General features: G+C 45.0%; 1 protein-coding gene and 2 long non-coding RNA genes across 3 annotated transcripts; 1 reads left to right on the top strand and 2 right to left on the bottom strand.

The window, feature by feature from the left end:
* Positions 1-66,439: 66,439 nt before the first annotated feature.
* On the bottom strand, positions 66,440-102,954 carry LOC129132437 (ubiquitin-associated protein 1-like). The gene is made up of 7 exons (XM_077193196.1): positions 102,897-102,954; positions 98,911-99,035; positions 79,449-80,375; positions 71,374-71,409; positions 70,743-70,940; positions 69,197-69,298; positions 66,440-66,764 (listed from the first exon to the last, which is right to left on the bottom strand). The coding sequence occupies exons 1-7, from the start codon at positions 102,952-102,954 to the stop codon at positions 66,624-66,626; spliced, it is 1,587 nt and encodes a 528-aa protein (XP_077049311.1). The 3' UTR covers positions 66,440-66,623.
* Positions 102,955-103,278: 324 nt separating this feature from the next.
* On the top strand, positions 103,279-104,463 carry LOC129132438 (uncharacterized). The gene is made up of 2 exons (XR_008535802.2): positions 103,279-103,567; positions 104,096-104,463. It is a non-coding gene; the product is annotated as an uncharacterized LOC129132438 (long non-coding RNA).
* A 19,074-nt stretch (positions 104,464-123,537) lies between these two features.
* On the bottom strand, positions 123,538-141,493 carry LOC143696639 (uncharacterized). Its single transcript, XR_013186031.1, has 3 exons — positions 141,394-141,493; positions 126,167-126,207; positions 123,538-123,988 (listed from the first exon to the last, which is right to left on the bottom strand). It is a non-coding gene; the product is annotated as an uncharacterized LOC143696639 (long non-coding RNA).
* Between the last annotated feature and the right edge of the window lie 2,686 nt (positions 141,494-144,179).

Below are 144,179 nucleotides of genomic sequence, written 5' to 3'. Positions count from 1 at the left end.
AAGGACAGGGAACATTCCAGAGCAAAAAGGGTGTGCTATCTTTGACAGACAAGGATAAGACAAGGGAACAAGGGAGGTACAAGGAGACTGACAGAGGGATTGACACACACTTGGCGGGAAAGTCTTGGGCTAAACAACTCAGGACTGAACCATCAGGGAAGGCAAATGGGGTACAAGGAACAAACCATTACAAATTTATAACAAGGAATATTACAGAAGAACAAACTGTAAAATAACAGACTACCACAAAAGCGAACTAGAGCCCCAAGAATTCGATTTGTTAGCATCAGTACCTGGAAATTATTGCCTGTTTTATAACTACTTTTTAAACCCAAAATCAACTTACATGAGCAATGTCCTAGTCTCATGACCCAAAAATAATAGTGTCATCTGACGTATCGCCCCGGTCGTGGGAGGTGACCGGCACACCCGCCAGGAGAGGCCACATCCTGCCTTAGCCGCTGGCAGGCAAGGTTGTGGTACGGCCACTGGCTGGGGTTCTTAAACCGCCAGAGACAGCCATTCAGTGTGGACCTTACACCAAAGGATCAAGGTAAAGGAAAAAAGGAAGGACTCTCTGCTTGCTTCTCTGAGCTGCTTTATTTCTTTCCCATGTATAAACGGTGCCAGGGCTGTGCCGCTTCGAACAAGCAACGTAGCACAGGAGTTATTCTTTCCCACGGCGGGCGCAGCACCGAAGCAAGGTGGATGACGTAGCCCCCGCAGGTAGAGGCAGCGGCGACGGTGGCAGACTCTCTCCCCGCGGCGGGATCATGCGGGCTGCGGCAGAAGTCATGCGGTCTCTCTCTCTCTTGGCCAGAGCTGCGGCTGCGCGGGCAGGGTGGCGGGAGCACCGGGGAGGGCGCACGGTTGGAATGGCAATGATTATAGTGGCGGATGTGAAGTATGCTCGGGTATCGTCTATTCCTACTGTGAATATGTGGTGGGCTCAAACGATAAAGCCTAGGAACCCAATAGATAGAATGTCTCATACTATTCCCATGTAGCTGAATGGTTCTTTTTTACCTGCATAGTAAGTTACGACGTGGGAGATGATTCCGAATCCTGGGAGAATTAAGATGTAGACTTCTGGATGGCCGAAGGATCAGAAAAGGTGTTGGTATAGAACAGGGTCTCCTCCCTCTGCAGGGTCGAAGAATGTGGTGTTAAGGTTACGGTCTGTAAGGAGTATTGTGATTCCTGCGGCAAGGACTGGAAGGGACAGAAGTAGGAGTACTGCAGTAATTAGGACTGATCAGACTAATAGGGGGGTTTGGTATTGTGAGAGGGCAGGAGGTTTTATATTGATCGCTGTTGTAATGAAGTTGATTGTTCCTAGGATTGAAGAGATACCGGTTAGGTGTAGGGAGAAGATTGTGAGGTCGACTGAGGCTCCGGCATAAGTTAGGTTGCCAGCCAGTGGGGAGTACACTGTTCAGCCCGTGCCAACACCTGCTTCGACTGTGGAAGATGCTAGGAGGAAAAGAAAGGATGGGGGGAGAAGTCAGAAGCTTATGTTGTTTATTCATGGGAATGTGTCGTGGTTTGAGAGGAAGTGAGTTTTTTGGGATGCTGTGGTCAAACCAATAAGTGCTCAGATTTGAATATTGGCACCTGGTGTGGCCACTGAGGACATGGATATGCATCTGAGAACACAGGGGGTTAAAAGCAGAGAACTCCCAGGAAAACTTTCTCTTGGTTCCGGTCAATGAAAGGTTCAGATCTTCCCTGCCTGGCAGCGTGCTGGGCGGGGGAGGGGAAGCCATGCGGCCGGGTGAGGTAGGCCAGGGCCTTGGACAGAGATGGGAGGTGAAGAAGCCCTTGCCCTTGCAGGATGGAAGGGTGGAGGAACATTGGAGAGTCATTGGGCAGCCCCCCCAGGAGAGAGAGAGAGAGAGAGCGAGAGAGCGCCAGCCTGTGCCTGTGCCACCTTGAAATTTGATAGCACGTCGGCTGAGAAGGAGGAGGTGTGGCAAGAAGGTGCCCGGCAGGGCAGCGTAGGAGTTCTGGACAGGCAGAGCCTGGGATTTTTAACCCTTTTCTTAGATGATGGAAACCTTACAAATGCTGATCCTCCTGGAGTCGAATGAGAAAAGAGATAGAGATGAGATAAGAAGAAATAGGCCACGAGAGAAGTGGAGGAGACTCTTTGGTGGGAGGAGGTGATGGAGTGGCCTTTGGCTAGACTTTTCTTGTATAGCCATGAACAGAATCATTTTTCCTGTGACAGAGACTGCATTTAGGGGGAGGCAATGGCTTAGAGCCAAGAGAGTGCAGTGTTGTTAAGTGAAAGAGTGTGTGAACAGAGACGGCTGGGTAAAGAGAGTAGTTGGTGCCCTCAATCTTCAGTAGAAGAGAAGAACTCTGTTCTTCTTCTTGAGACCCCTCGGCCCCAGGGGGTGAAATTTTTGGGGGGGCAGGTGTCCTGAAAGTGAGAGACTGTGATCTTTTTGGAACTGGACAAAGCACCCTTAAAAAGAAAACCCTAGAAGAGGCTCTGGTCCATGCGCAGTGGTGAGAGCACTGGGCATGGAAAGAAGATGTCACCATGGCAATGATCTCCGGGCGGTGCCACGTGTGACATGGAAACACAAGAGGTCTCAACTGTGTTTCCAGGAGAAGCCTATGGCACAAGAGGAACTCGTCACTCCTTGATGAACTGAGAATTGATTGTCGTGGTGAGGGAAACTTGGACGCTCAATATGAGTGTTTAGCAAGCTTTAGTAGTGCTCCGTGCATATATTCAGGGACCCCTGCTGTCTGAATAGCATTCGCCACTCTGTCAATAAACAACCCAAATGGCTCTTCTCTTCCTTGTTTAATTCCCATGTATGGGGGAATACCCCCTGGGGATTTCACCCTATCGAGCCCCACCCGGGCTAATCTCATGGCCTCTCTCAGCTTCTCAGGCCTGATTAATGCTTGCGCCTCCGTTCTTAGGTATGCCCCTATCCCCATAAGTTCCTCTAAAGTAACTCCATATAGCGGATCCCCTGGCTGTCTCGGGGTAGCCACAGACTCTTGGCACGCAGCCTGCCAGTGAGCGTTAAACAACAACTGTTGATGCTGGGTAAGCACTAGCCTCATGAGGCTTTTAATATCCGATGGCAACAGTATGTTTCCTCCCCACAAATAATTGAGCATTTGACGAGTGGGCTCTCTGTGGATAGCACACTCACAGTGGCATGGAGCTGTGCCAGCCATTTCCAATCTAAGGTAGTGATAGTTGCTTGCAAGCCTCCGGCAGGATTTGGTGCGTAAACCACCAGACAAGCCACCTCAAGCAAGGCATCAGCAGCCACTTGGTCACCTGCAACTATCGCCTGTCCTGTAATCTCTCACCATGCCTTACGCCTTTCATTAGCAATTCGTACCACCTCGGGGTCAAGCATTTCCTTTGTTCTTTCCCCGCTGTCCTCTCCAGCCGGAGGCGGGGGGCAATCCCTCCCTGCCAGCGGAGGCGCAGAAGGAGCGGCTCCGGCAGCTGGCGCAAAGGCCGTCCCCGCTGGCAGATACACCGTGTTAGTTGCTGGGGGTAGGGGACAAGAGGACGTAGACGCTGAGGCCCCGCTATTCTCACTAGAAACAGGCATTCCCAATCAGGCAGAGGCTGCCTGAGCAGCCTTCTGCTCTGCCTGGTACTGTTTTAGTGCATTAGCAACTATCCGCCAAGTTTTAGACAACTTTTTTGCAGTTTTACACTCATCTAACACAGCTTCCCACAACTTATCCCCAAACCTACGCCACTCTAACTCCTCAAAGACCTGATTGGGATCTGCAAAGCACCCTTTTGCAACCCCATATGCAAGCAATACTGGGAGTTCTTTTCCCAGGTCGATACCCTGTAATCCCCGCTTTTGTAAAAAGCATTTAAAAAGGTCATGCACCGCTTGTCTCTGCATTACCTTCTAATTTAGTCGTCAGCGCTGTTGCAGCCCTTGCAAGACATCGGCAGCGCTTAGTCGGCCAAGACCCTTCTCTAAGGTCGCTCGGGGCACGGAGCCCGCTCTTTTGCCTCCCGCCTTTTGTCGGGACTGACACGGAATACTGCACCGGACCGTGGCTCGCAGGTTCAAGCCCTCTGTAGGGTCCCTGTTTGGGGGCCATTTGTCGCGGTGAGGGAAACTTGGACGCTCAATATGAGTGTTTAGCAAGCTTCGTTTATTGAAGAGAGCATCAGACTTTTATGCACAACAAGTAATAAGCTCATACATATTCTGCAAGCTAAGGAATCTATTGGCTATACTACAATATCAGCTCTTCCTCATATCTTAGGGGTTACATCTTTCTTTTCTCATGTCTCTCTCTCAAGAATTGTTATTGTACCATAGCTATGCTCAAGGACACAGTGTTTTGCAGGTGCAGGGACCCAGATTAGCTGCATCCTCCCGATTTAATTCTTGGTGCAGAACGTGGCACGTAGCCATTCCTCCACACGTCTTTGACTATCCTGGCCAGGAGCAGCTGTCTATTTAGATTCAACTAGTTCCTGGACACAAGTTAAGATAACGATCGACGCCTTAACGTAAGAATAGAAACTTCCAGGGCAATGATCACTGGTATCCCAAGTCATGGGAGCCACCCAAGAGCGATTATCGCCTTGCCAATTGCATCTATCAAGATAGTCAGTGGCTCCAACCTGATATATCTGAATACTTGGCTTCCCGAAACCCATTGTCGCTGACTACACACCTGGACCCGGCTTTTGTCCAGCTCTGCACATGGAAAGAAACAGTGATACATGTGAAGAGTTACAAAGTAAATTTGGTCATCTTTGCCTCGGGCAGAATAAACGGTATAAAACCTCATTGCAAGAAGCAGTATTCGGGAACAGGGGAGACTGACACTCGAGGGGTCAGGTCCAGGTTCACCCAGCGCCGAACCTGGGCTCGACGCTGTCTCTTTGACTGTGGTGGTTTCGAAGACTGAAATTCGGTCTCGCAGACAAATTAATAAATCTTTGCTAAATTTTTGATAATTTTGGCTCATGATTTGATCATTTATAACATCCAGAGAAACTGAAGTTGAGGTTAGAGAGGCTACTATATAAGTTTCGAATTTTCTCAGGGAACAAGGATTAAGGGTATCAAAGAGGGAAATCAGAAAAGTACTCGCATTATTGGGATATTGCAGATTATGGATTGACGGGTACACACAAGTGATAAAATTTTTATATGGAAAATAGCAAAGGGAGATGATATAGAGTGGACCAAGGAAGGTGATGTTTAATTAGAAGACTTGAAGTTAAAAACTGGCCTAAGTACCAGCTTTAAGTTTACCCTCGTTATAAAAACCCTTTTCATTTGTATGTTAATATAGAAAATGGAGTAGCTCATAGAATTCAGGAGTGGGGAGGAGTAAAAAGGCCAGTAGCTTATTTATCAAAGATGTTGGACCCAGTAAGCCATGGCTGGCCAGTATGTATTCAAGCTATAACAGCTACCGCAATCCTAGTAAAATAAAGTCGTAAGCTTACTTTTGGAAGTATACTAGTTGTGTGTACACCTCGTATAGTCCGAGGTGTGTTGAAACAAAGAAAAGAGAAAAAGATAGGGAAAAGAAAAGAAAGTAAGAAGAGAAGAAAGAGAGGAGTTGAAGAAGGAGGAGGGATGGTTGGCAGACTCTGGGATATTAGAATGTGGAGTGATGATGTCTGGGTGCTGGAGGAGGACAGGAGGTTGAGTGTGTTTCCCATATGAAGGGCAGGGAAGTGTCTTAACTCATGGTTGTTTGGAGGTTGTTCAATGCCGAACTGGGGTCCAGGAAGGTTTAACAGAACGGACCCTCCTTGAATGGAAAAAGAAGATATAACTAAGGAAAAAGAATGTCAGGAGTTTGGGGTTCTCAAGGCTATAAAGTTTTTGGCCGCTCCTGTACGAGTGGTGGGGTCTCAGGAGCTGCAGCAAGGACAGATTCATGGGGGAGACCCGGCACAGCAATTCCCAGTGTTTTGCCCACCCAGTGGAAGTGGCACAGGGCGCGGTTTGCGTGGGGCGCTGCTGGGGTTTCGGGGCTGGCTTGGTTGTGCCAGGGCCCCTGGGAGCAAGAGGTTGCCAGATGCACTCGCCAGCCCAGTAGCAGGGCTGGGCGCAGATTGCGGGGGTTTGCCGCCCAGGAGCAGGCTGGCTCAGTGGTGGAGCTGCCAGGGGTGGCTCCCAGCCTGCCGGGCTCCCGAGTCCAGGATGGCAGCCTCAGCCCTGGCAAGTGGGTTGAAAGAGAGAGAGAGAGAAAAAGAGAGAGAGAGAGAAAAGAGAAAGAGAGAGAGGGGGCGAAAGGGACCCGAGCCATGCACCCAGGGTCCCCATGCCCATGGCTGTCTGCGATTTTCTCCCCCACTCCCGCTAGGGCAGGGTCTGCCCGGGCCAGAGCTGCTGCAATAAAGTGGCAGCAGCGGGGGAAGGGTGAGGGACAGCAAGGCTGTGAAAAAGAGGGAGAGAGGGGCCAACGCTAGAGATAAGATCAAGGCAGAGATAGCTGACTCCCCAGACCTCACAAAGTTGTTTCTTTTTTTAAAGTAAGGTTTTTTTCTTTCTGTTTTCTTGCTGTTAAAAAGGGGAGGCTTTTGTTCTGAGGAATGAGTCTGTAATGCTAATTGTGGCTCACAGACAGAAGGATTTGCTTCTGCAGCTGTTAGCACAGCTGGATAGAAGAAGAGGCGGCTGAAAAAAAAAAAGAAAAAGAAAAAAAGAAAAAGAAAAAAAGAGGATTTTGCTAAACCCAGAAAATTTTGAGGAAAGCTGATGGTAAAAGTTAATGCAATATTGTCTTTCTTTTATCACTGTGCTATTAAGAAGTCCTTTCCAGGTACTACTGAAACAGCAATCCGAACCACAGAAAGAGGGTGAATTCATGCCAGCAAAATCAAAGGATTTGTGAAGAAACTTGATGAATGGACTACCACATCTAAATTGGGTGATACAAAATTGATTTTCAAACGGGGACTGGGTGGTAATGGTTTAGGAAGACCTAAATGATCCAAGGAATGTACAAAGAATAGCACCTAATTAAGAAATAAGGCAAAGCTTGCATCACTGGTTTCAAGCACTGCCTGAATAAGCCCTGAGATGCCTCTGGCATCTCCTTGGGGAGGAATACTTCAGACAAAAGGATCAGGACTGTTTTGGTCAAAGAGTTCTTATATTCTGACCTTAGCCTGTGAATTGTACAGGGAAGAGGGGGAATTACCATTTCTATCAGTGCCATACTGTATACTTTATTTGATTAATCTCAATACTGGACATGCTAGCTGAGTTATAAATAAACATTTGAATTATGGTATTGTAGTTCACAAAATCAATGCCCTCATTGCAAGAAGTGTCGAAGTAATAACTTTGTTTTGTGGATGGGAATTATTAGTGCCTGTTGAATGAGAGATACCTGAGGAATGGTGGGAAACTACAGTTAAAGAGTGTCAAAAATGATTGGCCTAGAAATTAGTAAAAAGGAAGTCACAAGGGAAAAAGAGGGCAAGCCTGGATTGACCACTGTACTCGCCACCAAGAAGATCATATCCACCTGTTATGGGCAGCAAGCCCATAGGCAGGGAAGGTGGGGGTATAAGCCATACCAGACCTTTGTTATTCATTTTTCTTTCACTCTTTTGTTGTCTTCTCCCTTTCAGGATACTGGCAAGATTGTGTCACAAATGCTACCAAAAGCACTACATAGAAAGAAACCAAAGTTCCTCTTTTATCACACACACCCACATCAACAGTCACTGTTATAACCCATCCAAATTAAGTACCTGTAGGCAAAATGGGGAAAATTATTTGATTGCAAGAAACTTAGGAAAAAGTGGTAATAGATGGGGAATTGAATGTCCAAAAGGAGAGAGATGGATTTGTTTTACATTTAATCTTAAAGATACAGTTCAGGATTCAGTAAAAAAATAATTAGTAAACAAAAAAGTAAAACCAGCACAGCAATCTAACTCTGTATTGACCCCAAATTATATGCTGAATCGTATTATAAGACTCCAAGCAGCTATAGAGATGATAACAAACAAAGCTGCTCAGGCATTGGAATTTATATCAAGTCAGCAAAGCCAAACAGCAACTGTAGTGTATCAGAATAGGTTGCTTTGGACTATTTATTGGCTAAAGAAGGAGGTGTTTTTGGAAAGTTTAATATATCAGATTGTTGAAAATAGATTACAACGGGGATGTCATTCTGAAAAAAAGCAAAAGATATCAGAAAAATAACCCAGGTACCAGTAGAAATTGGAAAACAATGTTAAAACCTAGCTGGTGGGGTAATGTATTAGAGATAGGATGATAGAAGAAATTAAGATTTTTCCTTTTATGTGTTACAACTGTTTTGATATTTCTTCCTTGTTTATTCCCCTGTTTTATTTTGCCAGCACAGTCCAGAGGATGCAAGTGGACAAGAAATATTGCTCAAGTCAAATGATTTATTAAGAATAAGAGGGGGGATTGTGATAAATGCGTATTATATGATTGGCTTTTCCCAAATATTAAAATGAATATTATATGTGTTATGTTAGAAAGTTATACTGTATTAATCCTTTTCAGTAGTGTGTTAAATATAGTTTTAGGCTATAACATAATATTAAAATAGAAACTATGCGATGTAAGATACTTTTTCCAATTAGCTCAAGAAATTCTTTGCACAGAGAGATCAGCAACAGGACACCTAAATTCCCAAGAGAAGAATTATGGCCTCCTTATCGAGAAAGACCAGACTTGGTGGAGGCCGAGATGACTGATTTACAAGATGAGGGGGGGAATGTAGTAAACCCCATAGATTTAGGAAAAGCACCATGGAGGATATGAACAATAGGAATGCTGAAACAGCAAAAGAAAATTCCTGTTTCCCTGCCCTCCACCCTTAACCTACCTCTGTAACCCTATAAGGCAATGTCATGTTAACCCCTTACCCACTGGTCAAGCTTGGATCTTTTCCAACCCTATAAAAGAAGCATACTGTACCCCATTAGGGGAGAGAAGAAGAAGAGCAGAGACCCTTCACGGACCTTCCCAAATAAAGCCATCTTCGTGGAACAGCCTGCGCCTTCTCCTTCTCCTCTCTCTCCATCTGCTGCAGCCTCAAGCCCAGGGCACCACTACCTAGCAAGCAAAGCTGAAATCCTGAGAGCTTGCAATCACTATAGAGCTGATAATCACCATGCTTGCTAGATGGTAGCCCTGTGGCCTTGGCATGAGCGAGCTAGCTTCGGGCACCCGGTCCCTACTCAGGGACTGAGCTCCTGAGCCCTATTGCTCTGCTTTATAATAACATCCAATGAGAGGTTATTAAAGTGGCGTCCCAACGACTTCGGACAATGGACTCCCCCAGAGGCGATATCTGTTGGTTGAGCAACGAAGCCCCCCTGGGGTTTTCTGTGATTGCCTGTTTGGGAAGCCACTCCTTCTGTGAAGGGACTTTTCGTTTTAGAAAATCCTTTCCCCAGGAGGGTCAGTTCCACACTCAAAACTTACATCTGAACGAGAGAAAGTTCCGAGAAGAACTGACGCAGCAGACCCCTTCCACAGATCTTGGACCCCAGGAACTGTAAGTATTAGCTAATATTGCGCGCATAACTTCGGGGCTCTAAACCTTTTTTTTTTGGGTTTTTTTTCTTTTTTTTCACATTTTTTTTCTGCTGGAAGGGCTAACCATTAACATGGGTACAATTTTTAGCACATTAAAACTAAGTAAAACCGAGGGAGAGATATATTTAACTATTTTAGAAATCTTATCTGCTACCAACTTCTCCTTTTCTAAAGGCAAGCTCTCAAAAACTAACCTTAAAAAATTTGTAACTTGGATTATTTCGCAATACTCTGATACTGATAAGAAAGCAGTCATTGAAAATTCGTTTTGGGATATGATCGGGAACACAATATATATCTCCCAAACAAACCAGGATTTCTCTGTAACTAATTATTTGCCTTTATTCCATGTAATAACTAAAACCGTTGAAAGATTTAACAGAGAAAAAATCTTGCAGGGCTTAACAGACACTTCCTCTTCAAATACTAATGAGATTGATAAGGACTCAGAGGAATGTCACTTGCATATCTCACACCACCCCTTCGGTCCTAAAGTCCCTCTCGCCTCCGTTACTCCTAAAGCAGAGGTTACGCTGCCCACCACGGTTCCCCCTCCCACATCCTCCACCCCTGCGGGACCTGGGCTGCCCAACTCCGCGGATCCTCTCTTATCTATAACTCCATACATTCCCCCTACCCCCGGCTCGGCTTCCTCCTTGCTTCCGGTCCCGGGGGTCCCTTTTCCTGCCTCTGCCATCCCCTCCACCCCTGTGTCGGCCCTGCCCCCCTCCGCTGCGTACCCCCCCCAGCCCCGCGCCGGTGTCCCCCACCATCCCTCCCGTCGTCGCGCCCGCCGCCCCCGCTCCCCCCACTCTGGCTCCGACCGGCCCGGCCCCTCCCGACGGCTCCCCGAGCCACACCCCCGCCGCTCCCGAGCCCGTGTCCATCCCCGCCCCCTCCCCCTGCTCCCTGCCTGCCACAGCAGGGGGACCTCACACAAGCGTAGTCCCACCAACCCACCCCGTAACCGCAGCACCCCGGACCGGTACCACTGCCTGCTCACCTCCACTCACCCCATGCCCGCACCTCCAGCCCGCCCAGCCCCCCTGCCCCCACCACATGTCCCCCCAACCTCCCGCCCACCCTCATTGCCACCCGAACGGGATCCCAGACACCCCCCATGGTGCTACCCCCCCCACCCAGTCCTGTGCGTGCTGTGCTGCGATCCCAGCTCCAGTGGCGCCTCCCCCTAGCCAGGTCATGCTATGTCTCCCCCCCCAGCCACTGAAACCTTTGAAAAACGCTTCTAAACGAAAAAAGCATAAGTCACGGATAGCAACCCCCCCTCAGTCCTCCTCAGAGGACCAGAGCTCTTGCAGTGAATCTGATTCTGATACGATCCACACGGATCCATGGGCTCTTATTAAAGTAGAAGCGACAAAAGTCGGGGACTGGGAGCTGGCACAGAAAATTAATGCTTTCCCAGTAGAATATAAGCAAGGACGGAATGGTGGAGAGTCCACTATAAAGACGTGGAAGGCTAACTCTAACAAGGAACTAGTGCAATTAAGAAATATAGCCAAAGAACATGGGCGAAGCTCACATATTTTTAGAAATTTCTTAGAAGCCATGTTCTCAGCACGTCTTACTTCCCCACAATATAAAAAATATTTCACACTGCCTCCTGTCCCCAGCAGAATATTTGTTATGGGACAGGCATTGGAAAAGACATTTAAAAACATTATCAGATTCATATTCTGTGGATGCTAATAAGACGAATTTTACGGAAGTCCAACTAGCTGGTGAAGGTGACTTACAGAAACCAGCAGACCAATTGGAAACCTTGAATAAAGAGGCACTGCAGGACATCGCTCTCGCAGCAAAAACCTCTTTACTTCTCGTGCATGATGAGTCAATGCCAACAATGCATTTTTCTACTATTAAACAAGGGACAGATCAAAGTTTTATCAAATTTGTGGACAGACTTAGAGATGCTCTGGAGAAACAGATAGAGAGCACAGAGGCAAAGAAGGAACTCTTATGTAAACTTGCCTTGTGTAACTCTAATGAAAAATGCAAAGCCATTTTGAGGTCTCTACCCATGGATACAGACTCCACCATAGAGCAGATGCTGGAATGCTGTACACGTCACATGTCCACTGAAAATACAGTGGCCCAAGCAGTTGCTAAAGGTATTGCTGAAGGAGTTTCTGGGGCATATGCAGTAATAGCTTCTAAAGACCAAGCTAAATGCTATCACTGTGGAGATCTTGGACATTATATAAAGGACCACCCAGAGAGATCACATCCCCGATACCACCGTAACAATTACCAAAGACCCCAGAATCAGCAGCGCTACCAGCAGCGTCTGGGAAACTTCTTGCGCAGCCCGGTCGAGCCCCGGGCGCTGACAACAAATCAAAGGCCACCCAGACCCAACCACGCACCAACCCAGGAGGTTCTGGACCACAAGAAGAGGATCCAACCCACGGGGCAACCCAGATGGGAACCCGCCGTCAACTGGTAACTGCTTTGTCCATTGACTTTAATAATGAGAATGTTCACCGTGTTCCCACAGGCAAATATGGGCCAAAAGGTGGTCCTTCGCATATTTTAATTATAGGTGACTCTCTTAATAGCCCAAAGGAGATCTTCGTTGTTCCAGAAGTGCTGACAGTGCAGCCAGGACAAGAGATTCTCATCCAGGTATACTGCATAGACTTACCATTTTTTCTTTCAAAGGGAACTCCAATAGCACAAGCCTTTTTACTCCCAAAGGATCACAGGGAACAGATTCCTCTCAACCCTACAGCTATGTGGGCACAAGTCGTGGGACCATCCAAGCCTACCATCGAGTGCGGCCTCACCTGCAAAGGCAAGAAGACCCACCTACCAGGGATGCTGGACAACGGTGCTGATGTGACCATCATCGCCAACTCAGAATGGCCAGCACACTGGGAACTACAACCTGTTGCAGGCATGATTTCTGGGATTGGCGGAGCTACAGTGTCCATGAGAAGCAAGAACAACATCCTCGTGGAAGGGCCTGAAGGCAAGCTGGCAACCATTCGTCCATTTGTGGTAAGGGCCCCCATCACCCTTTGGGGCAGAGACGTTCTATCCCAGTGGGGAGCTTCCCTACATATTCCCACTCAGGATTTCTAATCGGGGCCACTGAGCTAAGCGCGCTGCCAGAAACACCTCGTCTCACCTGGAAAAGTCACAAGCCACTCTGGATTGAACAGTGGCCCCTTAATAAAGCCAAACTGCGTGCCCTAAACACCCTCGTGGAAGAACAGCTCGCAAAAGGCCACATAGTGGAGTCCAACAGCCCTTGGAACTCTCCAGTCTTTGTTCTACCAAAGCCTGGGACAAACAGGTGGAGGCTCCTCCACGACCTTCGCAGAATCAACAAGGTCATCGAGGACATGGGCCCCCTCCAGCCTGGCCTGCCCTCCCCATCGATGCTGCCTGGAGACTGGACACTTGCTATCATAGACATTAAGGACTGTTTCTTCAGCATTCCTCTGCACCCTGAGGATGCTCCACGGTTTGCTTTTTCCGTTCCCTCTCTTAACAAGGAGGCCCCGCTCAAAAGATATCATTGGCGTTATCTTCCTCAAGGACTAAAAATCTCGCCCACCATTTGCCAGTGGTACATGGCTCATATCCTGTCTCCCATTCGGAAATCATTCCCTGATGCTATCATCCATCACTATATGGATGACATCCTGGTGTGTGCTTCAGACAAAGCTTACTTGGACAATACAGTTAAAAAGACTATTGAAACCATAGAAAAGGCAGGAATGGAGATTCGTGAGGACAAAATCCAGTACACCAAGCCATGGACTTACCTTGGAGTCCAGATCCAGGAAAGGACCATCATACCTCAGCAGCTCACCATAAATGATGACCCAAAAACCCTCAGGGACTTACACAGACTTTGCGGATCCATCAACTGGGTACGTCCACTGCTAGGAATTACAACAGAGGACCTTGCTCCCTTGTTCAACCTTCTTCGCGGACCTAAGGACCTGGACTCTCCCTGCACTCTCACAGAAGAAGCCAGAGGTGCCATCACCAAAGTCCAGGAAGCCCTGTCTTCACGCAAAGCCCATCGCTTCGAGCCCAGCCTGCCTTTCCAGTTCATCATCCTGGGAAAAGCACCTCGATTCCATGGACTGATTTTCCAATGGGACTCCCAGCTTCGAGACCCTTTGTTGATACTGGAATGGGTCTTTACAAATAGCCAGCCTACAAAGACACTCACCACCTACCAGGAGGTCATAGCACATTTAATAAAAAAGGCTAGGACTCGCCTCTGCTCTCTTTCAGGTTGTGAGTTCGAATGCATATACTTACCAATAACCCTTACAGACTTTGAGGATTTGATCCAGACCAATGAAAGCCTCCAGTTTGCCCTGGATAGCTACACGGGCCAAACTTCAGTTTAGATCCCAAAACACAAACTTTTTAACCTTCCATTTGATTCCAAAACAAATCCAAAGTAGAAAACCTCTCAAGGCTCTAACCCTCTTTACAGATGGCTCAGGGTCTTCCCACAAGTCGGTGGTTACATGGAGAGACCCCCAAACACAAGATTGGCACTCTGACATACAAATAGTGGAGGGATCTCCACAGATCGCAGAATTAGCAGCTGTTGTCAGAGCCTTTGAAAAGTTTAAAAACGAGCCTTTCAATCTGGTTACAGATTCAGCTTATGTCGCTGGGATAGCGATGAGAGCAGAACATGCTCTTCTCAAAGAGGTCTCTAATCCAAAGTTGTACCAACTGCTCTCTAAATTAATACACCTAATCTCCCACAGAAAGCAACCTTACCATATAATGCATGTGAGGTCACATACAGACCTCCCAGGTTTTGTTGCAGAAGGCAACAGGAAAGCGGATGCATTAGCAATGGCAGCAGAAACTGCTAATGTTCCTAACACCTTTGCCCAGGCAAAGTTGTCACACGTGTTTTTTCATCAAAATATACCTGCCCTTATGAGAATGTTCAAGCTCTCAAAGGATCAGGCAAAGGCTATTGTGGCTACGTGTCCGAACTGTCAGAACTATCAGATACCATCCATGGGGATGGGAGTCAATCCCTGAGGTCTGAATAGCTGCCAGCTGTGGCAGACAGATGTAACTCACTTCGCACCTTTTGGAAGGTCAAAATACGCGCATGTATCGGTCGACACATTCTCAGGAGCAGTATTTGCATCATCACATGCAGGAGAAAATACCATGCACACAATAAAACACTTTCTCCTCGCTTTTGCTGCCCTGGGTGTACCAAAAGAGATTAAAACAGATAATGGACCAGCCTACACTTCCTGCAAGTTGAAGGAGTTTTTCAATGAATGGGGAATAGCACACAAGACCGGCATACCTGTAAACCCCACAGGACAATCCATCATGGAAAGGACACATCAAACCCTCAAAAGAGTCCTCGATCAACAGAACAGAGACACAAGAATCACATCTCCAGTGGAAAGACTTTGCAAGGCTCTCTACGTCATCAACTTCCTGAACTGTACTGCATCAGAGCCTGACCCCCAAATACTTCGCCACTTTGCAAATACCACCCAAGCAAAGCTCACTGAGAAACCACCTGTGCTCGTGAAGGATCCTGAAACACACCAAATTTCTGGGCCTCACCAGTTGATTACCTGGGATAGAGGATATGCGTGCGTGCTACTACCATCCGGTCCGAGGTGGTACCCAGGAAAAAACATAAAGCCATACTTAGGCACTGTGAACACTACTCCTGCAAATGGGGACAAGAACTCTCCTGAGTCAAACACAAGACCACCTCAAAACCAAACCAGCTCTGCCTGGAGATGAAGACATCGCCGAATACCCACAAACACAAGAACAGACCACCCTATTACAAGACAGCAGACAAAACTGAAAGCTAAACAACAGTCTGCTGCATCAGGCCATAGATAGCCTTAACACAAAAGTGTTCTCTGAACGATATGTTGTTACACTGTTTTTTTTTGTATTTAAAGAAAGAAAAAGGAAAAAAAAAAAACCTGTTATTCCCTCTCCCTAACCTCTTAATACCCACTCCTCCTCCCTTAGTGTAGCTTAGAAATTAAAAGAAAAAGGGGGGGAGGAGGGGAACACAGAAAAGAACAAGGCAGAAAACCCCCTCATCATAAAGATAACAAATTCTGCTTATATTCCCTATCAGAAGCCCTATTCCTGCCCAAAGATGAAAAATATCTCCGTTGCTGCTGTCCTCACTGCTGCCTGGATGTTCTTCACCGTACTGCATGCCTTCAGATGGATTAGCCCACAGCCTAGCCATAATGTTTGGGTAACCTTAGCAAAAACATTAAAACAGGACAACATGTGCTTGTCCATGGGAAGCATTGATAACCCACTTTCCACATGTCTAGTAGGAATTCCCTTTATAGCAGATGACTGGCCTGTCTATAACTCAGAGCTTCTCTGCACCACAGGTAAGAGACCCAATGTGGCTGATACTTGGGATGAGTGGACAAAAATTCTGCCAGATGCTCGAGAGGAACCCCAAGAATTAGATCTGTTGGGGTCCTCCAAGGCCACATACTGTGTCAAATTTTACTTTAGACGTCCAAGAAACAATTGGCCAGAAATTGACCAGAACAAAAACACATATCGAAAAGAGATATCACCAATTAACAAAGCCTATAACTCTCACGATTGGTGCAATTACACGGCTCGTGTGATTTCTGTGTCCTCTCTCCATCCCAAAGTATTACCCAAGGGAATGTTTCTCATCTGTGGTGACAGAGTATGGGCTGGGATCCCCTCCCGACTCCAGGGAGGTCCCTGTACCCTTGGAAAACTTTCTACCCTTACTCCAAACATCACCCTGTTACATAATTGGAAAAAAGAAAGTGAATCAAAATGACAAAAAAGGTCCTACACTGAATTTGATGAAAATTGTGATCCTAAATTATACGATTGGAACAAACCAAAAAAGATTGCTGTCTCCCTCTTCTTACCCTGGGTAGCTGCAGCTAAAGCCCTCGGTGAAATCAATCACCTTGGGTGCTGTCTCAGTAAACAAGCTAACGCTACATCTGCAGCCTTGAGTGATCTCTTAAAGGAAGAAGAAACCACAAGACAGGCTTCGCTCCAAAATCGAGCAGCAATCGACTTCCTGCTGCTTGCCCATGGACACGGCTGTGAAGACTTCGAAGGGATGTGCTGCTTCAATCTCTCTTCACGCTCGGAATCCATCCATGTGAACATCCAGAAACTGAAAGATCTCGTGAAGGACTTGAAAGTAGAAAGAATCCCAGACTGGGTCAATGAACTTTTCGGGCAATGGGGATTAACAGGATGGGCTGCATCCTTGGTTAAGGGAATGTTGTTGATTCTCCTTGTAGTTGTTATTGTGTTAGCTATGTTCTCGTGCCTTGTTCACTGTTTCAAAAGAACTATAGCGAATGCCTTTTTTGTAAAAACAGAAAGTGGAGTTGTAGTAAACCCCATAGATTTAGGAAAAGCACCATGGAGGATATGAACAATAGGAATGCTGAAACAGCAAAAGAAAATTCCTGTTTCCCTGTCCTCCGTCCTTAACCTATCTCTGTAACCCTATAAGGCAATGTCATGTTAACCCCTTACCCACTGGTCAAGCTTGGATCCTTTCCAACCCTATAAAAGAAGCATACTGTACCCCATTAGGGGAGAAAAGAAGAAGAGCAGAGACCCTTCATGGACCTTCCCAAATAAAGCCATCTTCGTGGAACAGCCTGCGCCTTCTCCTTCTCCTTTCTCTCCATCTGCTGCAGCCTCAAGCCCAGGGCACCACTACCTAGCAAGCAAAGCTGAAATCCTGAGAGCTTGCAATCACTATAGAGCTGATAATCACCATGCTTGCTAGATGGTAGCCCTGCAGCCTTGGCATGAGCGAGCTAGCTTCGGGCACCCAGTCCCTACCCAGGGACTGAGCTCCTGAGCCGTATTGCTCTGCTTTATAATAACGTCCAATGAGAGGTTATTAGGGGAAGTTGAAAATAACCAGAAAACACCCTTTGTTTGAAAAGAATTCCTGAATCATGTATGAGATATATGAATATGCAACAGGCTATTGCTTTTAAGAGTTAATGCTTTGTTAGCGAGCTATGCTTTCAAGAGGAAAGCATCCAAATGTTTGTAATTCTTTGCTTTTAATGTCCTTTGTTGTCCTAACTCTGATTGTCCAAATTTTTATTGCTCTAATTTGTAGTACTATTTTTATAACCATTTTATTACTATTAAACTTTTAAAATTTTAAAACAAGTGATTGGCATTTTTCACAAGCTGGACCTACTATTTTTGCTAGATTAGCTAGATGTATTCCAGCTTTCTACATGTTCAGCAACCTGGGTTATCAGTCATCTGAAAACTGTTCAAACTCCACAAAAACATAGGGAAATATGCCCCATATGCTTTTCTACAGGATGTAGAATCTGACTTCATAACACAGGACATTGTCTATACAAAATATCTGCTCACCCTATCTATGCTAGAATGAAATCCATTCAAGGTTCAAGTGATACAAAAACTTATACCATCCTTTGAGCTGAAGAAATATTCACTTGAGCTGAATTTCAGTATATCTGTTTTTCAAAGATGTGTTCTGAACACCCCACTCTTTTGTCTGGATTCTCTTTTTCCTGAGATCAGATTACACACACTAATATGTTGCAGTGTGTTGCAACTGAGGTTATCGTGTCCAGGGAGAGTGCAGCTGCCAGCGTGGGGCAGGGAAACAAAGGAGACGGGTCTTTGTTTCATAAAGCTCGAGAATCCATTTATTACCCCAGAGGAGGAGAGGTGGGATGGAGACAAAAAGACAAGGCAAAGTCAGGGTCGTTGAGTTTTTATAAGGTATTGCAGGGGTGGAGTTCGGGTTCGGGTCAAGGGAGGAGTTATTAGCAACACAAGTAGGGTAAGATCAAATTCCTGCCTCTTAGGAACAGGGGCATTCCACACTAATCTATAAGACCACAGAGACAAAAAGCTTACCTTTTGAAATGATGGAGCTACAGAAATGCTACATTTTAAGATAATCAAATTAGGTTGTTTAAAAGTGAAGTATCTTTATGTAATAAATAGGGCAGGAGATCTTTCTCCTTTTTAACGCCTTCATTAAAAATCAGCTCAGGTGGGGGGAACTGACAGGTCACACACACACCGCTGCTGCTCCCAGGACTAGCACGAAGGAGGAGGAAGAGTGCAGCTGTGTCCACTGGTATGCAGGCAGAGCTAGGACTCCTGTCTTCCTGAGAGCACCAGGAGATTCCTTCTCTTTCAGTATGACATTCAAGGTCCTCTTTCTAGCCAACATCTTTTAGGTTAGGGTGAAAGGTAAAAAGGATCTTAGCAGACACTGGATTCAGTTCCTCACCTCTAGACATCACTTAGATCTCTTAATTCCATGGTTGCTCGTTGTTTTAGGGGTTTTTCCTGCTAGATTTGGTGAGGTGTTTCCACATTTGCATACCAGCCCCGATGTCACTTCCTCCTCACAGTCCCGGGTGCCATTTTCCAGGAAGCAGCAGGGTGATACTCGACGAAGAGAGATTTCTAACCATCAACAACAGGTAATTAAAGAAAAACTATTAACAACAGGTGATTACAACATGAAATTATTAACAACAAATAGTGAAAACTCCAACTTAGCAGCAGTTGGTTTAACCTGTTAACTCTGCAACTTTAAAAAAAAATGGACAACTTTTCTACTCATAACATTTATATTTACATCACAGATTACTGCATTGTGTGAAATGCAATGCAAGTTTAGCTTAAAATCTAAAATTTCCTTAGGAGTTCATTTGTTTTTAACAAAAATGCATTTACAATTTTAGCATTTAAACCCTAAACTGCATTAAAAAAATATGTTTACATCAAATTCTAGCTTCAGAATAACTAATTTCAATTATTGTAATTTCATTTTATCACTGAAGTATTTTCAAATATAGAAAGCTAAAGCAGAGTGAAGAGTAATTATTTTGTGAATTGCTTAAAAGTGAAACAGGTTACTCTACTTGCAGTATACTTTAAAAATATTTTTAAACAATAGCACAATCTAAACATTAGGAATTCTATTTTCTAACTATATGAGGTCATCATTCCAAAGTTAGGCAAGCACTGCTGCCACAAAAACATAATACATAGATACTGTATGTAAATACACACATCCAAGTAACCTTAATGTAGCATTAGCAATTGGGTTTGTATAGAGCTCTTTCTTGCTTTGTGAAGTTCTTTATGCCAAGAGGAAATTCCAATTTCTGTTGTTATTCACATACAAATGATGGCTTATCCTTAAAGCACCCTATTGAATATTACACAGAGAAGTGTCACATCATATTTATACTTTGCCACTAACTCTTAAATCTACAAAGTACAGATGTATGAAATGCATAGATCTACACATCAATTAAATCAATAAGTGTAGTATATCAAAAACAATTACTTGCCATAGCAATTTGCCAAACTGAAGCTTTAAAATGCAAAAATAACAACTTTTTATGTCCTCCTTTGCCTGATAGCACAATGGCTTTTCTTCAAATAATACTGACAGTCTGCTTCAAAATGTGAACTGCAAAGACTGCAAATAAAAGTCTTCAAATATATAATTGTGATGGTTTTGAAATAATTAATTTTTGGTGAAGAGGGAAAAAGTCAGCCATGGAAGTGATTCTCAGTGAGGAGCTACTAGCAGCTTCCTCAGTGCCTGGCAAAACCAATTGCTGGCTAGCTCTGAGAATTGGCACACTGCTAAGCCAATTAGAAAAGCTGGAAACGCCTCCAGGACAACATATTTAGGAACTAAAGAACTGCGGCCAGCTCTCTTGCTCCCTGCTCTCTACAGAGGAGTATGGGGGAGGGCAGCTGGGGACCCTTTCCTGGAGGGGGCCGCCGGACCCCAGCGTGGCTGCAGCTCTCTCGGCATGGCTCGTAATGGACTTTATTTACTCAGCTGCTTTTAGCCAGCCATGCTGCAGACAGAAAGACAAAAGCAGCAGCAGCAGCTTTTCTTGTTTTGGCGTTTTGGCGTCCCGCACGAAGAAAAGGTGAGGAGCGGAGCCAGCAGCCAGGGTGGCTTGCGCAGTGCTGGCGTAGACCACATGACCAATAGAGAGGCACAGCAAACCATTCCCCGATTGCAGAGCCTGGACAAGTTCAACTTTTCAGTGCTACTGATTTGCGGAAGCAAACAAACTCTACAACTTTGTGAAAGTTACAAAGCTGGTATGTTTATTACAGCACTGGATGCATGTAGAGATTACTCTCCTTAAAAGACATGCATACCTCTGGGAACTCCAGATCTTTTTTTATCCCCCTCTCAAATACATATGCATGCAATTTCACAATAGGTTCATACATATTCATTTTTACTGATTTCGAGTGCCATTTGCCGCAATTTTTTTTTTTTTCAGAAAGAATTCCTGGGTCAGGTTGACCTGCTCTCGTAGCAGTCTCTCTGTCTGCCCCCCCCTTATCTCTGTCCTTCAGCTGAAGCAGTTTCTCCGAGCATAGGCTTTTTATGAGAACAGGCAGTCAGATTAAACAGCTATGTTTTCAAACTACAGACTTAACTCAAAGATGTACATTTCACCTAAATCAAAATGGATTTCTACTCTGGAAAATTTCCACTCTGTCTCATTTCCCCCCTTTCCTAGAAAATAAGTAAATTCTTTTACTTAATGCAAAATTCTACGACAATAAGTGTCTTTTAATGCTTTACTATGTACGTTTGATAAAGAGGTTAACACAGCTACTTGCTGTAGTATTCTCTAATTTTAAATGAGCATTATAATGGATAACCTGAAACTTACTTTAACTAATATTAACAACATTACAATGGGATGACACAACTTTTTGAGGATTCTATTTGCCGTTGGTGACTACTTAAAGATAACATTTTATTAGTGATGATTTGCATTTTGTTTTATTCTTTGCAGAATTCTGGTTATTTCTTTTGTATCATGTTGGACAGTAATTAAGGTTTTCTCTCTGCTTTCTTGGATTTCTTTCAAGATTTCTAGTAGGTCTTGGTGCTTAATTAATTCTTTTACTAATGTAAGGTCTATTCTGATAGGAGTAGGTGATAGTCTGTGATACATTGTGTAATTTGTTTTAATTAACTGGTGGGATGTCACTGGGGCCAAGTATGAAAAATCACACTTGATAATCTTAACAAAATTACAAATACAAAAATTAGAATGATTTTTACTAGACAAAAAAACATCGTTAGTATCAATTTTTACAATACCACAAGCAGTTCTCAAGCACACACAACTTCTACTAGTATATACGAGCACAGTTTTCTGATCAGTGACTGGATGAATTTTGAACTGGCAAATACTCTGTTCAGTGTCTAGACACACATCTTGGGCATTAATAGTATTGCTTTCACAAATGAATCTTAGTTGCTCTCTAGTAATGCAGGATTTTAAGTTTACTGTTTCCTACTTTTCATTCACTTTTCGTGCCTACACTCTATGTTCTGAAGGGTAGAGCACTGTTGAAATAAACAGGGCAAGGAGATCTTTCTCCTTTTTAATGCCTTTATTAAAAGTGATCAGCTCAGGTGGGGAGAACCGACGGGTCCACGCTCACGCCGCCACTGCTCCCAGGAATGGCACGGAGGAGGGGTGCAGCTTTGTCTGCGGGTTTGTAGGCAAAGTTGGGGGTTCCGTCCTCAAGAGAGCATCAGGAGATTCCTTCTTTTTCGGTTTAACATTCGAGGTCCTCTGTCTAGCTGACATCTTTTAGGTTAGGGTGAGGGGTAAAAAGGGTTTTAGCAGATACTAGATTCTGTTCCTCACGTCTAGACATCACTTTGATTCATCAATTTTGTGTTGGCTCGTTGTTTTTAGGGGTTTTTGGCTAGGTTTGGTGAGGGGCTTCTCCCATTGCATGCTGGAACCGATGTCATTTGCATGCCAACTCGATGTCCCCTCCTCTTCACCATCTGGGTGCCATCCTTCAGGAAGCAGCAGGGCGACGCCCGGAAAGGGGAGCCGGCCAGCGGCTGCCCCTGCGGGACACGGTGACCTGGGCCGGTCCCCGCGGGGCTCCCCCGGCACGGCCAGGACCCGCACCGAGGCGGGGGGGGGCGCGCCCCGCCGCTCCCGGGGCGGGTCCCCACTCTCGGGACACTCTCGGCTACTCCCCGCAAGGCCCCCCCAGCATGGCCGGGACCCACGTTGAGGGGGGTTGTTGCAGTGTGATGGCCATTTCAGGTGTGCCAACCTTTCCCCTCCCCCTTTGCCCTCCTGCTAAGAGCTGTCCATCAATCTTAACATTCCAGCAAGGGCATCGTGTGGTTGGCAGAAGTTCAAAAGATGCCCCTCAGGTCCGGGCTCATTGGCCTGTCCAAGCATCTATATCCCTTGAGCCTTCCCCTCCTCCCACCTGCTTGGCCCTCACCTGTCCCTTCCCCTCCCCCTGTCCCCAGGGCTTAAAAGGAGACGAGACCATGCGGTTGGGATTTCTATTGGGAGCTGTTACAACATTCAGAGGTCTACCATCCTGCAATAAAACTCTGGATTAAGACTCTACGATAGAATCCTCTCCTTTCTCTTTACCGTCGCCTGAACCTTTTCCACCAGAGGTAAACTGAGTTTCTACTATGCCTGGATTTGTTCCGAGTGCCTAGCTGCAGCATCCAGCCGGCCAAAGGTATCTCTGAGGTGAAACACCACAGCTGCCGCCTTTGGTCCAGCAGCAAGGGCCAGACGAAGCCAGGCACGTCCCAACCGGAAATATTGGGATTAATATTCAATAGGGGGTGTGCCCCGCTGGTCCCGGGGCAGGTCTCTGCTTCCGGGATACTCCCGAGTCACCCCCAGCATGGGCGGGGGCCCACGCCAAAAGGTGGGGGAGAGCGCCCCGCCGCTCCTGGGCGGGCAGGCAGCGGCGGGCTGGCTTGGGGCACTATTGAGAACAGGTAATCAAAAGGAAACTGTTAACAGGAGATTGCAACATGAAATTATTAACAATAAATAGTTAGAACTCCAACTTGGCAGCAATTGGTTTAACTTGTGAACTCTGCAACTTTTAAAAATATGGACAACTTTTTACTCATAACACTGTTTTTTCATTATTTAATCTTAGTGCAATGATGGGGTGGATAACATAAACAGTGGCATTATGTATGGTAAGCACAAAGGCAGTGGCCACATTAGAAGCAGGATCATAGGTGAAATTTACTATAGTCTACTAGGATTGAAACTTCTTTCCAAAATCAATCGCATTATCTCAGACAAGCTTTGGAATATCAGCTGGAAAATCACTTTCACTCTCTTCTCGTATGATCAAAGATGCTGTTGCTTGCATCTATAACTGTGCTTGTATACAACTGAAAGCTAAAGAAACATTATCTTGAACTGTATTAAACGCTTCTACTTTTAGCTTGTGGTCTTGGTCTCTGTCTTTTTCTCACTTTGGCAGTACTTTTGAAATCTGCCACTGTCTAGTTCTTAATGCTAATAGAGATGACTGTAAAGGTTGCTTCAATTTTGCTAGGCTACCTGCTGCAGTGGCCAGCTTATTCATCAGTATTTCTGAATCAATTCTATTTAGAACTCCCAATCCTGTCTTTAATATTTCAGTTAGATCTTTTCTTATTCTGCTCCTGAGGTATACTTGTCCTTGTAACTACATTGTCCAGCCCTCAAAGGATGTTGTTAGGAAAGAGGAGCAGGCTGTTTGGATTTTTGAGATGTTAATTTGCATTAGCAACTCAACACGTTTAGAGACCATTCTGGACTGAACAACAGTAGTTGTTCACCCACATTCCTCACTATGTATGGGCTTATTTCATACACTTCAGGTTCAAATTTGGGTTGGGTCTGAACTATTTGAGTACTAGTGTGGGTTGTATAAGGTCTATGCTGTTGTAAAAAGTGTAGTATCTATTTTAAATTTAAATGAGAGCTTGATCTTGATAGTATCATGAGCCTAAAGGCAAGTCACTTCTACAGGCTGTATTAAGGTGAAATTACACCAACAGTCTGATTCGCTTGGGCTATCACAAACTTCTTGGTGTTTGTATACCGGAGAGGTTGAGACATTAATTTTATCTGGTCTCTCATGAGCCGTCTCATTGACTATCTGGCACTTTACCTTGATTTCTTCTCTTCTGATTCTTTGAAGTGTCTACAGTTCCCATTCTTGCTACTCCTGCTCCTCATATACTTGATCTCTGTGGATTACTACAGTGGGTAGGTTTAAATCTTTTATCTCAGAAAGTTCTTTCATGGACCTAGTATACTGATTAAAAGCCTGGGACTAGGGCTATTCAGCATCGCTTTGGATAGAGGTACTCTCTAATTTTAAGACTCTAGTTATAATTATATACAAAAAAAATCTGTAAATGAAATTACAAACTACTTCTGGCCATGATATACTCTTATTTTGCTTGAGTAAGTTTTAGTCTCAGTTCATTGTCTCTTGGTGTCACTCTCTAAGGGGCTTCTGGGGCCTTCTTCACTCAAGAGTGATGGATCTAGGCATTTTTCTCCTTGATCTTGATTGCAGTGAAGGTGGTGAGAAGCACCTGGAATGGTCCCTCCCACTGTGGTTCTAGTCTTTTCTGTAAGAGACTTAACATATACATAATCTCCAGGCTGTATGTTATGTACTGGCCTATCTAGCTCTTTGCTCTGAATTCTAGTCACATGTTTCTCAATTTCTCTGAGCTGTTTGCTTAAAGCTACCATGTAGATGGCCAATGTTACTTCTCTAATGTGGGTGGACGTTCTTTTTTGTATTCTATATGATCTTCCATAAAGCATTTCAAAGGGACTTAGCTTTCCTTTAGCTCGAGGTTTAGTTCAAATTCGCAATAGTGCCAGTGGAAGAGCTTGGGGCTAGGGTAGATTAACTTCTTGCTTCAATCTTACAATCTGCTGCTAAATCAAATGATTCATTTTCTCTACTTGGCTGCTTGATAGGGGCGGTATGGAGTGTGAAGTTTTCAGTCCATGCTCAGGTGGCTACTAATCTGTTGCACTATTTTGGAAATGAAATGTGATCCTCTATCCGAGGATATTGTGGCTGGAACTCTGAAGCGTGGTATTATTTCTTGTAATAATACCCTGGTCACTTCTCGAGCTTTGATAGTTCTGGTGGGGAATGCTTTTGGCTACTCTGAAAACATATCTGTCAATACTACAAAATACTGATACCCCCCTTTATAGTAGGCATTATAGCTTTGTTGGTAGTATTAGTTTTGCCGTGCTTTTGCATATGCTTACAAAATATGGTGCAAAGGATGATATCTTCTGCATTTAATCAAACATTGCATGTGCAAAAAGAAAACGGGAATTGTGGAGGAATGGCTACGTGACAGGGGCCACGTTCTGGACCAAGAATCGGGAGGATGCAGCTAATCTGGGTCCCTGCACCTGCAAAACACTGTGTCCTTGAGCATAGCTATGGTACAATAACAATTCTTGAGAGAGAGACATGAGAAAAGAAAGATGTAACCCCTAAGATATGAGGAAGAGCTGATATTGTAGTATAGCCAATAGATTCCTTAGCTTGCAGAATATGTATGAGCTTATTACTTGTTGTGCATAAAAGTCTGATGCTCTCTTCAATAAACGAAGCTTGCTAAACACTCATATTGAGCGTCCAAGTTTCCCTCACCGCGACAAATGGCCCCCAAACAGGGACCCTACAGAGGGCTTGAACCTGCGAGCCACGGTCCGGTCCGGTGCAGTATTCCGTGTCGGTCCTGACATAGCACGGGAGGCGAAAGAGCGGGCTCCGCGTCCCTGAGCGACCTTAGAGAAGGGTCTTGGCCGGCAAAAGAGCGGGCTCCGTGCCCTGAGCGACCTTAGAGAAGGGTCTTGGCCGACTAAGCGCTGCCGATGTCTTGCAAGGGCTGCAACAGCGCTGACGACTAAATTAGAAGGTAATGCAGAGACAAGCGGTGCATGACCTTTTTAAATGCTTTTTACAAAAGCGGGGATTACAGGGTATCAACCTGGGAAAAGAACTCCCAGTATTGCTTGCATATGGAGTTGCAAAAGGGTGCTTTGCAGATCCCAATCAGGTCTTTGAGGAGTTAGAGTGGCGTAGGTTTGGGGATAAGTTGTGGGAAGCTGTGTTAGATGAGTGTAAAACTGCAAAAAAGTTGTCTAAAACTTGGCGGATAGTTGCTAATGCACTAAAACAGTACCAGGCAGAGCAGAAGGCTGCTCAGGCAGCCTCTGCCCGATTGGGAATGCCTGTTTCTAGTGAGAATAGCGGGGCCTCAGCGTCTACGTCCTCTTGTCCCCTACCCCCAGCAACTAACACGGTGTATCTGCCAGCGGGACGGCCTTTGCGCCAGCTGCCGGAGCCGCTTCTTCTGCGCCTCCACTGGCAGCAAGGGATTGCCCCCTGCCTCCGGCTGGAGAGGACAGCGGGGAAAGAACAAAGGAAATGCTTGACCCCGAGGTGGTACGAATTGCTAATGAAAGGCGTAAGGCATGGTGAGAGATTACAGGACAGGCGATAGTTGCAGGTGACCAAGTGGCTGCTGATGCCTTGCTTGAGGTGGCTTGTCTGGTGGTTTACGCACCAAATCCTGCCGGAGGCTTGCAAGCAACTATCACTACCTTAGATTGGAAATGGCTGGCACAGCTCCATGCCACTGTGAGTGTGCTATCCACGGAGAGCCCACTCGTCAAATGCTCAATTATTTGTGGGGAGGAAACATACTGTTGCCATCGGATATTAAAAGCCTCATGAGGCTAGTGCTTACCCAGCATCAACAGTTGTTGTTTAACGCTCACTGGCAGGCTGCGTGCCAAGAGTCTGTGGCTACCCCGAGACAGCCAGGGGATCCGCTATATGGAGTTACTTTAGAGGAACTTATGGGGATAGGGGCATACCTAAGAACGGAGGCGCAAGCATTAATCAGGCCTGAGAAGCTGAGAGAGGCCATGAGATTAGCCCGGGTGGGGCTCGATAGGGTGAAATCCCCAGGGGGTATTCCCCCATACATGGGAATTAAACAAGGAAGAGAAGAGCCATTTGGGTTGTTTATTGACAGAGTGGCGAATGCTATTCAGACAGCAGGGGTCCCTGAATATATGCACGGAGCACTACTAAAGCAATGTGCCCTACAAAATTGCAATCCCACCACTAGGGGGATACTTGTCACACTCCCTGGTACCTGGACTGTTGAGGAGGCTTTAGAACGAATGGCTCAGGTGCCGGTGGGGCTGCAGGCTATGTTAGTGGAAGCAGTAAGAGATTTGGGAAGTAGTTTCAGGGAGCAGGCGCAGGCAATGCAGAGTCAGGTGTGGGCTGCCCTTGCCCCCTTGCAAGCGTTAGTAAACAAGTGGCGGCCCAGAGCCCAAGCGCCTTCTCAGCACAAGCGCCTCCTCCCTCCACCCCACAACCAGCAGAAGCCTCGGTTTGGACCTGGCAACCTCAATAGACTGCACCTTAATAGACTGCAAACCACAGCATATCCCAACGGGGTGTAAGCGCCCTGTTACAGCCGGCGGACAAACTGTGGGAGCTTTGTTGATTGGACACTCGTCTGCCAGCATGTCGGGACTTACTATTCTTGTTGGACTAATGTCCTAGGGTGACATTATGATGCTTGTACCCCATTCATGTGTTCTGTTAAAGTTGGATATTATGTTCTGTACCTTTAAGACTGGCTCTGAAGAGGGAAAGTTTTGTTTTGGTTTTCTTATCAGCCTGGCGAGACACAGAGACTGCAGCTTTTTCTGCTTTTGCTTTTCGCTTTGCTCTCTGTCACTTTTGCTTGCTTCGCTTCTGCTTGCTTTTGCTTGCTTCGCTTCTGCTTGCTTTTGCTTTTGCTCATTAGCTAGCTTAGCTAAACTGTCCAAATTTCTTCCTGGACTATTTCTCCTTTCCTTTTTCCAACCATTTTGAACCTGCTCTGGACTGGGACCTGGGAACACCGAGAGTTTGCACCTTGTGGCCTGCAGCAGCTGCACCCGTGCTGGAGGGACTGATAACAGAGCGACCACCCCCAAGAGAGACTTTCTGAATTTGTCATTTTTTCCAGAGTGGTGTCATCCAGTATTGTTCATTTTGTGTGCTGGGGGGTGCTGTGCCTATTAAATAAACAGGTTCTTTCCACTTGTCTCTGAGGAATCCTTCCCAAACTGGTTGGGGGGAGGGGCTGTGTGGGTTTGCTTTCTGGAGGGGCCCTCCTTTGGAAATTCTCTACCAAATTTGCCCTAAACCAGGACAACTAATTGATGCTGAATTTACAGGTGAAATACAAATAATGGCACAAAAACTATTCCCACCATTGTTTATTCCAGCTGGATCGTGAAATGCTCAATTAACCAGAGGGACTGTACCGCTTGGCAAGCAGTGACGTGGTGAAGGTAGTTTTGATTCCACAGGAGCAATGGCATTGTTAACAGTGGACTTAAAGCATCGTCCTAAAAAACATATTGACGTCCAGTATCAGGGTCAAACCATCACCCTGGTTGCGCTCCTAGACACCGGTGCAGACATCAGCATCATAGGGACACAGAAATGGCCACCCCAGTGGCCCACCCATGCAGCAAATGCCACAGTCGCAGGAGTAGGAGGATTCATGCTTGCACGGAAATCCCCTCTGCTGAAAATTATTATAGAGGGAAAGACTGTCACCTGTACAGTTTCTGTAATACCGCTCCCTGAGGCTGTCCACGCCTTGCTGGGCCACCATGTGTTGGCACAGTTGGGAATGGTCCTTACCACAGATCTCCCTTTGTGGGGGCGGCCATTGAGTGGACTTTCCCGGTCCTGCTCCGATGGAGGGCGGAAGGCCCGGTGTGAGTTGAGCAGTGGCCTTTGGAGGATGGGGAGTCTCGTTCGAGCGTGCGGGCTGGTGCAGGAGCGGTTTGGCTGGGGAGATCTCCGGCTATCTGTTGGTCCTTGGAGTGCTCCTGTTTTTGTGATCAAGAGGAGATCTGGCAGGTGTCATCTCCTGCGTGGTCTGCGTGCCATCGATGATCAGATGCACGGCGTGGGAGCCCTTCAGCCCGGATAGCTCAGTCGGTAGCTTTCTGGCTCCAGGGGTGGCATCAGCAGGCACCCATGCCACCCTAAATAAGTTGGGATGCTGGCTTGCGAAGCAAACCAATGCCACTTCTATGGCGCTTTCTAGCCTTTTGCTTGATGTTGATTCTATCTGCCATGCAACGCTTCAAAATAGAGCTGCAATTAATTTTCTTTTACTTGCACAAGGCCATGGTTGTGAAGAATTTGAAGGCATGTGTTGCATGAACCTTTCTGACGATTCGCAGTCCATCCACTCCCAGCTCTCTGAGTTGCGGAGGTTAACCGGAAACCTACAGGTAGAATTGTGCTTCGGTATTGATGGATGGCTCAAATCTTTAGGCCTGGGATCATGGCTACACTCTATTGTTAAGGCTGGCATTATAGTAGGCATTATAGCTTTGTTAGTAGTATTAGTTTTGCCTTGCTTTTGCATATGCTTACAAAATATGGTGCAAAGGATGATATCTGCTGCATTTAATCAAACATTGCTTGTGCAAAAAGAAAACAGGGGAATTGTGGAGGAATAGCTAAGTGACAGGGGCCACGTTCTGGACCAAGAATCAGGAGGATGCAGCTAATCTGGGTCCCTGCACCTGCAAAACACTGTGTCCTTGAGCATAGCTATGGTACAATAACAAGTAGTGAGAGAGACATGAGAAAAGAAAGATGTAATCTCTAAGGTATGAGGAAAAGCTGATATTGTAGTACAGCCAATAGATTGCTTAGCTTGCAGAATATGTATGAGCTTATTACTTGTTGTGCATAAAAGTCTGATGCTCTCTTCAATAAATGAAGCTTGCTAAACACTCATATTGAGCGTCCAAGTTTCCCTCACCGCCACAGACATGCTTTTGGATTTCACAATATTTTATACCATACATTAATAGCATGAATTATCCCTACCATATATTACAATCCCTCCCCATTTATATCACTAATTCAATTCATGCTTCTTTTATAACCCAAATTGCTAAATTCTATTTATTTCTACTCCTACCCACCACCTTTAAGGGTCTTTCACAAAGACAGCAACCTTTATTAAACTATCATGTACTCCCCTTGTGGAACACCCTGATACTCAGTATTGTTTACACTCGTTTTTACTTGTTTCTCAAATTTTGCCAATACTTTGGCAGCGTTGCTGGCATACTTCTTTTCTCCCAGGCTCATGATCTTAGGTGTGTTGCTTCCGGAAGCCAACTCTGGTTTCACGGGCACTATTGCTATCTGCATCCCCTGTACCATGGATTGGATCAATCTAATAAAACAAGGAATTAGACAGGGCAGAAATAGGATTCTGGCTACTGAACACAGCACGAAGAACATTATTTTGTTCCACCAGGCCCCATCAAACAATCTGTCCCACCATGAAGATTGCAAAATCGAATTCCATTTTTGGACTGGGACATGGGCCCTCTTCTTGATTTCGGCTGCCAATCCTCTTATGGTCTCCCCATAATCGTCAGTTTCAATACAGCATTCTGATTCATTGAACTTTCCACACACTCCCCCTTCTTTGGCCAGCAAATAGTCTAAAGCCATTCGATTTTGGTACACAAATGCCCGCACCTGGGTGTGCTGCCGACTAAGTAAATCCAGGGCCTCAGAGGTGTGATTTGATACAATTTCCACCACTGCCTGCAGCCGAATCAGCCAGTTCAGTAGGTAAATCGGAGTCCTATACCCGTAGCTTCCATCCTGGGCCCATGTGGCTGGTCCATAACAATCAATTATTCTTGCAGCCGGCCACTCTTCCTCCCCCCAGGTTTGTTTACCACTTATTACAGGTATCGTCTTTTTCAAACTTCTCCTCTCCCTCCTCAGGGTCTCATACAGAGGAGCCCCTAGTAGGTTACTTTTTGTTCGAGGGAGAGTAAAGAAGACTGGCCGGATCATACCCAGAGTGCATGATTCTTTCCACCTCAGGGATAACTCGCTGTATGACTTTTTCCCACAAATCCAATAAATTCCATCCGGGGCTTTCCATCTGATATTTGTCCTCCCTGGGTCTCCCCAGTATTCTCTCAGGCCTTCCAAGGATTGGAAAGGGTTGGCTCCAGGATTTTTGACCCAGCACAGTCCTATCCTTTTGTTCCATTCACAATTGGTCTTATTCTTCCAGCTCCAGTACCCCGTAGGGGGTTCTGGTTGCCAGACCTTGCCCTTGTTGTTTGAATTTACTGTCAGGGTAGTTACACATGGAGTGTATCCCACCATCTCAGTACATTCCTTTCCTTCCTGACTGATGCAAATGGTTCCAATCACCCTCTGGTCCAAAATCCACCCCTCAGGATGTTGCAGTGTGATGTAATAGCCTGTTTCAGCTATCCCAGTTCCTTCCCCAGGTGTGGTAACAACCTCTCCCTTCCCCTTCCTTGCCCCCTTGCTGAGACCTGTCCGTCAATCTTGGCATTCCAGCAAGGGCGTCGAGTGATTGGCAGAGTTCAAAAGATGCCTCTCAGCCCTGGGGACATTGGGCTATCCAGGTGTCATTTGTCCCCTGAGACTTCCCCCCCCTTACCTGGTTGGTGGGATCCCTACCCCTTCCTTCCCCCTCTCCCTGGGGTTAAAAGACACTGCAACCATGCGGTTCAGGAGTTCTGTTGGAGCTGTTGCTGCATTCAGAGGCCTGTGTGCCAGCAATAAAGCTCTGGATTGAAACCCTCCAGCAGAACCCGACTCCTTTTTCCTTCACCTCGCCTAAAGCCTTTCCGCCAGAGGTAAACCTGAGCTCCTGCATGCCTGGACTTGTGCAAGCGCCCAGCTGCAGCACCCAGCTAGCCAAAGGTCTCTCTGAGGTGAAACCACCACAGCTGCCGTCTCTGGTCAAGCAGCAAGGGTCAGACAAGCCCAGGCACGTTCCATCTGGCAATATTGGTATTAAATTCTAATAAGGTCTCTGTGCCAACTTTGAGACTCTTGGATTGTCTCATTTCAGAAGCCGTTCCGGAGCCAAACCTTCCCCTTTCCATGGCCATTTCTCTGCTGACTTCAGCCCCTCTCAAATCCAGCAATTTCACAATCCCAGTTCAGTTGCAATTTCTTGCATCAAATCAATAAATAGATTTCTGTCCGGGGAAGGTAAATCCCCATCAGCATAGTTTCTCCAGTAATTCATACTGTTCTCCCAAGGTTTTTAATGTCTCCTGTTCAACTCACTTTCTCCTCAGTTCTGACTCCCTTCTCTTCAATTCCTGAGTAATCTCCCTCATTCTTCCCTCAGGATCCTCACCATCTTTATTTTTCGTGAAACAGACAAACCTGTCATATTGCAGGCACACCCTATCATCATTCGCCTGTGCCAAATCCAATATTGTCGCAGTGAGGGAAACTTGGACGTTCAATATGAATGTTTAGCAAGCTTCGTTTATTGAAGAGAGCATCAGACTTTTATGCACAACAAGGAATAAGCTCATACATATTCTGCAAGCTAAGCAATCTATTGGCTGTACTAGAATATCAGCTCTTCCTCATACCTTAGAGATTACATCTTTCTTTTCTCATGTCTCTCTCACTACTTGTTATTGTACCATAGCTATGCTCAAGGACACAGTGTTTTGCAGGTGCAGGGACCCAGATTAGCTGCATCCTCCTGATTCTTGGTCCAGAACGTGGCCCCTGTCACGTAGCCATTCCTCCATACAATATGATTGGTTCTCTGCTTAAGGTAAACTTGCTATCAAATTTAACAATTCTTCCCATCCAATACATTTTCCCATTCATCATGCATATCCCCAGCCTCGCATTGTCATAACACAATGGGTTCACATGGTGATACGCGACAAAGATCGATTCAGTTTTTCCCCCAACCCACATGGTTCAATTGCATTGGTTACAAACGGGGATTGACATTATTTCTGCACTCCGTTTCCGTATCTGATGCTTGTGCTCATCTGACTGCCCGTTCCTTGACCCTGCCTCAGGGTTGATACACCAAATCCCTCTGTCCAATTTACATAATTTGACCCTTGTGCCGTTTTTCCAACAGTACCTGCCAGGCTCCTTGATGCATTCCTCCAGGGCTTGGTATGCTGAGGGTTTCCCGTCCCCTTGCACAACTGGGACCACCTGAGTGCAACTTCCACACTCATCTGTGGAGCTCTCATTTCCGCCTCTCATCGGGACCTCAATGTGCAGACTGCGTGCTGCACCTGGCTAGGCTCAGGCCAATCAGGATTCCTACCAGGCGTACTCCTCTGCCTTTGCCTCCGCCTCCTGGGGTGCCACCAGCGGCGAGGAAGACCATCTTCGCGGCAGCAGGAGTATTCTTCGGGGAACACGTTCTCTGACCTAGCCGCATACCTCCTTTTAAAGGCGCCCCACCATGAAATTCTGACGGCATCGGAGCTGCACGGTACCTTGATTGATTTCCGTCACTCCACATCCAGAACCTCTGCCTTTGATCTAAGCTTTCCACGCACCCCGTTCTGAAAAATCTGAAACCACTCCTGTGAATCTAATTCAATGATTCCTAGATTTGTGGCTAGGGTTAGGATTCGGTCAGTCAGCTCAAGCTCTTCCGCCAGACACTGAGTGTACAACCCCTTCGGCCTCTGTCCCCTTCTGCAGTGTACAACAAACACCCCCTGACAATATTCACACTTGAAATGTACAAATAGATAGCATACACAGTCAGACAGTATACAAATTATCTGCTCGCCGTGGGTCATTTACAAGGACATTGGAGTCTGAGTTTCAGGTCGCCTGGGGAAGAAGTGACCCTCCACTCGGGCGCTTCTTCCTGATGTTCGACTTTCTTCACCCTAGACACGTGTGTCCAGCCTTTCTCTGCCGTCCGAATGGCCGTGTCTGTTGTCAGGAGCACAAGAAAAGGACCTTCCCAGTGAGGAGAGAGGGGTACATCTTTCCACACTTTCACAAGCACTCTGTCACCCAGTTGGATTTTGTGGATAGCGAATCTCAGAGGAGTACTCTGAGATACTATCCCTTGTTTCCTGCGTTCTTGCAAATTTTTGTTGATTGCAACCAAATATGGTTGAATCTGACAGTCCTCAAGCCTGGGGTGTCTATATAGCATCCCATATAGCATTTCAAACGGTCAGAGCCCCGTCTCAGAATGAGGCATCCTCCTGATATTAAGCAATGCTAAAGGTAGGCATTTCACCCAAGACATCCGAGTTTCTAAAATTAATTTAGATAACTGCACTTTCAAGGTTTGATTCATCCTTTCCACTTGTCCTGAGCTCTGGGGATGCCACAAAGTGTGGGATTCCCACCGAATGCCTAGCACATCAGCCATCTGCCTAATAATCTTTGATGTAAAATGTGTCCCTTGGTCCGAATCAATGTAATTCACCACCCCCTATGGAGGTACAATTTCCTCCAGTAATTTTCTGGACACCGTTTGAGCAGTTGCCCATGGGCTAGGAAAAGCCTCCACCCAATGAGTCAATTTGTCCACGATCACAAGCACAAACTTGAATCTCCCCACTTTGGGCAACTCCGTGAAATCAACTTGAATTCTTTCAAATGGTTGGTACCCAAAGGGGCGACTCCCCAGGATGGCCTGTCTTGCCCTTGTTTTGTTAACTTTGTGACAAATCAGGCATCCCTGTACCTCCTGTTTGGCCAATTCGTAAATTCCCCTGCACCCGAAAAATTTCAAAAATTGTTATGCCAGGGCCTGTGCCCCCCAATGTGTTCGCTGGTGCAGTTTCCGCAAAATCCTCCTGGTAAAACCTTTAGAAACTAGTTCTCTCCAATCAGGTAATTTCCACTTACCTTCAGGTAATTTCCACTTACCTTCTTCCAATTTCCCCCCAATCTTCTCATAGCATTTGATCTCCTTTTGAGAGGGCTGAGGAGGATCATCTGGGACCTCGATCCCTTCGATCTCCGGGGTACTTACTGTCAACAGTGCTGCGGTTTTGGCTTCCTGGTCTGCCAAATTGTTTCCCCTGGTTCAGAACTGAATTCCTGCCTGGTGTCCCTTCACATGGACCACCGCAATTTCCTCCAGCCCCCTTAGAGCTTCTAAGATTTGCCAGATCAATTCCCCGTGCATCAGCCCCTTCCCCCTGGTGTTGATCAACCCCCTTTCTTCCCAGATTTTCCCAAAGGTGTGAACCACTCCAAAGGCATACCTAGAATCTGTAAAAATTGTTCCCTTTTTCCCTTTCAGTCCCTTCAAGGCTCTCAGAACCGCGTACAGTTCGCAAGCCTGTGCCGACCAACTCACGCTCAGGGGACCTGCTTCAATCACTTTTCCCATTCGTCCACCCACGACTGCATATCCTGATTTACTTTTCCCATCAATCACCCTGCTCGATCCATCCACAAACCATTTTTCTCCTTCATCCAACTCTTCCTCTTCTAAATCCTCTCTGATCTTTGTTTGTAATTCAACCACCTCCACGCAATCGTGGACAAGCTCCCCTGAAGCTTCCCCAAACAAAAACTGCACAGGGTTCTGCTTGGTCATTGTCCGCAATTCCAAATCCTGTGAGTGAATCAAAATAGCCTCATACTTCAGCAATCTAGCATCAGTGAGCCACTTATCTGACTTTTGCTGTAGTATGCCCCGTACATTGTGCAGTGCAAATACTACCAGCGGTGTGCCGAAGGTTACCTTCTTAGCTTCCTCCACCAGCAATGCTACAGCAACTATCGCCTGCAAGCAGGTGGGCCAGCCCCTGCTGACCGGGTCCAAAAGCCTTGACAAGTAACCTACTGGTTTCCTGACCCCTGCCCAGTCCTGTGTCAGCACCCCATTTGCTGTGTGATTGCTCACATCCACAAACAACTGAAAGGGTTTCTTCACATTAGGGAGACTCAGCACTGGTGCTGCTGTGAGTGCTTACTTGACTCCCCTGAATTCTTCTTTGTCTTTTTCCATCCATTTGATCTGGTCTGTGGTGAGTTTCTCATATAGAAACTTCACCTTTTTGCTGTACCCTTCAATCCACTGACGGCAATATCCCAACAACCCCAAAAGCTGCCTGACCTCCCTTTTTGTTTGCGGGGGTGGTAAGGCAATAATCCCTGCCACCCTTTCTGGATCCAATTTCTTTTTGCCCTTGGTTAACCAATGTCCCAAATATCTGACCTCAGGCTCTGTGAACTGCAACTTTGACTTTGACACCTTCAACCCCTTTTCCCCTAAAAAGTTCAAAAGCTCAATGGTGCTCACCCTTACAACCTCCTCCCTTGGACCTGCAACCAACAAATCGTCTACATATTGTAGCAATTTTGTCCCCTCTGTTGGTACAAAATGACTCTACACCTGCTCAAGTGCTTGCCCGAATAAATTCGGGGAATCCACAAAGCCCTGAGGCAATGACGTCCACCTGAGCTGCTGCTTTCTGCTCGTCTCCGGCTCTTCCCACTGAAACGCAAAATAATCTCTGCTGCCCTCCGCTAAAGGACAGGTCCAAAAAGCATCCTTCAAGTCAATCATGCTGTACCACGTGTCCTCAGGAGAAATGTTATTCAACAAAGTGTAAGGATTCGAGACCATGGGGAACAAAGTCTTAGTTCTCTGATTCACAGCCCTTAAATCTTGCACTAGCCTAAAGCTACCGTCTGTCTTTTTCACAGCCAAAATTGGGGTGTTGTGCCGAGACATGCACGGCTCCAACGTTCCTTTCTTTATCAATTTGTCAATCATGGGTTTCAATCCCTTCGTCCCCTCTATGGAGATAGGATGTTTTTTGACCCATATAGGGTCTTCTGGTCTCTCAATTTCAACACAAATCGGCTCTATGTCCAACCTCCCAGCTTCTCCTTGGACATACCACACCTTCGGGTCTATTTTCTCTTTGTCCTGAATGGTGAGTTTACACATTCTCACCCTGAGCCAGGAATTCTCCACTGCCAAGCAGATTTCCAGGGCTACCATCATGTCCTGCCCCAATAAATTAAAATCCACATCCCGTATCAATAATATATTTCCTGTATCTATTTCTACATCTTTTATGATTGGAACCTCGAAGGGTTCCCCTTTTACCCGATTACCATCATGGAATCATCCCTCAGAGAGCACCCCCGTGGCAGCTGCTGCACCGCTGTCTGTTCCGCCCCCGAGTCTACCATAAACCACATCTCCTGCCTGTGGGGTCCTACTTTTAATTTTATCAAGGGCTCCCTCGGTGTTCCGGACCCCAAACTGAAAAGCCCCTGACACCCCTAATCTTCTTGAAACATTGCCTGGTCCTTGGCTTTGTTGGGACAATTTCTTCAGATGTGTCCCTTTTGCTTGCAGTAATAGCACTCGAAATCTCTCCTCTGATCATTCGATCCTTTTCCTTGGGAAGAGTTCTGCTTTTTCGTCGGCGCCTTCTTCACCGTGTCTCTGCCCTGCTCCTGTTTTTGTGCTTCCCTTACCACAGCTACCAATGCCTTAGCTTGGATCTTTTGTTTCTCTTCGTCCCGTCGCATGTAGACTTTCTGGGCTTCCCGAAGCAGCTCCTGCAACCCTTTTTCCTGACACCCATCTATCTTTTCTAGCTTTTTCCGAATGTCCTCCCAGGATTTTGCCACAAACAGTTTTTAGCAAAACCGCCCTGATCGGAGAATCAGGATCCGTCCTCGAATACATTCTCAAACCCTTGTGGAGCCTCTCCAACCTTTCCGTGGGAGTTTCATCTTTCCCCTGGCACTCCCTGAGTACCTTACTCATGTTCTGTCCCTAGGGTACTGCTTCCCTGATACCCTAAATTATCATATTTCTTAAATTTATCATTTTCTGCCTCCCCTCCTCCGTCTGGGCATTCCAGGACGGTTTCTGGTTTGGCCACCTCTCGTCTCCGCTCTCCCCATTAGGGTTCCTCTTTTCCCAATCTTTGATCGCGGCTTGCCTGATCATGTCTGTCTCCTTGTTGTTAAACAGCGATCTTAGGATCGCTTGGAGATCCTCATAGGTGTATGTGCTGATCCCTAGAAATTCATCTAGCCTTTCCCCCACCCCCAAAGGATCATCCATCAATTACAGAATCACAGAATCACAGAATTTCTAGGTTGGAAGAGACCTTCAAGATCATCGAGTCCAACCCATGTTCTAACACCTCAGCTAGATCATGGCACCAAGTGCAACATACAGTCTTTTTTTAAACACATCAAGGGATGGTGACTCCACCACCTCCCTGGGTAGATGATTCCAGTATTTGACCACTCTTTCTGTGAAAAACTTCCTCCTTAATTCTAGCCTGTATCTCCCTTGGCGCAGTTTGAGACTGTGTCCTCTTGTTCTGTCTGTTGTTGCCCGGAGACCGACCCCCAGCTCACCACAGTCACCCTTCAGGAAGTTGAAGAGAGTGATAAGGTCACCTCTGAGTCTCCTTTTCTCCAGGCTGAACAACCCCAGCTCCCTTAGTCGTTCTTCATACGGCTTGTGTTCCAAACAACTCACCAGCCTCGTTGCTCTCCTTTGGACACGCTCAAGCATCTCAACGTCCCTCCTAAACTGAGGGGCCCAGAACTGGACGCAATACTCAAGGTGTGGCCTCACCAGTGCTGAGTACAGGGGAAGAATGACCTCCCTGCTCCTGCTGGCCACACTATTCCCGATACAGGCCAGGATGCCATTGGCCTTCTTGGCCACCTGGGCACTCTGATGGCTCATGTTCAGCCGACTGCCAACCAGCACGCCTAGGTCCCTTTCCTCCTGAGCACTGTCCAGCCACACCATCCACAGCCTATAATGTTGCAGGGGGTTATTGTGGCCAAAGTGCAGGACTTGGCACTTGGACTTATTGAACTTCATCCCATTAGATTCTGCCCATCCATCCAACCATTCCAAGTCCCTCTGCAAAGCCCTCCGTCCCTCTGACAGATCGACACATGCTCCCATCTTAGTGTCATCTGTGAATTTGCTAATGAAAGACTCTAAACCCTCATCCATGTCATCAATAAAAATATTAAACAGAACTGGCCCTAGCACAGACCCCTGAGGGACACCACTGGTGACTGGCCGCCAGCTGGATGCGGCACCATTCACCATCACTCTCTGGGCCCGGCCATCCAGCCAGTTCCTAACCCAGCAAAGAGTGCTCCTGTCCAAGCCACGGGCTGCCAGCTTGTCTACGAGTATGCTGTGGGAGACAGTGTCAAAGGCCTTGCTGAAATCCAAATAAACAACATCTACAGCCTTCCCTGCATCCACTAGGCGGGTTACCTGGTCATAAAAGGTGACCAGGTTGGTCAAACATGACCTACCCCTCCTAAACCCATGCTGACTGGGTCTGATACCCTGGCCATCCTGTAAATTCTGTGTGATGGCACTTAATATAAACTGTTCCATTATCTTGCCAGGTACTGAGGTCAGGCTGACTGGTCTATAATTACCAGGATCCTCCTTTGCACCGTTTTTGTGAATGGGTATCACACTGGCCAGCTTCCAGTCATCCGGTGTAGAGAGCTTTTTGGAGAATTGGTTAGCTGAGAAAGGACATTCCGATGTGATACCAATGGATAAGGGTAAGAGAAACAAGCTGGGAACTGAGCAACCGGTGCCTACTTACTGACGAAGGTCACAGTGACCTTCTCTAAAACGGGAAGACGGGGGAGAAAATTGCTTGCCAGAAAATGTAGTTATCCCAAGGTAGAGAAATTAGAAGAATGTACACATAGAAGCAAAATAATTGTTAAGAGATAGAAGTAGGTGTGTTTGATCATAGTGTGCTTTAACCAATAATGAGCTCAGATTTTGCAATATGCATAAGCTTCATTAACACTAATATAAAAATGTGTAAGCTTTCAATAAACTTCGGGATTTGCTATTCATCGCATATGGTGTGTCGCATCTCTCCCGCCGTTACGACAATCCAGAACCTCACCAGTGAGCCAGGACTGTTGGTAAATGATGGAGAGTGGCTTTGCAAGCTCATTTGCCAGCTCTCTCATTACCCTGGGGTGGATCCCGTCTGGTCCCATAGATTTATGAACATCCAAGCATTTCAGTAGTTCTTTGACTGCTTCTTCTTGGATAATGGGGGGACCATTCTGCTCCCTGGCACCATCAACCATTCCAGGCGGGCAGGTGTCTTGAGGGCAAGTCATGTTCCCACTAAAAACTGAGGTAAAGTAGGCATTAAGCACTTCTGCCTTCTCCTCATCTGCAGATGCTACCTTCCCCCCCCCCCATCCAATAAAGAACAAAGGCTGGTCTTACCCTTCCTTCTAGCATTAAGGTATTTGTAAAAACATTTTTTATTATCCTTTACAGAAGTCGCCATTCTAAGTTCAAAATGAGCTTTGGCCTCCCTAATTTTTTTTCCGCATGCTCCAGCAGCCTTCTTGAATACTTCCTTAGAGACCTGACCCTCCTTCCAACGCTGATACATCCTCTTTTTATTCCTAAGTACCTTCAAAACCTCCTTGCCCAGCCAGGCTGGACGTTTACCCCATTGACTGATTTTCGGCACACAGGGACAGTCTGTTCCTGTGCCCTCAAGATCTCTGTTTTGAGGCATGCCCACCTTTCCTGAACTCCTTAGTTTTTAAGGGCTGTTTCCCAAGGGACGCTCTGAATAAGTCTCCTAAACAGGCCAAAGTCTGCCCTCCGGAAGTTCAATGTAAGAGTCTTACTGGTGCTCCTCCTGACTTCACCAAATATTGAGAACTCTATTATTTCATGATCACTCTGCCCCAAGTGACCTCCAACTACCACATCTCCCACCAGCCCATCTCTATTTGCAAACAGAAGATCTAACATAGCCCCTCCCCTGGTGGGTTCACCCACCAGCTGCAACAGAAAGTTGTCCTCCATACATTCTAAGAATTTCCTGGACTGCCTCTTTACTGCTGTATTAAGTTCCCAGCAGATGTCTGGTAGGTTGAAGTCACCCACAAGAACAAGGGCTGATGATCTTGAAACATTACCTAGCTGCTTATAGAATAAGTCATCTACCTCTTCTTCCTGGTTGGGTGGATGATAACAGACTCCCAGTAGGGTGTCAGCCTTGTTGGCCTTCCCCTTAATTCTTACCCATAGACATTCAACTCCATCTTCCTTAGTTTCAATTTCTACGGCATCGAGAGTCTGCTTAATATATAAAGGGCCACCCCTCCTCCTCTTCTTCCTTTCCTGTCTCTTCTGAGGAGCTTGTATCCATCCAGTGCAGTACTCCAGCTATGTGAGTCATCCCACCATGTTTCCGTGATGGCAACTACATCATAGCTCTGCAGTTGCACCATGGCCTCCAGCTCTTCTTGTTTGTTGCCCAAGCTGTGTGCATTGGTATACATGCACCTCAGCTGGGCTACTGACTTCACCCCTGACTTAGCCTTGCAACCCTTGGGCCTGCTTCCAGATAGCTCGGCTGCTTCCCCTTCCCCCTTCAAACCTAGTTTAAAGCCCTCTCAATGAGGTCTGCCAGTTCATGAGCTAAAAACCTTTTGCCCCTAACAGAGAGATGTACCCCATCTGGTTCTAGCAGAGTAGATACTGTAAAAGTTTCCCCATGATCAAAGAATGCAAAATTTTGCCGATGACACCAACCATTAAGCCACTTGTTGATGATGCGGATTTTCCTGTTTCTTTTTTCATTTTCCTCCGCCACCAAAGGGACTGAGCAAAACACTACCTGTGCTCCTGCCCTATCAACTACCTGACCCAGTACCCTGAAGTCCTTTCTATTTGCCTTGACACTCCTCTTTTCAATCTCATCACTGCCAGTCTGGAGTATCAGCAGTGGGTAATAATCAGAGGGCTGAATCAGGCCAGGAAGTCTCTCAGTGATATTTTGTACCCAGGCCCCAGGGAGGCAACAGACCTCCCTGTAGGATGGGTCTGGTCGACATATGGGGCCCTCAGTTTCCTTCAGAAGGGAATCACCTACTATGATTACCCTTCTTTTCTTCTTGATGTTAGAGGTAGTGATCCATCTTACAGATGAATCATAATTGGGGGGTTCACGGGGCAGACAATTTTCTCCTAAATCATCTAGTTGGGTCTCTAGATCCAGGACCTCATACCTATTCTGAAGTTGTACCTGGCTGGATGATGGGGATGGGGAGGAGTTTTTGTTATTACCTCCCCAAATAGGGACCCATTTCCACTCCTCTTCATCTACCGGGTGCCCTTCTATTGCCTGAGAGCGGGAGGCATATAAGTCCTCAGCCTCTCGGTCAGAGGCCTCCCTTAAAGGTGGAAGGGCTGAGCTCCACCAGTCTATTTCCCTTTCACTTTCTCGGATTCTCCTTAACCTTTCAACTTCCTCCCTAAGCTCAGTCACCAGTGAAAGGAGGTTGTTCACTTGTTCACACCGCAGGCAGGTCCCCTCCACAACACTCCCTGAAGCCACCGATAAGCTCAAACACTCTGGGCATGGATGAGTCTGAACAGAAACATCTTTTTTGGAGGGCTCCACTTGGTCACATACACTTGTACCAGCCACAGTTTTTGACCGTGTAGAAACCATTACAAACCGACACCTCAGACACAACCGGGCAGCAGAAAGACCTCAAAGAACACAGAGGACTCCTTACTACCAAGAGAGATGGCAACCCCCCCTGCTTCGCCTGCCTGCGTGAACTGCCGCGCAAACTGCCTTGTATAAGCCCCAGAGACTCACCACACCCGTTTGCCCGCTCCTGTTCTCTGCGCTCCAGGTCGCCGTGCTCCCCAGAGGCCTCTTCTAATCAGCCACTCAGCAGCAACACAGGAAGCTCCACCCCTTGGTCCTCACTGACTCACAATGGCAATTTTCCCATCTCTTTCTTGAACGCCTTCACATCATTGGTGTCGATCGGCGCGTGTACGAAGCCGATCACTCCAGCAGCCGTCGGCACCTCCCGTAAAGGGAAGAAGCCGGGCTTCTCTTCCTCATCCCCACTGTCTCCCGTGGTTGCCCTCCTTGTTTGCCACCTCGTCCAATGGGCCAGGGGAGAGCTGTCTCTGGGGATGGTTACCTGTTTTTCTTCAGTTTTGGGAAGGGTCTGCCGCAGCGGCTGCTCACATGGGAGCGGAGGTGCCTCCCCTACTTGTTCACGTGGAGGGGGAGGTGCCGCAGCCTGCTCCAGTGGGAGCAGCGGTGCCGAGACATGACCCAGCGGGATCTCAGCCTCGAGAGGCAATGTGGGCACTGGCTGTGCCTGAGCCAGTCCGGGCTGGGGTGGAGGAACAAGGTAGGGAGGTGGAAGATTGTCCAAGGGTTCCCATTCCTTTCCCCTGTTTGCAGCACATCGGAGGGCTCGCACCAGGTATAAACTCGTACAAGCGTACCTCCACATTTCGGCATACTCAATTTCCTCAAAATCCTGCGGGCGGCGATCAAATACGTGATCGTACAAGGACTCGCAAGTCCATGCCTCAAACGTGCCGAACACTGGCCAAAACACCTATTTTCTGATCTCCTTCCATCCCCATTTTTCCATACAAAAAATAATCATTTTCTCCTTGGACCTGCCAGCTCTCCTGGGGCTTTCGTCCCAATATTCTAGCATACACCCCAACGGTCTATCTCTTGGGATTTCTGGCAGAACTTTCCCGGCACCCTGGGGAGATTTTTCCTGGGGTTTTCTCTGAAACCTGCTCTTTCCCAACTCCATTTTTCCAAAAATCCCTTCTGCAGTTTTCCTCACCTTGTCTCCTCCGTCTGGGACGCTCGTCGCGAGTCCCGCCTCTTTGTCCGATGTCGATTTCCTGAGCTTGCGAAACGCCGCCAGTCTTAATCAGTCAAGCAGAGAACCGTTCCGCTCACTTTTCGACTGATCTTCGGTTTTCTTACCTGTTTTCTCCAGATCAGATGGCAGACGGACTCCTGGAATTTTCCAGGACCGTCTTTTTCCCCTTCCTGACCCAACTGTGACCAATTTCCCCCCTTGAACTCCCTACGAGTCCCAGGTCCCACGTGTGTTAAGCAAAAGCGTCCGCTCTCTCCTTGACCGACCATGTCCCTCGCGGGATGGTGGAACTGCGATCATGGGGTCCACATCTGCTTCATTACAGAGTCACATCTCACACACACGTTCAATCACACCCCACTCAACCACGCGATACTCACGGTTCCTTTTCCCACGTGGATTCTTCGTGCACGTCAATTTCTGAGTGGAAAAAAAAAAAGCACCACGGGCTCGGAGATCCCCTGGTTCTTGCCGAGTTTCCGAGAGCTGGGCCCGTTTTATTCCTCTTTGGCTGTGGCTCCGGATTCGGATCAGTAATTTTTGATTGGTCTCGCGGACTCCAATCCCGCTCAGACCACTGAAATCAGCGGGGCGCCTTCCGGGCAGGATAGGGGTCCCAAACCCCAAAATCAAATCACGTCGGGGTCACCAGATTGTTATAAATTATCAAATTGTGAGCCAAAATTATCAAAAATTTAGCAAAGATTTATTAATTTGTCTGCGAGACCGAATTTCAGTCTTCGAAACCACCACAGTCAAAGAGACAGCGTCGAGCCCAGGTTTGGCGCTGGGTGAACCTGGACCTGACCCCTCGAGTGTCAGAGTCTCCCCCGTTCCCGAATACTGCTTCTTGCAATGAGGTTTTATACTGTTTATTCTGCCCGAGGCAAAGATGACCAAATTTACTTTGTAACTCTTCACATGTATCACTGTTTCTTTCCATGTGCAGAGCTGGACAAAAGCCGGGTCCAGGTGTGTAGTCAGCGACAATGGGTTTCGGGAAGCCATGTATTCAGATGTATCAGGTTGGAGCCACTGACTATCTTGATAGATGCAATCAGCAAGGCGATAATCCGATAATCGCTCTTGGGTGGCTCCCGGGGATACCGGTGATCATTGCCCTGGAAGTTTCTATTCTTACGTTAAGGCATCGATCATTATCTTAACTTATGTCTGGGAACTTGTTGAATCTAAATAGACAGCTGCTCCTGGCCAGGATGGTCAAAGACATGGTTTGGATTTCACAATATTTTATACCATACATTAATAGCATGAATTATCCCTACCATATATTACACTGGATAATAAAAGATACTTTCTATTGGCCTTCTTTACTGGGAGAATAGGGACGTTATGAGAAGACATATAAGGTTCTAATGTCCTGTCCTTTATAGTTCTTTTTCCCCTCAATTGTAACACTTATGCTCTCAATATCTAATCCTCCCCTATTTCTTTCCCCAGCCCAAACTTCCTTGTTAATTTTTTCCTCATCCTCTTGGCCAAGTTTTAAAACTCGAGCTGTCATTTTCCCTTCTTCTTGTATAACTCCTATTTCTACTTTTAATTGTCTCTTTCTAATAAGTTTCTACCTGCCCCAGGGACCAATAAGACATCCCCCATCAAAATTTTAGTTTCTCCCTCAATTACCACATCTTTAATGTCAGGAACTGTGAAACTCTTTCTGTTTGTTCCTGTTACTTTTACAGTGTCTTTGTTTACACTATAACCTTTTTGAATATTTAAGAGGCAGGTTCTTTCTGCCCCTGTGTCTACCACAGATTCTAATTTTTCCTCTTGGGATACACTTTAAAGTTATCACAGGCTCCAGATGGTATTTGTCCCCCAAAAAACAGAGCTTATAACTTCTCTATTCCTCTTCTGTGCCCATCTCTTGGAAGATTTTCAGATCTTTTACCTGATTAGTGCAATTTCTCCTATAATGTTCTAAGTCTGTCTAACCATTCAGTTGGAGTTTCTTCTTTCCCCTGCTGTTTCTTAAAGACTTTTTAGTATTTTGCCTTCGGGATGCCACCTCTTTTATTCCCTTGATTATCAAATTACGATAATCATTCATGTGTTTCCTCCCCTCCACATCATTTTGACCCCAATCAGTAGGTGCCATTGGCACTTTCTGATCTCCTGGGGGGGAGGCCCTGCTGGTATTCTCTTAGTGTTGGAGGAAGGGGGGCTGAAACTTGGTCCTCCGAGGCGCAGGAGGGGTCCGCTGCTGGAACCACCAGAGGGGGATATTCTGGTGGAGACTGAGCTGGAGCATGGATAGCCTGCACATGGCTCATGGCAGCTGAGCCAGCAGCTCCCGGTGCAGGCAAAGCAGGCGCAGCCGGCACAGACAAGGCAGGGGATGGGGCAGTGGGGACAGCCATGGGAGAACCGGTTGGGGATGGGATGGCCAGGACTGACAGGACCCCCCTTGATGCAGTTGGTGTGGTGACCATGGACCACTCGGGAGGAGGGACTTCTTGGCACGGCCGGCGGAGTGGCCGCGGGGCAGGCAGCTGGGACCGGGGTAGATGAACTCACCGGTGGGGCCAGAGTCAGCACAGGGGCTGGATCGAGTAGTGCAACCGCAAGCAGTGAGACCGGAGCCGGGAATGGGGGCTGGGGGAGAGTGGTGCAGCTGCGAATGGTGGGGGAACACGCGGGAACAGAGGAAGTAATCTTTTGTTCCTAGTCCTTTTCTTTCACTCTTCTTTTTTCTTTTATTCCTTTGTATCGGGGGTGTTTGATATTTTAAAGCTTTTATTCTCCTAAGATCTCCTACCCAGCATGCGGCATATTCTTTTTCTTCTGGATTAAATGGTTCTTTTGAATTTACAAATAAATCCAGAGCCTGACAAATCCAAACTTCTACTTGGATACTTTGAAATGGTCAAAGAGCTAACTCATGATCTCCTAATCTTGTTTTTCTCATCACCTTTTTATTTATCTTTTGACAAGTTATATATCTTTCAGTTATTTGTTTTGCTAATCTAAAAGTCCCAATACCCATAGTTCCTTAAAAAAATGATTACACAAATCCTCAGTACCCTTAAGGGTTTTCTGATGCATGTCTTCTAATATTTTCCTAGTAAGTGTTTTATTAAGTAATTGTCTTCCATCAGGAAGTTTCCATTTCCCAGATTCATCTTGCTCTCCTCCTATCTTGTTTAATTCTTTTTTCTCTGCTTCACTAAACTTTGGAATTTCCAATTTTTTCTCATTTGGAGTTAATATTAACATAACTCTTTCAGCTCCATTCTCTGCTGCATCTTTAGCTTCCTGATCTGCCAAATTATTTCTTTTTATTTCTGGGGTCATTCCCTTTAGGTGTCCCTTAATATGTACTTTAGTTATCTCTTCAGGTAATTTTAATGCCTCTAAAACCTCTAAAATGAGTCCCTCATGTACTAATCCATTTCCTCTTGAATTAAGTAATCCTCTTTCTTCCCAAATTTTTCTAAAGGTATGTACTACTCCAAAGGCATACCTTGAATCAGTATATATAGTTCCTTTGTTTTGTGCTAAATATTCTAGTGCTCTTTTTAGAGTATATAATTCACAAGTTTGAGCTCACTAGTTTAATTTCCCTTTTTCCATAGTTTGCATGTTTTTCCCATCAACTACTGCATACCCTGTATTTTCTCCTTTTACAAGGAGTTGTATCTGTTACCTAACAACTCCAAAAGGGCTATCTCTGTTGGCAATTTTTTACTCCCTTTTTTTCTTTCCTGTATCCAACTTACTGGTTTTCTGTCTTATTTTTCAAGATCTTATCTATTTGTGTTCTGCCTCTGTTTTTCACTTTCTCTAACAATCTAAATACCACCTTCTTCTGACTACACACTCAAAAAATAAAAGAACCCCTTTTCTCACAATGCTATTCAATACAATACACCTCCCTCCAAGGAGATATGGTGAAGCTTAAAATAAACAATCTACATGACATATACTTTCATTCGTCTACATTCACTCACTTTTATTTCTCATTCACTTCCGCACATTCTTTCACACCCTCAGAACACAAAGTGGATCCCTGTTGCCAGAGAATCGCAGGCCCTTGTGCCCCCCCCTCGCCTTGGGGTTGGCCTCCGGGTTTCAGTATCACCAGGCCTCCGAAAAGGGCCCTGACTCTGGTCACCTCTGGTGCCAGTTCCCCTGTGAGGCTGATTTGCATGTCACTCACACTCTTTTTCCATGGTCCCCCTCCACCAGCCCGGGAGAACAATGGCCTGTTTGCAGATCACCTACACCTTTTGCCACAGCCCCCACCCACCCAGGGGAACAATGGCTTGTTTTGTGTGTGACTCACTCTCACACACAACAAGACAACAATAAAGTACCTTTTACTTTCAAATCACCTGTTACAATTTCAGATGTTGCTGGCCAGCCCCAGTACTCTTGGATATCCCACAATTCGGCTGTGTTGTCCAACCCTGGATACTCTTGGGCATATCCTCAATACGGCAGAACCCTGGATGTTTTTGGGAATATTAATCCCTCAATCCAGCAGGTTCAGTCCTGGATATTCTTGGGCACTCTTCTCCCTCAATCCAGCAGAATTTTTAGGGGCCCCTTCCACACTTTTTATTTTATTCCTCTTTCCCAGTGGATTATGCCAGGAAAACCCTCAGCTCCCTCTCTTTCTAAGGGGTCCCACCCCTTCCCGGAGACCCAGTCCCAGTTGCCCTGGGAGAGATTCTCTCACTCTTTTTATCACTCACTTCGTCTCTTTACTGGCCGTTTTTCTCCCAAAAAGACGAAAACGCAGCATGGGAGACTCATCACTCACTTGGCAGGTCTGGGATAAGCAGCCTGCTTCTCATTCACACACAACCACCCCCACCCCCCTTCTGCGTCGTCAAAACAAATACTTACCTATCCTTTGTCCTTGGGTCTTTGTCTTCCTGTACACTTTGGTCTTAGGGGCCAATTACCACAGGGTTTTTTTTTAGGGAATCTTTTCCCTTTTCTTTGTTTTATTGTCTCTTTTTGTCCACTGGTTGCAACCTGCGTCTGTTGGTCACCCAGAAGAAACATATTGTCATGGTTTGACACTGGCGCAATGCCAGTACACCCATGAAAATATATTCTCCCCAGTGGCTGCTGTGATATGTGACCAGAAATAGAGCAAAGCAGGATCCAGCTTAGGAATAAAGGAAAAAACTTTATTAACTTACAATATGTAAAAAGGAATACACACAGAACTCAGAATGAAAACCTTCCAAAACATTCCTCCTTCTCCCCCCAATTTCCACCACAGCATGAAATAAAACCTTAGATTCTCAATCCAGTTACCACCCCCTCAGATAATCAACTCTCAGTTCATCAAGGAGAGAGGAGTCCCTCTTGTACCATAGGCTTCCCCAGGAAACACAGTTGAAACCTCTTGTGTTTCCATGTCACATGTGGCACCACCCGGAGACCAATTGTCCTCGTGACCTCTTCCTTGCATATCCAGTGCTCTCACCACTGCGCATGAACCAGAACTCCTTCTAGGGTTCCCCTTTTAAGGATGCTTTCCCCAGTTCCAAAAAAACAACAGTGTCTCACTTTCGGGACACCAGTGATTTGCGGAAGCAAACAAACTCCATAACTTTTGTGAAAGTTGTAAAGCCGGTATGTTTATCACAGCGCTGGACGCATGTGGGGAATCATTCCCCTTAAAATTACATGCGTACCTCTGGGAACTCCAGATCCTTTTTTATCTCCCTCTCAAATACATATGCATGCAATTTCACAATAGGTTCATACATTTTCATTCTACTGAATTCGCGTGACATTTGCCGCTAATTTTTCTTTATCAGAAAGAATTCCTGAGTCATCCTGCCCTGTTTCCCCGCAGCAGCCGCTCCGTCTATTTGAGAGTTCAAGGGGTCCCCCCTTTATCTCTGTCCTTCCGCTGAAGCAGTTTCTTCGAGCATAGGCTTTTTGCAAGAACAGGCAGTCCGACTAAACAGCTATGTTTGCAAGCTACAGACTTAATTCAAAGATGCACATTTCACCTAAATCAAAATGGATTTCTACTCTGGAAAATTTCCATTCTGTCTCACCAGTCCCCCCCAAATTCATCCCCTGGGACTGAGAGGTCTCAAGAACTGAGATCTTCTTCCCTGAAGACAGAGGGCACCACCACACCCTCCTCACCTGCCTCTGTTCACGCCACTCCTTCACATAACATCACTGCACTCTCTTGGCTCCCAGCCATTGCCTCCCACTAAATGCAGTCTGTGTTGCAGTAAAAATAAGTTCAGTCTATGGCTATACAAGAAAAGAGTCCAGCCAAAGGTCACTCTATCATCTCCTCCCACCAAGATTCTTATCAACTTCTGACATCTTTCACTTGCTCAGACCTTCACCACACTTGCCCATTTCCTTCTATTTCATGGCTGTCTCTCTTCTAGGAGGGTTTAATGTTCCACAAAGTTTTCATTGACCAAGAAAAGGGTTAAACTCTCAGGCTCTGCCTGCCCAGGACTCCCATGGTGGCCGGGCACCTTCTCGGCCTAACCCTAACCCTAACGCTAACGCTAACCCCCCTCCCTTCTCCTTCTTGGCCGTACTGCCAGCACATGATATCAAATTTCAAGGTGGCACAAGCACAGGCACAGGCTGTCGCCCTCTCTCTCTCTCCTGGGTGTGGGGGGGAGCGTCCCAATGCCTCTCAGTGTTTCTCCACCCCTCCGTCCTGCAGGGGCCCTGGCCTACCTCACCCTAGGCCACATGGCTTCCCCTCCCCCACCCAGCCTGCGGCTGGGCAGAGGAAGGTCTGACCTCTTTCATGGACCTCTTTCACCAAGAGAGAGTTCCCCTGGGAGTTCTCTGCTTTTTAACCTACTGTGTTCTCGGAGGCGTATCCATGTCTTTAGTGGCCACACCAGGTGCCAATATTCAAATCTGACCACTGATTGGTTTGACCACAACTTCTCGAAAAACTCACTTCCTTATCAACCCAGGATACAGATCGAGGCTGCCAACTGGGCAGGGCGTGCCTTCCCCACTTGGAATCCCCTAGGGCCCCCGCAGTAAGGTGTTATTCCCAGGTTTCAGCACAAAAATTGTGAAAACCGCCAATCACTTGTTTTACAATTCTAAAAGCTTATTAGTAAAACAAATTAGAGCAATAAAAATTTGGACAATCAGAGTTAGGACAATAAAAGACATTAAAAGCAAAGAATTACAAACATTCGGATGCTTTCCTCTTGAAAGCATACCTCGCTAGCAAAGCATTAACTCTTAAAAGCAATAGCCTGTTGCATATTCATATATCTCATACATGATTCAGGAATTCTTTTCAAACAAAGGGTGTTTTCTGGTTATTTTCAACTTCCCCCCCTCATCTTGTAAATCAGTCATCTTGGCCTCCACCAAGTCTGGTCTTTCTCGATAAGGAGGCCATAATTCTTCTCTTGGGGATTTAGGTGTCCTGTTGCTGTTCTCTCTGTGCAAAGAATTTCTTGAGCTAACTGGAAAAAGTATCTTACATCACATAGTTTCTATTTTAATATTATGTTATAGCCTAAAACTATATTTAACACACTACTGAAAAGGATTAATACAGTATAACTTTCTAACATAACACATATAATATTCATTTTAATATTTGGGAAAAGCCAATCATATAATACGCATTTTTCACAAGCTCCAGCTGTGTTGTTTTCATTCCACACTACCAGAGTAACTTTATTGTAAAAGTACACTGGTTCTAACACTGTGTTTACTGTGCATGTGCAGTATATGATTCATTTGACCAGGATTGTCCTAGATTTCATAATTCAAAATCTGCCAGTGCTATATATATAGCCTGGGCTTCATTTAATATTCATTTAATATGTGCTTAAAAGTGACTTAAGGGCTTAATTGAAGTTTAATGAGAAAAAAAAATCCTGCAGCAAGTACTCAGCAATAAGGCAAAATTCACATTGTGTACAGAAGTGTTAAGACAACTGGTTTTTATTCTTGATGAATGGGTTGGAGTTAATTTTCATCATAGCAGCCTGTATGGTGCTGTGTTTTAGATCTGTGAGTAAAATAGTGTTGATAGCACACCAATGTTTTAGCTACTGCTGAACAGTGCTTGTAAAGCTTCAAGGCCTTCTCTGTTTCTCATTCTGCTTCCCCAGTGAATAGACTGGGGAGGGGGCACAACAGAATGGGAGGGGACACAGCCAGGACAGCTGACCTGGATAGACCACAGGGATATACCATGCTGTACAATGTCATGCTAGGCAATAAAACCTAGGAGTTTGGTCTCTCCAAAGTAGCTATTGCTTGGGGACTGGCCAGGCATCGGTCTGCTGCTGGTGGGAAGTGGTGAATAATTGCCTTTGCATCACTTGCTTTGTTTTCCTTTTTTCTGCACTTAATGTTTTTATCTCAACCCATGCATTTTTCTTGCTTTTGCTCTAATGATTCTCTCCTCCATTCTGCTGGTTGGTGGAGTGATCAAGTGGCTACGGGGTGTTTTGTTGCTGGCTGGGGTCAACCCATCACAGTCCTTTTTGGTGCCCAATGTGGGGCCCAAGAGGTTCAAGATGACAGATTTGATCAAAGTGTGCTAGACTGGATTTATAGTTTCAATACCTGTTTAGCTGTTATGTGACAAGTTGTTACTTGCCGTTGCTAGTTGTGATGTTGATTTGTTTTTTCTCAACACTGATTTGTTCCCTTACTCTATGGCATGCTCCTTTTTATGCTGCACATCAAACTTAGAAGTTTGCATTTGCTTTTGCTTTGCCTGGGACAGTGTCCTGGTTTCAGCTGGAACAGAGTTCATTTTCTTAGTACCTGGTACAGTGCTGTGTTTGTTTGGATTTAGTGTGAAAATAATGTTGTGGATACACTGATGTTTTGGCTGTTGCTAAGTAGTTGTGGTAGGTTGACCTTGACTGGACACCAGGTGCCCACCAAGCCATTCTATCACTCCCCAGATGGACAAGGAAGAGAAAATAAGACGGAAAATTACTTGTAAGATGAGATCAGGCAGTTTACTAAAGCAAAAGTGAATGTTTGTGCATGCACAAACTAAGAGAAACAAAAATAGGTCCTGGGTAACCCAAAAACTGTGTGTAGTATTCCATATCTGTGTTATGCCAGTCTGACCAAGATTGTTACTGTCCCTTTAAGACCTAGGTGCTGGAAGCAAAATCAGGGTGTCACGGGGGGAGGGGGGTGCGGGAGTGCTGGGGTCCCTTTAAGAGTCAGAGAACACTCATGGAGAGCCCTCTTTCTCTTTCATTCTTGCCAGGAAGCTGAGGCAGCACAGGGCAGAAGCTCCCCTTTGCTTTCTTTTGTTTCTCCTGTACTTTTGGAGCAGTTGGCAATATATTCTCGGCTGCTGTTGACGTGGTAACTACTGGTTTATTTTTGAAGCTAGGGAGGACTTTTTCTTTCAACCTTTTTTCCCCTCTGCTGCCACTTGGAACAGCCATGCTGTCACTGAAACTGCAGGAAAAACAGAAACTCTCCAAGATCTTTTCAGTGTTAGAGAATCAAGGCATTACTTTATTCTGGCCAGGATGTGCAATAAAAGTCATTTCATCCACACATGCCCGGGTTGTGCAGTGAAAATCATTCTGTCACACATAATTCTTTACCAGTCTTTTCACGTATTTATACAGACAAAACCCAAAGAAATTCTTGTTCATTGGTCTTAAATTCCACAATTCTTAGTATTCAATCTCCTATTGGTTATTGATCCCTTCACCTTCAATGCTAATTTAGTCCTCCTTCTTTGGCTCTCTTATCAATCTTTTCTCTCTGACTGCACCAGGGGTTGATGTTTGGGGTTGATGTTTGTAATGTTTATTAATGGCCCCTTATCCCCTGTGTATCTTCTGGCTACTCCCAACCTGTGGATGTTAAATTCATCAGGCCTTGCTCAGTGAAACAAGGTCTTTTGAAGAGAAAATTCAATTCCCCTACCCCTGGTCAAAGGTGAATAAACCCCTGTTATAAATGATCAACAAGAAAGCCTAATTAATAAATGCAAAAGATTTTATTTTCGTGACCAAAAACACAGTCCTCAAAAAGCCACAGTCAAAGAGACAGTGTTGAGCCCGGGATCGGTGCAGATCTGACCTCTATTGTATCAGATCTCCCTCTGTTCACGAAGGCCGTCTCCAGCAGGGCTGGTTTATACATTTTTTTTATCCCTGAGGTAGAGGTGCCCCGATTTCTTTTGTTACCCCGCATATGTATGAAGTTTCTTTTTACTGTGCAGGGTTGGACAATTGCTGTTTCTTGGGTGGTGGCAGGCACTGATCATGTCAGGAGAAGTCCTGTATTCAGATGTATGTTTTTGACGACTTGGTTATCTTGATTGATAATACTTATCAAGTACTGATTGTCCTTGGGTGTTCCCAGGTGGTTCCAGGGGAAGCCCATCTCTGCACCAGCCAAGTTCTTTTATTAGTTAACAAGGCATTCTTTTCCTGCTGCCACCAGGAGTTTCGCAACTTCAGTGTGGTAATCTGTCTTTAGATTGTCTGTCGGTGGTCAGAGGCTCGTTGGATGTTTAATTTATTTTACAATTTTTATTCTTATACATTTTCCACAGAAGCATGAATTACTTTGTATTACATATTACACCCCTGACTAAAGTTACATAAAAAAATTTTAAATGCTGTATCATTTCCAACAATGCCAGAAAAAAGGAGACCCCTCCTCTGTCTCCATGAGTTCCAGCTGCTGACCCAGTTCCAGCCACCATTGTTGATGGAGCTGCTGCCACTGGGAAAGACATTGTCAGGTGGTGTGGAAGAAACGGCTTGAGACATGTCCTGGGTTGACAAGGAAGTGAGTTTTTTCGAAGTTGTAGCCAAACCAATCAGTGGTCAGATTTGAATATTGGCACCTGGTGTGGCCACTGGAGACATGGATATGCCTCTGAGAACACAGAAGGTTAAAAAGCAGAGAACTCCCAGGGGAACTCTCTCTTGGTGAAAGAGGTCAGACCTCCCGCTGCCCAGTTGCAGGCTGGGTGGGGGAGGAGAAGCCATGTGGCCTGGGATGAGGTAGGACAGAGGGGTGGAGAAACACTGAGAGGCATCGGACACCCCCACCCCCCTACCCCCCCCCCCCCCCCCCCCCCCCCCATCCTGCAGGGAGAGAGAGAGAGAGAGCGCCTGTGCCTGTGCCACCTTGAAATTTGATATCATGTGCTGGCAGTACAGCTAAGAAGGAGAAGGGAGGGGGTGAGGTGAGAGGGTGCCTGGCCTCTGCTGTGGGAGTCCTGGGCAAGCAGAGCCCAAGATTTTAGCCCTTTTCTTGGACAATGAAAACTTTGCGGAACACTAATCCTCATTGATTTGAATGAGAAGAGAGACAGCCATGAAATAGAAGGAAATGGGCAAGTGTGGTGAAGGTCTGAGCAAGTGAAGGATGTCAAAAGAAAATGGGGAAGAATTCTAGGTGGGAGAAGATGGTGGAGTGACCTTTGGCTGGACTCTTTTCTTGTATAGCCATAGACTGAACTTATTTTTACTGTAAGACAGAGACTGTATTTAGGGGGATGCAATGGCTTGAGCCAAGAGAATGACCTGTTGCAGTGAGTGCCAAGTGCTGTAGTGAAGTGAACAGAGAAGGATGAGGAGGGTGTGGTGGTGCCCTCTGTCTTCAGGGAAGAAGATTTCTGTCCTTAAGACCCTCGGCCCCAGGGGAGTGAAAATGGGGGGAACTTTGTCCTGAAAGTGAGAAACTGTTGCTTTTTTTGTACTTGGCAAAGCATCCTTAAAAGGGAACCCTATAAGCAGTTTTGGTCCATGAACAGTGGTGAGAGCATTGTACGTGGAAGGAAGATGCCAAGATGGCAGATTTTCTCCAGGCAGTGCCATGTGTGACATGGAAACACAAGAGGTTCCAACTGTGTTTCCTGGGGAACCTATGGTACAAGAGCAGCTCCTCTCTCCCTTGATGAACTGAGAATTGATTATCTGAGGGGTAGTAACTTGATTGAGAATCCAAGGTTTTGTCTCATTGTGTTTTGGTAGAAATTGTGGGGGGGGAAGAAGAATGTTTTGGAAGGTTTTCATTCTGAATTCTGTGTGTTCCTTTTATTATAGTTGTAGGTTAATAAAGTTTTTTTTTCTTATTTCTAAGCTTGAGCCCGCTCTGCTCCTGGTCACATCTCACAGCAGTTGTTTGAGGAAAATATATTTTCATGGGTGCACTGGCATTGTGCCAGCGTCAAACCATGACAAGAGGCATTTGACTAGTTTGGACTCCGGGTTTCTTTTATTTTGTCCTTGTACCCTGTTGGTTGTTGTTAGAGGGATGAAGGAGTTTTGTAATCATGAAGGTTCAGCTGCTGTGTTGTCTTTTTTTCCTTTGTTGTCTCTCTCTCCACCATGTGGTCAGGAGAAGGGAGCTTCTCCCCCATCTTGACTTTGCTCCCTGGCAAGAGTCTTCTGGAAAGACAATGAGCCACCAGCAATAGATTTCATGGTTTGTCAACTCCAGGAATATAGACAGCACCCCTTCCTCAGTCATCTCAGCCATGGAAAAAATGCCCAATAAACTGACCTGGGAGTTTCACCAACCCAGAGAGGATATGTCCTACTCCCCACCTGTATGGGCCCACATTTCAGCAATTGACAGCAGGCATCCTTTCACTCAAGAGAGAGGATATACAAGATACACACCATGAGATACCCTGTGGTTTTTCACCTGTGGGTCCATGGAGAGGGCATGATGAAGTGGGATGGAAAACCCTAGGGGAACAGGTACAGGAATTGAAGGGTAGGTCAATCACCAATGAGGATTCTTCCAGGAAAGTTGCTGCTGATCCAGTTTCCAGTGGACATTTTTCTAGGCAGAGTGGAGGGGCTGGTTTTACTCCTAATCCTTGGGAAATAAGTTCTAATCAGTTTAATTCATTTCTACAAGAAGTAAGTGGAGAATCCTGTGATCAGTACTAGAGGGGCCCTGACTCCTCCTGCCAGGTGGAGGAGAGGGACAACTGGGTTTACTGGACTGTGTGGATCCAATGGCTTGCCATGTCAGACGCAGAGGAGTATAACACTCTAGTAAATTCGAATGCACAAGGTACTTTGATGCCATCAGATTATGCACATCTCCTCAAAGACAGCACACCTCCTGTTGAAAAAGATACTAATAGTAGGGACCATGGTAGTGTGAACAAGATGCTACAATTTCCTGAAGTTTAGGAGATGGTTGAAATTCAGTCACAACTCTCTTTGGAATTCACTTCACACAAAAGCTTAGAAATATTTTGTTAAATACTAATAACAACATTAAATTCCTTTAGTCTTATTTTTATTTTAATTAGCCAGGGTGACTTTATGATGCTTGTATCCCTAATTGTCTGTTCTGTTTATGCTGGATATCAAATTCTGCACCTGTAAGACTGGTTCCAAGAGCAAAGAGGGGGAAAAGAAGTGTACAGTTTGTTTTCAGAAACTGCACTTGCTCCCTGCATTCCTGCTCCCAGACTGTGTTGTCTTCAGCACAGACAGTGGGAGAGAGCTCTCTTTTGCTTCTAGTTAGTTTTTTTAGCTAGCTGAGGCAGAAAAGTTCCCCAGACTGTGGCTTTTCTTATTCTTGGAACTGATCGGCCCTGCTCTGGACTGAAAACCCAGAAAAACACTAGTAGCTCATTCCTGTGGCCCACCGGTGACTGGGACACAGCATTTTCCAGCACCAGAGGGACTGATAAGAGACTGAGCGAGCTGAGCTACACCCCACAAAAAGGACTTTCTGAATTTGCCATCTCTTCAGAACAGTGAGAGGTTTTATTGTAAAATATTTTTTTTATGCTTGTGGATACTTTGCTTGTTAAATAAACAGGTTTTTTCCACTTTTCTCCAAGGAAGTCTTTTCCCAAACCAGTAGGGGGAGGGGCCACTTGAATCTGCTTTCTAGAGGGACCCCATTTGGAGGTTTCCTCCAAAATTTGCCCTAAAACAGGATAGATACATATGCCATTCACTGTGAAACCAAATGCTACTCCATTTTATTAACCAGCAGGAGGTACTAGAAAATTAAACCAAAGTAGCATTTAGCAATTTGTCTTCTTACCATAAGATAATGACATGAAGCTGTGTCAGGGGAGGAAACCCATCCCTACCCTGGGCTGTATCAAAAGCTGTGTGGCCAGCAGGTTGAGGGAGGTGATTCTCTCCCTCCACTCTGTTCTTGTGAGACCCCACCTGGAATACTGCATATAGTTCTGGTGCTCCCAACATAAGAAGGACATGGAACTGTTGGAGCAAGTCCAGAGGAAGGCCATGAAATTGATAAGGGAACTAGGGCACCTTCCCTATGAAGACAGGCTGAGAAAGTTGGGGCTGTTCAGACTGGAGAAGAGAAGGTTGTGTGAAGACTTCATAGAAACCTAGTATCTGAAGGGGGCCTACAAGGAAGCTAGAGAGGGACCCTTCATCAGGAAATGTAGTGACAGTGATGCCTAAGCTTTTTATATTTTTTTCATATATTTGAAGCTTTTTAGATTGCTAACGCATGGCTGTAGCTCCAGTACTTTTCCTACCTGTGAAAAATGCGTATTTTATTATTGGCTTTTCTCAAATATTAAAATGAATATTATATGTGCTATGTTAGAAAGTTATGCTGCATTAATTTTTTTAAGTAGTGTGTTAAATATAGTTTTAGGCTATAACATAATGTTAAAATAGAAACTATGTATGTGAGATATTTTTTTAAGAAAGGAATGAGGTACTCGCACTGAGATAGCAGCCACAGGATACCTAAATCTTTCAGAGAAAGAGAATTTATTGCTCTGTTATCAGAAGAAACTAACTTCTTCCCGCCTCACTCAGTCCTGAAGACACCATTAGGATTAAGAGGAAGAAGATGACACTGACCAGTCAGAATCCTTTGTTTGAATGGAATTTATGCATCATGTATGAGGTGTATGAATATGCAACAGGCTATTGTTTTTAAGGGTTAATCCTCTGTTAACGTGTGTCCTTTTTCAGGCTTATTGTGCCCAGAAAGAGGTACCTGGACTGTCCATAACTCTTTGTTCTTATTGTCTCATCCTAATCTAAATTGTTCAAATTTTTATTACTCTAATTACATTACTATTTTTATAGCCATTTTATTTCTATTAAACTTTTAAAAGTTTAAAAACAAGTGATTGGCGTTTTTCATACTACCCTTTTCCCCTAGATTTTAGAACAATAAGCTAACCTTGTCATAAATTCCTGAAATATTGTTTAGTCTTATTCCAAGTAGGGGGCTGTTGTGGTTTTGGTTCATTAATTTGAGATTTTATTAATTTTGTGATTTCTTGGTAAATGTATCAAAGAGTGTGGTGGGTTTGGTGTTGTTTAATTACTAATGTATTCACTTCTTGTTGCGAGATAGGATTAGGAGAAAGGTAAAGTAGGTTTAAAACCTTAAAAGGGTATAAAGAAAATTTTATTAATTGTAATTAAAAGTAAAAGAAAGTAGTAAGAATTAAAAGAAACCTTTCAGAACACTTTTCCTCTCTCCACAACTTTTTCTTTTCTATTGATAATGTAAAGAAACAAAACCTAAAATTTCTAGTTAGTTTACTACCTCTAAAATAGTTTTTCTTTAGTTTATTTAGGGAGTGGAATTTCTCTTGTAAATGTTATTGAGATTTTTTTACAAGATGAAGAAAACAGTTTTCTCCTGGTTTTTAATTTCTTCACTGATAACAGCCGCCGGGGGAACCTTGCCATCCTGAAGTCCTTTTTATTTTCTACAAGCCTTCTAAAAGTTTGATGATGGGTCATGTTAACTTATGGGGTATTCTTTTAAAGATGAGTTGTTTAAAGGTAAAAGTTCTTATTATCTATCTCTAAAATCATCTTTATCTCTGGGAACAGAGATCTCCTCCTGGGGGTACAGGACTATTCTTCTCTCTTTTTCTGTGTTTAAACTTTTCATGGGATTACAGCTACTTTAACACCTGTTTACTTTAACATGGAGGTCTTTGTTCGATATCAATTTGAACTCTTCATCTCCTTATTGTTTCATGTGTTATAGGGAAAAGAGTCCTTTCTCCATAGTTTATAGGAGGATTTCAGCTCCAAAATCAAGGTATCTCTTTATCCTTCCTATCTGGGACTTAACTTCTTCTTCACTGATTATGATGTTTTCATGTTGTTTTTTTTAATATGTTTCTATCTTGTTCCTTTCTCTCACTCAAGGGAGGATTGAAGTACTGAAAGGGTTAACATCCCGCTTGGAGCATGTAAATGGTCAACTTGACCCTGGTTGGTCGGCCTGGGTGCTATGGATGGCGGGGGAATTGTGGTTGGGGAAGCGGTTCGGATGGAATTAGGTTGGAACTTAGTAGTAGGGGGTGCTTTCTCTTTCCCCCTGTAATATATGTTATGAAATAATTCATGCTTATAGAGAGAATGTATTTTATAAGATTTTGAAATCCAAGCGAGTCACTCCTGAAGGCGGCAGGAGAACAATACCCAGTTAACTTATGAATAGACGTGGCCAGTGTGATGATTGCCGCTCTCCCGAGTGATCAGAAGATGCCATCGATCAAGATAACAGCAGTCGCCAGAAAAATACATCTGAATACGCTACTTCCCCTGACACGATTAACACTGGCTACTGCTCAGGAAACAGCGATTGTCCAGCTCTACACAGTGAAAGAAACTGTCTTGAACATGCAGAGTTACAAAAGAAATTGGGACTTCTCTGCCTCAGGCATAAAAAATTGCATAAAATAGCCCCGCAAGAAGTGGCACTGGTGAACAGGGGAAGGTCTGATGTGATAGAGGTCAGATCTAGGTTCACCCAGCACCAATCCCGGGCTCGACACTGTCTCTTTGTCTGCGGGATTTTTGAGGACCGTATTTTGGTCGCGGAAAAAAAAAAAAAATCTTTTTCGCATTTTGATAAATTTGGCTTTTCGATTGATCATTTATAACACCCCTGCTCAATGGTTGTGGGCAAATTCCATGGGGGTAAAAATTCCAGTGTCGGCCCAGCGGGTTCAGCTGGGGCCCCAGGCTGAGGGGAGGGGTGTAGAAAGCAGCTAGATGTTAGTAAGGCCAGCTCTATTCGGCCCTGGAGCACCCCCCTTTTACTGCCCAGCAGCTGATGGGGAAGAGGGGGGCAGCAGGCAGCCCGGGGGGAAGGGGGCCCAGCCCAGTAGGGCCGGCTGGCTCAGCCCCGTGGAAGGGGCCGCCCAGCTGTGTTACTTCGCTCCTGGCTGGAAGTAGAAGAGGAAGTTCCCAGGTTTTTTTCATCTTTTAACATGTGTTTTTTCACAGAGGTGTGTTCAGCCTTCCAGTGGCTGGAAGTTTTGTATCACTTCTTTAAATGTTTCTCATGTAAAACTATGACAGGGATCTAAAATAAGATGCAACAAGAAGTGGGGCAAAGAAGTCCTTGGACCAACTCCAAGGGGTTGACCCCGGGGGCGGGTTACTGGAGCAACTGAATCTCCTATTGCTTGTACCTGTTAGATATTCTAATTAATTAACCTTATAAAATTGTAGAAATCTTGTGCCAGGTGTGCCCATCACTACCAGAATAGCTGGAAGCTTCCAAATAAAGGTCTGCTTTTTACTTTACTATTCTAACGCTATTGCAAGGGTTTTTTCTCTTTTGATTATAGGCAACAACAGGACAAGGGGGAATGGCTTCAAACTGAAAGAGTAGGTTTTGATTAAATGTTAGGAAGAAATTCTTTACTGTGAGGATGATGAGATACTGGCACAGGTTGACCAGAGAAGCTGTGGCTGCCCCATCCCTGAAAGTGTTGAAGGCCAGGTTGGACAGTGCTTTGAGCAACCTAGTCTAGTGGAAGGTGACCCTGCCCATGGCAGGGGGGCTGGAACTAGATGGTGTTCAAGGTCCTTTCCAAGCCAAACCATTCTATGATTCTATGATTAGAAAAAAGTTATTCACCCCAAGGGTGGTTGGGCACTGTAACAGGCTTCCCAGGGAAGTGGTCACAGCACAAAGCCTGACAGAGTTCAAGAAGCATTTGGACAATACTCTCGGGCACATGGTGTGATTCTTGGAGATGGTGCTGTGCAAGGCCAGGACTTGGACTTCAATGATCCCTTGTGAGTCCCTTCAAACTCAGGATATTCTATGAATATAATTAACATATACTCTTTTGCAGAATCTTAATGTTTCCTGATCCTCATATGCAGGTTTCATATTGACTTCTAGAATTTGAGCAGTATGGTGTGAAATTTCTGCATCAGCCCATTTCTTATAAATCACTAGAAATCTGGAAAGTTATTAGCCTTCAAACTTCAACTTCTGAACTTACTAGAGAAGCATAAATTCATAAAATGAAATTGGAATAGAGAAAATTCTAATACTTATTAAACAATTTATATTTTGTAGCAAAAGATAAGTGCAACTGTGTCCTGGGTTGTAAGATATGTTTTGGGGGTGTTTATTCTATTTCCCATTAGAGGTGGGGCAGTTATCTTCTGTTAATTGGGCCGCCTGTTAAAACCAGGTGGAGCAGCTTTCTTTATCTCTTCCACAACCAATCCTCTCTCTGGGGAAATATCTTCTGTTAATTGGCCATTGAATCTCACTGCATGACTGATAAAATTACATCAGCCCATTGTATGATGGTCTGTTCAGGGGGAGGAGCCAAGCATTCCTACCTGGATATAATCTGAGATTTGGAACAGCACAGGAAGCCATTTCCTACTGGATTCCCAGAGGAAGACCAGGCCCATCTACACCACCACTGGCTCTCCAGAAGAAAACTACACCCTTCTACAAGATCACTGCTTCAACAGAACCACATCTGTCACTCCAAGAGGACTGCAGCGACCACTTAATTGGACTGCTACCAACACCCTGACCAACAGGGTGTCAGGTCATATTCTGACTCTGTCAGTATTGTTTTGTATTACTGCATTTTTATTTTATTTTATTTTAGTTTTCTTTCCTAATGAAGAACTGTTATTCCTACGCCCATATCTTTGCCTGAGAGCTCCTTAATTTCAAAATTATAATAATTCGGAGGGAAGGGGTTTACATTTTCCATTTCAGGGAAGTCTCCTGCCTTCCTTAGCAGACACCTGTCTTTTCAAACCAAGACAAACTGAAAAACATAAATAGTGCTAGGAACATAAATCAGGTACATAAATCAATCTGGTCCAAGAACCTAAGGAAAAGCCCTAAGGCTTCAAGTGTCACTGGGGATGCAGTCATCATCTGTGATTCTGTGATCTCACGAGCTAGCAGCAGGGCAGAGTCCAGCCTCACACCAGTTATCAGCAGGACCTCCCTACATCCAGGCTAAATTTTGTTCATAACTTGGCAGGAGAGAACAATAGTACCCAAGTAACTAATGATGCATAGTGCCCAGAACAACATTCAAGTCTTATTACATTGTGTCATTTGTTACATGTTTCTTCAGAACTGCCTCTTCCCCTAATCCACCAGGTTAATCACCCCCAAGCTGCTCTATCATTACCCCTCTTCAATGGAACAGGGCAGGAGAAAATACAACAAAAGTCTCAAGGGAATAAATAAGGACTGTGAGATCACTCAGCAATTACGGTCACAGTCAAAACAGACTTGACTTGAAGAGATTATTTAATTTATTGCCAATCAAATCATAGTAGACTAGTGAGAAATAAAAAACAACCCTTAAAACACCCTTTTTCTCAGGCTCAATTTCACTCTCAAATTCTCTACCTCCTCCCCTCCAATCAGTTCAGGAAGGATGGGAGTTCATCACATCATCTCTGCTGCTCCTTTCTCCTCACTCTTCCCCTGCTCCAGCATGGGGTCCCACTCATGGGAGACAGTCCTCCACAAACTTCTCCAGCATGGGGTCCTTTCCATGGGGTGTAGTCCTTCAGGAACAGGCTGCTTCAGCCTGGGTCCCCCATAGGGTCAAAATCCTGCCAGAAAACCTGATCCAGTGTGAAGTCCTCTCCATGGGGCCACAGGTCCTGCCAGGAGCCAGCTCCAGCATGGGCTTCCCACAGGGTCCCAGCCTCCTTGGGGCACCTGCTCTGGCATGGGGTATTCCACAGGCTGCAGGGTGGATATCTCCTTCACTGTGTCTGCAGGGGGACAACCTGCTTCACCATGGTCTTCACCACAGGCTGAAGCAGGATCTTTGCTCCAGTCCCTAGTGGACCTCCTCCCCCACCTTCTTTACTGGCCTTGGTGTCTGCAGTTTGCACAAATATTCTCAACTCTTTTTTGGCTGTTGTTCCAGTTTTTTTCCCTTTCCAAATATGTTATCACAGGTTATCACCATTCCAAATTGACTTAGCTTTGGACAGCAATGGGCACATCTTGGAACCAGCTGTCATTGGCTCTATGGGACATGAGGTAAGATTCTGGCATCTTCTCACAGAAGCCATGCTCGTAGCCCCTCTTCTACCAAAAGCTGGCCATGCAAACCTAATACAGCTGTAAATCCAAAAACCTCACTGACAAAGGAAGAGCTGTGTCACCAGGGAAGACACAGAGGGATGCATCTTTTTGGAAGGAGACCACCAGCTTTACAGGTATCAGTTTCCATCTTCACCTCTCTGCTCTCACCTCTACGACAGTCTCCATAAGCAGAGTGGTTACTGTAGTGGGGAGACCAGAAAAACAACACACATTAACACAACTGAAGAGATTATTTTATTCAGAAGTTTGGTCTAAATAGTTGTTTCTTTGCTGGCAACACTTCTTGCCCTTTCAAGATTGTCTAGTACCAGACAGATTTGTTTGGATATTAATTGTGAGAAAATTGAAACAAGCAACACAACCGAATGCTCTCAGCAGTGACAGTAAAGAAGTTCAAGTTTTGTTTTCCAACTTTTCTGATTAATCAGGAACCCCATTTCTTCATTTCAAACTCTCACATTTCTCACCTGGGAAGAAAAGCTGGACAACTGCTTTACCTGCACCTACAGAGGCAGCAGCTGCTGATCCACCAGCCGATGAATGTCCTTCTTAGATAAGTTTTAATTTCAGTCCCACTAATAGAAGCTGGTGAAGCTCAATACTATGGGATACGTGCAAGGCAATCTGTCCTGGTCCTATTCATCATTCATCTCCACACTTCCTAGATACTTACCAGGTACATATTTTCTCAGCATCATTTTGTTTTAAGGAAAGGTAATTAATGTAGTTGAGAACCTCACAGACAACTCCAGGAGTTAACACTGGACCCAAATTACATGTTTTGGTCATATAAAGTTGACAACATAATAGAGACAAATGTCATCTCCTTCAGGGTCCTGATGAGCTAAAACCTCCTACTGAAAAACTTAAACTGAGGAAATGAGGCAAGTCATTTTTCCCTGCCTAAGTTCTCAATGCTCCCAGCTCCATGCCGTAACACTAGTTTGGATCCCTAGGTGTGGTTTTTGCACCATGGCAGCCGTCTGCCTGGAGACCTCTGGTTGTTCTGCCCAACACACAGTGTGCATGTGTGCCTACAGGAGCAGGCAGGATCCAGCAAGTTGTTCATTTGTTGAAGCCAAAGAGCATGAGAGATGGGAACCATGACACTGGGAGTTATATTGAGGATTTTGTTAGTTTTTCTTCAGCAGAATCAAAATATTTAGTGAATTACTTTAAAAATTCCTCAAGACTGTTGATATTTTAAGTAATTAGAACTTTAACTATCAAAACCAACCAAAAACCTGATTTCTAGTACTAGATGCTATTATGCAATTCTATAGCAGTGTGAGAAATGGAACTAATGCAGTGAGTATATCTCTTTTAAAGAAAGTGCTTGAAAGGAACCTCCTGCATCACACTGAGTATTATTTAAAACAAAAAGAGAACTGATTTCCTAGCAGAGCATTGCCTTAAATATCCTACAAACATGGGGGCTTAAGAATACTAAGCTCCAGCTCTCTGCCTTCAGGTTCAAAAACCAACATAAGTTGCAGGTCCAGGCAGGATTCACAACTTACCCGTTTCAAGGGAATTTACAGATCACTCAGCATTGAATGCTCATGTCTGGCAGAAGTGTTGTATGCATGGGTAAAAAAACCCAAGAGGAATAAGCTCTCTCTTTATGCATAGCAACAGTTTCTGAAACAGTGTTTTACTAAGTTGACGACTAATTTTCCCCCCAAAAAATAAAACTCCATTTCACTAAAGGTCAAATGTAACCAGTTAATCTGGACTATGACACAATCAAGTAATTCAGTACAAGCAGACACCATGAAAGCAGCTTCAAAGAACCAAAGAATCCTAATTTCAGAACCAACAATGTTCTGTTCAACTCCTGTGCAAATGTGAGTGGGAGAAACTACCCCATCTCTACCTATGTACAATTCCAGTAGAGACTGGACAGTCTAAACTCTCTGTGGCCAAGCTGGAAAAAAGGAAACTTAGGAAAGGACACTTTAAAATTTTAATTTAAGAAAGAAAGTTGGCTTTCAGTGGAAAGAGAAATGCTGGAGTGATGCACATGGGTGGGCTTGCTCAGACATTCTCCCTTATATGCAAAAAGCCAAACTCCTTGCTGAGATTAGGTCACCCTGGTCTTGCTCTGCTGCATGATGAGAATCCAGTACTATGTTTTCAGCTGGCTCCTGCACGGGCCATCAAATCTTCCAAAGCCTTCTGTTGGTCATTGTTATGTAGTAATAAGACCTCATTAATGTCTTTTAGTTCAAAGCCCATTTCTTTAAATCGACTCATTAGTTGGAGAAGCTCTGTCATCTGAAAGACATAGACAGTCCATTATTTGCAAGAGAAAAGAGGATCAGTGCTCAGTGGAAGTTTAGCACACAGCCAGTCTTCAGTGACTGGGCACCCCATAGGGTGGATTTCTACACCCCAAGTACAGCCCATTCCAATGGTTGGAGAAAGTCTGCTCACACCACAGTTGGCAGAGCTCTGGGTGCAGTAGCCCAAGGAGCCTCACCTTCAGTTCCCTGGGTTTGCAGGCCTGCATTTCCAAACACCTCTTCATCAAAGGGCACCAAAGTTCAGTCTGCGGGGGTGTCTCTCCCAGTAGGAAATTTATCAGCCTGGCTTAACAGACTCAGATTAATGTCACCATGCTCCCCCACATCTACTAACTACTGTTGCATCTGAATTTTTTTAAAGTTACGTTGACTTTGAGAACAGCACAGTAGTCCTTGATATCAAATGGCTCTTCAGATCTAGGACAAACTTGTGGGATTAGCACAAATCCTATTGGACACACTGTTTACAATACTACCAACATAAACCACAAATCCTCCCTGAATTTAAAAAAAAATAAAGTAACAAGAAGTGAATGACTGATCAGACTTTTATGAATCCTCTGTGATTTACAGGACCTCTGTTCCACTTTGGGGGAAGGGATGCCAAATGATGACAAAATCAAACCAAAATCAAATTGGTTGAGATGGACGATCAGGAGATCAGCCATTTCCAGTTTTGGGGTTAAGCCAGTAGCAAATTCATTTACTGAACTACATCACTGCTCCCATCTTCACACTGTTGTTCCTTTGTTTGCAAGCACATCACAAAGTCCAAGAAAAGCAAGAAGGCATATATATGACATCAGTAGCAGCTGACATCATCTACCTGGACTTGTGCAAAGCATTTGACACTGTCCCACATGACATCCTTGTCTCTAAACTGGAGAGACATGGATTTAAAGGGTGCACCACACGGTGCATAAGGAATTGGCTGGACAGTCGCACTCAAAAAGTTGCAGTCAAGGGCTCAATGTCCAAGTGGAGACCAGCGATGAGTGGTGTTCTTCAGGGGTTGGTATTGGGACCGGTGATGTTTAACATCTTTGTTGGTGGCATGGATAGGGATTGAGCGCACCCTCAGTAGATGAGACCAAGCTGTGTGGTGCAGTTGACACACTAGAGGGAAGGGATGCCATCCAGAGTGACCTTGACAGGTGGGCCTGTACAAACTTCATGAAGTTCAACAAGTCCAAGTGTAAGGTCCTGAACCTGGGTCAGGGCAAACACTGGGATCAATCCAGGCTGGGGGATAAATATATTGAGAGCCGCTCTGCTGAGAAGGACTTGGGGGTGCTAGTATATAAGAGGCTAGACATAACCCAGCTGTGCGCACTTGCACCCCAGAAAGCCAAGTGTATCCTGGGTTGCATCAAAAGCAGCGTGAGCAGCAGGTCAAGGGAGGTGATTCTCCCCCTCTGCTCTGGTGAGACTCCATCCGGAGTACTGCATTCAGATCTAGGGTCCCAAGCACAAGAAAGATGTGGACCTGTTGGAACGAGTCCAGAGGAGGCCATGAAAATAATCAGAGGGGTGGAGCATCTCTCCTATGAAGACAGGCTGAGAGAGTTGGGATTGCTCAGCATTGAAAAGACAAGGCTCTGGGAAGACTTTGTAGCAGCCTTCAAATACCTAAAGGGGCTACAAGACAGCTGGAAAATTATTATTTACAAGGGCATGGAGTGATAGGACAAGGGGGCATGGCTTTCAGCTGAAAGAGGGTAGGTTTGTGTTAGATATTAGGAAGAAATGTTTTACTGTGAAGGTGGTCAGACACTGGAACAGGTTGCCAAGAAAAGTTAGGGCTTTGAGCACCTTTCAGATGTCTCTGTCTATGGGGGAAGGGGGAGTGGTTTGAACTAGATGATCTTTATGGTCCCTTCCAACTCAAACCATTCTATGTCTGGGGGGTTGGGTTGCATATCTAAAGATTTCATAAAATAACTGGGCACACAACAGACAGCCAAACTTTAAAAGATCCTGCTGTCTTCTGAGCTGGCTACTTGCTCCTGTCTCTGTACTTTTGGTGTTTGTAAAACAGCCAAACAATTAAAAAATTTCACAGCCAGGGGAGGCTGGCAGGTTTTAAAAGATAATTTGCTGCTTCTGAAATTGACTGTTTCTGTACCAAGCACCTCGCCCACAAGAGAACTCTGGGTTCAAAACATTGCAACCAGAATAAGCAGGGTCTTGAAAAAATCCTGTCTCCATAAAAATACACACAAGTGAGAATGATAAAGGAACATGGTATAATTCTAATGCTTTAACAGATAGTCACTTTATCACAACAGGAATGCCCTTCAGCAGTCAGTTTTGGAAGCAAGGTGGAATTACTGCAAAAGCCAGAATTACATCAGCCAGAGGAACTGCACGTTGTCTCTATTCCTGTACACATTGTGTCCTCACCTTCTCCTCTGAACACTGGTACATTTCCAAAGCTGCTTCAACAAGAAGTGGATCAAAGCCCTTCTCACAAAGCTGTCCATGTACAAACAGGTAATCCAAAACCTGTGGGAAATGAAGAGAAGAAACTAAGCTTGCAGAGCAGCATCTGCAACACATGGCTGAATACCGTCTTTGTACATGCAGAGGTGCTCAGCATGACTTTACCCCAGGCTTTACCAGGAACTCAGATAAAAATCTTCCTAGTAGATCTGAGACAGTCTTTATGCAAGAAATTGTTCAGAGAAAGCAGATGAGCTCTTTTGTCCTCCTGTGTTCTCCCACCAGCTCTGAACATCATCTGCTCTAGTCAAAACAGTCTCACAAGCCAATTTTTAGAAGTTTAACTGTGCTTTTTATACTACAAGTTTTTAAGATGAAACTGTAGATTCAACAGTCAAGATGTCTCAGCTTTTAGCTTTCTCTCAGTCAGTCACAAGAGCTAATGCAATCTGAAAGCATTCAGCCTTTAAAGATCAATTCAGCATACTAGTGAGTGAGCTGCAAATCCCAGCTCACATGCACAGAAACCACTGCCAAATTTCTTATCTGTCCTCAATTTTGAGAGGTGGGGGAAATGTCTGATAGGTAATGCTAGGTCCACAAAATAACACAGCTTGAAAATACAGCAGGATTTAAAACCACCATCCCAAGGGACAGTTTTTTCATTTCATACTACAGTTCACTCCAGCACACAGCTTAAATCACTCTTGATATGTAGGTAGTGGGCAAGCAGATCAGCTCCGCAAGGAGTCACTGGGACGCTCCTCCTCCCCAGGCAACAGGCACAGTCCTGCCAGGCAATGCTCTGCACACAGTTCACCAAAGGTTTCCCACACAGAAAGTTTGGCCCCACTCTTTCTGCTTTAAAATGCTTGAAGCAGATCCAAGACACAGAGCCACACCTCACCCTGTCGCACTTAATGTTCAATGACCTGGTTTTAGCAAGTGTTTGAGGCAACACAATGAGGCAGGAAGCAACACAGCACACTTAAAGAAAGTTGGTCAGTCGTGCCTTGCAAGAGGCTTTCAGGGATGTAAGCCTGCAGGGGCAAAATCCCTCTCTACAAGTATAGACATCAGCATTGCAACCCATGCTCAGAACAAGGGAAGTTGGCTGTTTTTTTGTCATATGGCACTAAGCATGGCATAGAGCCATGCTAAGCTTCCTTTGGATGGTTTTGTGGCTTCTGGGAAGGCCCAGTACCTCTACCAGCTTGACATGGAGCTAAGGGCCCATCCCAAGCTCAGTGCAGCTCTTACCCAGCACCCACAGGTATGGTTGACTCAGTTTCTCATCAGAAACAAGTGTGGACACTCTTTTATTTGGTTTTGGGAGCCTTTATTACTAGCTGACAACTTCTCTAGTGGCTAACACCACGACAGTTACAGGCTGCAACCCCTTGTTAGAATAAATATATTCTCCCTATACATTTTGCAAACCTAGGTTTGTTTCTCAGCAGAATCAGCATCCAATCAAGGGTTTCTTCCCCACTGCACAAGCTCTTACCTGGTCTATGTTCTGCCCCTTCTTCTTCATGGCTTTCAGGACGTCCTCAGGCGCATATCCCATGTTGACAACTGTCTCTATGCACTGCCTCTCACTAGCAGAGAGGGCCTGCTGTAGTTCAGGAGCAGGGTCACCTGACAGCTTTGTGCAGCTGATATTATTGGGCACTTTAGACACTGGGAAATTTTGGTGTGTTACCTAAAGGGGAAAATCCAGAGGCTGAGGTGATGGTCATCTGCATCCCCTCATCCTGTTTCTGGCTAGTGCAGAACCAGGATACCCCATATAATTAATCCAAGAGGCTTTCTAGACTGCCCTTGGGAAGTTACTCACTGTTTGGATGAAACCAAGCAGTGCACAGTCTGATTCCCACCATACTTTTTTAACCCTCAAAACAGCAACCAGCAACTCAGATTCTTTCCAATATATCCTTTCCCACCAGTGGATGAAAACCTTTCAGTGCCCAACCATATGATATAGTCAACCCTGTACCTCAGCAGAAGCATGCAGATTGCTTCCTTTACCCCCAGTTTACTCATCACCTATGATTTTCTGTACTCAAAGGCACACTACTTCTGGAGATTTTCAGAAACATGATCCAATGCAAGCACACAGGTATTTGGGAACTTACCATAAGTATTTTTGTTTCCTTGTAGTCTGGGTGCACCTGTTGGACAACACACAAATAAGATGACTATGAACATTATGCACCAGTGAACAGAATTTGCTACAGCTGGGGAGGAAGGGTTTTATGGGAAAGATCTGGGAATAAGTCTACTATACTAGGGAGACTTGTGGTCTGATCAGGTTTCCACATGTGAGATGCAGACATTACACAGTTATGTGAAGTTATAGAATAGACATCATAAGGATAATTTCTTCTTTCAACACTCTATAAAAACAGATTATATGTCAAGAAGGATGTGTCCCCTCTCATAATAATTGTAAGCTTTTTTATTCTGTCACTGTGACTTCTATGTGTTCACAAAGCTCAGTGTAACACGCTGGCTGAATGATAGTGATAATTTTAAAATCATTGCCTAGAGACTTTCCTTAATTTTTTTTCACCATGAGGAGTAAGAGAAACACATACCTCTTTTCTACTCTCAAAGCACTTCATTTCATACACCTGTGATGGATGCACTCAACCCCCTTAACTAAACCTGCAGTAGTTTGATACAGGCTCCAAAGGAAGTAAAGGTCTGAGCTGCAGTTCTATGAAACACACAGGAGCAGAGAGCATCAATGCATATGAGCTTGGAACATGATTTTGCAATTAACACATGAATTGTGTGTGATTTTTCCAAGATGCATTTATCAAGGACCAAAGAAAGTTGTGGGTTTAAGAAGTCTCATGCATACTTTTCCCATCATATGCAATTTGACAACGAGCCAAACACTTTATGCCATATATATGACAGTCTAAGTGAGCCACCTTTGAGCTCTCCCTGCTAGGCAGTGTGGCTGCAGGGCAATTGTCTCCTCTTGAGCTGGGATGCCTCTCAAGGTTGCTCCTGGAGGCAAAGACACTTTTTATCAACAACAGATCTTTGGATGAGTCCAATTTGAGTTCTCTCTAAATTGCAACTGGACTGCACACCAGTGACTTTCCCCTTGAGCTGGGATGTCTCTCAGTTTTTGATATTCTTTCCCTGAGGTGGTTACCCTTTATTTCACAACAGATCCTTGGCAAGTGACTGTTAGCATGCTGAATTAATACTAATGAAATCCATGTAGCTAATTCCATTAGACATAAACCATTGTCCAAGCCTGATACTAAAATTGGACCTAGCTGCACCTAAGCTCTGTCAGGAGTTGAGAAACCAAGGGGGTCCACTATGAACCTTGTGACTCAACAGGAGGGTCTCTCTTACCCTTTTGCATCTTTGGTCTCTGTGTAAATGATTCTAAATAAATTCTAATTTGATTTTCTTTTGTATATTTCACCCATGTAGTAAGTAATAGAGTGAACCTTGCCATCAAACTTTGTTAAATCGCACTTTTATAAATTCATATTAAAACCACTTTTGCTAATACTTTTGATGGTGATTCTTTAAGTGACCTAAATCACTTATCCACACCACCACCATATACAAGCAAAATGGCACACTGGCTAAAAAGAGCATGCAATTTTTCTACCAGTGCCCAAAACTTGGTCCCATTCTCAGTACACCAACAAGGCTGGATAATGTTCCTTGCTGTACACCTCCTCCATTTCTGCAGAACCAGGCTGCCAGAGGGCAGAATCAGCCCTCCACTTTATATTACTTTACTCAAGATAACAGCAGTGCAAAATCAGAACTCTGCCCTTTTCAATTAATCCATTTCAAAGTCTTCCTGCATTTTAAATCAAATTTTAAAAGACTGCAAGAAATTACTTTGGACCAAGGGCTTATGTTTATTGCCTTTCCTTAATATCTTTTTAAGCCAACATAGATTGCTTGAAAGTTTGTCTACATCTTTCAGAAAAGCCTTCTTTGGGCCCAAACTGAAAAAAGCAAACAAACAAACAAAAACCCCAAACAAACCAAAAATCCACCACAACAAAAAAAACCCTATTCATAGAAAAACAATTTTGAGACTATATGTTAGGATTTTTGCAAATTCTATCTATTGGGGGAGGGAAGGAGAGAATAAAAAGGGGGGGGGGGGAAGGGAAAGCCTTGTTCTGCATTTCTACCCATTTTCATCTCCAGGGTAATAATTTATCTTCTAGGACACAAAGCCCGAGAAATCATGTTTGGTCTGATGGACTGGTTTGTGCAAGAAACTGTCCTCATGGTGGTAGAGGCGTTCAAAGCTCTTCACACACACCCTTCCTCCAGATACTTTTGCCAAAGCAAAAAGCACTAGAATATGGGATACACTGAAGTGGGGTTCTAGAGTAGCCCTGAAATCAGCTGGTTATCAAACTGAAGGATGATGCTTTGTTATAAATGCTGCAGCCAGGAAAACCAAGACTGCTTCTTAAACTAGACATTCAAGACTCCAGGACCAACTCCTCTTTCTCAATGTATTTGAGCTTAACAACCTGTGTTTGAGGTCAGCAATTTCCAGTGGAGGAGGGAAACAGCTAAAGGAATTTTGGGGGACAAAGCTAGGACTGGTCATTCATCAGTCATGCCCCCTTACATCTCAAACTTGTATTTCAGTGCCTTTCAAGAAGCAAACATACATTGCTTTCAGTATGTACTTGTACACTGTGCCTACTTTTAGGGACTTTATAGGCCGGGAGCCCTGTCTGCAGCTGGTGTGACTACATGCATCATGCTACTACAGCAATATATATTCTGAATGGTCTACCAGGAATGCCCCATTCTCCAGCAACCAGATTTCTTTAAATGCATCATACTAATCAGGTCTCTGATCAGCTTTGTTTAATTCCAATCTGCTGACTTCGCTAATCATTTCTTCCCTCTGCCAATGCTGCAAAAAGCAAACTAGTGAGCTTCAAAAAAAAAAAAAACCCAAACAAAACCAAACAACCAAGACAAAAAAAAAACCCACCATAAACACACTGAGGAGAAAGGACCACTCAGAACAGAATCAATGCAGTCTCAGAGAAATCACAAGTTTATTTCTATCCAAAGAACCCTAGATCAAATTCACTGGTAAAGCATAAACTCCAGTGGAAACTCCAAACCCAAAGTTACAATTTCTAGCCTTGTGAGAAAAAAAAAATTCTATATAAAAGCCACTGGGAAATACACTAGGACATATAATTGTTCTGAGGCTTTCTAAAAAGGACAGGCTTATTCTTGTGTACTTTTGAAGGGAAACATGCCCCTTCTACTCCCAGTAACAGAGATGACTGTGACTTCCTTCTATCATTTTCACATTCTGAGGACTTTTGTTACATTTACTTCAATTACAATTTCAAAATTTTGTTACATTTAAAAACGATGTCCAAGGAAGAACTGGACATGGCACTCAGTGCTCTGGTCTAGTTGACAAGGTGGTGATCGGTCAAAGGTTGGACTCAATGATCGTAAAGGTCTTTTCCGACCTAAATGATTCTGTGATTCAATTTCTTGCAACTCAGCTGTCCTTTTCCAGCCACTGGGACCATATTGTGGAAATATGAAACAAGTACATTCTGAAGTCTAGTTCTGTTGGCATACCTATTTCTTGGTTTGCTACTTCCAAAATAGAAACAGTTTCAAATTAAGATCTTGATTACTTCTCCTAATAAAACTATTTTTTGTTTGTTTATCAGTTTGTATCTTTCCTTACAGCATTCTTGAGAATATACCTTTGCTCCTAGTCTTTAATAAGTTCTAATCCAGCACAGAGATTTGAATAGTCAAGAGTGAAAATGTGGTCATCTAGTTGTAAGTGATCTTTCATATTAACCACTAGAGATGTGTCATACTTCAAGTTTTCACTTCTGAGCTACATACGAGGATAGTCACCTCTCAAACCTGTGATCTGTAACAGTGAGCAGTTGCTCAGCATGCTGCTGTTTCTGCCAAAGTTTACTGTATTAAATTTGTTCTAGTAATCAATAAACAGCTGTTCTCCTGTGCTGAAAAATACACTAGTTGTCAGAATACTGTAATTCACAATCAATAATGCATTCACCTAAGTCTGAAAAGAGATGAGAGAGCAGGAGAGCAGCAGTGTCACTTGTTTCAGAGCACATGGTGTCACAAAACCCTGTAGTATGTCAGTAAGGCCACAGAACCACTGAAACATCATTTATATTGGACAGAAATAGTCAGATTATTTTAGAGCCAGCTAGAGGATTTCACCATACAGCTTTCACTAGGCTTCATGAGTACTGGTGTTCAGATCTTAGGTTCTTTGGGGAAAAAAAATAACAAGCTTACTGATGTGCTGGTTTTGGCTGGGGTTGTTAGCTTTCTTCACAGTACCTAGTATAAGGTTGTGTGCTGGAAAGACTGTTGATAACATAGAGGGGCTTTTTATTATTACTGTTGAGCAGGGTTTGCACAGTGTCAAGGCCTTTTCTGCTTCTTGTACCACCCTGCCAGTGAGGAGGATGGGGATGCACAAGAAGTTGTGAGGAGACACAGCTAGGACATCTAACCACAACCGACAAAAGGGATATTCCATACCCTATGACATCATACTCAGTATATAAAGACAGGGGAAGAAGGAGAAAAGGGGGAGACATTTGGAGTGATGGCATTTATATTCCCAAGTAACTGTTATGTGTCATTTCACAGCTGTAAAATAGCTGAACACATGGGAAGTAGTGAATTAATTCCTTGTGTTGCTTGGCTTGTGCACACAGCTTTTGCTTTCCCTAGTAAACTGTCTATCTCAACTCACAAGTTTTCTAGCTTTTACCCTTCCAATTCTCTCCACAATCCCACTGGCAGGGGAATGAGCAAATGGCTGTGTGGGGCTTGGTTACTGGTTGGAGTTAAACCACAACAGTCCTTTTTGGCACTCAACATGGGGATCAAAGGGTTCAAGATAACAGATTTGATTGGAATGTGCTAGGACAAATTTATAGCTATTAGTGCTGTTTATTAATTGGCAGGGTCCTGCGCTTGCCATGGGCTTGCTTGCCTGACTGTTTTAGAGTCTAGTGCTCACTAGTGGCTGGTTTTTGCTTTGTCTGCTTGCTGTAGTGCTGTGCTACTCATCACCTCATTGTATTGTGCCTGGGAGTGTTTAGATAACAGCAATGGTGATATGCCTGGGCTGGCAGATTGCCAGGGCACTGCTGCTGTAATGAACAGGCTGGAACTCCAGTGTGAACTAGAGTTGAAGGGACTGTGACCTATGGATGAGTCCACACAGGAGCAGAGATCCACCTGCAGCCTGTGGAGGAGCCTCACAGAGGAGCATGTGGATACCCAAAGGAGACTGTGATCCCATGAGAAGCCAGCACTGGAGCAGGCTTGCTGGCAGGATTTGCGAGCCCGTGAGGGACCCACACTGGAGCAGTTTGTGAAGAACTGCAGCCCATGGGAAGGACCCATATTGGAGAAGTTTGTGGAGGACTGTCTCCCATGGGAGGGACCCCATGCTGGAGGAGGGGAAACAAGGATTCCTTGCAGTCTGTGGTGCAGAACATGGTGAGGAAGCTGTCTCCCTGCAGCCATAGAGGACTATGATGGGCACTAATAATGGTGGACTCTAGCAGGAAACCCCTGGTTGCAGCCAGGCTGGAAACAAGGGGAGTTCATTGCAATGTTAAACACTATAACCTGGCCCAAAAGGACCAGGGGTGGAGATTGTAATGGATATACCTTTAAATTGTTGCCAGACATTATTTGAATTGTATGTTACTGGAATTACTATAACAGTGTCATGGTTTAAGCCCAGCTGGAAATTAAACACCATGCAGCCACTCGCTCAACCTCCCCCTCCCATTCCGCCCCAGTGGAATGGGGAAAAGAATCAAAGTAAAACTTGCAACTTGAGAAAAGAACAGTTTAATTATTGAAAATAAAGTAAAATACAGCGACAATGGCAAATGATGATAATGATAATAAAAAGGGAAAAAACAAGTGATGCAAAATGCAATTACTCAACACCTGCTGACCGATGCCAGACACCCCCCCCCTTCCTTCCTTCCTGAACCCAGATTGGCTGCCCTTCTGGGTAACTCCCTGCAGTTTATATACTGAGCATGACGTTCTAAGGTTTGGAATATCCCTTTGGTCAGTTTGAGTTACCTGTCCCAGCTATACCCCCTCCCAGTTTCTTTTGCAAATATCCTTATTGGCAGAGCATGAGACAAGGAAAAAAGAAGTCCTTGACTACATGAACCAATGGAGGAGAGAAGCCTTAAAAGCAGCAGTGTCCTGACCTGCAGACTAAGGGAATGATATCTGTGTATTATATCAAAGAATGGGAAGGAGTGGGGTGGTTAATGAGCTTGTATTGGATAGTGTAGGACCTGCACATTATGTAAACACTGTGGATTGTCTTAGGATAGAAATGGAAGATATGGCTGGGGGTGTGTATTCTATTGCCTTCTGTTAGAGGTGGGGCAGTTATCTTCTGTTAATTGGGCCGCCTGTTAAAACCAGGTGGAGCAGCTTTCTTTATCTCTTCCACAACCAATCCTCTCTCTGGGGAAATATCTTCTGTTAATTGGCCATTGAATCTCACTGCATGACTGATAAAATTACATCAGCCCATTGTATGATGGTCTGTTCAGGGGGAGGAGCCAAGCATTCCTACCTGGATATAATCTGAGATTTGGAACAGCACAGGAAGCCATTTCCTACTGGATTCCCAGAGGAAGACCAGGCCCATCTACACCACCACTGGCTCTCCAGAAGAAAACTACACCCTTCTACAAGATCACTGCTTCAACAGAACCACATCTGTCACTCCAAGAGGACTGCAGCGACCACTTAATTGGACTGCTACCAACACCCTGACCAACAGGGTGTCAGGTCATATTCTGACTCTGTCAGTATTGTTTTGTATTACTGCATTTTTATTTTATTTTATTTTAGTTTTCTTTCCTAATGAAGAACTGTTATTCCTACGCCCATATCTTTGCCTGAGAGCTCCTTAATTTCAAAATTATAATAATTCGGAGGGAGGGGATTTACATTATTTTAAGGAAGTCTCCTGCCTTCCTTAGCAGACACCTGTGTTTTCACACCAAAACAGGAATAAGGGGTGGAATGTACTGGTTTTGACTGAGGTAGAGTTAATTTTCTTCACAGGAGCTAGTATGGACTAGTATGTTTTGGATTTGTGCAGAAAACTATGTTGATAACATAGATATGTTTTTGTTATTGCTGAATAGCATTTGCACAGCATCAAGGCCTTTTTTGCTTGTCTGCTTCTGATTGTCTCTCCATTCCTGCTGGCAGGGGAATAATCCGAGTGGCTGCCTGGAGCTTCGTTGCTAGCTGGGGTCTAACCTCAACACTTACTCAAATTTCTGCTCTTATTCCTAGACAATAACTGGTGTGAAGTTGTGTCCCCAAAATAATTTTGGAACTTTCTACCAGTTTGAAGAAATGAAACATGAAATTCCTGTCTCAGAGCTGTACAGCAACCAACTGTAACATAAGTGATCCAAGATTTTCCTCCAGACTGCTTTTAGTATTCAGAAAGCAATCCTTGCCCCCTCCTTTACAAGGAGGACAGTAAATTTTAAAAAGTATCTCATAAAGAAAATAAATAAATTAAACGTTAAAAAAAAGACAATTCTTTCACTCCAGGTTAACTGCAAGCACTTTTTCTCCCAAGTGACAAAGCACATGTGTTTTTTAATTTGTGATTGCATCTATTCCTTGAAAAGCTGGCATTTCCATTATTTCCAGCTAATATATAAGCAAACTGAAGAACAAATCTAGAAGAGATTTAATTAAAAACCTAAGAGCAGTTCAGAATCTTATATATCTCAGTTGGATAAGACAAAACACAAGATTGTACAAAGATCTCATATGCTTATCTCAGTGGTGTGCAACTATGAACAAGTACCAAAAAGCTGAAAGCAAAATCACCAGAACTGGTCTAAAAATATCAGATTTAGGGGAACGTGTGAAGTAATAATCTGAGGTTCAGAACTGCCAACATGAAGAGCTGTTTAATTGATCAATTTGCAACATAAATGAAGAGGAACTACCACACATGATCTACACATCTCTCCCATTAAATGAACCTAAAACCACAGGACATTTTAGAAGCAACATCTGTCTCTGCACCTTCAAAACTCCACATCTCCCCAGCAACCCCAACTCTAATCCACTGTGTGTTTACCATAATCGCTGTGCTTTGAGATGATTCTTCTGTACAAACTGTTGATGCAGCCAGGGAAGGCAGTCTGGATGAAGAGGATAATGTTGATGTCTCCATGCCACTGTCCTCATTTAGAGCAGAAAGACCCACCATATGGTGTCCATTCAGTTCACTGGTTTTACTCTGAGCACAGGTCTGCAAAGAGCTGAGAAAAGTGTCGTTGTGGAGACAGGTAGTGCTGTGGAAAGTGCTCATAAGCTTTGATGATTTTTGATCACTCTCATCAGAGTCAAGTTTAGGAAAGGAAAGGGATTTGATGTTGCTCACTGAAGTGATAGGGGACAGGGACACCTTGGAAGACAAGGACATCTTTTCACAGTTTCCCAACTGTGGTAAAGTGATAAAGCCATTTGGTTTGTGAAGGGGTTTGAAGTCCAATGTAGCCCTTTCTATGGATGTCAGAACTTTCTCATCTTGCAACACAGACTCAGACTCTACTTTGGGCAAAGTATTATCAAATACCTGGGCAACAATTGGCCTAGTAGTTCCAACATGAATTTCCAGGATATTTTTTAATTCTTCCTTATCATTGATAGTTTTTAATTCCAGTTTGTCAAAAGGGTCTTCTTCACATTCAAAATCAGCTGGGTTGAAGTCTGCTTTTGGATGAGGTGGACTAAGAACCTTTTGCTTCACAGCACTGCTGTTTGCTGGTGTGGGAGTAAGAATATTATTGTGCTGCAGGCTAGCAAGGATGGGGTTAATAGGAAGAGGTGTGACTTCAGGGCAAGGTCCCTCTGAGAACCCCATTTTGGTGATGTCCTCTGAAGCTGCTTCTGATTTTGCTATTGCTTCTTCTGCCTTGTGTTCAGCTTCTCTCTGGGCAGCTTTAATTCTTTTGATATCTTCAGCCCATTCAATTGTTTTCTTTTCCAGTGAAAAGTCATACTGGCCAGGGGTGGAAGGGAAAGGAAAGGAGAAAAAAGATAAATTATATCATGATCATAGCCACTACTTCTAACAGCAACATAAGTAACAGAATAAGAGCTACATGAATTACCATTGACAGACATAAATTTTTCCCAGCACCTCTTGTTTCCCAGAATATCTTGTCTGTAGGTTTACAGACTGACAAAACCAAAAGACCTCAGAAATAGTTCATTTTGTCTCTAGCACTAAAACCTGTCTATAGTCTAGATTAAAGTATCATATTTTGCCTCCTTCTTACACTTAGTTTTACTGTAGAGCTACTGACCATCTGTTGGAAGTTAAAAGATTGGGGTTTTTTTTCCTTTCTCTCAGGGAATTTTCTCCCATCTGTTGCCTAAGAGAAAATAATGACTGGTACTTAAGAGAGACAAAATAAGAGGCCAAAGTGGGGGCAAGGGGTGCAGCTAGCTGCAGCCTCTTAGATGAGGGGCTTTCTTTGGGAAGGGCAAAGATACCAGGAGGTTTTGGCTGAGGGGTGAGGGGCTAGGCTCAGCTCTTCTCTCTCTCCTGCTCTTAGGATTGGAGGGAAATGGTCAAGTTGCTCCTACCGCAGGAAGAATTCGCTGCCACCATGTCTTAGGGTGACATTATGATGCTTGCATCCCCAATTGTGTGTTCTGTTTATGCTGGATATTGTATTCTGTGCCTTCAAGACTGGCTCTGAGAGCGAAGGCCGGGAGAAGAAGAAGCACAGAGTTCTGTTATCAGCCTGCTCTCACTCCTCCACTGTGGTGTCTGGGCATGGATGGGGCAGAACACGGCACTCCGTTGGTGTTTAGTTAGATTAACTAGCTGAGGCACAGAAGTTCCCTGGACAGTTTTTTTTCCCTTTTTTTGGAACTGTTCAAACCTGCTCCAGACTGAGACCCGGGGAAACACCGAGTGCTCGCACTTTGTAGCCTACCAGGGCCTACTCTGGTCAGCAGCCTTTCCCAGTGCCAGAGGGACTGATAAGAGAGTGACCACCCACCAGAGAGATTTTCTGAATTTGTCATCTCTTCAGAGCAGTGAATGAGTTTTGTCATCTGGTATTGTTCATTTTTTTGTGTTGGGGAGTGCTTTGCCTGTTAAATAAACAGGGTTTTTTTCCACTTCTCTCTGAGGAAATCCTTCCTGAACCGGTTGGGGGGGAGGGGTCGTGTGGGTTTGTTTTCTTGGGGGGGCCCCTTTTGGAGGTTTTCTCCCAAATTTGCCTCAAACTAGGAAAAATTTTTGGCGCCCAACACGTGGCTTGAGAGAGTGGAAAAAAAACCTTTTCTAATTGTATTTTGGTTGCAATTACTCTCTGTTGGTATAGAGCAGTTAGTAGCCATGTTATTTGAATTCATAATGTCTCTCGGGGTGAAGGCTTGCATGTGTTCCTGGTCCCTAGGTTTTTTTGAGGGCTTAATATGTCTATGGTCCCTAGGTTTATTTTCTTATCCAGAAATAGCTCCGGTATTGTCCCTAATACATAGTTTTTGCAGTAGAGGAGCACTGATAAGAATAGTTAACAGGCTGGGCTTGGAGGTAATGACTTGTAGGAAGTTTATAAAGGTGCTGGGGTCTGTTCCAGGTATGAATGGTTCATACCTATGGTTATGCACCCAGTTTGTTAGGGGAGGAGCAGGGGATGAGGCTTTTCAGCCTTTGCTTTCCTTCTTCTCCTCTGAATCTGTTACCTCCCTATTGGAGAATGTTCAGTTTCCCCTGAATGTTAAAGACACCATCTTTCTGGTATTTAATCTGGTAAGCTTCTTCTATACAGTCTGCAGCTTCTCTATAATGAGGGCTGAGATTCTAGATGGGCTGATGAGACCCCTGACCCAGGAGTAGACCCAGGCGTGGAAAATCCTGGGTGGTGCGGGAAATGGGAGGATATGGGCCAAATCCTGAAGGAATTTTCTGACCCTATAGTCTGGGACTTTCCACGTGAACAAATTCAGAACCCAGCTGAGGTGGGGAAATACCTGAAAGAGAAGTGCCATGATGACCCTAAGGAGAAAAAGATCATTGCAATAAGCTGGGCCCTGGCCTATGCTTATTGCACACTTCTAGATACTGTAGGGCAGCAGACAGAGGAAGGGGGGGCAGGGAGATAAATCAGTAGCTACCCCAGTCACTCAAGGTGCAGCCAACACCCCAGTTACGAAGCCAGTAGCTAAACCAGACAATAAGCCTCAACCAATGGCTGTTGCTACTAGCACAAGGAGCGGAAAGTGCACAGACAAGACCAATTGACCAGTGGAGGATGATGATGATGATGCAGGAGAAGGAGCCTTAACACTTCCTGACATAAAATCAGGAGTCAAAGCAACTGGCACAAGATCAGAAGCTAATATTGAGTCCTTTTCCCTGAAGGACCTTCGGGGCCTAAGTAAGGATTACAGTCGATGACCTGATGAATCCATAATTAGTTGGTCTGTCTTTGGGATGTTGCAGGTGAGGCTACAATTCTGGATGTCACTGAAGTGAGGCATTTGGGATCCCTGTCCCATGATCCCATCATCGACCAAGGAATGATGAGGAGGGCTAATCCTCACAGCGACTGGGCATGGGTCTTGGAAAGTGTAACACAAAGATACCTGTGTGCAGACAATCTCTATATGCAGCAAACACAGTGGAAGACTATTGTATTTGCTGGGATTGCCCCGACGAAGGCAGGAATGATGCATCTGACTCCATGTTCTCAGAAGGCTAATTTATTATTTTACAATACTATGTTATATTAAAGAATACTATACTATACTAAAGAATACAGAAAGGATACTTACTAAATGCTAAAAAGATAATAATGAAAACTCATTACTCTTTCCAGAGTCTCGACACAGCTTGGCCCCGATTGGCCAAAGAGTCAAAACAACTCACACCAGAATCCAATGAAACAATCACCTGTGGGTAAACAAACTGCAAACACATTCCACATGAGCAAAACAGAGGAGAAGCAAATGAGATAGGAAATGTTTTCCTTTTCTTTGAGGCTTCTCAGCTTCCCAGGAGAAAAATCCTGGGCGAAGGAATTTTTTCAGAGAATGTGAATGCCACAGAAGACTATTGAACAAGGGATCCAACACCTGAGAGAAATGGAGTGGCAGAGATTGTCTTCTCAGATGACATAACAACTAGGAATCCAGACTTGGTACCATGTACATCTGTGATGTGGCGAAAACTTGTATGACTTGGGCCACAGGAATATGCTTCTGCTTTAGCAATAATGAAGTGGGATGACAGGGATGAGACTGTGCTTGATGTGGCGAAGAAGCTCCAAGCATATGCAGATGCTGTACATGGCCCAACACATGCCAGAATCGCAGCGGTGGAAATATGTCTGCAGAAATTAGAAGACAGGATAGAGGTGAATCATAAGTAGCTCAGAGAGGAGATTAAAGAAGACCTTCTCCAAATCTCGGCAGTGCAGATCAGAGGTTCTGGTATCCAATGCAGATGTTCCCCAGATGGAGCGAGAAGGTACACCCCACAAGCTGAGCTGTGGTTCTTCCTGCGTGATTGCGGAGAAAATATGAAGAGATGGGATGGAAAATCTACTGGGGCTCTGGCCCAACAGGTACATGAATTGAAGGAAGGCAAGACTCAGAGAGGAAGTTCCAGCAAAAGGAAAGCAGCTGCAGTTGCCCATAGCTGAACTGCCAGGTATGATGATGACATGTCCAATCCCCTTGAAGGAACCTCTAAGACATATGCCCAAGGAAAGAGGGATAACCAGGCTTAGAGGGGCCCTGCCTCTGGCCAGGTAGAAGCTAGGGAAAACTGTGTTTTCTGGACTGTGTGGATTCATTGGCATGGCACATCAGAACCACAAAAATAAAAAGCCTTGGTCAATACTGGTGCGCAAAGCACATTAATCCCATCAAGACGTGGGGTCAGAATCTGTCTCTATCACTGGCGTGATAGGGGGATCACAGGATTTTACTTTGGTGGAAGCTGATGTGAGCCTGACTGGAAATGAGTGGAAGAAACATCCTATTGTGACTGGCCTGTCACAGTCATATTTTCTGAAAAATCCCTTCAACCAGGATTTTCTCCTGGGAAGCTGAGAAACCTCAGAGAAAAAGGAAAACAATTTCTTATCTCATTTGCTTCTCCTGTGTTGTGCTCACATGTGGAATGTGTTTGGAGATTGTTTATTGAACAGGTGATTATTTCATTGGTTTCATGTGAATTGTTTTGACTTATTGAGCAATCAGGGTCAAGCTGTGTCGAGGCTCTAGAGTCACGAGTTTTCATTATCATCCTTTTAGCCTTCTGTAAGTATCCTTTCTGTATTCTTTAGTATAGTTTAGTTAAGTATTCTTTAAAATAATATAGTATCATAAAATAATAAATTAGCCTTCTAAGAACATGGAGTCAGATTCATCATTCCCTCCTTCATCTGGGCACCCCGCAAATACAATAAATGGTGACCCCAGACGTTGGCTGTAGCCTGAAGCTGAAGAACCAAGACCCTGATATCAGGCAGAGTTCACAGCCGAGGCTAAACACGCAGAAGATCTGCTGAATTTTCCCAGCCAGCATGTCAGGAGACCTTCACAGAATTCCTATGCTGACCAGCTTGCTGAAACTGGACACTGTCGCAAGGTACTGTTAACTCTTCCCCTCCTGACAATACTGTCCTACACAAAATGTGGGGGGACAGTTGGGAAGAGGTGCCTTCAGAAACAGAAGTTCAATTTTCTCTGTCAGAGGAGGACATTATTTGGGTGTGGAGATTTTGGGCTTTGCAGAACAGAATTCATATGGTGAAGAGACATATCTATGAGTTTTTCAGATGGGCAAAATTTAATGGGTTTTTCACAGATAGGAGGTCCTCACTGGACCTGAGAGCCTGGCAGACACTGGATCTCTATTTTGGGGAGAAATATGAGCGGGGTGAGGGCATGTGTCGAATTTTTCCAGCGTATGCAGCTCTTTTCTCTGTTCTGAGGAAGAGAACCCCCTTGGGGAGGGGGGCACCTCGTCTTATGGGGGGGGACTACCAGCCCCCCCGCCAGAGCCAGCAGGAGAAGAATCCATCCAAGGACAGGAACTGCTGGTTCCAGCTCCCCCGCACCGTGGGGGGGTGCCGTTTTGCCCACGGCTCAGAAGATTTTTTCTGCCTCTCTGGAGCATGAGCAAAAGGAGCTGTTCCCCCCCCCCCCCCCCCCCGCTCCCTTCCCCCGTGGGGCGTGTGAGCCATCTTTGCCGGTCTCGCCCCTCCCGCGGAGGGAGGCGGCCGCCGGCCTCCAGCTCGCAACACCGTCTCTTGCTGTTTCGCCCGGGTTGCCAGGCAACGCAATCGCCAGCAGCGGTGAGCAACGGCAGCCTGTCATCAAGATGGGGCGTGCCTCCGTCGCTGTGTGTGGTCCCGAAAACGCTCCGGCAGGGATGAGAGCTGCCCGTGGCCCCGCCGCCTCCCATGCCGACCCGAGCGCCGCTCCCAACCATCTCGGGAACTGCCCCTCGTGGATTCCAGTGTGTTGCTAAGCAACAGTTCAGCGGCGATGCAGACCGCGCCTGCGCTGCCGCCTCCGCCGTTCCCACTGCATCCGGAAATGCTCCTCGCAGATTCCGGCGTGTTGCTAAGCAATGGTTTAGTGGTGCCGTAGAGTGCGCCTGCCCTGTCCCCCCCGCATCCAGGGGAAGCCACGGCAGCTGCTCCGCGATCCGATTTGGTGCCGGCGCCCAGCCTGACAACTCCTCCCGCAGCGATAGAGATCGCGCCAGTGCTGCCCTGCCCGGAACCAAGAGAGAGCGGGGCAGCGCTTCCTCGCGCACCCCTGCCGCACCCAGCGGCGGTTCCGCCGCCTTCAGGGACTCTGTCCTCCGCATCAGCGTCTGTGTCGGAGCCTGCCACCGGCCTGTCCCTCAGTGGAGGCAGCACAGCTCGACAGCTGTATGCAGGCGCCTCCCAGCTGAACACTTTGAAACTCACTGTTTTTCTGGGACACAAGAGTTTTTCGCAGGCCGATTTTCGTGTAGTTGGGGGCTTCACACTGGGGCTCGGAACGCCTGATTCAACTGCGCGCGCCAGCGGTGTGGGGGAGGTGGCTCTCAGAGGTGCTGCCTCTGGCCTCAAACCCGGAGGGGGGGAGGTGGTGCCGGGAAGCAGAAAGCGGGAACACTGTTTGCACCGCGAAGGCGAGAGGCGCAGCAGACAGCAGGCGTTGCTCGCTTGTTCTGGGGAAAGAAGATCCCCAGATCTGGGATGGAGATCCCCGGGAAAACTTCTCCTTCCCAGCTGCCAGCGTGCACCAGTGCTTCTGGGGGAAGAGGGAGGAGGCGTTCAGTCACTCCTGTTGCCAAGGCACTGTCAGCGTGGTGGGGGCAGGCTGTGAGAACAAAGACCCTGCCCTGCGGGCCAGGTCTGGGCCGTTTGGCCCGCCCACTGCCAGGTTTGGGGGCTTTGATCCCCGGGCCCGGGCAACCGCTCTGTGGGCCAGGTCTGCGGTCCTTGGTCCACTCACCCGGACCAGGGCCAGGGACGCCGTCCCGCCCAGTGGCACAGGGTCCAAAACACCCTCTGCTGCTGCTGTTCTTTCTGAAAAAAAAAAAAAAAAAAAAAAGGGGGAAAAAAAAAAGGTGGAAAGAGCTAAAAGCTCAAAGTGCTGGAAAGCCACGAGTCAGCCTCAGCCCAGGTGGTTCAATTAAAGGTTTCAGTATTGTTTGATAAATATCAATGGATTTTTGATAATTGTTGGCGACTTTCCTTGACAGTTTTTTGTTTCAGGATTCTGCAAGGCTGTTTCAGGACCAAGAAAAGGACCTTCAGAGATGTCGAAGATCAACATCTCCAGTCAATGGACCTTTTCCTGAAACTCAGCTGTTTGGACTTGAAACAATGAAGATTTTTTGCATGCTTTTTTGCATTTTCTTATATTGTAAGCCTTGTTTTAGTGTTATGATAGAAGTAGATGTTCTACAGGTAAAGAATCTGCTTGATCATTCTACGGCAGCACTTGATTGACGTTTTGATGGGCAACGGATAAACCTCCCGACACGTGTTTGTTCTCTCTTCTGCATGGGCCCAGCAGAAGAATTACAAATGCAGTCTCTTTTTATTTTCTTTATACTAAAAAGGGTGACATGTCACAGTCATATTTTCTGAAAAATCCCTTCACCCAGGATTTTCTCCTGGGAAACTGAGAAGCCTCAGAGAAAAAGGAAAACAATTTCTTATCTCATTTGCTTCTCCTGTGTTGTGCTCACATGTGGAATGTGTTTGGAGATGGTTTATCCAACATGTGATTGTTTCACTGGTTTCATGTGAATTGTTTTGACTTACTGACCAATCAGGGTCAAGCTGTGTCAAGGCTCTAGAAAGAGTCACAAGTTTTCATTATCATCTTTTTAGCCTTCTGTAAGTATCCTTTCTGTATTCTTTAGTATAGTTTTCTTTAAAATAATACAGTATCATAAAAAAATAAATTAACCTTTGTGATGGTGTTCACAGGGGTTTTCAGGTGAGGGAAGAGACGACAATGTTGACTCCATGTTCAGAAGTCTTCATTTATTATTTTATGATATGCATTACATTAAAACTATACTAAAAAGAATAGAAGGAAAAGTTTCATCTCAGAAGGCTAGCTAAGCTAAGAATAGAATAGAAAGAATGATAACAAAGGCAGCTGCCTCAGACTGTCTGTCCAAGCCAGCTCTGCTGTGATTGGCCATTAATTACAAACAAGCACAGGAGACCAATCACAGATGCACCTGTTGCATTCCACAGCAGCAGATAACCATTGTTTACATTTTGTTCCTGAAGCCTCTCAGCTTCTCAGGAAGAAAAAATCTTAAGGAAAGATTTTTAATGAAAAGATGTCTGCGACAAGCCTTCCAATAACATGAAGTCAGATTCATCATTCCTTCCTGACATGAGGGACCCCACAAATACAATATTAGCCCAGAAGCCCCATGCATTTTGGGCACAGATTACCTCCGAAGTGGGTATTTCAAAGACCCAAAAGGACTCAGGTGGGCATTTGGGATAGCAGCTGTACTGACAGAGGGCATCCAGCAATTGAACACCTTGCTTGGACTGTCCGAGAATCCATCTACAGTAGGACTTCTGAAGGGAGAAGAGCAACAGGTACCAATTGCCACTTCCACAGTGCATTGCTGACAGTATAGAAGACAGTATAGAACCACTCGAGATGCTGTGATTCCCATCCATGAGATGATCCGAGAGCCGGAGAACCAAGGGGTGGTCAGCAAAACCCACTCACCCTTCAACAGCCCCATTTGGCCTGTGCGTAAACCTGAAGGAGAATGGAGATTGACTGTGGACTACCATGCATTGAATGAAGTGACACCACCACTGAGTGCTGCTGTGCCAGACATATTAGAGTTCCAGTACGAGCTTGAATCCAAGGCAGCAAAGTGGTATGCCACTATTGATATTGCCAATGCATTTTTCTCCATTCCCCTGGCAGCAGAATGCCAGACTCAGTTTGCTTTCACCTGGAGGGGAGTGCAGTATACCTGGAACCGACTGCCCCAGGGATGGAAGCACAGCCCTACCATCTGCCATGGACCGATCCAGACTGCACTAGAAAAGGGTGAAGCTCCAGAACACCTACAGTATACTGATGACATCATTGTGTGGGGGAACACAGCTGCGGAAGTGTTTGAAAAAGGAAAGGAAATCATCCAAATCCTCCTGGGAGCGGGTTTTGCCATCAAAAAGAGCAAAGTTAAGGGACCAGCTCGTGAGATCTAGTTCCTGGGAGTAAAGTGGCAAGATGGACAGCGTCAGATTCCTACAGATGTCATCAACAAGATCACAGCTATGTCTCCACCAACCAATAAGAAAGAAACACAAGCTTTCCTAGGTGCCATAGGCTTTTGGAGGATGCACATTCCTGAGTACAGTCAGATCGTGAGCCCTCTTTACCTGGTCACCCGCAAGAAGAATGATTTCCACTGGGGCTCTGAGCAGCAAAAAGCTTTTGCCCAGATTAAGCAGGAGATTGCTCATGCAGTAGCCCTTGGCCCAGTCAGGACAGGACCAGAGGTGAAGAGCATGCTCTACTCTGCAGCCAGGAACCATGGTTTGTCCTGGAGCCTTTAGCAGAAGGTGCCTGGGGAGACTTGAGGCCAACCACTAGGATTTTGGAGTCAAAGCTACAGAGGCTCTGAAGCCAACTACACTCCAAGTTGAAGTCAACTATACTCCAACAGAGAAGGAAATCTTGGCTGCCTATGAAAAAGTCCAAGCCGCCTCAGAGGTGACTGGTACAGAAGCGCAGCTCCTCCTGGCACCCTCACTACCGGTGCTGGGATGGATGTTCAAAGGAAAGGTTCCTTCCACCCACCATGCCACCAGTGCTACATGGAGCAAGTGGATTGCTCTTATCACACAGTGCACCCGTATAGGTAAACTGAATCGCCCTGGGATTTTGGAAGTAATTACAAATTGGCCCAAAGGTGAAAATTTTGGTGTCATGGATGAAGAACAAGAACAAGTGACATGGGCTGAAGAAGCTCCAGCATACAACCAACTGCCACCAGAGGAAACACACTAAGCTCTTTTCACTGATGGTTCCTCTCGCATATTAGGGATGAATTGGAAGTAGAAAGCAGCCGTATGGAGCCCCACATGACAGGTTGCAGAGGCCACTGAAGGAGAAGGAGGATCAAGCCAACTTGCAGAATTCAAAGCCGTTTAACTGGCCCTGGACATTGCAGAAAGAGAGAAGCGGCCAAAGCTCTACCTCTACACTGATTCATGGATGGTAGCCAATGCTCTCTGGGGATGGCTGGAGAGGTGGAAAAAGGCTAATTTGCAGTGTAGAGGAAAACCAATTTGGGCTGCTGAAGAGTGGAAAGACATTGCTACCAGGGTAGGGAGGCTACTTGTCAAAGTCCACCACGTAGATGCCTGTGTCCCCAAGAGTAGAGCTAATGAGGAGCACCAAAACAATGAGCAGGTAGATCAGGCTGCAAAGATAGGGGTGTCCAAGATAGACTGGTAAGACAAGGGAGAGTTATTCGTAGCTCGATGGGGCCATGATGCCTCAGGCCATCAGGGTTGAGATGCCACCGAGAGGTGGGCATGAGACCGAGGGGTGGATTTAACCATGGACAGTATTTCGCAGGTTATCCACAACTGTGAGACATGTGCTGCCATCAAACAGGCCAAGTGAGTGAAGCCCTTATGGTATGGTGGGCGGTGGTCCAAGTACAAGTATGGGGAGGCCTGGCAGATTGACTACATCACACTGCCTCAGACACGCCAAGGCAAGCACTACGTGCTCACAATGGTAGAAGCCACCACAGGATGGTTGGAAACCTACCCTGTGTCTCACACTACTGCCCATAACACCATCCTGGGCCTTGAAAAACAGGTCCTTTGGAGGCATGGTACCCCTGAGAAGATTGAATCAGACTACAGGACTCATTTCAAGAACAGCCTTATCAACACCTGGGCTAGGGAACATGGCATTGAGTGGGTGTACCATATCCCCTACCATGCACCAGCTGCAGGCAAAGTGGAGAGGTACAATGGATTGTTAAAACCCCAGTTGAAAGCCTTGGGTAGGGGATCTTTCAAAATTTGGGAGCAGCATTTAGCGAAGGCCACCTGGTTAGTTAAAACCGGAGGTTCCACCAACCGAGCAGGTCCTGCCCACTCTGAGTCCCTGAATATAGTAGACGGAGATCAAGTCCCAGTGGTACATATCAGAGGTTTGTTAGGGAAGACTGTGGGTCAATTCTGCCTTGAGTACAGACAAACCCATTTGTGGTGTTGTCTTTGCTCAGGGACCAGGTTGCCCAGGGTGGATAATGCAGAGATGGAACAACACGATGTGTAGCTCATGGAAATCTGATTGTGGGGTGAGAATGATATGCAAATATCACTGTTTGTTGGATGTTACTGCCATTGCCTCTGCATTAAACCACACAGACATGAAATAGAAGGAAATGTGTAGGTGTTGAAGGTCTGAGCAAGTGAAAAATGGAGTTTTGAATGAGTAAAATGAAAGTGGGGAATCCTGCAGCTCTGCAGTCTGGGGCCTGGATTCAGTGGTCCAGAGTGGGGACGTGACAGGGGCACAATGGGTATTGCTTGTAATTTTTGGGGTGGAACATTAGAAGTTTTTACGTGAATAAAATGCATGATGTTTGGTAGTAAGTTGACGATATGGGGATAAGGGGTGGAATGTCCTAGGGTGACGTTATGATGCTTGTATCCCCAATTGTGTGTTCTGTTTATGCTGGATGTTATATTCTGTGCCTTCAAGACTGGCTCTGAGAGCAAAGGCCGGGAGAAGAAGAAGCACAGTTTTGTTATCAGCCTGCTCTCACTCCTCCACTGTGGTGTCTGGGCATGGATGGGGCAGAACACGGCACTCCGTTGGTGTTTAGTTAGTTTAACTAGCTGAGGCACAGAAGTTCCCTGGACTGTTTTTTTTCCCTTTTTTTGGAACTGTTCAAACCTGCTCCGGACTGAGACCCGGGGAAACACTGAGAGCTCGCACTTTGTAGCCTACCAGGGCCTACTCTGGTCAGCAGCCTTTCCCAGTGCTGGAGGGACTGATAAGAGAGTGACCACCCACCAGAGAGATTTTCTGAATTTGTCATCTCTTCAGAGCAGCGAATGAGTTTTGTCATCGGGTATTGTTCATTTTTTTGTGTTGGGGAGTGCTTTGCCTGTTAAATAAACAGGGTTTTTTTCCACTTCTCTCTGAGGAAATCCTTCCTGAACCGGTTGGGGGGGAGGGGTCGTGTGGGTTTGTTTTCTTGGGGGGGCCCCTTTTGGAGGTTTTCTCCCAAATTTGCCTCAAACCAGGACACATACCGGAGTGCAGCCCATGACTGCTTCATCTTTACCGTGCGTGAGTCTTTGTTCTTAAGTCCAGAAGGTGACCTGGGACCTTAGTAACACCCAATCTGACTGGAAAGGACCCTCACCATATATTCAGGTGCCTCAGGGGAAAACCTGGGACCCTGATCCCCTCCCCCTTCCCAGAGGGTATGTTACCCAGCTGCATGCGGCAGCTGATATGGACAAGCCCAGATGCAGCTGCCAAGCCCCACTGCTTTATGCCACCGCCAAGTCCCGCTGCTTTCTGCCGTTGCCTCAGAATTTTCCAGTACACTCTAACCCAGCACCCCATGTCCACCTGACCGCCATGACTCCTGCTAAGGCTGTGGAGTTTTCTATTATATTTTGTTTGCCACCCTGGGGCATGCCTTCTTCTGCTGTTCTAGCCGCTGCTCCGAGGTTCCTGCTACAGTTCCTTTCTCTATCTGGAGGGGCACCAGGCCTGTGGTGAGTTTGTAAAGGAAACCCCTTTTCTATCTCTCCCGCCTGTGCGTCCTCCACTGCCCACATGGAGAGAGGCAGCTGAGCTCGTGCCACAGCGACCCCTGGACCTGCGGGGAAATCATCGCACCTGTCCTGCCCTGCTCAGCTGGGAGCCACCAGCACCCCTGCTGGCTGTGACCATAAATGCACTGAAGGGGAAGTGCCTGCAGCCAAGATAAGGCTGTTACGGGAATTCTGGTTTTGTTTGTTATTGCTGCCGTTGTGGTCGTTTGTTGTCCTTATTATACAGATATATATAGAGTCCAGGAAGTTTTTAGAGTGTACGGAGGACAACTTTTTGTCACAGCTGGTGAGTGAGCCCACCAGGGGAGGGACTATGTTAGACCTGTTGTTTTCAAATAGAGATGGGCTGGTGGGAGATATGGCGGTTGGAGGCTGCTTGGGGCAGAGTGATCATGAAATTATAGAGCTCTCGATATCTGGTGAAATGAGGAGGAACACCTATAAGACTCTTACACTGGACTTCCAGAGGGCAGACTTTGGCCTACTTAGGAGACATATTCAGAGACTTCCTTGGGAAGCAGCCCTTAAAAACAAAGGAGTTCAGGAAAGGTGGGCGTGCTTCAAATCAGAGATGTTGAGGGCACAGGAACAGACTGTCCCTGTATGCCGAAAGATGAGTCGATGGGGCCAACATCCCGCCTGGATGGGCAATGAGGTTTTGAAGGAACTTAAGAATAAAAAGTGGATGTATCATCTTTGGAAGGAGGGTCAGGTCTCCCAGGAAGTATTTAAGGGGGTTGCTAGAGCATGTAGAAAAAAATCAGGGAGGCCAAAGCTCAGTTCAAACTTAATTTGGCAAATTGGTAAAGGATAATAAAAAATGTTTTTACAAATATATTATTGGTAAAAAGAAGGGTAAGACCAACCTTTGTTCTCTACTGGATGAGGGAGGGAACTTGGTAACTGCAGATGCGGAGAAGGCAGAAGTGCTTAACGCCTTCTTTGCCTCAGTCTTTAGTGGGAAGACGGCTTGTCCCCAGAACAACTGTCCTCTTGGGTTGGTTGATGGTGCCAGGGAACAGAATGGTCCCCCCATTATCTAGGAGGAGGCAGTTAGAGAACTGCTGAGCCGCTTGGATGTTCATAAATCTATGGGACCAGATGGGATCCATCCCAGGGTGATGAAGGAGTTGGCAGATGAGCTTGCAAAGCTGCTCTCCATCATTTACCAACAGTCCTGGCTCAGTGGTGAGGTTCCAGATGACTGGAAGCTGGCCAATGTGACACCCATTCACAAAAAGGGTGGGAAGGAGGATCCTGGTAATTATAGGCCAGTTAGCCTGACCTCAGTACCCAGTAAGGTAATGGAACAGTTTATATTGAGTGTCATCACGCAGCACTTACAGGATGGCCAGGGTATCAGACCCAGCCAGCATGGGTTTAGGAGGGGTAGGTCATGTTTGACCAACCTGGTCTCCTTTTATGACCAGGTGACCCACCTGGTGGATGCAGGAAAGGCTGTGGGTGTTGTCTATTTGGACTTCAGCAAGGCCTTTGACATGGTCTCCCACAGCATTCTCCTGGAAAAGCTGGCAGCCCACAGCTTGGACAGAAGCACTGTTTGCTGGGTTAAGAACTGTCTGGATGGCTGGGCCCAAAGAGTGATGGTGAACAGTGCTGCATCCAGCTGGTGGCCAGTCACCAGTGGTGTCCATCAGGGGTCTGTGCTGGGGCCAGTTCTGTTTAATATTTTTATTGATGACATAGATGAGGGCATTGAGTCTTTCATTAGTAAATTTGCAGACAACACTAAGCTGGGAGCATGTGTCAATCTGTTGGAAGGTAGGAGGGCTCTGCAGAGAGATCTGGAATGGTTGGATGGATGGATGGATGGATGGAATCCAATAAGATGACATTTAATAAGTCCAAGTGGCGAGTCCTGCATTTTGGCCACAATAACCCCCTGCAGCGTTATAGGCTGGGGACGGTGTGGCTGGACAGTGCCCAGGCAGAAAGGGACCTGGGGGTACTGGTTGACAGCATTGTGCCCTGGTGGCCAAGAAGGCCAATGGCATCCTGGCCTGTATCGGGAATAGTGTGGCCAGCAGGAGCAGGGAGGTCATTCTCCCCCTGTACTTGGCACTGGTGAGGCCGCACCTTGAGTATTGCGTCCACTTCTGGGCCCCTCAGTTTCGGAAGGATTTTGAGATGCTTGAGCACAACCAGAGGAGGGCTATGAGGTTGGTGAGGGGCTTGGAACAGAAGCCCTATGAGGAACGACTGAGGGAGCTGAGGTTGTTTAGCCTGGAGAAAAGGAGACTCAGAGGTGACCTTATCACTCTCTACAACTTCCTGAAAGGTGGTTGTAGTCAGGTGGGGGTCGGTCTCTTTCTCCAGGCTGCAACTGACAGAATGAGAGGACACAGTCTCAAGCTGTGCCAAGGGAAATTTAGGTTGGATAGTAGGAAAAAGTTTTTTACAGAAAGGGTGATAAAGTACTGGAATGGTCTGCCCGGGGAGGTGGTGGAGTCACTATCCCTGGAAGTGTTTAAAAAAAGACTGGATGTGGCACTCGGTGCCATGGTTTATTTGAGGCGTTTGGGCTGGGTTGGACTTGATGATCTTGAAGGTCTCTTCCAACCTAGTGATTCTGTGTGTGATTCTGTGTATGATATATTAGTAAAGAACGGTATTCCTTTTCCCATATCTTTGTCTGAAAGTCCCTTAATTTCAAAGTTATAATAATTTGGGGGGGGGTGGGGGGGTGGGTCACATTTTCCATTCTAAGGGAGGTTCCTCCCTTCCTTGGCAGTTACCTGTCCTTTAAACCAGGACATCATCCCAAGATCATTTTATCAGTTTCACAGCTCTCCCACCCTCTCCCCCCAAGAGTACAGATGTAGCAAGCCTACTAGATAGCCATACCCAGATTTAGCATCACTAAACTACCTCCTGTCCACAAGTTCCACAAGTCATTCAAGAGTACAGCAGAGTATTTTTTTTTTTCATCCAAAGGCCAATATGCCAATACAGTATTACTCAGTTCTCCCTAATATATTTCTAAGGGACTTCATATTATAGTTTTATACTCACTAGTTTAAGAGGTATTGGTATTAGTTCAGTGCCAGTGGCTCACCAGCAAAGGGCGTATACTGGCTACACCGATGATGACAACTAACTGCAGTAGCAAATTTTGATGCAGTTACTGGCATGACAAGATCTCACAAGCTTCTCCCATTTAACATCAACTCCTTCAGGGCCAAGTTAGCACAGGAAGGCATTTATAAGCTATTCACTATCAGTTTAGTGGTTATAGTAGTGGCCTGGTTGAAAGGACAACATTCTGAACAGACAAAATTTACTTAAAGCTTTAATATCTTAGTAAGAATGAACAACCTCAAATGCTCTTTAAATAACAAAAAAATGTTCAGAAAACACAGCCTACAAGTTAAGTCCAAGATATAACCCATGACTCACAAGAAGTTATAAGATACTCTTGCCAGGATAATGGCACATAACTGGAGTGCTCTTGCCATGGGAATGCTAGGTCATATAAATTCCTGTCTCTAAAGAGCAACAAACCAGCAAGGCTTGCTAGGCTTCTACTAAGTTTTTCTGGGACTTGCTATGTGTTGCACCACATCTTATCCTATAGCAGGCTCCAGTGAGATCCTGGAGACCTGTTGTCTTAACTGCATAACAGTTTTCCATTCCCTTAGCTCTAAGACTCCAAGAGACGTGATACATAATTTATCAGCAAGGCAACTTTGAAAAACAAATCACTGGCAGAAGTACCGAGGACTACTCATTATACATTCTTTGCTATCTGAGCAGAGCTATCAGGGTTTTGTGTGGGTGTGTGTGTGTGTATGACTATATACATGGACCAAAACTGACCATTTTTTTATATATTAAAAAAGGGGGTATTTATATAAAAATATATAGTTTTATGCAATTTTGCTTCCTTGCACTTTTATTTTTTTAACAGCTCTCACTACAGCTGTAAAAAATGTCAAATTGCACTGCAATATGCATATTCTACATAGTTGCATCCTATTATGCAGGATACTTCAGTCCAATTGGACATATTATACTTGAGCCTCAGCATGGCAGGAAAATAGAAACATAGCACAATGAAGCCAGCAATATGACACTAGTTGCCTTTAGCTCTTCCACACCACTTTAACTGGGTGGAAATATGTATATTAAGATAATCAGGTACTCATTTAATGGTTATAATGAAAAAGCCATGATGTAGGGTAATTGAGATAGCTCTCCAGTGGATGAGTTGCAGGGCAGAAAAAAAAATTAAAAAAAGAAAAAAAGGGAAGAAAAAAAGAAGAACTATCTGTCACAACTGAAATGAAAACAAACATCAGTTTGGACTGCCAAGGAAAATCATGTATCCAAAATGAGAAAATATAGTTCAATTAGACTTCTTGTATCATAACCTGCATTTGGAGATTAGATTTTCAACATTTACTTTAAAGCCATTGATTTTATGCTACTATGAGTTTATAGTAAGAAAGACCTGCTTCTCAAAGACCTGGAAGCCATCTGTGTACCATGCTGTAACCTGTTTACCCTACAGCTGGAAAAGAATTCCCACTCAGAACTCCACAGAAAACAAGAACTGAAAATTTATTTCTTCATCCTACAATTGTGAGAACACATAAAATATGGTTATATAAACGCTTGTTACCCTCAAACAAGATTCTGTAAATATACCATAGCATGGGTGTATCAGTTCTTAGCCTTTGCCTTTTAAAAATGCTATTCAGATTTAGTCGGGGCAACATTTAGACCTGTTAGGGGTTAGGCCTTTTTTTTTTTCCTTTTCTTTCTCTCAGGAAATTTTCTTCCCATTTGTTGCCCCAGAGATGGTGAATGAATGGTATTTAAGAGACAAAAGGCCTAGCTGGACATCTTGGAATAACATTGAAATGGTCCTGGGGGAGGAGAGAGGAAGGGGTGCAGTTGTTGCAGTCTCTTAGCTGGGGAGTGACCGCTCTGACTGGGGAGTTTCTCTTGGGAAGAGCAGAGATACTGCAAGAGGTCGGGGGGGGGGGGGGGGAGGGGGGGGTGTGCTAACCGAAATTTGGCTGGGGGTCAGAGGCTGGGCTCAGCCCCTGCTCTCTTGGCAATCAGAAGGGAGAGCATGTGGTGTGGGGAGTGGGCATCTCTCTTTCCCTAGATGGGGCTGCGTTGTGGTTTGCTGCTGGAGTCCGGGGGGGTTTCTTTGCTGTTGGTAATGGCTGCTGACATCAACTGCTGCCTGATCAGACCTGCCTGCCCCCCGCTGCTCTGGGATTTTTGCTACACTTGAGCTCGACCTCCCCCCCACAGATCCACCCAGCCCTCACTGTTTCTGCCACCGTGACAGGGTTATTGCTACACTTTGATTTGCTGCCCCAGGTCTGCTTGCCTCTGCTATTCCAGCCCGCTGCTCTGAGGCTAGTACTCCAGCTCACCACCCAGAGGGGTACTGAGACTGGCTGCTCCCTGTGAGTTTTGCAATGGGAGCCATCTCCTGTCTACCCCCTTGCCCAAGCTGCCATTGCCATGAGGATGCTGCGCTTGCGCCACAGCACCCCCTGCAGCCGCGGGGGGAATCATTGCACCTGTCCTGCCTCATCAGGACTCGGTAGCGTTCCCTGCTGGCTGCAAGAAAGTCACTGAAACCGTCACTTCGCCAGGGCCCACCAGCACTCCTACTGGTTGTGGTCGTAACTATAGAAAAGAGGAAATTGCTTGATGGGTGAGGGAAGGCTGTTATTTGGTTTCTGGTTTTGTTTGTTGTTGCTGCTGTTGTTTATCTTGTTAATATATTCTAGTAAAGAAATGTTATTCCTTTTCACATATCCTTGCCTGAAAGTGATGTAATTTTAAAGTTATAATAATTTGGAGGGAAGGGAGCAATATTTTCCATTCCAGGAAGGTTCCCACCTTCCTTGGCAAACACCTGTCTTTTAAACCAGGACTCCACAACAAAAACGCTGTACTTTTTTGAAGTAGATACACTAAAATAAATGTTATTAGGTTCTTTTAAAAGTAGAAGCTTTTTGCACAGCCTATCATACTTTAATTTTTCTATACATTCTAACAGATGTTCTGCAACTACTGCCTGGCATACAAAATGACACTACAGGACCGTCAAGACTAGCATTTGAACACGTGTAAACTGTGACTACTTGCAGTTTACAGCACCAGGGGGAAGAGAGTAGAAAGGCAGAACACATCACTTACCTGGGCTTCTCTGACAAGCTGAGAAGAATCAGGCAGGCTGAAACCAATGGGTAATCCAACCTTTGCTGGGGTTTTGAATTTGTCTCCTATCTTAAATGGGACATCATCAAGATAACTGAAAGGACCTAAGATCAAAAGTAGAAATTGTATAAAAAAACCTTACAAGCTTAATGCATTCAATTAAGACTCACATTTCTGTATTTGGGAGCTATTTATCTCTGATGCCCAAACTATACCAGGTGACTCAATAAAAAGGAAGTTGCTTGATCACACATTGAATCTGTTTGGATTTCATTGCCTCAGTTTTGGTTTTTTGGTGGTGTTTTGTTTTGGTTTTTTTTAATGTTTTAGCTCCTAACTACTAAAGAAAACCCCAAACACACAACAATCCAACAACTGAATAGATTTTGAAGTCAATACACCCAATGTTTTAGCTCTCCTTGTGACAAGACTATCGCTACACAATTGGAAGTTGAAGCTCTCCCCTGAACATTGTATTCTGTTATGTCTCTAAAAAGATCCATCTTTTTTATCATATTCAAAACAGGTTTTAAAATAGCTCAGCTTTAGAGCAGTTAAGCTAAAGTTAAATCCAGGTATTAGCATACAAGTGGGAAGCCACAATTATACACTAGTGGTCACAAGGGCAAAGTGGCCTAAAGTCTAGACAATCCACTTGAACCAAAACAGTGAAATAGCTCAAGATTATTTAGCATAGCAAGTCTGATTTCTGAAACAAGGCACTATAACTTAATTAGCTGTCTGATTTGTGATCACTCCAATGAGAAGCCTCAGACTTATTTTGTGGTCCTCCATCTGTTCTTTATATTTGTCACTCAGGTGGTATTTAAAAAGTATTTTAGGATTAAACTCTTTCTTCAGGCATCCTGCAAACTCATAAGGCAGAATTACTTAAAGCTCAACCACCTCCAAGCAGCCAGACTACAGGTTTGCTTTCCTTGAGCTGCCGTGAAGAAGTATTAGAAAACACACAATATAAATTGCACTCACTTTCTTGGATCTCCAGTCTAAGTTTTTGGAATTACAAGTAAGGTTTCCAGCTGTGTATAAAAATCTGAAGCATTCCTCTAACACTCATTTGTAACTTTGCTTTGAGTGATGCAGATCCAAAGAGACATGAGTGGCATCACTAAGATGGTGTTCAGTGACTAACCTCTTGTTCAGTGAGCTGTGACTCACCATTTTTATCTGACTGTAGCAAGGCATCTCACTATCCACATGAGCTTATCTATTGATTGTTAACCAGGCAGATAACTCGAACAGGACAAGCTGTCTTGTAGTGAGTTATTTTGGCACCATGGGGTTAACACTGGTCTGGCATCTCCCAACTGCCGATAAGCATCTTACTTTTGAAGTGAGATTTGACAAGACAAGTTGAATTTCTGGCTGACAGACACTTGTAGAAGGGGCTAACAGCGGGCCTGTTAGCTAAAGGAGCGAGAAGAAGCTGAGAAGTAAGAAGAAACTGATAAGGAGCTCTCTCCAAGGCTGTAACCAAGGAGACAGAGAGAAGAAAGATAGAAGAACTTTGCAGCTGGATGAAGCATTTTTAGAAAGTTAGTTAAGTCACCATAACTTCTCACCAATAGTATTATGTTGATTTATTGTGGCCAATAGTAAAGATAGAAGAAGCATAAACAATTGGAAAGTGTATAAAAATCAGCCATGTTCAATAATAAAGTGTTGCCAACTGAGACTGCTTGTGGTCTCTGCTTTATGTCGTGATCGCCTCGACAGCGACAGACACTCACTTTACAACTGTAAAAGCCACACCAAACTTCAACAAAGCAGAAATGTTCTATACATTTTCCTGGAAATGGATGGAGTTTCTCCCATGAGTGGGGACACCTATTTCATGGTTACTTTCCAAGGGATCAAGTGAAGGAATCTGTTTACATTACTGTCATTTCAGTGGTAAGTTATGTTCAACTCCTAATCCATACTATTTATTTTGCTAGCTTTAATATAGGTACTTTGATATAGTGCACTATTTTATGTTATACTATAATCTACTAGTAGTTCTTTTAGTTTTATACTGTGCAGTAATTCTGATTAAGATCTTTCATCAGTTATCTTTTGTCTGTTCATTTGTCTTAATAATTAATAATTTTTATACAAATATATCTGATTTGCCATCATTAGAACTAGCAGGAAAAAGTTGCAAAACCCAAACTGTTGATAGTCTGAGGCTAAGATGCCATGCTCAGGCTCCTCTGTCTAAGGAGTTTTGAAAGCAAGGGGGGTCTTCTTGGCACGTTGTGACTCAGTGGCAGGGTTTCTTTAATAAACTTTGTCTGAAGCTTCCACTCCACTCATGACACTGACCCATTTTCATACTCAGATGGCAGTTAAGGTACTGTTTGTGTTCCTTCACAATTGACAAGGCAGTCAAAGGCTCCAAAAGGATAAGAAGCTGTTAAAATGAGGAACATCCCATTAATTTGGAATTCATAGAATCATAGAATAATTCCCTGAGTTGGAAGGAACCCACAAGGATCATCAAATCCAACTTCTGGTTTGGCACAGGACAGCCTCAAGAATCCCACCATGTGCCTGAGAGTATTGTCCAAACGCTTCTTGAAGTCTGTCAGGATTGGTGCTGTGACCACTTCCCTAGGGAGCCTGTTCCAATGACCAACCACCATGTGGGGGAAGAACCTTTTTCTAATATCCAACCTAAACCTTCCCTGACACAACTTCAGGCCATTCCCTCAGGTCCTGTCACTGGGCACCAGAGAGAAGAGATCAGTGTCTGCCCTTCTTCTTCCCCTCACAAGGAAGTTGTAGACTGCAATGAGGTCTCCCCTCAGTCTCCTCCAGGCTGAACAGACCAAGTGACCTTGGCCACTCCTCAGTTTCCCCTCAAGGCCCTTCACCATCTTCACAGCTCTCCTCTGGATGCTCTCTGTAGAGGGACTTGCAGTCTGCCACAGAAGAGCTTATCTGTTCTATCAGCTGGTGCATAACTCAGGGCATTTTCCCCCTCATATGAATTGGTGAGATAACCTAGGCCAGACATCTGTCTGGTAGCAAGTTATCTCTGGAGTTATCCAGGAAGGTGAGATCCTGACCTAACAATAAACATCTCACCTTGAGAGCAAGATTGTCTTAGGTTACAATGTAAGATGTAACCAAAAGTATGTATTCTATCACCATCTTCATAAGCTGTTAAAAACAGGTGGGGCAGTGTTCTTTATTTCTTCCATGACTTATCCCTGATAACATCCTCCAGGGTATTACAGCATAAGATGGACTGTATGCCTCATAAGAGGAGGAGGGGGTTGGCTACAGAGCCAGTCCCAGATATGAACGCAAGCAGGTAGCTATTGGTCAATAGCTGGGTGGTAACCAATCAGACTCGAACACAGAGTCTTTAGGATAGCCTATAAAAGGGGCTATGTACACCAATAAAGTCTCTCTGCTTCATGAAAACCCCGATGTGTGTCATCTCTCCATCCCCACACACTTCGACAATTGGTGACCCCATGAGAGGAAAGGAACTAAGCCATGAGAAAAGGAACAAGACAAAACAGCAGAGAGCCACAGCTGAGAGCTGTGAGAAAATGCAACCAGAGCTAGCGACAGCCAGAACTGTGAGAAAAGGACAGCTAAAGAGCTGTGTGAAACAAAAGACAGAAAAGCTGGTAAAGCTAGAAATCCAGATGGTGTAAGAGCCAAAGAAACAAAAAAGCTGAAAAATAGAAGGAAAACCCCACCAAAGAAACAGGCAGATTTATCTCTATAAAAGAACAACAAGTCATTAAGATATGAACTTTTCTCTAACTTCAATGAGGAGTAAAGTATGAACAATAAGCTCTGAAAGCCACTATGGACATTTTAAAACTCCTAATGTTTATCTCAAACTGTCTGGGGCACTTAGAAGCCGAACGGGATGCAGAAACAGCAGGAGAGATGGTGCCCATACCACGGCTGAAAAAGCCATCTTTAGGCTCCACGCCCCGTACCACCAGTAATGCGCTGTGGACACAGCCCGCAGAAAAACCCCAACATGGCAAACGCCATGCGCTTTGAACGCAGATCACCCAAGATGGCCGTCGCCACGTGACGCAGGACCTGCCAGACAAATCATCTCAAAATAGCAGAGCACAGACAGCATCCCATGGGAAAAGAGATACCACGCTAAACACGTGGAGGCAGCAGCCAGAATTGCCTCTGTCATGGCATCCAGGAATCCACCCCGTGCATCCACCAGACCCCAGAAGCATCATCACAGCACCAGAAACCGGAAGAGAAGCCGGCAGCCCCACCACTGGAAAACCCTGTCGCCTGGCAACCACAGCGCTGGCCGTGTGGATGCCTTCTGCACGATCAGTGGACAACCGTGAGTTTGCCGGGACTAGGGGAGGAAGGCCAGAGGGTGGCCCCTGGTCCCCCAATGCAGGAGAGCCCCTCCTAACGCTGTTTTTCCCCCTTTGCCTGCCCTCTGTGAAAGCGGAGCAGCAGCGACAGAGGCGACGGGGGGGAGGGACTGTACAAAGCCGCGGGAAGCTGCAAAGCAGAGTGAGACGGCAGCAAAAGCGGCAATAGACGGAACCTGCGTAACCGCTGCGGCGAGAGCTCAGTACCAAGCGCATGGCTGCGACCACATGGCCACGCTGCAGGACAATGGCGAGCGGTGAGCCACTTTCTCAGCAGGTCCAGAGGCACCAGCAGCCCCAGCACCAGCACTCACTCCCAGCAGTGACCCAAAAACCCCAGAGCCTAACACAACGCCCTGAACCAACCCTGACTGCACCGAAAGTCGCCACCCACCCTGGGGGGAGGGGGGTCTCCAAAGTGCCCTTCTCCTACCCTGGGGACAGGGATCAGGGCATGGGAAAAGCCCATACGGGCTGAAAGCAGTGGTGAGGGCAGGGGGAGGAGACGTGGGGGCGCGGTGCCCCGAGGGTGGCCCCGATGCGTGCCTCTCCCGCCGCTCCTGCAACAGCCCAAGCTCCATCTCCTGCGGACTGTTATAGATACATATTATAATATTGGCTTTTCACAGATATTAAAATGGATTTTATATGTGTGGTGTTAAAGTAACTTTGTTATAAAGATATAGTTTGTATTTCTGCTGTTGCTTAAGCTAAGACATGGTAGTGAAATAGCTATGCTTGTGTTAAAATGCCTGCTTTGATGGGATAACATTCAATGAACACAGGATGAGGACACCTGCTACAGATATGCCAACTATCAGCACTCGCCGTCTGAAGACAGTGTGGACCAAGGCCCAAACTGGAAGTGATAAGGAAGAGCCAAAACCACAGCCAAGAAACACGCATGCTCTAAAAAGGCAGACCCAAGGATGGGCCATGTAAAATAGTTCCTGGAAAATGTAAACTAGTTTTTGCATATGCATAAGGGTCTATGAATATGCAACAGGATTGTGTAATGGAAAAGGTATTTAAGGGGTATCCCCTAAGGTGACGGCATGGTCTTGGCTCAGTGCCAAGATGCACCCGGCCATAATAACCTTTGCTCTATAGTCCTTGTCTCCTATTGTCCTTTATTAAACTTTTAAAATTTTCACAGGAGAGTGAACGTGTTTTTCATAGGACCCTCGTAAACTAACACTAAAACCTAGCTGGACAGGTAACTTTCTTGGAGTTGCTTGCATTGAGAACCATTCAGGAATGGGAGGAGGAGCTTCTTTTGTTCCTGAGTGACTGATTATAAGAGGCCTCTGGGAAGCACAGCAAACAGGAGTGGGCAAACAGGGGTGTGGCACGGTTCTGGGGCGTGGTCATAGCAGTTTGCGCAGCAGTTCGCGCAGGTAGGGCAAGCAGGAAGGGTTGCAGCTTTTCTTGCTAATAAGGTGTGCTGTGTGTTGTTTGAGGTGTTTCTGTTGGCTGCTTGATTTTGGGCTTTCTGCTAGTAATGGTTTTAACACGGTCGAAAACTGTGGCTGGTACAAGTGTATGTGACCAAGTGGAGCCCTCCAAAAAGGATGTGTCTGTACAGACCTATTCCTGCCTGGAGTGTTTGAGCTTATCGGTGGTTTCGGGGGATGTTGTGGAGGAGGCCTGCCTACAGTGTGAACAGGTGAATGACCTCCTTTCGCTGGTAACCGAGCTTAGGGAGGAAGTTGAAAGCTTAAGGAGTATCAGGGAAAGTGAAAAGGAAATAGACTGGTGGAGTTCAGCCCTTACATCTTTAAGGGAGGCCCACCAAGAGTCAGAGGACTCATATGCATCTCACTCTCAGGAAATAGAAGGGCACCTGGTAGATGAAGGGGAGTGGAAATGGGTCCCTGCTCAGGGAGGTAATAATAAAAATTCCTCCTGACCCCCATCCCCATGCCAGGTGCCACTTCAGAAGAGGTATGAGGCCCTGGATCTAGAGAGCCAGTCAGATGATTTAGAAGAAAATTATCTGCCCAGTGAGTCTCCCAATTATGACTCATCTGTAAGATGGATCACTACCTCTAACATCAAGAAGAAAAGAAGGGTAATCATAGTGGGTGATTCCCTTCTGAGGGGAACAGAGGGCCCCATATGTTGACCAGACCCATCCCACAGGGAGGTCTGCTGCCTCCCTGGGGCTCGGGTATGAAATATCACTAAGAGACTTCCTGGCCTGATTCAGCCCTCTGATTATTACCCACTGCTGATACTCCAGGCTGGCAGTGATGAGATTGAAAAGAGGAGTGTCAAGGCGATTAAAAGGGACTTTAGGGCACTGGGTCAAGTGGTCAATAGGACAGGGGCCCAGGTAGTGTTCCGCTCAGTCCCTTTCGTGGCAGAGAAAAATGATGAAAGAAATAGGAGAACTCACATCATTAACTGCTGGCTCGAGGGTTGGTGTCATCGGCAAAATTTTGGATTCTTTGACCATGGGGCAACTTTTACGGCACCTGGGCTACTGGAACCAGATGGGGTACATCTCTCTGTTAAGGGCAGAAGGTTTTTAGCTCATGAACTGGCAGACCTTGTTGAGAGGGCTTTAAACTAGGTCTGAAGGGGGAAGGGGATGCATCTGGGCTGTCTGGAAGCAAGCCCAAGGGTGGTAAGCCTGAGTTAGGAGAGAAATCAGTAGCCCAGCTGAGGTGCATGTATACCAATGCATGCAGCATGGGTAACAAACAAGAAGAGCCGGAGGCCATGGTGCAACAGCAGAACTATGATGTAGTCGCCATCACAGAAACATGGTGGAATGACTCACATAGTTGGAGCACTGCACCGGAAGGCTAGAAGCTCTTCAGAAGAGACAGGAAAGGGAGAAGAGGTGGAGGGGTGGCCCTTTATATTAAGGAGGCTTTTGATGCCATAGGTATTGAAACTTATGGAGTTGAATGCCTATGGGTAAGAATTAAGGGGAAGACCAAGAAGGCTGATATCCTACTGGGAGTCAGTTATCGTCCACCCAACCAGGACGAAGAGGTGGACAACTTACTCTACAAGCAGCTGGAGAATGTTTCAGGATCACCAGCCCATGTTCTTGTAGGTGACTTCAACCTACCAGACATCTGCTGGGAACTTAAAACAGCAGAAAAGAGGCAGTCCAGTAAATTTTTAGAGTGTACGGAGGACAACTTTTTATCGCAGCTAGTGGGTGGGCCCACCAGGGGAGGGACTATGTTAGACCTGTTGTTTTCAAATAGAAATGGGCTGGTGGGAGATATGGCGGTTGGAGGCTGCTTGGGGCAGAGTGATCATGAAATTATAGAGCTCTCGATATCTGGTGAAATGAGGAGGAACACCTATAAGACTCTTACACTGGACTTCCAGAGGGCAGACTTTGGCCTACTTAGGAGACATATTCAGAGACTTCCTTGGGAAGCAGCCCTTAAAAACAAAGGAGTTCAGGAAAGGTGGGCGTGCTTCAAATCAGAGATGTTGAGGGCACAGGAACAGACTGTCCCTGTATGCCGAAAGATGAGTCGATGGGGCCAACATCCCGCCTGGATGGGCAATGAGGTTTTGAAGGAACTTAAGAATAAAAAGTGGATGTATCATCTTTGGAAGGAGGGTCAGGTCTCCCAGGAAGTATTTAAGGGGGTTGCTAGAGCATGTAGAAAAAAATCAGGGAGGCCAAAGCTCAGTTCAAACTTAATTTGGCAAATTGGTAAAGGATAATAAAAAATGTTTTTACAAATATATTATTGGTAAAAAGAAGGGTAAGACCAACCTTTGTTCTCTACTGGATGAGGGAGGGAACTTGGTAACTGCAGATGCGGAGAAGGCAGAAGTGCTTAACGCCTTCTTTGCCTCAGTCTTTAGTGGGAAGACGGCTTGTCCCCAGAACAACTGTCCTCTTGGGTTGGTTGATGGTGCCAGGGAACAGAATGGTCCCCCCATTATCTAGGAGGAGGCAGTTAGAGAACTGCTGAGCCGCTTGGATGTTCATAAATCTATGGGACCAGATGGGATCCATCCCAGGGTGATGAAGGAGTTGGCAGATGAGCTTGCAAAGCTGCTCTCCATCATTTACCAACAGTCCTGGCTCAGTGGTGAGGTTCCAGATGACTGGAAGCTGGCCAATGTGACACCCATTCACAAAAAGGGTGGGAAGGAGGATCCTGGTAATTATAGGCCAGTTAGCCTGACCTCAGTACCCAGTAAGGTAATGGAACAGTTTATATTGAGTGTCATCACGCAGCACTTACAGGATGGCCAGGGTATCAGACCCAGCCAGCATGGGTTTAGGAGGGGTAGGTCATGTTTGACCAACCTGGTCTCCTTTTATGACCAGGTGACCCACCTGGTGGATGCAGGAAAGGCTGTGGGTGTTGTCTATTTGGACTTCAGCAAGGCCTTTGACATGGTCTCCCACAGCATTCTCCTGGAAAAGCTGGCAGCCCACAGCTTGGACAGAAGCACTGTTTGCTGGGTTAAGAACTGTCTGGATGGCTGGGCCCAAAGAGTGATGGTGAACAGTGCTGCATCCAGCTGGTGGCCAGTCACCAGTGGTGTCCATCAGGGGTCTGTGCTGGGGCCAGTTCTGTTTAATATTTTTATTGATGACATAGATGAGGGCATTGAGTCTTTCATTAGTAAATTTGCAGACAACACTAAGCTGGGAGCATGTGTCAATCTGTTGGAAGGTAGGAGGGCTCTGCAGAGAGATCTGGAATGGTTGGATGGATGGATGGATGGATGGAATCCAATAAGATGACATTTAATAAGTCCAAGTGGCGAGTCCTGCATTTTGGCCACAATAACCCCCTGCAGCGTTATAGGCTGGGGACGGTGTGGCTGGACAGTGCCCAGGCAGAAAGGGACCTGGGGGTACTGGTTGACAGCATTGTGCCCTGGTGGCCAAGAAGGCCAATGGCATCCTGGCCTGTATCGGGAATAGTGTGGCCAGCAGGAGCAGGGAGGTCATTCTCCCCCTGTACTTGGCACTGGTGAGGCCGCACCTTGAGTATTGCGTCCACTTCTGGGCCCCTCAGTTTCGGAAGGATTTTGAGATGCTTGAGCACAACCAGAGGAGGGCTATGAGGTTGGTGAGGGGCTTGGAACAGAAGCCCTATGAGGAACGACTGAGGGAGCTGAGGTTGTTTAGCCTGGAGAAAAGGAGACTCAGAGGTGACCTTATCACTCTCTACAACTTCCTGAAAGGTGGTTGTAGTCAGGTGGGGGTCGGTCTCTTTCTCCAGGCTGCAACTGACAGAATGAGAGGACACAGTCTCAAGCTGTGCCAAGGGAAATTTAGGTTGGATAGTAGGAAAAAGTTTTTTACAGAAAGGGTGATAAAGTACTGGAATGGTCTGCCCGGGGAGGTGGTGGAGTCACTATCCCTGGAAGTGTTTAAAAAAAGACTGGATGTGGCACTCGGTGCCATGGTTTATTTGAGGCGTTTGGGCTGGGTTGGACTTGATGATCTTGAAGGTCTCTTCCAACCTAGTGATTCTGTGATCCTGTAACCACTTTCTTAGTATAGAAAAGGTTTCCAGTGACATAAAAACCCTAACCCTCTCTCATCTTAAAGCAAAACACTAAAAATGCTTAAACTCTTCTGTTAAACATGCTGTCCTTAAAGTATAATAACCTAAAAGTCTCCATAAACTTCGCAGCTTTAAATTAACAAGTTTCAGTTGCAGAGTTTTCTAACTCAGTACTTGACTCTTGTCACTTGTTTACAATGCCTATAAAATAATTTTCAAACCAAAAACCACTAACTACTACTTTTCATAGTTTGCATAGCTAAATCGTTCATACCAACTCCTGTTGAAATTAATAGCAAGTTTCTAAATATTCCAAGTCTGTCACTGCTATCACCAACTCACCATAACCAGACGTACTAACACAGGTAAAGTGTACCTTTGACAAACAGAGAGGGGGAGATGCATATATTTCCACAAATGCCAGTATTCAATGGGTAACAACCCTCTGTACCAGCTAGAAACCTTAGGTATAACAACTCACCTGTGATTTCACCTAGACCTCAAAAATCAGACACTTAAAAAACATTAAATACTACCCTTAACAGTTTTTAATGTTACCTCTGATAGTTTTAAATTTTGTTTGCAATGCTCTAGTTATGAGTTTCAAGTAATTAACCTGCAGCGTGCCACCTAGTAACATTGTACTTTAATAGCTCTTAGACATGATAGTAAAAAACTTATGGAACACACCAATAGCTAGAAAGATTGAGTTTAGCAAAAAGTTTTATATTTTAAAACAGAAAAGGCAAAATTGTCACGACATAAGATGGACTGTATGCCTCATAAGAGGAGGAGAGGTTTGGCTACAGAGAGCCAGTCCCAGATATGAATGCAAGCAGGTAGCTATTGGTCAATAGCTGTGTGGTACCAATCAGAGTCAAACTCAGATTCTTTTGAATAGCCTATAAAAAGGGCTGTGTACACCAATAAAGTCTCTCTGCTTCATGAAAACCCTGATGTGTCATCTCTCAGTCCCTACGCACCACAACACCAGGGAATATCTTCTGCTAATGGACCATCAAGTCTCACTGCATGACTGATAAAATTACATCACCCCATTGTGAAATGTTCCACCCAGGGGGAGGAACCAAGCATTCCTACCTGGATATAATCTGATGTTTGGAACACCATGAGTAGCCTTATCCACAGGATTCCCAGAGGAGAAGAGCTACATAAAGACCACTGGACCTTCAGAGGAAGAGCAGACCTTCTACAGCATCACTGCTTCAACATAACCACATCTATGACTTCAACAGGACTGCTACCACCACCCTGACCAATAGGGTGTCAGGTTGTATCCTGACTTGTTCCAGTGTGATTTCCTGTTTCACCTATCCCAACCCCCTCAGGTGTGCCAACCTTCCCCCTCCCCCTTTTGCCCTCCTGCGTAAGAGATGTCCATCAATCTTAACATTACAGCAAGGCGTCATGTGATTGGCATAAGTTCAAAAGATGCCCTTCAGGTCTGGGCTCATTGGCCTGTCCAAGCGTCTATATCCCTTGAGCCTTCCCCTCCTCACACCTGGTTGGCCCTCACCTGTCCCTTCCCTCCCCCTGTCCCCGGGGCTTAAAAGGAGACGAGACCATGCGGCCGGGAGTTCTATTGTTAGCTGTTACCACATTCAGAGGTCTACCATGCTGAAATAAAACTCTGGATTAAGACTTTACGATAGACCCCGCTCCTTTTCTCTTCACCGTCGCCTGAACTTTTTCCACCAGAGGTAAACTGAGTTCCTACTATGCCTGGATTTGTTCTGAGTGCCTAGCTGCAGCATCCAGCCGGCCAAAGGTATCTCTGGGGTAAAACGCCACAGCTGCTGCCTTTGGTCTAGCAGCAAGGGCTAGACAAAGCCAGGCACCCCACACCCGGAAACCTCGGGATTAATATTCTATACTGACTGTCAGTTTAAGCCAGTGTTCTTTGCCTTTATTTTAATTTTCCTATTAAATTGCAGTTCTGACTTGGAATCCTCTGCTGGTTTGTTTTCAAACTAGTACAAAGATGTAGGAAGATAAGCATCTGGAATTTCTGACTGACAGACATATCATTTTGCAAACTATAAAAGCTACACAAAACTTTCACAAAGCAGTAGTTTTCTGCACAGTAATATGTAGGGCTGCTTCCCAAAGTTTGGATGCAAACTCCGTGGTTACTTTTCCAGGAATTGAGTGAAAGGACTTTATGTGTACTCCATCATCAATTTGGTGGTAAGTTACATTGACTCCTAATCTATACTAATTCTTTTCTAGCTGTAATATAGGTACCTTTTATAATGCACTGTATTTGTATCTACTAGAAGTTCTTTGTTTTATTCTGTGTAGTTAGTCTATTTAAAGTCTTCTGTCTGCTAATCTTGTGTCTATTCAATAAATAATTCATTTTACAATAGCGTTAATTGGCCATTCTTAAGAACTTGTGAGTGAGATCAATTTGAGGTGCAGGCCACCTCAGAGCCACTGCCAGAAATCTAAGCCTAAGGCAGGATTCATCTAAAAGCTCTTGTCTCCATTCATAACACTGTCTAATAGTTTATTATCTTTCTTTTATTGTGGTGACCAAAACTGCTAACAGTATTCACTGTGAGGCTGCACCAGTGCAGAGCAGAGCGTGACAATCCCCTTCCTTGACTGGCTGGCTTGGTGCCCCCCAGGACACAGTTGGCTCTCCTGGCTTCCAGGGCAGTGTTGACTCATATTCAATTTTCTGTCGACCAGGACCCCCAGGTCCTGTCATTAGGTGCTATCATCACTTAAACTCCCATACTATGCACCAGTGTCTGGTCCCAGAGTCCTGTTGGACAAAAGTAGTATTTCTTCCAGCTTTGAAACCATTAGGCCAAATAACATATCCTATCAACACCATCAGGATGAAAAAGTGTTCCAGCAAGAATATAGTAGTATTTTTACTGATCCTTAGTGAGAAGCACGTACTCAAGCATTGCACAACACAGCATCCAGATGGAACCTCACTAGCCACCTGCTGCCTTAAGTTTTAGCTTTCATATTTTTCAGATTCTGTGCTGCCTTGGTGTGTAACTCTGAACTTCATATTAAGTGTTAGTAAGTTCTCTTCACAGAATAGTTAGACAAAACAATCCTTTTCCAGCTTGAGAATAAAGGACAACTGTTACAGCCTCAGGCACAAAAGCATAAACAATGGCAAATTGAAGAGAGCAAACCAGGAAGATGGGACTTCATAACATGAAGCTGTAATTGGACAATTAACCCCAATATGTAAATGGACCAAAACTTATAAAAGTGTGAAAACTCGTGACCCTTCGTCTATCTTGTGACCATCTTGGGTGTTTGCCCTGGCCAGGCTCTTGTACTGCCCAAGGTGTATCCTTTAAGGCCTTTTGATAAATACCTACCGTATTAACTCTGTCTAGTCTCTGTTCTAGATCAGCCTCTTTAGGCATCACACCAACATAGTTATTTGCAACATGGCATCCAAATTGCATTTGAACTGGCAATTTGAGAACCTGGATATGCCAAAGCATTTGCTTATGTAGAAATAGCAACTCTGACAGCCTTTGCACTGAGACTGATAAATCATGGCCAGGCCACAGACCACTAGATCTCTCATCTGCTCAGAGTCTGGTGCGACTGCTGCTACTATGCTCTGCTTAGTCCCCCTGGCACAAGTCATGCTCTAAGCAGGATGATTCAAGTGAAGGAATGTAGTAAACCCCATAAGTTTGGGAAAAGCACCTTGGAGAATATGAACAATAGGAATGCTGAAACAGCAAAAGAAAATTCCTGTTTCCCTGTCCTCCGCCCTTAACCTATCTCTGTAACCCTATAAGGCAATGTCATGTTAACCCCTTACCATTGGTCAAGCTTGGATCCTTTCCAACCCTATAAAAGAAGCATACTGTACCCCATTAGTTAGAAGAAGAAGAGCAGAGACCCTTCATGGACCTCCCCAAATAAAGCCATCTCCATGGAACAGCCTGCACCTTCTCCTTCTCCTCTTTCTCCGTCTGCTGCAGCCTCAAGCCCGGGGCACCACTACCTAGCAAGCAAAGCTGAAATCCTGAGAGCTTGCTAATCACTATAGAACTGATAATCACCATGCTTGCTAGATGGTAGCCCCGCAGCGTTGGCATGAGCGAGCTAGCTTCGGGCACCCGGTCCCTACTCAGGGACTGAGCTCCTGAGCCCTATTGCTCTGCTTTATAAGGCTGATCAGAGGCTTTATTAAAGCAGTATTGTGGAATGCCCCTGTTCCTAAGAGACAGGAATTTGATCTTACCCTTCTTGTGTTGCTAATAACTCCTCCCTTGACCCAAACCCTAAGTCTACCCCTGTGATACCCTATAAAAACCCCACGACCCTGACTTTGCCCCATCTTTTCGTCTACATCCCACCCTTCCTCCCTGGGGGTAATAAATGGATTCTTGAGCTTTCTGAAATGAGGACCCGTCTCGTTTGTTCCCATGCCTGGCGCCGGCAGCTGCACCCTCCCTGGACATGACGAACCCAGTTGCAACGCACTGCAACAAATGGTGGAGAATGCGGGCAGCCAGTGAGAACAGAACTACCAGCACCCCGTAAGTCTTGCAGGACCCCCATCTTAAAAGGAACATGGAGGTAAAAAGCTTATGGGGAGGGGAATTCCCAGTAAGGGCACCAGCTTACTGGGACCAGGCAATGGGACTAACATCTACCATCACTCAGCGAGAAGCTTATGAACGGTTTATGTTTTTTCGTTTTTCATGGGAGGGAGTTTTTAAGAGCTACAAGCAGCTCGTCTGCCTGCAAAAAGGAGCATTCCGTGGACTCTTGTCAACTTTCCCGACATGTCAGCTGCATCTTATGGATGGTAAAAGCCCTGGAGGGTACTTATGGACAGGTATGGATGATTGCATACAGCGTGGTGATGCCCTGAATCTGTAGTGCCCCCTCCTGTGAACCCCCATGTTTTTCAGTTTCTGTGAAGCTGCCCATATGTGATAGATGAGTAATGCGATGATTGACTCTCACAATTAACAGACAAATATAATCTCTATAGGTTAAGAAAGGTTTTATAGATTTATAGTTATGTTTTACCCCTTCATGTTGTTATCAAGAGACATCCAGGGTTGGGACATCTGGGATGGTCAGCTTGTCACTATGGTGACAGCTGACCTCCAATCAGGATTTGAGGAAGAGAACTCCACCACTGGACAGAGAAGAAGGGGTTGATGGACAGAACTTTGGGAGGGGTTAAAGGGTTAAAAGGCGAAACCTCCATTGTGTGGGTGACCACACAGTCGGAAAATCCTTTGCTTTGTAATTTTTTCTCTATTCAGTCTTCTGTTGTATTTTTGATAAGGTTTAATAACCCTTTCTAAAATTATGAAAAGCGAGTAACCATTTCTCATACATATCTTTCCATACCCTTTTGTTCCTAAGAGTGCAGCAAGGAGTGAAAACTGCCAGGATGGCATGGAGTTGCTACCGTCTCTCTGTCACTCCGTGTCCCTCTCTGCCACCCTATCCCCCTTTCCCTGAAGGCAGAACAAGGGACGGAATCCATCCAGAAGTGACACAAAAGTGCTACCATCCTTTCACTGTCCTGTGTCCTCCTTCGCCCCCTGTCTTTCCATATCCCCCCTTCCCTACTCTGGAAGGTGATGGCTGCGCTGTCCCGGGCCCTCCTTCTAAAAATGGCGCTTACCACGCTGTTTGAGTCCCCTTTTTCCTGCTTAAGTCCTTCTTTTCCAGTCCTGAACCTCCCCTTCCCCCCTACCTACCTCCCCCCTCTTCGTGCCGCCCCTCTGCAGTTGGCCCCGCCCCAGGCCCGCATGGCAGGGCTGCTCAGCCCTGTGAAGAAATCAGCCAGCCTTGCCACCGCACCCCCAGCGCCGGCCCCACTCCAAGCCCTATGCCTGGGGCCCTCACCGCTTCCCTCGCTTTGCAGTCATCATCATTCAAGATAACAACACCCATAACACCAGTACTAAAGCCAAGACCAAACACTAAAGACTGTGCCCCTCATGAAGAGAAGATCAAAGAAATGCACCCCTTCTGGTGAGAAGATCAAAAGCTAGAAGAGATTAAACTGTTAACTCATTAAGTAAAAATGCCTTCATTTAATCAAGTATCATCATTTCTGTTACTTTATCCTTTGTGATTAAGTCTCAAATGCTTTTCTATTCCTTGTTAATTTAGCTTAATAATATTCATTTTGGTTTTGTAAAAGATTAAGTCATATTCCCGAGAATCCCCTTATGATAAGTTATTCAGCATGCATTAATCAGTTTAAAAATGGGGGAATTGTGGAATGCCCCTGTTCCTAAGAGACAGGAATTTGATCTTACCCTTCTTGTGTTGCTAATAACTCCTCCCTTGACCCAAACCCTAAGTCTACCCCTGTGATACCCTATAAAAACCCCACGACCCTGACTTTGCCCCATCTTTTCGTCTACATCCCGCCCTTCCTCCCTGGGGGTAATAAATGGATTCTTGAGCTTTCTGAAATGAGGACCCGTCTCGTTTGTTCCCATGCCTGGCGCCGGCAGCTGCACCCTCCCTGGACATGACGAACCCAGTTGCAATGCAGTGCAACACAGGATCACCTCCATGCACTGATCTCACAACCCAAATTACTCAAGTGTTGCAAATACTCATCTTATTAGACCTACTGACATACTAAGTGGTGTTATTCAAAACAACACCTCCCCTTATAAGACATCTCCCCTTAAAGAGACTTCTTGTTTGTCTGAAATTGATACTACCCACTGAGAATACAAACACACATTGTGGTACTTACATAGCAACACTGTTTTGGTACAGGAATGGACTCACACTGGAGAAGTTCGCGGAGAACTGTCTCCTATGGGAGGGACCCCACAGTGCAGCAGGGAAATGACTCCTCTCCCTGAGCAGTGGGAGAAACCACAGGTGATAAATGGACCATAACCCCCATTCCCTGTCTTCTTGCCTGGCCGGGGAAGGAGGAATGATGGAGGGAAGGTGTTTTTAAGAGTTTATTTTACTTCTCATTACCCTGCTCTGATTTTGTTAGCAATAAATTCAATTAATATCTTTAATTTTAGTCTATTTTGTCTGTGACAGAATTTGGGGAGTGATTTATCCCAGTCTTTATCTCAACCCACAAACCCTTTGTTAAATTTTCTCTCCCCTATGCAACTGGGTAGGGGAGTGAGCGAGCGGCTTTGGTGCGTGCCAGGCATCTGGACTGCATCAACCTACTACATGAAGTTAAAATCTGACATAGAAAGACAAGAATCCTTTTATTTTTGTAAACCAATGACCCTTCTGCTTGAACACACTGATGGGTAAGAGCGCAAATTGTTTTTAATGAAAGATTCTAAAGCAATAAGAAAAACCTATGTAGAGGAAGTATTATACAAGCTACAGTTGTATAGTCACATCTTAAAGTGGAGCAATGAAAAGGGTTTTTTTAACTGTTATTTAATATGGCTGTTACCCACTTCATCTTTTATGTTAGTTTAAAACAATCAGGGTTTTTTTTAGTGGGCAGGGGAAGCCACAGAGGCAGCTTCTGAGAAAAAGATGCTCAAAATTTCTACTTTGTCCAGTAGAGCCAATCCCTGAAGGCTCTGACAATAGACATGTTGCTGGCTCAATTAGAGAAGTTGATAAAGCCTCTGTGATGACATATTTAAGAAGGAAAAAGATGTGCACAGTCCTTTTCAACTAACTAATTCAACTAGTTGACAGGTGTCTGTTAAGGAAGGCAGGAGCCTCCCTTGAAATGGAAAATGTAAACCCCCTCCGTCCAATATATAATTTTGAAATTAGGGAGCACTCAGGCATAGATATGGGAATAAGAATAACAGCTGTTTATTAGGAAAATTAAAAACACAAATGCAATAGTACAAACAAAAGAAAAACAACTGACGGAGTCAAAATACAACCTAACATGCTGTTGGTCAGGATGTTGGTAGCAGTCCAATTAAATGGTGGCTTAAGTCCTCCTGGAGTGACAGATGTGGTCCTGTTGAAGCAGTGATCCTGTAGAAGTGTGTAGTTTTCCTCTGAAAGTCCGGTGGTGGTGTAGATGGCCCTCATCTTCCTCTGGGAATCCAGTGGGATAAGGCTGTCTGTGGTGTTCTAAATCTCAGATTATATCCAGGTAGGAATGCTTGGCTCCTCCCCCTGGGCAGAGCATCTCACAATGGGATTATGTAATTTTATCAGTCATGAAGTGAGATTTAATGGCCCATTAACAGAAGATATTTCTCAGAGGGAGGATTGGTTGTAGAAGAGATAAAGAAAACTGCCCAATTAACAGAAGATAACTGCCCCACCTCTATCAGATGGCAATAGAATACACACCCCTGGCCACATCTTACAACCTAAGACATTATCCAGCCCTTACTCTATTAATATCTGCATCATACCCAAATCAATAAACTCTACACAATGAAACCTTACACACAGTTCTCACTTAAGACTAGGTTTCCCTGTGGTACACAACGGGCTTCTCCATCTTTCTGCATTACCCACCAAGTGTAACCAGGTCCTTGAGCAAAAACAATGCCATGGATGGGTTTACATTTGATTGAGGTGGGACTAATCCAGTCTTGCCTAAAATACCATTCACTAGTACATGGATTTTATCTCCATCCACTGTGTGCAAGGGTTCAGACTGGACAGGACCAGCTCAATTGATGGACCCTTGGGTGTTGACCATTCAGGTAGCTTTGGCTAAGTTCATTTCCCAATTCCTAAAGGTATCCCTGCCAAGTGCGTTCAGGATAGTCTTAAGTAGTCCATTCCATCGTTCAACTTTCCCAGCAGCTGGTGCATAAGGGATATGATATACCCATTCAATACCATGTTCTCTGGCCCAGGTGTTTATAAGGCCATTCTTGAAATGGGTCCTGTTGTCTGACTCAATTCTCTCAGGGGTGCCATGTCTCCACAGGACTTGCTTTTCCAGGTGCAGATGCTGTTCTGAGCAGTAGTATGAGACACAGGGTAGGTCTCTAGCCATCCAGTAGTGGCTTCCAACACGGTCAGCACATAGCGCTTGCCTTGGTGTATGTGGGGCAGTGTGATGTAGTCAGTCTCTCAGGCTTCCCCATACATATATTCGGACCAGCACCCACCATACCATAGGGGCTTCACCTACTTGGCCTGCCTGATCTCAGCACGTCTCACAGTCATGGAAAACCTGAGAAATACTGTCCATGTTTAGATCTACCCCTCAGTCTCATGCCCACTTACAGGTAGCATCTCTGCCCTGATGACCTGAGGCATCATGGGCTCATCGAGCTAGGAATAACTCTCCCTTGTGTTACCAATCTAAGTCTATCTTTGACATCTATATCTTTGCAGTCTGATCTACCTGCTTGTTGTTTCGGTGTTCCTCGTTAGCCCGACTCTTGGGGACATGGGCATCTACATGACAGACTTTCACAGGTAGTTTCTCTACCCTGGTAGTGATGTCTTTCCAGTCATCAGCAGCCCAGATTGGTTTTTCTCTACACTGCCAGTTGGGTTTTTTTTCACCTTTCCAGCCAGCCCCAAAGAACATTGGCTACCATTCATGAATTGGTATAAAGGTATAGCTTTGGCTACTTCTCTCTTTCACCAATGTCCAGAGCCAGCTGATCAGTGATGAATTCAGCAAGTTGACTAGATCCACCTTCTCCTTCAGTAGCTTGTGCAACCTGTTGTGTTTGACTCCATACGGCTGCTTTCCATTTTCGTTTCACCCGTACGATGCGACAGGAATCGTCAGTGGAAAGAGCGTATTGTGTTTCTTCTGCTGGTAGTTGGTTGTATGGTGGAGCTTCTTCAGCCCATATCAATTGTCCCTGCTCTTCTTCATCAGTGAGACCAAAGTTTTCACCTTCAGGCCAATTTGTAATTACCTCCAAAATCCCAGGGCAATTCAGTTTTCCAATACAGGATGCTGTATTGTTGTAGTGCACTAAATAGCTTATTTAGTTGGTGTTTTTACCCTGGTGATGGGAAAATTTTACTGGGTATGTCAGGTCACATGGACCATTTATTCCCCCTTTCTCATCACATGGTTTGTCCCCATACCCCCCCTCCCTTAGTGGTCTGTCCCACGGGTGGTCCCTCCCCTCGCCCCTCCCCAATGTTATCCCATTGGCCGCGGTCCTCTTTCCCCGCCCCCATCACCTGGGGCATAAAACCCTACGGCAGGTGTGGTTCTGCCTCTTTGCTACCTGGGTGGTCACTGCCACCAGAAGTGTCCTGTCACAAGCTAATAAACTGGATACTCATCTCCACGTGGCAAAGAGCGCTTCTCGTCTTTTATCTTCCATCTATGCAATTCCATGTGGGCTTTAGTCCTGAGAAAGCCGGATTTGGATTTATATTAGCCCAGAGAACCACGGATTTATTGCACTGTATGATGAGAGCAATCCACTTGCTCCAGGTGGCATTGGTGGCATAGTGGGTAGAGGGAACCTTTGCTTTGAACATCCACCCCAGCACCGGTAGTCGGGGTACCAGGAGGAGTTGTGCTTCTGTGCCAATCACCTCCAAGGCAGCTTGAACTCTTTCATAGGCTGCTAAGACTTCCTTCCCTGTGGGAGTGTAGTTGGCTTCGGCTCCTCTGTAACTTCGGCTCCAGAATCCCAATGGTCAGCCTTGAGTCTCCCCAAGCACCTTCTGCCACAGGCTCCAGGACAAGCCACTGTTCCCGGCTGCAGAGTAGAGCACATTCTTTACCTCTGGTCCCGTCCTTACTGGGCCAAGCACTACTGCATGAGCGATCTCCTGCTTGATCTGGGCAAAAGCTTGTTGCTGCTCAGGGCCCCAGTGGAAATCATTCTTCTTGCAGGTAACCAGGTAGAGAGGGCTCACAATCTGGCTGTATTCAAGAATGTGCATTCTCCAAAAACTTATGATGCCTACAAAAGCCTGTGTTTCCTTGCTGCTGGTCAGTGGAGACATTGCTGCGATCTTATTGACGACCTCAGTGGGAATCTGACACCATCCATCTTGCAACTTTACCCCCAAGAACTGGATCTCTCAGGCAGGTCCTTTGACTTTCCTCTTCTTAATGGCGTGGCCGGCTTCCAGTAGAATCTGGATGATCTTCTCTCCTTTCTCAAATATTTCCATTGATGTGTTCCCCCACACAATGGTGTCATCGATACACTGCAGATGTTTGGGAGCTTCACCCTTTTCCAGTGCAGTCTGGGTCAGTCCATGGCAGATGGTGGGACTGTGTTTTCACTCCTGGGGCAGCTGGTTCCAAGTGTACTGTACGCCCCTCCAGGTGAAAGCAATTTGAGGCCTGCATTCTGTGGCCATAGAAATGGAGAAAAACACGTTATCAATGTCAATAGTGGCATACCACTTTGCTGCCTTGGAATCCAGATCATACTGGAGTTCCAGCATGTCCGGCACAGCAGCGCTCAGCCGCGGAGTCACTTCATTCAATGCACGATAGTCTAGAGTCAATCTCCATTCTCCTTTAGATTTCTGCACAGGCCAAATGAGGCTGCTGAAGGGTGAGTGGGCCTTACTGACCACTCCTTGGCTCTCCAGCTCACGGAGCATTTTGTGGATGGGGATCACAGCATCTCGATTCCTCCGATACTGCTGGCAGTGCGCTGTCAAGGTGGCAATTGGTACTCATTGCTCTTCCACCCTCAGGAGTCCTACTGCAGATGGGTTTTCTGATAGTCTAGGCAAGGTGTTCAACTGCTTAATATCCTCTGCTGTTGCATTGTGATTTCAAGGTTTACCTCAGAACCTCGGGTCCCTCCCCTGATAATTCCCTGCCAGGTGTGTCAGTTACCTCTCCTTTCCCCTGCTGAGTACTGTCTATCAATCTTGGCATTCCAGAAGGGCGTCAAGTGATTGGCAGATTCAAAAGATGCCCTCTACCCCTGGGGGGCATTGGGCCATCCAGGTGTCCTTTGTCCCTTAAGACCTCCTCTCATGTACCTGGTTGGTGGGCTTCCTACCCCTTCCCTCCCCGTCTCCCTGGGGTTAAAAGAGCCAGCAACCACGTGGTTCGGAGAGTTCTGTTGGAGCTGTTGCTGGATTCCGAGGCCTGTGGGCCTGAATAGAACTCTGGATCAAAACCCTCCATCAGAACCGACTCCTTTCCTTTGCTATCACCTTAAAGCTTCTCCGCCAGAGGTAAACTTGAGGAGCAGACTCTGTTATGGGGGCAGCTCCATCCCGCAGCCACCGGAGTTCCTGCATGCCTGGACTTGTCTCCAAGCACCCAGCTGCAGCACACAGCTAGCCAAAGGTGTCTCTGGGGTGAAACACCACAGTTGCCACTATTTGGTTCAGCACCAAGGGCCAGACAAGCTCAGGCACGTCCCATCCAGCTATATTGGTATTATTCCAATACTCTGCCTTTACAGTAGCTCTTCCAAAAGCCCAGCTGAATCCCTTTGGGTCTTTGTAATAGCCGTTCTGAAGGAAGACTATGCCCAGAATACACGGGGCCTCTGGGCCGGTCACAATAGGATGTTTTTGCCACTCCTTCCAAGTCAGGCTCACCTCAGCTTCCAACAGGGTCAATTGCTGCGATCTCCCAATCACCCCAGCAATGGAAACAGGTTCTGCCCCAACATGTCCCGATGGCATTAGGGTACACTGCGCACCAGTATCAACTATTACTTCATATTTTTCTGGCTCTGGTGTGCCAGGCCATCAGATCAACACAGTCCAAAAGACCTGGTTTTCCCATGCCTCTTCCTGGCTAGAGGCAGGGCCCCTCTAACCCTGGTTATTATTTCTTTCCTGGATGTACATACTAGAGGTTCCTTCAAGGGAATCTGACAGATCATACCCAGCAGCTCAGTCATAGGAGTTTGAGGCTACCTTTACTTTAGTGGAACTCCTTCGATTAGTGTTTCCCTCCTTGAGTTGACGCACCCATGCTGCCAGGACAGAAGTAGGTTTCCCATCCCACCTCCCCATGGTCACACAGGAAGAACCACAGGTCAGCTTGTGGGGTGTATCCTCTCTCTCTAGCTGGGGGACTTTGGACTCTGACTTTGGGGCCTGTGACTCGCACTGGTGCCATATGGGAACTGTTCCTCCCTCACCTCCTCTCTCCCCCTTTTTGAGGTCCTTAACCATGTCAGAGACATGAGCCTGCATTGGGCCATTGATCATACTCTCATAATTTCTAAGCTTGTTGACAACAGAACCTACTGTCTCTCAGTTGGTATTGGCATCAATCATTGCAATGAAGGTGGTGTATTGAGATAGCCCCAGATTTGCCAGATTCCACAAGATTTGCCCTGTGCACCTGGCCTTGTCAGGGTCATTAACATGCTGTCCATCTCTCCCAAAGAGTACCTCCAATACTGCCACTTCTCTCAGCTGTTGGATCCCTTCCTCAAGGGTCTTCCAGCACATTCTATGGTGGTGCTCCTGCATTCTCTCCCTATGGAAAAACCTTTCTCTTACACTCATTAAAAGCCGCTCCCAGAGGGAAAGGGACCCTGGCTCCCTTACAAAAATCTGATTCATACATGAGTCTGGGGTCAAGGGTCCCAAATTCCTTGCCTCACCAACATCCAGTTGCACACTTGCACCCATAAGGTCCCAGAGCTGGAGTAAGCTGGTTGTATAAGCCTCACATCCCTGTCGTACAGTGTCTTTGTGCAGATTATGGAGACTTTCGTACGTCAGGGACTTGGTGATGATCTCAACTGTTGGCTCCCCTGTGGGTTGTGAGGGCCCTCTTTTGTTATCATTATCTGGGTGCTCTGATTTCATCTTGGACTTCCTCATTTCCACAGGGGCAACTGCTGCTGGCTGTGACTGCCCTTGCGGTTCAGCTGGAACCTGGATGGTTGTAACATCTGTGGGTTCTACTGCTGCACCATTAGACTCTCCTTCTTTGAGGTAGGGGAAGGGTTTCTCACCAGCTGAAGAAATGTACTCCTTCAGCATTTGGCTCATTTCACGCATCTCCTTCACCAGAACCCCCACTCAATCCAGGTGGTTCATTTCTGAGGTGGGCTGTGGGGCAGGGTCAGGCTCTGGGTCAGCAGCATCCCTAGTCCCCAGGGCAGTGTCAGGTTCTGGGGCAGCATCCCTGTTTTCTGGGATAGGTGTCAGGGTGGTTATTCAAGTCAATCTTCACTTATCTCTGAATGCTATATAGAACAGGCCTATCAGCAACACTAGCCATTGTATATCATTAGCGTTTAGAGAAGATTTGAACCCTTCAAAAACTGGTGGGGCAGACCCAAAGAACTGGGTGAAGGGTTGGGAGAAATTTTCACCCAGTGCCATTTCCTCCCAGTAAGTACCATTATTAAAGTAACCCCAAAAATACAGTTAGTGTGTGATAGCGCTGAATCCATGTGCCCGTCTTCCAGAGGAAGTTACAAATCCATTAGTTCCTCACCTTAGTAACGCATAAAGCAAAGTGGATAACAGCCACAGCAGCCTTAGTTATAGGACCCATGTTTAGATAAGGGCCTGCAAATGGGAGAAATATAGCCACAACTACGTGCCACCCGAACCAGGGTAAGCTAGACCACATGGTGACACTTAATGAGGTTTCTATATCAGCACAAAAAAATAGATTATTTAAGAACTGTTATTCCCTTTTTGTTCCTATGCCCTCGAGCTGCACATTGGGTGCCAAAATCTGTCTTTGTTTGAAAAGACAGGTGTCTGCTAAGGAAGGAAGAAGCCTCCCTTGAAATGGAAAATTTAAACCCCCTCCCTCCAAATTATTATAATTTTGAAATTAAGGGGCTCTCAGGCAAAGATATGGGAATAGGAATAATAGTTCTTTATTAGGAAAAATAAAAATACAAATGTAATAGTACAAAAAAACCCCCAAAACAATACTGACAGAGTGAGAATACGACCTGACACCCTGTTCTTGGTCAGAGTTTTGGTAGAAGTCCAATTAAATGGTGGCTGCAGTCCTCTTGGAGTGACAGATGTGGTTCTGTTGAAGCAGTGATCCTATAGAAGGGTGTCGTTTTCCTCTGGAGACCCAGTGGTGGTATAGATGGGTCTGGGAATGCAGTGGAGAAGAAAGCTGCTCCTCTGGGAATCCAGTGGGAAAAGGCTGGCTCTGGTGTTCTAATTCTCAGATTATATCCAGGTAGGAATGCTTGGCTCCTCCCCCTGGGCAGAGCATCTCACAATGGGATGATGTAATTTTATCAGTAATGCAATGAGATTCAATGGCCCATTAACAGAAGATGTTTCCTGGAGGAAGGATTGGTTGTGGAATAAAGAAAATTTCCCAATTAACAGAAGATAACTGCCCCACCTCTATCAGATGGTAATAGAATACACACCCCCAGCTACATTTTGCAACCTAAGACAGCTGCTCTAAACCTTTTGCCACAGTTCTGATTTTCTGAAGTTGCCAATAAAGTTTTTCTTCTTGTTTTGACCTCTTGAGAATATCTTGTTGGTATTTCTCCCATGCATGTAACTCAGAGTACATGAAAAAAACATAAGCCCTTTTAAGTGTCTCATCAAGTGACAATTTTGTTGTCTTAAAGTAGCAGAATTGAAACATTTCAGATAAAACCAGTTACTAGTTATAAATGGGGAACAGTTTTGAAACCAAGTGGAACTTAGTTTTCATGGTCACAAAACACACATAATTCTCAGAAATTGGAATTAGGAGCTTTCAAGTTATATAGTGACAGTGAGAATACAACAACAATATTAACATACTGCACTTGATATAACAAACCTTTTGTGCAATAGATGAGAGCTGTATTTCTAGATGGTACCAATTACTGAAACTTAAGCTTGAATTTCCAATTATTCAAATGACAAGATCATTTGAAGTTACACACTTAGGCATAGTTATAGGTGTATGCTAAGAATACCTTCCAAAACAGGAAAAGTGTTCCTTCCTCTCCATCCATACTTTATGTTCCCATCTTCATCTCCATCTGAACACAGTCCTGAGTAGGTGCTTTAGGTGGCTCTGCTTGAGCAGGGTTTTGGACATGACCATCTCCAGAGGTCCCTTCCAACCTCAATCATTCTGTGATTCAACAACAGTCCTCTAACCTCCAATAAGCAGCTCAATAATAAGTACAAGAGATACATCAACTATATTGACTGATTCTATCAGCCTGCCAGAGACACTGAACTGATAAAAACCAGGTAGCTGTTCAACTAGATGCTTTACAGCAAGCCAAAGTTCACTTGGTCAAAATAATCTTAACAACCCTGGAGAAAACTGAAAAGAATTGCCTTGCTAATTACTTTAAACATAATAAGCCAAGGAAGTTGCTCTACTACTCCTCAGAAACAATACCATGACAGTGTCACTGGTATCATTAGGAACAGAAAGTACACAGAAGAGTAGACAAGTTAAGCAGCCAGCTTACAGTACCATTTATTTTGATTTTGTTATTTTGAAGCCAGGAGCATGTTCCACCACAGCATACTGTTTTGAGAAATATTTAAGACAGATTGAATTCTAGCTCTGAGCAGTGTCTTTGCTAGTCTGGTTTAGGAAGCAAAAGAGAAGTAAAAATAGACTCAGAAGACAAGCAGATCAGAATGTTCATAGATACAAGAGAACAAGTGGTAAAAAGCTGGCAGATAGCAAATAAATAAATTCATTATCTTGCAGCAGGATCACTGGGCCACAAAGGAGACCATATAAAAATTTAGTTTTGATTGGTCATTTTTATTAATCCTTAACCACATATTTAAGTGAGGCATTTCTTATTCTGTAGTTCAACTTTTTACTTGCAAGACTGAATAAAAAGCTGAAAGAAAAATGGAATTCCCCAGGACCCTCTTATCAGAAAGATTACCCAGAAAGATCAATGCTAAGTTTCTATAGCATGAAAAATTGTGTTAGAAATTTCACATGAACTGCCCTGTACTGCATTGAATGATTGCTAATTTGAAGAAGATACATGACATACAACAAACTGGACTTTAATGTTCCACAGAAATATTAATCCTCAAGAGATAAGCACATATACAGGTAAATAATTTTTATTATACCAATCATCTTCATGACACTATGCATCTCAAATGTGGAAGAAAATATTCTCTTCGCTTGCCTGCTGAACCAGATTAGTCTAATTTAGGAAAAAAAATTCACTGCTGAGCAAAAAGCATAGTTCTATGATATATTAAAAGCTTCACTTTCAATCCAGCTGTTCACGTGACTTCCATAGAAAGGAGCTACAAATCTAGTGTCCACTTCAGTAAACATCAAATCAGTATCACAACTGCAGTTCAGCTTTGATTTTGAAGGGGGAAGTGAGGGGAAGGAGAAGGTATTATTCTGTCATGAGCTGAACAGATTAGTTTCTATGGACTATCTAGGCTGGGACATGAGTCAGCAGCAATAGTAGGATTCATCTTATTGAAGAGACAGGGATACCAAATTTTACTTACCATGAGACTCAGATCCCAACTTCTTAGAAGCCATTTAGAACCTGAAAAACATTTTAAAACAGCTTTAGCAACATGTAGTACAGCATAAGCCTATGCAGTTCTACACTGTCTTATCTCTAGATTAAGGGACATGTTGCAGACACTTACTGTTTATCCTGTTCCCAAGACAGATAAGAAAAATTCTTTTATAGCTCTGAAAATTGATTAGGCAAATAACTTAGCCCAGGGTATGACAATCTAACTGTCAAAATGAAGAAGAAAGGTCAAAACAGAGCCAAGAAGCAGCTAGGTTGATCAAAAAGGCAGTTTTCCAGATCACAGTGCTCAGAGGCTGCTCTGTCCCAGCACCATAAAGCACACCCTGTCTCCCCTAGCATTAAGACTAGCCCTTCCTACCGGAAATACCACACTTATCCTCTTCAGTTTAATCCTCACTGCTCTAAAAAGGGATACTATCATACTAGGTATGCAGTCAGCCAGCATGGCACTTGTCTTGACACACTGGATAATGCACAATAGAGCTATATAATAAATGGTACCATTAGGAAGATATTTTTGGATACACACAAGAAAACAATGTTAACAAGAGGCCTCATTCACTGCCCACAGAATTTTATTAGCAACTTAAAATTTGGATGCAAATCCTACATGGTCAAGATGTTAAACACAGAAGTGCCTAGCCAGCTTTTAACAGTCAGCCTGCCCTGAGAAAGAGCTGATCCAGGATGCTCATGGTGTGTTCAATAACATAATTGGTTCTTTTGCTAGATTAGAAATACATCACAATACCTATCTTAAGATACCACAGCATAATTCTTCAAATAAATTATTTTTAAAGTCCTCCTTGTGGCATTATACATAACAAAGAATCAGAGTTTCCCTTTGTTTCTGAAGCCCTCCAGCTATATGAAATATCCAACAGCCATTCTTCCAAAACATTATCTGGTTGTTGTGGTTTAACCTAGTTTGGTTTTTAGTTAAGGAAAAAATCCATGAGCTACAGAAGTAATTCCCTGTAAGGGCCTTGGCAGCTTCCTTCAGACCTGACAGAACCAACCAGCTAGCTAGTTTTGAATATTGACACCCTGTTAAATCACTTAAGAGAGCTGAATATGGTTCTGTGAAATCACATTTAAAAATGAACAAACGCCAGGAAAAACTCTCTTGCTTCCAGCTTTTGAACAGGTAACTGGACGCTGGCAGAACTGGGCTCTGCTCCGCCGCACAGCCTGGCCAGCTCAGCCCGTGGCACAGCTCAGCTGAGATTCTGCCACGAGCGAGTTCCAACCACGGGTGATGGGCCAGACCGGCTCTGCTCGGCTTCGGGTGGAGCCAAACCGGGCCCTGTTCCAGCCGTGAGCTGCCGAGCTATCCTGCTGGCACCGTGGAAAATCATGAGGCTAAGAACAGAGGCGGCCTTGCAGCCCCACGCAGAAAGCAGCCCCGCGGCTGGAATTGAACCGGCAGGGGCCGGAAAACAGCCACGCAGTCAAAGCAGCCACCGCCCGGCAGAGATCACATGACCATCCACAGGGCTGGGTGAGACATTAACTCTTTCAGTGCACAGATGAAACTTGCAGACATCAATCCTCTCTAAAGCGAGAGAAAAAGGACATGGGGAAGACACGTAAAGAAAACAACATGGAGACATCGAGGTCAGTGAAGAAGGAGTCAAATCCCAGATGGGAGGAGAATGAGGAGATGCCTTAGTCTTGGGCTGAAATTCTCTTGTAAGGCTATGGTGAAGATATAATTAATACACAACACTTTTTTCCTGTAACTCATGAAATGCATTGGGGGGATGTAGCATTCTAGTCATAGCCGTGAGCAGAAGCACCAGTGTTGAAGCAAGCAGATGTTGAAGTAGCTGTGATCTAATGAAAAGCTTGAACAGAGAGAGATGAGAAACCTGGCCTCAGGGATGCAAGAAGAAAACCTCTGTTCCCAGAGATAAAACAAAAAAACTTTTGTTTCTATACTAGAACAGCTCATCCTTAAAATTGCACCCCAATAAGCTGAGATGACCCATGGTGGTAGTTGTGGGAAGACTACCAAACCATGGGAGGGACTTCACGATTGCAGATTTCTGGCAAGCTGCTCTTCGTGAAAATTAAAACCATGAGAGAACTGTTTCTTGTGGAAAAGTCTCCATGGCATGGCATGAGAGACTGCTCTCCCTAAGTAAACTGAAGAAAGATTATTTTAGAAGTGGTAAACTGACTGAAAATACCAAATTTTGTCTCTTTACGTTGTCAGTGGGAAAAGAAAGAGGAGTTGGAGGGAGAAGAAGTGTTCTGAAGGTTTATTCTGATTTATTATTTTTCTTTTAGTTCCGTTAATAAAGTTTTCTTTATACCCTTTAAAGTTTTGAGCCTGCTTTGCTCTCCTCCTAATCCTTATCTCGCAGCAGAAAATGAGTAAATAATTCTAGTGGGTGCACTGGCGTTTGGCCAGTGCTAGACCCACTACACTGGTACACCCCACCAGCAGCAGACAGCACTCAAAGCACAATGTGGAGCAGATCTAACATTCACATCCATCATTCCCCTATCAAGATCTTACTCTTAGGCTCATTGTTTCCATTGCTGATTCTAACTACTTATGTTACCTTAAAGGGTGTCATAAGGTGAGGATTATACAGACATCTTAGCTATTCCTCCTGATAGCTGCTGACACATCTGGAGGCAGGAAGAGCCAGTTTCAAGTACTTTAGGAAAGCCCCTTTTGCTGTGCTCTGTGGAATCCTCTGAATCCTTCCCCCTCAGGGAAATCCCCAGGGCCTTGCCTTGGAATAATATACCATAGTTTTCCTCACCTAGGCTAAAGAGAGGACCTAGCCCATGGTGCTCTGCAGCACTACTGCCGATCTACATTAGATTTCTTCCCTCATTGGCCAGTTGACACTGCCCACCCCAATTATTCATCTCTCATTCCCCCTGCAGGTTGCTGCCCTTTACCCTGCCCTTTGCACTGCCCTGTGCCCTCAGGTCATTGGTCACTGACCCCATACTTAAGTCTGTGCAAACCACATGGTTTTGTCTTTGCCCCTGATCCCTTCAGCGTGCTTTGGAATAAACCTTCACTGGAATACATTATACAAAGATCCTTCTTGTCTTTCCTCTGCTGAGCTATCTGTGGCATGTGTGTGTGCATGGACTTGAAATGGCTGTTCTGGTGGCCTTCCTCTGAGCGGCTTCTGAAGGAGACGCTTCAAAGAAGGTTGCAGCATTTCTACCACCCTGCCACTCTGCAACAGTGCTCACATCCCTTTCAACATTTTGTTGAAATCAATAGGTGAACCAACGATATTGGCTAATGGAATTTCAACACACAGCTAAAGCCAAAGCTGTATGGAGATTACCTGGGTGCAACCAGACTGTGAAACACAGTGAGCAGGCGCTGGGCCATGGGCAAGTGAGTCATGCTGGGCAGCTCCAGGTCTACCTTGTACATAAAAGTGTCATTCTGCTCAACATTTGTCAGGCTCCTCTCAGCACATCTCACCATTTCAGTCAACACTAGTGTTATGTCCAAAACCAATCCACTAAAGCCAGAGAACTGGTTTCAGCACTAGCTGGCAACTGCTTCTCAGAAGCAAACAAAACATAGCAGTTTCAAAGGCAGAAGAAAAAGGTGGTGAAACAGTGCTGAGCCTGCCACCTCAGGAAGGATGTTAAGGGCAAAGCCACAAGACCACCCAGTACAGTTGCATGTCAACCACTAGAGATGAATGGGCTTTATTAGTCCCAGTGCCACAGAGGGGGAGATCAGACTGCAGACTACAGCACCCTGAATACCTTGAATTCTACCTACACATGAAATAGGCTGCACTTTTCAGACACAGATCACACTGTCAGACAAGCTGCTACATTGCTAGTTCCTCTGTATGAGAGTAGCAATTAAGATGCCAACTTGATATGTTATTATCAAAAAAGCCAGGCCACATGTGAAATCATACAGATTCCATGTACCTCACTGGTCTTCTGTATGTCATTGGAGACTGTGAGGCACTGTCTGCAAGCATGTACTATGGCTGCCCATCATTCACTACTATTATAGCAGAGTTGAACTTGGGAGAAGGCCTCTACACACTTTCTTTAATTTCTCCAAGTTTGTCTTTCTTCTAGTTATTACCTCATACTGAAAAGCAAGTGCTACTTTTCTAAAGGATTTCATTTTTTTAATGAAAGTAACCTACTCACTTTGGCAACTCAATTGACAAGGAAGTTTTTTTCAATGCAGAACCAGTTATCTACAGGCAATAGGGTTTATGCTGTCTATCTCATTTACCAGAAGCATCTTACTCCAGACTGTACCTACATAAAGGACATTGAAAAGAAAATTCAAAGAGATAATTTTTAGAATGGTAATTTATAACCCTTCTCCAGTAGGCCATTGCAAGGACATTTTAAGTTTACCATCTCACACACTGATCTTGGGCAACAGAACATTAAGTTACCATGACAAAATCAATTTACTTCAGGGACACTAGTAGCAATGCATAAAAATCCTGCAAAGATAAAGATGTGCACATCTAGCATCCAGGGAGGTTTTCAATAGTATATCAATCTGGAGCTGCATAAATCCTTGGATGCATCCTCAGTGTCAAAAAAACCCACATAAACAATAAGTATCTTGCTTTTGTTGGCAATCTTGTAGTAAAATCCTAGTGCAGACCAGGCATCTGCATTAAGTTTAAGGCACAGTGGGAAAAAATTATTCCTCTGCCATATTCAACACCTTATTTTAACTACAGAACTAGCTAAGGCACATAAATAGCAAACTAATCATGAAATGCACCATTTCCAGAGAGACAATCACACTGTAGATTCAGGTAACATTTGAGTTTATATCACACTAGCTCTTCCTGATGCACTGTGTGTGTACTTATTAAGATACCATTACTGCAGAAGGCACTGTCAGAATTGTTAAACACTGCACACAGTAACACTAGAACAGGCTGCCAGCCACATTTCATCACCTTTCCAAAAAACTTTTAGTTAAAATAGTGTCTTACAACTAATCAGATTTGATAGGCTATTCAGAGACCACTATCATAAGCATCTTGCTGTTGCTCTGTCTTGCTGGCTTGGAGGGAAAAAGAAAAATTTAAAAATTGCAGCCAGTTAGAAAGTTACTGATGTTGCTACTATGCTTCTGGGTCTGAACTATATTTGCTTTAGTCAAAGTTGCTACACTGTGCAGTAAAGGTTTGTTTACATTTGTTACTGCTCTTTTAGAAATTTAAAGGACTTGCTCCCAAAGCCTTACTCCAAATGAGTTAATGGAAGACTGCAGCCCTATCATTGTTGCCTCTGGAGAACAAAGTCCAGAACAGGATGCTGAAGGGTATCTGTGGGAATGGCACATAGGGGAACAAATTTTGGTCTGATGCTTTACTTCATGCTATAAGTTGACAAAGAACATAAAACACCTTTCCTGATCTAGGGAAACAAGTTAGTTGCATAGTACTACAAGGTTTTCTTAAAGCCACCTACAAGCTCACTCCTATAAATGTAGACATCCTTAGCCTCATTCTCTCATTCTTGGTTCTGGCTAATTATCTGAAGAGGAGATCAGGACTACAGGTGCCTAGAGTTATAAGCAACTTTAATGTCAGCAGCCACCAAGGCAACCTCTTCCCTTCCTGTATGTTCATTTTCCACTTAACACTGAGTCAACAGGGCAACATTTTTAAAACCAGACAGTCAGAGGAACACCGCAAACCAAAGCCCAAGATGAGAGCAGAGGATCTCAGAGTTATGATGATAGAAGGGGAGGAGGGGGACTCATACAGGGAAACAACCACAAAACCAAAAAACATACAGATGCAGAAACAGAGAAGTGACAAGACAAAACTGATGACAGAAACAACTGACACAAAGAGAGAGATGACAAGTTGGAAAGGCTTGAAGGGACAACACAGGTAACCAAGACAGCCCACCTGACATGTCACCACTTAAACCTGAATGACTATTTACTTGTGCTGCCAGATAACAAGGAGAACATAGAGAAGTTTGACTTGGTGCAAGCAAGGTATCAAAGAGAGAGTCTCATAAACAGATGAAGAAAAAATTTACTACCATGAGAAGCTGCTAGGAAGTTGGGGTATTTTTCAATTATAATTTTATTTTGATGTTCTTTCTACTGGTGTTTTCCTTGAAGTTTATATCTACATTCCTTTCCTTCTGAAAGAGCTCTGACTGGTCAAATTGGAAGCATCCTATTGATAATGGTACCTGAAACACCTTTCTCAGTGATAACTCAAGCCAATTTAACTATTTGTTGAGAAGAATTGGTCTTTTGTTGCTATATCCTTTATTTTGGGGTGCAACTGTGTCTAGATTCCAGACCACATGAATTTTCTGAAGTAACTCCCACCTTCTGAGGAAAGTATTATGGGTCAGAGGAAATCAAAATGCCCCAAGTTATCAACTATAATCAATGTAGCACATCTGTGATTTTCAGAGAAAAAAAATCTTGCAATTTCCATTTTGCCTCCTGATACTCATTGTGTAGCCTAAGAATGCACAACTGAGGATGCACCATTCACTCTGAAAACTACAAAAATACCCGAAAAACCCCAACTTTAAAGAGATTAATTTTTGCTGCCTATATTACATTCATTAACTATTACTGATTGTACAGTGAAAAGCAGTTTAATTCCAGTGATTGATTTCTAATGCACCACAGGTATTTCAGATTTAGACAGTGGTTTAAGTTTTTACTGTAACTACTTGTTTCAGTGCAAGTGAAAGGCTAAACCAACATTACATTATATACAGCATTCTGTATATAGTGCAAGACAGAGCAACAAGATGTTTGTAACAGTGGTCCCTGAATAGCCTTTCAAATCTGATTAGTTGCAAGACACTATTTTAATTAAGTTTTTTGAAAAGGAGGTGATGAAATGTGGCTGGCAGCCTGTTCTAGTGTTACTGTGTGCAATGCTTAAAAATTCTGTTTGCTGTATATACAACAAAACCAGAAGTAGACAGTGCCTGTTGCTAAGATAAAACAAAAGTCAAGGTTCTATCAAAGCTTTCCACCTATGTAAGCATTTCATTATTGCTACACAATTGAAGTCTCTGAGACTGACAATAAAAAGCTGATCAGTCTACTAACAGTGCAAAACGGATTCTGTTTTCATTTATTGCAGTCTCCAAATGGATGACATCAGCCCAAAATCTGCAGCAACTGCTTCTACTTTGTACCTCTTACAATTCTGCAAACAAGCAGAGTCATCTACATGGAGATACTCCCCTTTCAAAAAGCAGTGATATTGAGCCACTGATAATAGCTCTTTGGATAAAGTAATTGTACAGGTATATTTGACACATTGCAACTACACCTCCTGCAGAAAAAAAAAGCAAACATCACTATGACCAGTCTTAACAGAAAAAAAAAAGTTTAAAATACATTTACTGCAATCCAAGAGATAAAGTACATTAAGGTTCTTGGTCTATTTTAAGATCAACAAGAACAAACCAGACCGTCCTTGAAGCAAATGCTGGTAGGAAGTTTCCATTCAATTTTCAGTATTTGCTAGTGTGGAGGCCCTGGGGGGCATCCCCTAAGTTAGGGAGACACAAGAAGCTTCCCTCAAAGCTGTTACATCCCTTTGGCTCCTTCCCCTGTTCCTATGTCTGTTCCTATGTCCCTGAGCCACTCCTCCCTATTCCCTGATTGGCCCTTATCTTTGTACTGCCCCAAGACCAGGGTCAGCCCCTGGGCCCCTTGAGGGAGAGAGCTGGACCCTGAATGTGTGTGCCTTGGACCCGAACATCTCACCGCGTGGCTGAATTAAACATCTGTGGATATTATGCAAAGGCCCTTTTTGCTTCTTTACCTTGGACTTTACTAGCAGCAATTCAGGCTGCTACATGCTGGTTGAAGCAAATTTAATGACATGTCTCCATCTTATGGGATACAAGTGGTCACCTTACATTTAACCAAATGCAGAGTAGGGGTTACACTGACAACAGTGGAGGGGGGAAGGGATTACATCTCTGTGGCATACACACTCCATGGATCAAAAACCCAAGCAACTGTAACAAGAGATCTAAATTTGAAGGACAGTCCATAACATCAAACTAATTCAGTTATTTCCAATGCAATGACTGAGGAGCAGAAGGACAGGAATCAGTAAAATAGCACTTTTAAAAATGTTTCCAGAATAAATGAGTAGGAAAGACATGGAGAAAAGAGCCACTGAAGAGTAGGTCTGCATGCAGATCACATTATTGGATTACAAGACAACACTCTAGTGATGGCAATAACATCCTTATATAGGACTTCACATGCAGATGTTGGATAGCATCTTCCTAGCAGTGACAAACATTAGGAGAAATCGATTCTTCAAATTGTGCCATTGCTTAGCATGACATAATGGGCAACTAGACCTTCTGCTTCAGTACATATCGGTCAATGGGAATTTAAAGCAGAAGGCAGCCCTTCCATACACTCTCAGAGAAGCATGGCATCTCTCACTCTCTTGTTCCATATGGCTTCATTACATTAACATTAGACACCTGTAGCTATGCAGCTATCTTCATGTCATGTCCCACTTTGGTCATATCATCTCTCACAGAATCCTTCTGGACAAACTGTCCAGCACACAGCTGGATAAACACACCGTGTGATGGGTGAGCAACTGGCTCACAGGTCAGGAACAAAGGGTTTTAGTGAATGAGGTGACATTAGACTTGTGACCTGTCACTAGTGGGGTTCCACAGGGCTCAATTTTAGGCCCTGTCCTCTTCAACATCTTCATAAATGACTTGGACACAGGACTGGAAGGGGTACTAAGCAAGTTTGCATACGATACAAAACTGGGAGGAGCTGTTGACTCCCTCAAAGGCAGGGAGGCCCTGCAGAGAGACCATGACAAATTAGAGGTCTGAGCAGTCACCAACTATATGAAGATCAACAAGGAAAAGTGCTGGATTCTTTACCTGGGATGAGACAACCCTGGGGAATGAGACGCTGGAAAGCAGAGCCATGAAGAGGGACCTGAGGGTCCTGATTGATGGCAAGTTGAATATGAGTCAGCAGTGCCCTGGCAGCCAGAAGGGCCAACCATGTCCTTGGGGTGCATCAGGCACAATATCACCAGCTGGTCAAGGGAGGTGATTGCCCTGCTCTGCTCTGCATTGGTGTGGCCTCACCTTGAATATCATGAGCAGTTTTAGCCACCACACTATAAGAAAAGCATTAAACTATTAGAGAGCATCCAAAGGAGGGCTGTGAAGATGGTGAAGGGCCTTGAGAGGAAGATGTACGAGGAGGGGCTGAGGGGAGACCTCATTGCAGTCTACAACTTCCTTGTGAGGGGAAGAAGGGCAGACACTGATCTCTTCTCTCTGGTGCCCAGTGACAGGACCTGAGGGAGTGGCCTGAAGTTGTGTCAGGGAAGGTTTAGGTTGGATATTAGAAAAAGGTTCTTGACCCAGAGGGTGGTTGGGCACTAGAACAGGCTCCCCAGTGAAGTGGTCACAGCATCAAGCCTGACAGACTTCAAGAAGTGGTTGGACAATACTCTCAAGCACAGGGTGTGACTCTCAGGGATGGTCCTGTGCAGGACTGGGAGTTGGATTTGATGATCCTTTTGGGTCCCTTCCAACTCAGCATATTCTGTGATTAAAGACACTGCACTTGCTAAAAGCACATACTATTTGGGCTGTTTAAGGATTTAAGGCTCTTAACTGATAATAGACAGCTCTATTCCTCCTTCAAGATCCTGATGGTATATTTGGGACATAAGTTCATTTGCCATACATTTCACCCAAAAATAAGGGAAAATGCTACAAGGGTAAGAAAACACAGTACACTAATGCACCAATTTTCAATCACCAAATGACTTACCAGCCATATAAGTTTCCAATGAAGCTGAAGCTTTTATACCACACAAACCTCTAGAACTACAAGTTTCAGAGGCAAGAACATAAGAAAATAAAAAAATACTTATAGACAGCCTCGTGGTCAAGGCAGGTAAGGGCAAGCTTTTTCTTTGGCCAGAGACTGATGTGTCGAACAAGAGTCTAGAAGATGCACCTATTCTAAATTCCCATTTAACTGTTGCAGCAAATGGGTGACTTTGTTAAAATGGACCGTTTCCAAAAAGAGAGCCCTGTAACAAGAGAAAAGAATCTGCAACTAATATCTAACACTGGCCTGACTTCCAAACACAACATATAAGGAGATAACACAGGTTCTGACAACTCCAAGAACAGATGTGGGTTTAGTGTAGTTCCTACTATTGACTGCTACCCAAGCAATTTAAAGATCATCTAAATAGATAAGCAGAAAAAAGAGTTTACATCTTGTTTTGGCCTCGAGATCAGCTTCACTAATGTAGAAGATACATCACCACCAAGAAATGGGTGTCATGGTTTAAGCCCAACTGGCAACAAAAGTACCACACAGCTGCTTGCTCACTTCCACCCCTCCCTAGTGGGAACGGGAGGGGAATGAGAAAAAAAAACCAACAAAAAACTCATAGGTTGAGATAAGAACAGTGTAATAACTGAAACAAAGTAAAGTTTAAAATTATAATTATATTCATTAAAATGGGGAGGAAAGTGAAAGATAAACCCCAAGAAAAATGACTGATGCGCAATTGCTCTCTACCCACTGACTGATACACAGCCCATCCCCGAACATCAATCAGCCTTTGGGTAAATCCTTGTAGTGGGTCGACCCTGGCTGGATGCCAGGCACCCACCAAAGCTGCTCTCCCACTCCCCTCCACACTGGGACAGGGGAGAGAAAATATAATGAAGGGTTCATGAGTTGAGGTAAGGACCAGGAGGTCCCTAAATACCATCATGGGCAAAAAAGGCCCTAATTAGAGATATTAATTGAATTTATTGCTACCAAAATCAGAGCAGGATAATGAGAAGTAAAATAAACTTTTAAAAACACCTTCCCCCCATCCCTCCCTCCTTCCCAGCTCTACCTCCTCCCCAAGCAGCACAGGGAGACAGGGAATGGGGATTATGGTCATTTCATCACCCATTGTTTCTCCCACTGCTCAAGAAGAGGAGTCTTTCCTTGGCTCCACCGTGGAGTCCCTCCCACAGGAGACAGTTCTCCACAAACTTCTCCAGCATGAGCCCATACCACAGGCAACAGTCCTCCCCAAACTGCTGCAGCATGGGTCACTCTTCCATGGGGTGCAATCCTTCAAGGACAGGCTGCTCTATCATGGGCCACACTCTCCACAGGCCTCCCACAGGGTCACAGCCTTCTTTCAGGCATCCCCCTGCTCTGGCCGTGGGTCTCCTCCATGGGTTGCAGGTGGATCTCTGTATTCCCATGGATCTCCATGGGCTGCAGGGGGACAGCTGCTTCACCATGGTCTTCACCATGGGCTGCAGAGGAATTTCAGCTCTGGCACCTGGAGCAGCTCCTGCCCCTCCTTCTCCACTGACCTTGGTGTCTGCAGAGTTGTTCTTCTCACATGTTCTCACCCCATTCTTATTTGTCTGCAATTAGAACTGCACAATCACTTTTTTCTTTCATCTTAAATATGTTATCACGGAGGTGGTACCACCGCTGTCCCAGCTGTGCTCCCTCCCAGCTCTTTGCACAGCTCCACTCTGACAGAGCACGAGACACTGAAAAGCCCTTGACTCAGGGTAAGCCCTGCTCAGCAACAGCCAGAACATCAGTGTGTTATCAGCATTATTCCCATACTGAATCCAAAGCACAGCACTGTACCAGCTGAGAAGAAAAAGGGAACTCTATCCTGACTGAAACCAGGACAGGGTGGTAAACTAGACCATTTCCCCCTCCTTGAAATACAATAGGAGCAACACAGACATTTGCATGATAAACCATGCCAGAAAATATAAATATGCTGTGGAATTCCTACATTTTAGGGGGAAAAAAAAGGAAGAAAATATGATCTGGCACTTGTACTACTAGTGAGGGCTATAATAATCTAACAATGCAGTAATGAAACAAGTCCTAAATTTGATGAGCACAGCAACTGCTTTTAACTACTATTTTCCTATATCTTAAGTCTTGAATAACAAATGCTTACCAGTTCTGAGAGCTTAAAATAATCAGATGGAAAGCATTTAGTAATTATAAACAAATTTAGCTACTTCAACTTAATTAGCATAAGACAATACTACTCTGAATGAGTAAAATATTTAACAATACTTTAACAATTTACAGAGTGTTTATAAACTAGGAATCTAGTTTTAATTTAGAGTTCAGAATTTATGAAAAAAATCAAGTTAAACAAAAAAGCACAATCTCTATGTCTAGATTAAGCGTGCTGCTAACACTTAGCATAACTGGTCATATGCATACTCTTAGAAATCCAACCTCACAAACTCAGGGAACAAACTTCACCAGTCATTTCAGTCATGACTTCATCTGCTGCTAGCCTAGAGATGCCAAATGGTGCAAGCACAAACATATACATTAGGAAAGGGCTTAAATCAAATCTTTCACATAATCTAGTAGATAGTTATCATGAATGCTGATCTTCAGCAACATAAACCAGACTAATCAGGAGCTCACAACTCTTTACTAGCTTCCATGAAAACATCTACTAATAGCTAAACAGCTTAAGTATATTCAGACCATCTTCCAGCTGAAGAACTGACTGCTTCTTGTATAGGACTCATGTTCTTCTGATATGCCCACTTAAAATGTTACTCTGGTGTAAGAATTTCCGATACAAAATGTAGTTGAGAAAACATAAGCTCAGAATTTCCATTTTAACTCAGTTAGTTAAAAACTGTAGCACTACTAACGCAACATTGGCATTTTGAACCAATCTGCTTTCCCCTCCAGAAAAGATTTAAACCAAAGTCAGAGAAATTATATTCTACTTCCCTTTTTAAACACATCCGTTTCAAGTACATTGCAAGCTTAAAGGATTCCAAAAAGACCTTGTAGCCCTACAAAAAAGGGAAAACACACAAAAAAACCCCCCCACCATTATCAAGTCTGGACATTAAAGCTGTTCTTTCAAAATTTCCCAACCACAAGAAAGACAGTATTTCTTCACATTAAAGAAAACGCCTTCCCTATGCAAGCAAGGATTTGGAATAAATCTGATCATTTAAGCGAGGGAAAAGTCCCAATGTTCAGTTTCTCTTAGGAGACCTCATACAAGACTATACTGACTGCAAAAGGTCATTAGGGACACAGAACATGAGGTTATTCAAACCAAGTCATGGGGTCAAAGCATGAAGCAATGCACTTGCTTACTAGAGAAGATTACCTACCTAAGTAGTTAACACACAACTGTGAGCTCACCCTTCTTTACCTTTTCTTCAAAAAATCGTTTTCAAAAACCTCTTTCAGAGCTTTTCAATTACAGCTCCATTAGACCTTCTTTACACTGACATTGATCTGAATTGCACAGATCAGTTTTAAATAGATAGTCATGCCTTTAGGCATCCTTGTAAAACAACAGCTGAAGCTTTGGAATTTATGATTGAAAAGACTGGGAGTTATTATGTTAGAAACAAAATACCAGAGAAGGCTGGATAGCAGTTTTGTCTAATAAGTAAAACTAAATTTCTCACAGATTAATTTATCAAAATATTTAACCCAGCACTAAGTGTAAAATACAAGAACAAGTTGATGTCAAAAACTTATGATATAGACTGGAAATTGACAACAATATTGAATGTCCTGAATTATCAATCCCTAAAGTTTGTGGAAACAACGCAAAATCATAACCTTATACAATTAAAAAAGAGAACAACTAAGATGATAACTTCTGTGGCATTATAGGTCTTATGCCACCAGCACCAGCCAAAACAGCTATGGCTGCCAGTGTGACAGAATTAGATGTAGTCTGCTGGATTGGTTCAGAAACCTGACTCCTATTCTGTTAGAGATTTTTGTCTCTAGGATAAGTACCAGGCACTGCAAAACACCATGTAAACAATAGAGATTGAACTTTTCCACGTGGTTTTGATGATTTTTTATCATTAATTTTTTAATCCATCAACATAAACTATACAGTAAGTCTCCCACCTAATCAGTGTACTCTTACAGTAATCTGAAAATTGAAGTTTAATTCACTAAAGAGAAACTAACATTTATTCATTCACATATCTTATACATAAGATTTCCTTGGTTTTCCCTTTGAAGTTTCAAGTATTATAATAATGATGAGGAAAAAGAGAAAGGGGAATAAAACCCAAGAGAAACTGCATGATTCAATTACCACCCACTAACCCATGTCCAGCCAGTCCCCGAGAAGCAATTGGTAGCTCCCAGCCAACTCCCTCAGTTTATATAAATGAGCATGACATTCTATGGAATGGAATATCCCTTTGGCCAGTTCAGGTCAGCTGTCTTGGCCATGCTCCCTCCCAGCTCCTTGTGCACCCACCCACTGGCAGAGCCTGAGACACTGAAAAGCCCTTGACTCAGGATAAGCACCACGTAGCAACAACCAAAATATCAGTGTGTTATCAGCATTATTCCCATACTGAATCCAAAACCCAGCACTGTACCAGCTACTGAGAAGAAAATTAACTTTATCCCAGCTGAAACTAGGACAGTCTAAAAAGTTTAAATCACCCAATTGAAATGGTGATCTAAAGTATCACTGACACTTTTGAATCACAGCTCTGCATGTACAAAAACCTGAAGTCAGTACAGTTGGTGGTACTGCAACGTAACGCCATCCTGGCACACGGCCTTGAAGAAATCGGTCCAACGGTGTTGTTACCACACATACCATCTCAGTCTCATTCCCTTCCCCATAGCTAGTACAGCACCTCCAATAAAGGGTAACTTCAAAAGCAATACCGAGAGGCCGTGAAGGCGGAGCAAGACCATGCAGTAACGCAGCGCTCACAGGCTCGCCCCCCTCCACAGCCGGGGGAGCAGCCCCCAAACATGCAAACCCCGGTCCTGAGGGGCCAGCGGCCCCGTAGCCGCCCCGCCTGCACGTCACATCAGCTGAATCACGGTGGGGTCGCGGATGGTCCCTCGCCCCGGACAAGGTGAAGCGGTAGCGACGTTTAACCCGGCAGCGGGGCGGAGGGCCCGAGGAGCGGTCGGCTGCGCCTCTCACCCAGACCAGCATCTGCATTCCCATTCCCTACCGGCCCGCTCGTTACCTGCGCGGCACCTGGCGGTTCCAGCTGTCCCTGCGGTCACTGCCCACCACCTGCCAGTACGAAACGCGCACCATATCACCACCCCCAGCCCCTCAACCAGGAGAGGCCATGTTATCTACCTACCCTCTACCTCGCCTCCTCAACGACACACTGACGTCACGCCGCGAGGTCACCTATTCCTTCCCAGCCAATCAGGAGGTGCTCACGGTGACATCACCTCAGCGGAAGAGGGGTGGGACGAGGATACTTTTATTTCCTTCTGCCTAGAGCGGTGTGGAGGTTTTTGTGTCTGTTTCTGTCTGTTTCCGGCTCCGGCCCCAACCCTGGCCCTGGCCCTGGCCCTGGCCGGGCGTTCCTCTAGCACTTCCTGCCCCTCTCCTAGCTGGACACAGCGACAGACTCTTCCAGGATGGATGAAGGTGGCGAGCCGGGCCCTAAGGGGGCATTTTGCTTCATGCGTCTCAGCCTCTTTCCTTAGCAGAGATGGCTGCCTCGACACCTGCCCTTGGTCCCCTCACGAGGGGCTGCATGCCCGCCCGGCACAGCTGAAGAGGCACTCCTGCTGGATGCCCTGGAGCATAGCACTTTCCCCCAAGAGCAGCTTTGGCAGCAGGTGTTCAGTCTTTTGAGAGGGCCTTGGTACAAAATTAAGGTGTTTTGTTCAAAATGGAGGTGGTAGTTATGTGTGTGAGGGAGGATGTAGAGAGGAGCATTAATCATGGTAAATCACGACTGAAAACAGCTAAAGACTATTATCCCTTAGGTGTTTTATCCTCAGGGGAAGGTAGAAAGCCTGATAGGTTCTTTTCTAGTTTGTTTTTTTTTTTTTTTTTTCAATTTGGCTTTTTGCAGCACCGTTGTCTTTGGCGTTTGTTAGGTGAAAAGACACCAAAAAAAGGCATAAAAGAAATGCCATATTTTTCAGGAAAATAGTATGATTACTGATTTTGTGTGACTTGAGACACCAGAGGGTTTCAGGTGATCAGGAGATGGCTTGCTTTTCAGTCTGCCTGTACATCACACTTTTTTTCCCTGTCTTTCTTTTCTCCACAGTGTTGCTCATTGGTGATCATTTGGTTTGGGTTACTCTTAATTTTTGCCTCTATAAGCATAGGGAAAAGTTAATGATCCATATGAACATAAGGAAAAGCACACATCCATCCACATCAGTTTTAAGGCAGCATAATCATACAAATATTTGTATGCCCTTTATTTCCCCTATAATAAGGGAGTTTCTTGGTGGAGAAAAGTACCTCAAAGTTTGACTAAGCACCTCATTGTGCACTGGGCTCTTGTATTCACTCAGAGAAGCCAGATGATAAAGCCAAGCTACTTAAAAGAGTCTCTTTAAGGGAAACCTGGGATGAAGTTTTGCAAAGTGAAGCCAGTGCCAGGCATTATTTCCTCTGGTCTAGCTGTGGAAAGGGAGGAAGAGGTGTTTTATGATTGTTGTATGGAAAATCATGCTATGAAAAGCCAGTGTCCATAAAGGAGACAGAGGAGTCCTGCAACTCTATTTGAATAAAGAGAGAGAGTGCACTGGAGCACATGCCTGTTATAGATACATGTTATAATATTTGCAAATTTTTGCAAATTTGCTTTTTGCAAATATTAAAATGGATTCTATGTGTGTGATGTTAAAGTAACTTTGTTATAAAGATATAGTTTTTATTTCTGTTGTTAATTAAGCTTAGTGAAATAGCTGATATAAGTATGCTTGTGTTAAAATGCCTGCTTGGATGGGATAACATCCAATGAACATATGAAGAAGACACCTGCTACAGATATGCCAACTATCAGCACTCACTGTCTGAAGACAGTGTGGACCAAGACCCAAAAACTGGAGATGATAAGAATGGACAAAAAACCACAACCAAGGAATATGCATGCTCTAAAAGGGCAGACCCAAGGAGGAGTCATGCTGAACAGTTCTTGGAACATGTAAACTAGTTCGGAGAAAAAGTTTACTATGCATAAGGGTCTATGAATATGTAACAGGCTGATGTAATTAGAAACGGTATATAAAGGGTGTTTCCAAACTAGCAGGTATGGTCTTGGCTAAGTGCTAAGATGCACTCAGCCGACCTAATACCCTTTGCTCTGTGGTCCTTGTCTCCAATTGTCCTTTATTAAACTTTTTAGATTTTCACAGGAGAGTGAACATGTTTTTCACATGCCCGTGGGGTTTTCTCTCTCAGGGTTTCGGTGGGCACAGCCTCCTTTTATCCTAAATTCCTGGCTGCATGTTGCCCCCTCTTCCTTTCCCCACTGGCTGAGGTACTAAGAAGGTACTGAAACAGAGTGGAAATTTTTCAGAGTAGAAATCCATTTCAGATTTAGGTGAAATGTGCCTCTTTGAATTATTAAGTCTGTAGCATAGCTGTTTGGTCTGCGTTCAAGACTGCCTGTTCTCGCAAAAAAACTATGCTCGAAAAACTGCTTCAGCCGAAGGACTAAGAGGGGGACCCCCTTGAACTTTGAAACAGACGGAGACCAGGGCTGAGGCTGCAGGAGACTGGGCAGGATGACCCAGGAGTTCTTTCTGTACTTTCTGAAAAAAAAAAAAAAAACAAAAAAAAAACCAAAACAAAAAAAAAAACAAAAACCAAAAAAACCCACAAAAAACTAGCTGCAAGTGTAACGTGAAATCAGTAAAATGAATATGTATGAACCTATTGTGAAATTCTATGCATATGAATCAGAGTAAGGGAGATAAAAAAGGATTGGGAGTTCTCAGGGGTGTTAATGTCCTTTAGGGGGAACAACGATCCCCACGTGTCCAGCGCTGTAATAAACATACTGGCTTTACAACTTTTACAAAGTTGTGAAGTTAGATTTTTTCTTTCTGCAAATCAGTACGGCCTTCCCGAACCGCCTACCACATATCCCCCCTTGAACCTACTGTTTTA

This window comes from Agelaius phoeniceus, chromosome W, assembly GCF_051311805.1.
Source record: "Agelaius phoeniceus isolate bAgePho1 chromosome W, bAgePho1.hap1, whole genome shotgun sequence".
Lineage (NCBI taxonomy): Eukaryota > Metazoa > Chordata > Aves > Passeriformes > Icteridae > Agelaius > Agelaius phoeniceus.
This window is presented reverse-complemented; position numbering and strand designations above follow the sequence as displayed.

Excerpts from the sequence above, each read along its gene's own strand:
- LOC129132437 (XM_077193196.1), bottom strand. The coding sequence starts at position 102,954 with ATGGCGTTTGCCATGTTGGGGTTTTTCTGCGGGCTGTGTCCACAGCGC. Across the intron at positions 99,036-102,896 it reads TCCACAGCGCATTACTGGTG|GTCCTTTCAGTTATCTTGAT; the intron begins GTACGGGGCGTG and ends TTTTGATCTTAG. Across the intron at positions 66,765-69,196 it reads ACCAGTGTTCAGAGGAGAAG|ATGACAGAGCTTCTCCAACT; the intron begins GTGAGGACACAA and ends TATGTCTTTCAG.